The sequence below is a fragment of the Xyrauchen texanus genome, chromosome 4 (assembly GCF_025860055.1).
Source record: "Xyrauchen texanus isolate HMW12.3.18 chromosome 4, RBS_HiC_50CHRs, whole genome shotgun sequence".
Classification (NCBI taxonomy): Eukaryota; Metazoa; Chordata; class Actinopteri; order Cypriniformes; family Catostomidae; genus Xyrauchen; species Xyrauchen texanus.
This window is the reverse complement of record NC_068279.1, coordinates 23,631,192-23,744,183: the sequence shown is the minus strand read 5'-3', so window position 1 is coordinate 23,744,183 and position 112,992 is coordinate 23,631,192. Positions and strand designations below refer to the sequence as shown.

The 112,992-nt window shown below is 40.5% G+C and overlaps 3 protein-coding genes across 6 annotated transcripts; all 3 read left to right on the top strand.

Annotated features, from left to right (window-relative positions):
- Positions 1 to 293: 293 nt before the first annotated feature.
- Positions 294 to 62,527, top strand: LOC127636040 (protein CutA homolog). 4 transcript variants are annotated; one of them, XR_007969546.1, is made up of 5 exons: positions 294 to 415; positions 493 to 529; positions 18,490 to 18,523; positions 55,016 to 55,167; positions 60,129 to 62,527. XR_007969546.1 is itself a non-coding variant. In XM_052116408.1 (4 exons), exons 1-4 carry the CDS (start codon positions 402 to 404, stop codon positions 60,229 to 60,231), a joined length of 306 nt encoding a protein of 101 aa, XP_051972368.1. In that variant the 5' UTR covers positions 294 to 401; the 3' UTR covers positions 60,232 to 62,527. The 4 variants fall into 4 exon arrangements, 1 of the variants encoding a protein (XP_051972368.1); XM_052116408.1 differs by lacking the exon at positions 18,490 to 18,523; XR_007969545.1 differs by having other exon boundaries at positions 318 to 529.
- Positions 62,528 to 64,664: 2,137 nt separating this feature from the next.
- LOC127641079 (uncharacterized) lies at positions 64,665 to 69,936 on the top strand. The gene is made up of 5 exons (XM_052123848.1): positions 64,665 to 64,700; positions 66,934 to 67,167; positions 67,786 to 67,877; positions 68,459 to 68,735; positions 69,661 to 69,936. The coding sequence occupies exons 1-5, from the start codon at positions 64,665 to 64,667 to the stop codon at positions 69,874 to 69,876; spliced, it is 855 nt and encodes a 284-aa protein (XP_051979808.1). The 3' UTR covers positions 69,877 to 69,936.
- A 22,691-nt stretch (positions 69,937 to 92,627) lies between these two features.
- On the top strand, positions 92,628 to 112,360 carry si:dkeyp-72a4.1 (uncharacterized protein LOC100148058 homolog). The gene is made up of 4 exons (XM_052123836.1): positions 92,628 to 92,683; positions 103,189 to 103,310; positions 110,000 to 110,126; positions 112,131 to 112,360. The coding sequence occupies exons 1-4, from the start codon at positions 92,635 to 92,637 to the stop codon at positions 112,358 to 112,360; spliced, it is 528 nt and encodes a 175-aa protein (XP_051979796.1). The 5' UTR covers positions 92,628 to 92,634.
- Positions 112,361 to 112,992: the final 632 nt, after the last annotated feature.

Sequence of the window (112,992 nt, the reverse complement as noted above, 5' to 3'; positions counted from 1 at the left end):
GAGAATGACATGCAGCTGCTCCGTTTTTTTGTTTGTGTGTTTTTCGTTCAGTTTATTATTAAACTATTATTTATATTGTCAAGCTGGTTCTCACCTCCTCCTTTCCATTGAACTGCGTTACACCATCGCTTCCAGTCAGCAGCAGTATGCGCATTCACGAGAGCACACAGTGTGACAACTAATCTTCTGTTCAGAGAACCACTCAGTTGTGCACAGCGCTGCTCTTCCGGGTGTGTCGCACATGCGTCAATTCTCACATGAACATACCAATGTGATTACATCACACACTTATACTGCTGCTGACCAGAAGCAATGCTTTATAGTTAAAAAGTACTTGATCTTTTTCGCACCAAAAGCGATCGTGTTGCTTTAGAAGACATTAATTTAAACACTGGACTTGTATGGAGCTTCAAAGGTATGACCACTATCCACTTGAATATTAAGGATCTACTGAGCTAAGATATTTCTCTTTTCTTTTTTTGTGTTCTGCAGAAGAAAGAAAGTCATACACACTTGGGATGGCATGAGGGTGAGTAAATGATGAGAGACTTTTCATTTTTGGGTGAACTAAACATTTAAATAGATATTTTATTTCATTCAGAATGAGTGATGGCAGTAAACAGAATGATACTCAAACCAAGCTATGATTGCATAACATATCCTTAGCCCTTTTACATTAACGTAGAAAATAAAATCATGTCTACACTACAGGGAAAATAAAGAATAATATAGTAAGATGAATGGAAAAGGACACCTTTAGAGAAAGAGTGTAATATCGATGTATTTTCATTTAGTGCTTTATTCATGCTGAGTAAGTCAGTGTGGTGGAAATCACGACTGCTGTGTGTATTGTTATGCAGCTTGATTTAAATCACACTGGCCTTTGGTATAAAAAGAAAAGCTAGCTGATACGCTTTATACGTCTTGTATTATATATTACACTATGCAATTGTACAAACACAGGAGATGTTGCTGTGGTAGATGCTCTTTTGAACTATGGATGTGAATTACAGGTCTCGCTGTCATTAGAGTAACATTGGATAGTGTGGAGAGAGGAAGGGATAGAAACATAAATTGGTTTTATTAGGAAATGGATTGTAGAGAGGTGCTGACAGCTTTATAACCCCTACCAGAACAGAGTGGACTGTTCCATGCTGGTGCCTCTGTGAGTCATGTTAATAGCAGATGACTGAGTGCCCCTCCTTCATATCAGTCTGTAATATACATCAGCATAACCACAGGCTGTCTGTGCCTCGGAGAGAGTCATACTGATGATACAATGGATACATTAACTAACAAATACAGTATACTGTTTGTATGCATACATCCACAGCAAACACTCCTATCCACACCCACTTGAGCTTTGTTTTGGGATGAAAATCTAGCTTAGAAGTAGCATTCTCACATAAATAAGATAAGACAAAAAGCTCAGTTATTACATGTAGTGCTGCCCGTAGCGCTGCACCTAGCACATGTATGTGTAATATAATGTAGGTACATATACTGTATAATATACAGTATGTCCCACTCATACTTCCTGTTTCAATAAAAATGCACAAGAGATTGAAGTTAAGCAGTTGATTCCTGAGTCTAATGTTAGCATGTTGCTATGAAATGACTCATAAGTAAAAAAAGGAAAAAATATATTTTACTGTTTTCTGTTGTTATTAATACAATTATAGGAGGCACATAATCAAGATAGTAATATAGCAAATATTACATAATACTATTTTAGAACAACTACCCTTTACAAGAATGTAGATATAAGGACAATAAATATCAAATGTAATTTGCAACTAGAGTTCTACATAATATTGAATATTTGTGCACTGATATATTTAGGTATTTCTAAACTAGAGCTGTAATAAAATACAAGTATGACAAGTAAAAAAAAATGACCTCTGACTTAACAGGCAGACATCACTTGCATCCTTACTGACTACAATCCCTTAAATAAGCAACACTTCATGATATGCTGCCAATTGTTCAGGTACTGCTAGTAAGTTGCACTTGTAGCAAAGAGTGCCTTTGGCATATTGCAACATCACAAATATTCAACCAGGCACATACAACTGAGTTTAATGAAACTATTTGTTTTGACCTTGTCTGCACTCTCTAAACAACAACTTTTTATGGATGTGGCAACATTGTTTTCTTGGTTTGTTACAATGGCAAGAATGATATCAATATCAGAGCATTTGACATACTATCTAGAATTTTGTTATACATAACTTATACAGCAGCTGCAGTATTTATGCAATGATTTAACCAAAACATTGCCATATGACTGCAATCCAAGTAACTACTTAATCAAAATTACAGGAGAATTTTTTGGTAGAATAATATAAGCTAAAAAATGTCAAATGTAATAAGCTCTTGAAGCATAAAGCAGGTATGTAACTTTGCAGGAGGTCATGACTGCATAAATTGTCATCATCCTGCTTTAAAAGGTCATGAAACATTACAACACATTTTATGAGATGTTAACATGTATGTATATATATATATATATATATATATATATATATATATATTATATATATATATATATATATATATATGCTGTATATATCTTGCACACAGGGGAAGAGAATGTCAACATTTGTATTATTTCAAGAGGAAAAGGGCTAATTTAGGTAATGTTTTGGCTATTTTCGTCTTCTGGGTTTGAAATGAACATTGAGTCAACGTCACAGGACGTGACGTACATGGTTTAGCTTTCCATTGAATTTCAGTGCCTTTACGTTATGGGTGTGCTTGATATTATTCATGAGAAGGTGTGGCCTTTACACTTTTACAAGCGAGCACAGCAGTGTAATGTTGCCATACACATGACCAGCACTTCAGTTGAGAGAGTTAAAAGTACCATGAAGAAAGAGTAATGTGTAGTTACTGTAACATATAAGGTTAAAAAAAAATTATAATATATTTAACAAGACAATACTTAATATTGATTAATATTGTACATAATATGGTGAAAAACAATAATCAGGCATTTCCAGAACTCCCTGCATGACCCATCACATTTAATTATATTTTACTGAAATAGTTGTTTCTTCTTATTTTATATCAGTTATGTACATTGGTGTGTTCTGTGTTATATCTTATGCAGTTTAGTTCATTTTTATTGCATTATTTTATTGTCAAGTGTTACACTGATGGTTTGGTGTTTTGTGTTTGTGTGAGTAACACTGTCTATATGTGTATTAATTATTGCTCCTGGAGGGGCCACTCCTGTCATCACCTTTTGTAGTGACTATGTTGATTAACAATGCATTTTGAAGTAAAAAGCAGATATTTATAGTTCCTGAAGGTTAGTATATGATATAGTTTATATCATTTAATAATATAAATGGCTGTGAACCTTAAAATGTACAGGCATCACAATTCCACAGCTGCCCTTATTTTACCATATTTACAACATGCTCTTCATTTAATGAACACATCATTTGTCCTTTGAGAGCACAAACAAATTCAGCTCTCCTGTAACAAATATTTGACAGAAATACACTAGTAATCACACCTAAATACCTCCTTCAACAATCTGTCTTGTACACACTGATGTTATTTATTTATTTATTGCCTTTTTTCAGTGTAAATTTCCAGGAGGTAAAATAGAATTACAGCTGAAGTGTACACAATCTGATTGGGTTTGAAATAAGCAGGCAGTACAAACTGGGTTAGACAGGAAAAAAGAAAAAGAAAAGAACACAAAATAGGGGTTGCGGGAGGTTAATGATCTGGAGCTGACAATGTGTGAATTTCAGCCAAAACCACATATTGGCCTCTATTCAGAGGTGCACTGAAAGACTGTCTCATTTCATGCTACATTTTCAAAGCATTGGGGCACATCTGTGTGTCTGTTTTTTTTTTTGAAAACAGACAGTTGTGTATGATCAACTGCTTTATTCTTCGTGGAGCACATATTCATTTGTATTTCTACCAATAAGTTTTAAAAATTATTTATTCTGTTCCAAATTCAATGCCATTGAGCATCATGAAAGTATTTGTTTATTTATTTAGAAGCAAAAATAATTGCTTTCATTAATAAGTGTAAATTATGATTAAACACTTCCTTTTATGTTAATTAACAACTGCTTTGCACTTTCAAAAAGCTGATAGATGTTCTTTGCAAAATATAATTGTATGTTTAAGATAGTGTGTAATTTACCAAATAGACATCCTTGTGAATTAGCTGATATATATATATATATATATATATATATATATATATATATATATATATATATATATATATATATATATATATATATCACATTTGGCTAGGCATCAATGCTTTACTATAACCAGAAATCTCAATGTTTTTAATACCACTCTAATGTGATTATACCAAATACAGTATAATATTTTGACCAAATACAGTCTATTTCGTCTAATTGTCTGGAAAGCTGGAAGAAAGCTAGAGGACCACATTTGTCACACACAGTTTTTATGTAGCGCTGCTAATCATGTTTTATGGCAATCCAGTCCTAATCAGATTAAGGCCAAATACAGTAAAAGTGTCAAAGAGGTTATTCAATGAAATGTGGTGCTTTATAGATAGGGCTGATATTGTACTAATATTTTTATGATACTGGAAATAGCACCAAGTAGAGTTTATAAGAAATTGTTTGTGAGAGTGTGGTTGTGAGCATTGTCATTTAATTGTCCAGTGCTTTATAGAGGGTAACCAGTGGTCTGCAAAGTGAGACTGTTTTCACAATTTGATTGTGAAGTCTCAGCAAGCACACTGTAATGCCAAAATAGAACAGTGCTCTTAAAGTCACAGGATAGATATTGGTAGCATTAATCTGTTTAATTTTATCTCAGTGATATTAGAATACCATTGTACAATATAGTTATATAACATAACTCATTGCATATAAAGTACTTAATAGGTATAGACATATTTAAATACTGGGGCTGTGTTTATTTTTATTCAGTTGAAGTACAAGTGATTTAACTATATAGATAAAAAAGTGCCTTAATGATTTGCATGTACAAAGTAAGATTTTAAAAGTGTAAATCAAGTTGCAAGCATAAGTAAAAATATATATGCAATAGATAATTTTTTTGCAAACGTGTAAATGACTTGTGCTTGTGGCAAAAATATTTTCCAGAAATAATGTGAAATACATAGTTTTGTCTTCCCTTTTGTTGCACTCACACTTTTGGTATGACTCTCTTGCTTAGAAGAGTTTTGCTAGCACAGTTTTGCGAAGGCTGATCTACTTGCTTCTTGTAACCTGATTGGAATGTGGTTTTCATAGACCAGTTTACTCTGACCTGAATGGTTTAAAAGCATAACAGACAGCTTCTTCTTCATATGGCCCAGCATCTAGATAGATAGATAGATAGATAGATAGATAGATAGATAGATAGACAGACAGACAGACAGACAGACAGACAGACAGACAGACAGACAGAGACAGAGTAATACAAATAAGTTTTGTTTATATAGCGCATTTCACAACCTCAAAGTAGTTTTACAAAGGAAAGATATAGAGAAAGTTCAAAAACCAAACAAAGCATTACATAGACTTTATACAAATAGCAAAACAAAAATACAGACTGAGTGAGCAAAACAAAAACAGATATAAAAAAATATATATGGGTGAGATATTGAAATGAGATGAAGAAATTACATGAAGAGGTGAGTAAGGAAAAAGGATACAGAATATTACTGTAATATATTGGAGGGAGTTTTGCTTAATTAGTCACCAGAACATATATAAAAACTTAAGGACTATTAAAGATATTAGTGTTTTTGACCTAGTATTTTGAAAAATTTGACTATGCTCCAGATTCCCCCTTCTCAAGCAAATTCGTAAAATTTGATTCAGATACCAGTTTGGCACATTGTTAAATACAAAGGCAATATCAGTTCAAGGACTTTCCCTTGCCTGCCTTTTAGCTGTGATTTTACCTTAAATGAAATTGCACAAATCAGATTTGAAACATCACTGAATGATTTTTGAATACAAAGGCCACTGTTAGGGGCATGTAGAGTCATTTTTATTGTGGCCGCCATGAAGTCCTACATTTATTTGGTCCGTGTGAGTCAAGATAAGAGGACGCACCGGTCCTCACCTTTATTTTAATCTTGCACTGCTTACTAATTGATTGTCACAGCCTAGTTAAACATGCTGCTCACACAAACACTTATTCACATGTGCTATCTTAATTATCATTAACATCCACTACCTGTTTTTCTTTGTTTGACCCCTGCAGTCACCAAAAAGAAACACCACACACTGTTACGAAAAGAAAACATTGTTCCTTTTTTCATATGCAAACACATGCAAACATTGATCTTATGTATAACAGAAGATTTTACTATGGTTAGAGAGGAGAATTCATGATGATCGTGTGATCAAGTGGGTTTTTAATAATGTTTATCAGCCAGCAGTACACCACTGGAATTAAGAAAATGTGATTTTGGATTTTCAGCTTTTTAGAGCATCCTCACACATTTAAACACCCTTTTCTTCTCTAAGAGTGGGAAAAATTTGACGTTTCACTTGTTTGTAGTCCCCAAGCAGCATTTAGAGGATAAAACAGCATCCTATGAGATTATGTAAACATGGATATACATGCTCAAGCACACAAGCACATTTATATTTACACACAAGGAACTGTGGTCAATTGTAAGTTAATACAGACACAACATTCAATTTAGCTGTGCAAAGAAAGGAGAATGAACAGCAGTGAGGTGAGAAAAGGAACAGAAAATGAATATAAGTTTAAAAAATAAAAACCCATTCTAGAGGAAATGGGAAAGAATAAGAGGACAGGAAGCATAGTGAGATGTGGGCCAGAAAAAAAGTAAAAAAAACACTGCCTGCTTATGCATGTTTGTGGTGGTGTGTTCTGCTTTAAACCTCCTACATCCCTAAATGAATCAATCAGCAAAGTCATTAACAACTATTACCACAGTAATTAAATATACCAGTCGGAGGTTTGATGGAGTCCCACATCTCATAATTACTTTTCAGCTTCAGAAGTGTATTTGATCAGGAGCAGCTGAGATGTATGAAGACACAACTAATTATGGATGGAGAAAGAGAATGAATATGTACATGGTCTGCTCTCCACAGGAACTGGATTGTAGTGTTCAGAGGGTGAGAAGAAGAGAGGACACTAACTGAAATAGGCAGTGGTCAGAAGATAAAAAAAAAAAAAACTTATGACATGTAAGAGCTTTCGGCTCACAGGGAAGCAGGTTCGAGTCTGACTTGCGTCAAGTCTTGATTTTTTTCAACCTCAGCTTTCCTGTATATAACCGAAATAACTGGTTTCTGGAATTTGTGTATTGTTTATTGATGTAACGCAGACTCAGGTTGGTTGGGATCCATTTGCGGTTTATATTGAGAAACAAGGTTCAGGTCAAAACAGGCAAGGTTCAGTTAATGAGCACACAGGAATGTAACAGGCAACAGAGTTCGTGATCAGGCAGAGGATCGGGGCTGGCAGCAGATATCGGAATCAGGTAGACAGGCGTTAATGCAACAAAGGGCAGGCGGCAGACGATCGTGGTGGCTAGTACAGGCGAGGTCAATACACTGGAGTTCAATAGAAGTTAAAATCAGAACGCTCAGAAATGCAGCCGGGGCAAACAAGACTTCACAATGATGGCACCGACATGCATGGTTTAAATAGAGTGGAGGTGATAGGGAACAGCTGTGGGGTAATCGGGCCAGGTATGTGGGGTTATGGAAAATGTGGTTCAAGGTTAAAACTCGGGTGAGTTAGATCTCCGGTGGCTGGTTGAGGAGGCGCCTTCACCGGCGTTCGTGACAATTGAAAGAGGTTTATTATATAACAATAGTCTTTTTGTTATTTATGTGTCACTCCTTTGAAGACAAGTACAATTTGAGCCAATCATGACTGATTTCTAATCTAAGCCCCATCCTTTTGCATAAGTGAGTTTGTGGAAAGAGGTGTCTCAGAGGGAAATATCAAAAGTGATGTTTTTGTTAGGTTTATTTCCATGTTATGAGTTCATGAGATCATTATATCATCGTTACTGGTCGTTGAAAGTACCTTTTTTGCTGGTTCACCACTTAATTGGTGAGTTTATTGATAGAGTGCCATTTTGATAAAGGTTAAGCTTAATTGTAATATTTGAAATGCTTGAAAATCACTGTAGAATTAAGTCTATGATTGATTTGAGACAAACAAATCCAGACAAATGTACATTTATTAGGTTGCTGGAATGCTGATGTTTAATTTAACACCTGATGAAAGGTTATTTAATGGGTTTAGAAAATTCCAGAAGGTATGGAATATAAATTCAAATAAAAGAATCTTCATATTTTATCAACATTACTTATGATATCATTTAAAAACTTGATTTCCTCACAGTGATTTGGTCATGGTAAAGGTTGGGAAATGTTTTTATCAAATTAACAATTTTTTTTACTATAGGCATTTTGTATTAACCATGTTTTTGGCAGAGTTTTTTTGGGGGGGGTGGGGGTTCCCCTTTTTTACCTCGTGGCCACGTAGTAACTCGCCTCAATCGGTGGCGGAGGAACAATCCCAGCTGCCTCTGTGTCTGAGACCGTCAACCCACGCATCTTATCACGTGGCTTGTAGAGCGCATTGCCACGAGGAGGTTACCCCATGTGACTTTACCCTCCCTAACAACCAGGCCAATTTGGTTGCTTGGGAGACCTGGATGGAGTCACTCAGCATGCCCTGGAATTTGAACAAGCAAACTAGCGAACTCTAGGGGTGGTAGCTAGCGTCTTTACCACTGAGCTACCCAGGTCCGGAAACCATAGTTTTAATGTGTCACGAACCCCGCTCCCTCGCTCCGCCCCCTCGAGCTTCCTCGCTCGTTTTGCTCCCTCGGGCTACCACGCCCGTTTTGCTCGCTCGAGCTTGCAGGCTCGTTTTTGCTCCTACGAGCTCACACGCTTGTACACTATCTTCCCCCTCGGGCTCACATGCACGCTCCTATGGCCAGAACATTATGACCACCTGCACTCGTCTCAATCACCCCTTTATTCGTTACACCTGTACTAGTCCCATCACCTGTCATTCGTTTTACCTGCACCACTCGTTTGTTCCCCTATAAATATCACAGCACATTCGTCTCCCGCTTGTTGGTTATTGTATTTAGTTTCCCGTGTCTTTGCCCCCCGCTAGTCTCGTCTAGTTCTGAAACTCCTCTCGTTTACCCCTTAGCTTGCCAGCTCCCCTTGTTCCCCTGTCTTTTGCTCCCTCTAGTCCCGTCTCACTGATTCTGATTACCCCGGCTTTGACCCTACGCTTTCCACGACCTCTCTCTTTGGATTTGCCCCTTTTATATTCTCCGATTCCCCAGCTTCGACCTCACGCTCCCCTTGACTACTCTTCACTGGATTTGCCCTTGTTTTGTACTGTTGCCTGCTTTTATTTAATAAAGCAGTTTTTCCCCGACATTGTGACTGTCTCAACTTGTGTTCGCTACATAATGCAATTAACCATGGTGTTACTACAGTAATATGGTGTTTATATAGTAACTATGATTCATTTTGTGGTTATGGGATTTTACTGCATAATAGCATTGCGATACTATGGTTACTATTGTAAAACCATGGTTCATTTTTGTAAGGGAAGGTTGGGGTTTGGTTTAGGGGTACGGTTATGTGTTTGTGTTGGTGTTTGGTATCTGTGAGACTCTAAATAAACACACTGCAATGATGCCCTACTGTATGTTAGTATTTAATAATGGAATAAATAATATATATTTATAATAACATTTAACACTATATGCACTTGGTGCAAAGAAGATGCTTTTCTTTGCTATTTAGACTTAGTGTGAATAGCCTCTATCACTATTTATTTGCACTTAGAACAAATAGCCTCTGCCATTTGTTTTGCATGTGATTCATGGGTACGTATATGGAGGATAATGTCGTTGTAATCATCCTATATTTGGATTAGATAAATTTGAATATGTTTGTGTCTGTGTGCATAATTTTTATTGGTCTTCTGTTCTGTTGAAGAACAATGTGATTGAAATTAGATGGTAAATTAGAGGCACATTTGAAATAACTCAACATGGGTGGGGAATGTCAACCAGCCTTCTTGCTGAAATCTTGACGGTGTGTTTGTCACCCTCACCGATTAAGAATATAAGAGGCATGACAAATTAAATTTCCCTGTCATGTATTGCAATGCTCGATTTTGGCAGCAAATCAACTTGATGCTTGCTGAAATAAGAACATGAGTACCATGTAAACAAAAACATTGTCATAGACTGGATTTAGGATGAAATTGGAGTGACTTTGCCCTGTAAAAGCTGTGTGATGTGTAATTGTTCTTCAGGTCTTGCGTAGAATGCATATGTTCATGCACACTGGGGGCCTTGTTAGATGAGAGAAAAAGATTAATTTTAATTAACACCATACATTGAAAAAAGTTGCAAAAACCTGCATTTGATACCTCAAGGGTCTATCTTTATTTAAAAATAGCTTTATTTGGAATAACCTGATTTGTCAGGTTGATTCAGTCCAATTAAACAACATTGTTTACAGGGCACCGTGTAACCGTGTGTCTTGCAGAAGAAAAAGTTTACAGACATAGACATCAGACCAAGACAATTTCAGTTCCCTATCTGTCACTCAATCGACATGTTGTAGATGTAGTGGCACTAGGGGTCGCCCTTGGGAGCTCCAAACAATCTTTGAGAAAAGGCCAATGGAAATTGGTGAGTGGAATTTGCATGCCACTCCCCCGGACATACAGGTATGAAAGGAGCTGGCTCACAACCACTCATTCAGATTTTTTTCTTGGAGCCGAGTGGTTGTGTTTCAGAGAGCTGAATTCCTCTGGCGGTCCATTCATCTCTGAAAGCTGTTGGATTTATGGCGCATTAAAGAGGGTTCTCCCCCTTGTGTACCTATGGCGTGCAGAGGACATCCCTGGGTGCTTCAGCAGCCAAAAAGAGCATATATTCTTGCACTAAAAGATTATATTTTCCTTCTAAAAGAGTGGCACTGATGGAGAGAATCTTTTTAAAGTTGCCTTTCCATCTGTGTTTAATATTCGTAGTTGTGGTCATTATCTCTCTGCTTCCGATGGCCACGATCACTGTCACACGTGCTTGGGTGCTGCCCACATGGAGACAGCGTTCATAGTGCCCACAGAGCACCACCACCTGGCAGAAACGTCTGAGTCTTCCATCCAAGGCCTATAGGTTTACGTTGTCACTTGTGACTAAGCAAACCGGTGCCGCTGGATTGTTTATGCTCACGTGGTTGTTGTTTCAGTGAATTAGAGAGAGAGTTGCAGTAAGTCTGTATGTTTATTACCCCTCCGCCATTCTTAAAGTCATACATCCGACTGAGAGAGAAATCTCAGCAAAACAGTCTGTATGTGTGACGCCCTCGGCCAAAATCCAGTTGTTTTGATTCTGTTAGTGTGGCGTTGACTTAAGGCTATTAATATTCGGCTGTGCACAGACACGCTAGATACCAAATCTAGTCCACAGCCCCCCTAAAGTTTATCAGTTGCCATTCCACCATATTCCAGGCTTTCTTGAGAAAGGTTTTAAATAACCAAGCGAAATTGCAACTGCTCTTGACAACCAGTGATCACTTTCTTTGTGTAGATATAAATGATTAGAGAGTACTGTATACATTTTTACACAAAATAGTACAATTGAACACATAATTAATACATCCCAATGTGTATAAACTCAAACTAGAAACATTTCTCCAAAGCCTGCTGTGGCAGTAGTATGGTACAGGGATGGTACAATATTGTAAAACCTTGGTATTTTAGAATATATATCATGGTATTTATATGGTAGGTTACTCCAAGGAACATGTCCAATAAACATGGTATTGGCTTGGTAATTGTTGGTACATTTAAGTACTTTCATTTACCGATAGATTTTTGATACACTTTTATTTACCTGCAGTAGACAATCACTCAAAGTTTGCAAATGCACTCACACATGACCTTCTTTATCACTGGCCAACAACTGAATGCAGCTACAAGCTTTGTTTCAGAGAATTGTAAGTAAATATCCATTTCAATCAGCATTGTTTTGGTTCTCTGTCATTTAAAGCATCTCGTTACTGTTTTACTGCATAACAAAGTGCTTCAAATGATTCAGCCTGCACATTAGACAAATTCATTGAGAAGAACCCACTCAAAAGAGTGATTATTTCACACATCGCTCTGATTCATGAGCCCCGTGCTTGTGAGACTATGGCCGTGTTCACAATGGCATACTATTCGTACTACTCTCACTGTTTTTGCCAAAAACAGATATAACAGGATCAGTAAGAGTGGTATGGTAGTAAGGCATTTAGTACACAGTGTATATGTTCCATGGAGGGCGCCACAACACATTATCGGAACGCACAGGGCACATTTTGTTCAACACAAATTGGACACATGCTCTGAAGATAAGCGCCCCCAAAGCGATGTCACCCTAGGCAGTCGCCTATGTCGCATAATGGGTTGACCGGCCCTGAAAAGAGCAGCTTAGCTTCTACATAAAAAAAAAACTTCTATAGTGTTTCACGGGAAAAGAGTTTTGAGCGACATGAGGATGGGTTAATAATGATGGTGTCCCCCTCAGTTTAAATAGACATGACTTATAGTGTAAAGCTACAATGTTTTATAAAGAATGTTTGAGATTTGGCACCACTAGCATTACTAAAATAAGCATCAATTTATTTAAAAAAATAAATCTTTTTTTTTTCAAACATGTTACAGAAAACGTCTCGGGAATAATGTGTGTAACACGTCAATGAACATTGACCGGAATTTATAGCCTTGGCTGATGTAATCATTATATGCACCTGAGGCCAGGCTATAAATGGATGCGTCACCAGGTGTCGTCAGATACTTCTTTTTGAAAAGCAGTCCTGGGACGTCCCAGTGTGGCAAAGAAGACAAGCATCTCATTCCGCTTTTTTCAGGGAACAAGGGTTACACATGTAACCCGAGACGTTCCCTTTACAAAAAGCTTCACTATGATTCTGCGCTGCTAAGCGCTATGGGGAACGCAATACCCATGCCGCCGCACTGGGGGCTGTCCGGACCCCTACGGTTGTGCAGTGTACTCACAAAAATGCGAGAGGTCTCAGACATGAACTTGAGATGTCAACTCAAGTGCTTAAGAGTGCAGAACATCCAAACTATAAAAGTCCAATGAATGTGTGCGGAGAGGACAACCTGCCGCATCACAAACTTGTTTAGGCATGGGCTGAGACGTCAACTCAAGGACATAAGAGTCCGGAGTAGCAAAGCATCTAACCCATAAAGTTCGACGAATGTGTGCGAAGAGAACCCTATCTCAACACAAACTTGTCATAAAAACTGATGAATGTGAGCGGAGAGGACCAGCCTGCCGCATCACAAACTTTTTCAGGCATGAGCTGAGATGTCGACTCAAGGGCATAAGAGTGACAGAACATCCAAACTATAACAATCTAATGAATGTGTGTGGAGAGGACAACCTGCCGCTCACAAACTTGCTGCAGAGGGAGACCTCTAGACAAGGTTTTAGAGGTGGAGAACCCTCTGGTAGTGTGCGCCCTAAAACCTACTGGCAAAGCTTGACCGCATGCCTCGTTGGCCCGGGCAATAATGAGGATGCCTCTTAGAGGGTACCCTGCCCACCAAGCCATGGCAAACCGCAGTGGCCACATAGAACCTGGCAGTGGCGAGGCAAGTGCCCGCTGACAGTCCTTTCTACAGAAAATCCAGAACTGAAGCAAACTGGCAGTTAGCTGGTTCTGTAATATGAACTTTAGTAGAAGGAAACGCATGCAGGCGCATTTGTGCTATGTATGTGTCACCACGATCAGCGAGGGCGACTGGGGACTGGGAGACTCGGGGAGAAGTAGAGGAGACATTGCGCTATCAACAGAGGCGAAGAGGTCCTCTTCTGCCCTGAAAAATCTACCCAGATCAGTTCCAAGTGGAGGGAGCCCTAGCACTTGAAATGGTCTCAATAACCTTGATGATTTATGTATGAGGCTACCGCTGTATTGTCCACCCACACCAAGACATGGCAGCCTCAGGAGGAGGTATTTCAGGGCCAGAAATACAGCCATCAACCCGATACAGTGACTGTGACAACCGATCTGACGACTCTCCTATCCCCTTAAGCTGGACGACCACTTAAGGCCGCTACCCCGCCCGTCAGGGAGGTGTCTGTCGTTAGCAGCCTGCGACAACAAGGCAGAAAACCGGGGTCTGAACCACAAAGAAAGGGAACGAAGCCTGAGGCGCGTAACCCTTATTAGCCTAGGGGTTTTGGCCCTTGGAAGAAATCCCCTGGCTTTGGGCCACAACAAAAACGGTCTCATGAGCAGAAGGTCCAGAGGGATCACCGAGGACGTGGTCGCCCTGAGACCTGGAAATCGTTGATACTGATAACAGTGCAACCTTGACCTAGCCTGACTTTGCTCAGGGTGATCTGAATTGACTCAATCCTTGCGGGAGACAGTTGTGCCCGCATTGTGATTGAACTCCATACGATGCCCCGATAGACAGTGTTCTGAGTGGGAGAGAGGATGCTTTTCTTGGCGTTGAGCCTCAACCCCAGAGAAACAGATGAGCTAAGACGATGTCCCTGTGCTGAACTGCCAGTTCCTGGAACTGCACTAGGATCAGCCAGTCGTCTACATAATTCAGAATGCAGATGCCCCGGAGTAGCAAGGAGCCAGTGCTACATCATGCATTGTGAATGTTCGGGTAAAAAGGGCTAGGCCGAGTGAAAGAACCTGACACTGGAAGACTTCGCCCCCGGAAGCGAACCTCAGGAACTTTCCATGTTGTGGCAGAACTTCTAAATGAAGTATAGAAATGTGTCATAAGATCGATGGTGACCAGCCAAACAAGTTGTAGGGCTTGAGACATGACCGTCTTGATAGGCATCATCTAGGACTTGAACACCCACAGGCAGTTTAAGATCTAAGCGTCTTAAGCCAGACGCTTAGTTCTTAAGCGTCTGGCTTAAGATCTAAGCCAGACGCCACCCCTCACCCTCCATGGGAAACGGGAAGTATTTAGTGTAATAACATAACTCTCTCTCTGGAAGGGGAACACATACCATGGCCCTTTTAGCCAGGAGATTTGAGTTTTGTTTTTTTGTACATAAAAAAGAAATACGGTTTACGGTAGTGAGAACACGCCGTTGAAACACGGAAAAGTGCCGAGTGAATTAAATCCTGACGCCCTTTAAGACCCACAGAGAAGAATATATCTGGCAGAAGTTTCCACGCTGCCAGGATCTCTGAGATGGGTATTAGATTTTAACACTTCCTGTTGAGGGGTTGTCGAGTGTTTCGCGTCCTGAATAAAATGCAGGAACAGCGAAAACACCCAATTTTGACAGAAGCCTCTGCAACCCGAAACACCAAGAGGTGGCGGGAATGGAGGGGCTTCGAGGGGGTACCGGGAGGGGTGAAGTGAAGCACGCGCCCCGTCCCGAGGGGAGCTACCCCCTAATCTAGGCGCAAGACCATCAGGGTTTTCTCTTACTAGAAATTATAGTCCTGAGGTCTTGCTTCGGGGGCTGGCGAGGGTGGCAAGACTGTCCCCAATCCCTGGGAGGAGGAGCATGACTCGCCACGCTTTGCTTTTGAGCCTCCCTTCAGACAGGACCGAGGCGGGTCTGCTGCTTGCTCGTCAAGCACAGAACCCACACTCAGGTCATCCAGGAGGTCAGCCTGGTACGCCTGTAAAACAGCATAGTGTGCAGAGCAGCACCAGCCTGACCTGCTGCTTGATAAGCCCTTCCCACTAAAGTGGAGGTTGTCCTACAAGGCTTTGAGGGGAGAGAGGGCTACGGCGAGACATAGCCCGCAAGCGTCTCTCTGACCGGCGGCATCACTGAATACCCCTGTGCCTCAGCACCCACGATAGTCGAATATAATGACGTTGAGGGTATGTGAACACGGGAATAAAATTATTATTATTTTGAAGAGCGAGTAAGGTTATCAAAGAAGGTAAGGGACTCATGAGGCGTTCCCTTTCTTAGACTGGAAGATAAAATCTATCCCCTAATTTGGAGGGTTTGGAGGTCTCTTTTTCACGTAGCCAGTCCAACTGGAGTCTGGAAACCGCACGAGTAACAACATCGAGAAATTCCTCCATAGAATTTTTTATTGCGGACGGAAAGCTCGGAGGCGGGAAGAGAATCGCGATCCTCCTCATGATCCCAAGATGATATCGAACGCGCTTCGATATCATGTGAAGGACCAGCTGGGTTTGGGGAGAGAGCGAGAGAAAGGGATAAACATGTCTCTTGCTCCTCAGCCAAATCCATGCAAGAGCCTCACGAACTATCTCTTTTTTTTTTCGTGAGTGCTGACTCTCGGAAGCAAGCGAGGCGAGCGCAAAGCACTTTGCCTGAAAGCAAATCGCAGCGCTTGCACCCGCCCTGCTGCAACGCGAGAGCAGCGTGCTCTTCCCCCAAACAAACAGAGCAAAAACTGATGTGTGTCCTCTTCAGCCATAAAGCGAGAACAGGGGAACACGCATCGTTTGCGGCTTTTAGTCATTCTCTCTTTTTTAGTTTTTTTTATATATATAATATTTTCTAAACAGAAAAGGTTCACTGCACACTGCCTAACAAATTCTAACTCCTAACAGAGGAAAGAAAGTTTTGACAGGGGTTGTGAAACACACAGCCGCAGAATCGCTCTGAAAAAAAGAGTTTCTGACGACACCTGGTGACGCATCCATTTATAGCCTGGCCTCAGGTGCATCTAATGATTACATCAGCCGAGGCTATAAATTCCGGTCAATGTTCATTGACGTGTTACACACATTATTCACAGCTCGGTCACAACTAGGATTGTTCCCCATAGCTCTTAGCAGTGCAGCATCATAGTGAAGCTTTTTGTAAAGGGAACTCCCACTGTATTTGGTTGTACAGACGGATAGTCAGACATAACATTTATCTGACATAAAATACATCACACCCTTCTCTCAGTATCCCATTACCCATTGTCATCCCAGCAAACTTGTGTAGAGATTGGCTATTATTTTGAAACACTTGGAGACAGGACATCTTAATTACTAATACTAATAATAATAATAATAATATCATGACAACAAGCATGCACATACTTTATGCAGAATATGAACTTTCTGAAATGTCTAAAGGCACAAATTTCCATTTGTACAATGAGATAAACGTATGCAGTAGATGGTCCATCTATTGAGGTGTGCAGTTGCAGTAAGTGAGTGACATAATGATAGATTAATTTAAACTGTTAATAGAGGCCGTAATTAAGAAAACAGCGTGATGTATGTGCTGATTTATGACCTGTGCCTCAGGGGTTGTTCTACAGTGGCATAGTAAGTGTAAGTGTTTTTGTGTCCGTGTGTCACTATATCAGGTTTATAACTCATACATTAGATTCTACCCCTCCTTTTGTTGGTGTCATAAAACAGCTTAATATTGTCACTGTGAGGTTGATTCATAACTCACTGCTTTCCTCTGAGAAGATTTGGGTTTGGAGAGACAAGCGACAATGCTGCTGTTTTTAGTTTCGTGTGTACTTGTGTTCATATGTGTACATATCTGAGAGGGAGAAAGTATGTTTTTCCTTGAAAATTTTACATTTAACACTACATTTTAAAAACGTTGCTTACATGGCTCTGCCACAGAGGATGACATGACTTGACAGATGTGCATTTCTCTAGTTCATTCTGCTCTAGTTTCAACTGAAAATCCTTCATTGACATCATTGTTTTACATAAAATATTGCCAAAGCATCAAAACATGCAATAAAAGCAGTGACAGGAAAAATAAAAATAAAATAAGGTGCCAATAATAAGAATACTCTGTTACAGCTCTTGAATTTGTTGATCAAAGCAGGCTGGTTTCTGTTTAGGAAACGATAACATTCCAATTTACTTTGGTTTTACTTTCATGTAAGAGCTACATTTTACTTTCAATGTAGTACTTCTGCTGTTATTTTTCTATGTGCCAGCAAAATAAAGAAATAATGCCTATAGGAAAGCAGGCTGTTATCAGCCTAATTAATGAGATGAATAATTTGAATAATTGAATACAATATTGGTTGATTTGTTTCTGTTTTTGATCCGTCTGTGTATACCCCCCCAGTTCCAAACAATTATGTATCATAAATAATTTTTTACTCTTGATCTCTCTCCCTCATTAGCTCAGAAACATCTGTGTGTTTTTAGTGCATGGAGGATCTCTCGAGAAACAATTTAAAGAGGACACACAGGCTAAACACCACACAGATGGCTTTAGATTGTATTTGTTACCCTGCACAGAACAAAACCACAAGCAAAAGGTCTTGAACCACATCTTTGAAAGAAAGAAAACCCAATAAAGAATTCTAACATAATGTTAACATAAAGCACACTTTTGTTCTAGCATTAACATTAATGATGAACCTTTATGCACAGTCACACACTGCAGGTGTTTGTCTTTATTATTTTCATGCTCACAAAAAAACAGTATTGCATCTAATTTTGTTTTTCTGTCCACAGTGTTTGATATTTTATCATCAACATATTCTTACAGGTAAGAATTTTTTGACTAAATCTCTAAGCAATCATGATACCAATCAGAATCACCATGCTAAGATGAGATTTGACATGTTTTATTAAATGTCAGACTGATTCAATACTTTGTTTGTTACTGGTCTTACACATTCTCCTTCAGTATGTTTGCAGAGTAACTGGACAGGGTTGGTAACCCCAATGTAAAGTGGATAATCTGAAGCTACTTTTAATATACAATGAGCATTAAAATTTTGCATCAGTTAGATGCATCAGCTATTTTAATTCTGACAATAGAGAAGTTTATCAGTTCTAGTAAAAAATCTGTACACTTCCAGACTTTTGGTCTATGATCAGAAAGTGTTTGTATATTATCTTTAATAGTAACGTATTGGTTACTTTCGTAACCTCCAGGAGGCCGCAATGCTCCTGGTGGAATGGGCTCGTAGCCCAGCAGGGGGCGGCAAGTGCTGGGCCTGGTAGGCAACAGCTATCATCAATGACCGATCCTCTATTTGGAGATAGCGCTTCCTTTCTGCTGTCCACCAAAGCAGACAAAGAGCTGTTCAGAGCTCCTAAAGCCCTGCGTGTGATCCAAATAGATGCGCAAAGCAAGCACCGGACACAGCAACGCTAAGGCTGGGTCTGCCTCCTCTTGGGGCAGCGCTTGCAGGTTCACCACCTGGTCCCTGAATGGGGTCATGGGAACCTTGGGCACATGGCCCGGACTGAACTCATGGCACGTTTCGCTGACAGAGAACGCTTGCAGGTCCCCAACCCTCTTGATGGAGGTGAGCTACGTCAGGAGGGCAGTCTTCAAGGAGAGTGCCTTTAGCTCTTTTGACTCTAGGGGCTTGAAGGGAGCACCACACAGGCCTTGCAGGACTACGGAGAGGTCCCATGAGGGAACGAGGCGAGGTCTGGAGGGATTCAACCTCCTAGTGCCTCTCAGGAACCTGATAATCAGTTTGTGCTTTCCTAAGGACTTGCTGTCCACTGTGTTGTGGTGTGCAGCAATGGCCGCTATGTACGACTTCAAGGTGGAGGGAGACAGCCGTCCCTCCAACCTCCTGCAGAAAGGAAGCACTGAGCTGACTGCGCATCTCTGGGGGTATTCGCTTGTCGGTAAGATCACCACTTAGCGAACAGATGCCACTTCAAGGCATACAGGTGCCTCGTAGAGTGGGCCCTAGCCTGAGTGATGGTGTCTACCATGGCGGATGGTAGGCCACTGAGCTCTTCTACGTCCTGTCCAAGGGCCATACATGGAGGTTTCAGAGGTCTGGTCTGAGAACCAAGTCTATGTGGGCCAGTAGGGAGCCACTACAGTGACCTGCTCCTCATACTCCCTGACCTTGCACAGGGTCTGTGCAAGTAGGCTCACTGGGGTGAAAGCATACTTGCATATTCCAGAAGGCCAGCTGTGTGCCAGCACGTCTATGCTGAGGGGGGCCTCGGTCAGGGTGTACCAGATTCTGGGGAGGCAAATAGGTCTTCCTGTGCCTGCCCGTATTGACAAATTATCTGAACCACCTGAGGGTGGAGTCTCCACTCTCCCTGGAGCCTCTTAAATAGTTTCAGTGGAACCGCGGTCTTCTGTCTGAACTCCTTCAGACAGGCCAGCTCCGACTGGCCTGTCCGCGCGCAAGGTGGCAGTGTTCTTATCCTTCACGACCATGGTGAAGTGAATGGCAGCAAACCTGGGTGGTGCGGAGACAGGGAGGCCGCATTGATGGGGTTTGGGCCCCGTGGCGGTGCTGAGTCGAGAGACATCAAAGCACTTACCTGATTCCTGATACTCACCGGCGGAACAGTTGAGGAGAGGGGAGGAACAGTTTCGTCCCCATGGTCTGTCGGGTTTGAGCCCAGGATTGAGTATGTTTGTGCCAACGCAGGGGTGGGGACTTGCCAAAGAGAGATGGTGGTCAGGGTCACGGCTGTACACACCAGTTACGTGACCCAGGGACTGAGGAAACTGGTTCCTTGGGTACCAAAGCTACTTGAGCGTGTGGCGAAATAAAATAAGAAAGGAACAAAACATTATCCTACTAGCCCTCCACAGGGGTATGGAGTGGTCTGTTCACCAGCTCTGGAATAGCGGGTCTCCTGGTCCCTGGGTCACCCATCTCCGGGGCGCTTCGAAGCATTCTTCTTGGTGGCCTTGCTTCCTGCAGGGGGCTCGACGCCGGGGCAGGGTCGCGGTGGTGGGCCGAGGCAGAGCCAATGCAGCCGCCGCAGGGAGATGCCCTTGGCAATGAGCAGATGGAGTGCGGGGTCTTGAACCATGGCGCTTTCTGGGCAGGATGGTCTCCATCTGCTGCTTCACTCTTGAGAACTGCTGGGCAAAGTCCTTGACAGTGTCGCCGAATAGACCAACCTGGGAGAGGGGCGTTCAAGAGGCATGTCTTGTCGGCCTCGCACATCTCGACCAGGTTAAGCCATAGGTGAGTGCTCCTGGGCTAACAGTGTGAACATCATCCGCCCGAGAGACCGCGTCGTGACCTTCGTTGCATGGAGGGCAAGGTCGGTCGCCAACCGCAGCTCCTGCATCAATCCTGGAGCGGAACTACCCTCATGCAGTTCTTTTATCACCTTGGCTTGGTAGGAGAGCCATGGCATGTAGGATGGTGGCGGCTTGTCCGGCCACCACCCTACATTCCATGTAGATTAGATTTAAGGGAAGATGTGAGCCTACAGGCCTTGGATGGGAGCTTCGGGCGCCAATGCCAGGTGGCGGCGCTTGGCAGGCACAGGTGCGCCGTGAGCACCTTATCCACTGGGGGCATCGCCGAGTAACCCCCAGCCGCTCCGCCATTGAGGGTAGTGAGAGTGGGGGTGGGCTGAGAGATCAGGACCAGGCAGTGAAAGGTGCATCCCACGAACTCGTCAGCTCCTCGTGCACTTCCGGGAAGAAATGCACTGGGGCGGGGCGTGGATGTGAGCAGCGCTGCAAGCCCAGATACCAATCATGGAGCCGCGAGGGTTCAGGGGAGAGTGGAGAGTTCCACTCTAGCCCATCGCTCGTGGCTTCCCGGGAAAGCACGTCCGTCATTTCAGTGTCAGTGTGTGCCTGGGTGATCTCACCCAAAGGGGAAAGCCCAGCCGAGGCTTTCGTGTCTGAACGGACGAGACTGCTCTCCGATGCTGCGCTCAAAAACTCATCACCTTCGCGGGCACCGAACAAAAGGTCGAACTCGCCTTGAGACGAGCCGGTGCACTCACCTGGAAGCATAATTGTAGAAAATAAGCATACCGGCAAATGGGAGGTCCGCTGGTATTTAAACTGCGGAGGTTGTCCCATTGTGGTCCCCAAATCAACCGTAGGTAGGAGGACCGAGTGAGGGAGCCGCTGGGGTGGCTCGCTTTCTTATGAAAGCGAGCCTTGATCGCAATGTTGCCATGGTCATGCCCTCAAGTGAGGGCATTCCACATCCACAAAAGATGTCTCGATGAAAGACAGCGATCATGGCCGTCTGAAAGTTTGAGCTTTATCGCAACCAGGAACAACACACTACCTGAAGGGCATCTTTAAAAAGACACATCTTTAAAAAGATGTTCCGATGTGTGCCGCTCTTTTAGAATATACTATTTTCAGTGATCTCTGCAGTGCACCCATGGAGAGAGTGGAGAAAGCTGCTGTAATGCACCGTAAGGAACCAGCAAAGGCGAATGGAAGCCGTGGGAATTCAGCTCGCCTATTTCTCAATGAAATAGTGACTGCTCGGCTCCGAAGAATAAATCTGAATTCCCACTGGCCTTTTATCAAAGATCAGAGGTGTCTTGGGCTCCCAAGAGTGACCCCTATTGTCACTACATCAATACGATGTCGAGTGAGTGACATATAGGGAACTTGTAAAATGTGCCATAGAAATAATTTTTTTTTTATTTAAAGTATTTAGTTTACCTATTTTAGTTACACTAAAAAGGAAGAGAAAACATTATGGTTACTGTTGTAACCTCAGTTCCCTGATGGAGGGAACAAGACATTGTGTTGAGCGTAGTGACACAAGGGGTCTTCCTTGGGAGCCTTGTGTACCTCTGAACTTGAGAAAAAGCCAATGTGAAATTGGCAGACAGAATTTGCATGTCCTGCCCCCAGATATACAGGTATAAAAGGAAGTGGCGTGCGTCTGTTAGTCATGTTTTTGCACTGAGGAGCCGAGAATAAGGTACGGCACGTTACAGTGGTAGGAATAGTGCCATGGCAAGTGGGACACAACGTCTCGTTCCCTCCATCAGGGAACAGAGGTTACAACAGTAATAATGACGTTCCCCTTCTATCACTCACTCAACGTTGTGTCGATTGTAGTGACATAAGGGGTCCCATTTAAAAAACGCCATGCACTAAACAGTGTTACGTGAACTGCTGAGACAGGTGCAAGCAGGCTGTTGCGTGCCAGAAGCAGACACGTAACCCTCCCCAACGCTCCCAATAAAAGGGTGTGATATACCACTCTTAGGTTCCCAGTACCCGCATGGGAACAGGCGACATGACTAACATGGGAGCAAGCCCGGAGAAAAGACCCTGCGGAGGCCACATCCTGCCCAGACTAGGGGGAGGTAACATGTAGCAAATACACCACAAGGATTGTGAAGCCGTACGGGGGAGCAGTGCGGTGGTAGGTCCTGCCTGATGAGGGAGGAAATGGGACCAGGGGAAATGGGACTGCCATGGGACTCAACTTGGTGAAGGGCACTGTGTGCAAGCGTGACGCATTCCTGAGTTCTACCGGCTCGGACCTGACAAAACACAGAACGAGACCGACTCAACCCTGGGATTGTAAAATCTCGCAAAGGTATTGGGTGTTTTCCAGCCCGCTGCTCTGCAGATGTCTGCTAGGAAGGTGCCATTGGCCAGTGCCCACGAGGATGCCACAGTTTTTGTCGAGTATGTCTCACCCCCTTGCGGGTCCGAGCATGGCCGGAGTCTGGAAGACCAAGGAAATGGCGTTGACAACCCAGTAGGCAGCCTCAGTTTGGAGACAGCGTTCCCTTTCCACCATCTGCCAAAGCAGAAAAATAGCTGCTCAGAACATCTAGAGCTCTGCGTGTGGTCCAAATAGATACACAAAGCATGTACCGGACACAGCAACGAGAAGGCTGGGTCTGCCTCCTCCCGTGGCAGCTTTTTTGCAGGTTCATGACCTGGTCCCTCAAGGGTGTCATAGGAACTTTGGGCATGTAGCCCGGTTGCGGTTTCAGGATAACGTGAGTATGTGCTGGACCAAACTCCAGGAAAGTGTCGCTGACAGAGAACGCTTGCAGGTCCTCAACCCTCTTGATGGATGCTAGCATTATCAGGAGGGCCGTCTTCAAGAAGAGGGCCTTGAGCTCAACTGAGTCAAGTGGCTCGAAGGGGGGACTCTGAAGGCCCGAGAGGACCACTGAGAGTTCCCAGGAGGGGAACAGGCTTGGCCGGGGAAGATTCAGCCTCCGGCACCTCTAAGGGACCTGGTAATCAATTTGTGCTTACCCAAGGACTTGCCATCCACTGCGTCGTATTGGGCCGCGATAACGTCTACATGCAACTTCAAGGTGGAGGGGGACAGCCTCCACTCCAGCCTCTTTTGCAGGAATGAGAGCACTGACTGAACTGCGCATCTCTGTGGGTCTTCAAATCGTGAAGAAAACCAATTCGCGAACAAGCGCCACTTCAGGGCGTAAAGTTGCCTGGTGGAGGGAGCTCTGGCTTGGCTGATCGTGTCTACGACTGCAGGTTGTAGGTCACTCAGATCTTCCACGTCCCATCTAGGGTCCAGACGTGGCAGTTCCAGAGGACTGGGTGCGAATGCCAGAGGGTACCCTGTCCCTGAGATAGAAGGTCCTTTCTCAGGGGAAATTGCCATGGATATGCTGTCGTGAGGAGCATGAGAGCCGAGAACCAAGTCTGGGTGGGCCAATAAGGAGCCACCAAGGTGACTTGTTCCTCTTCCTCCCTGATCTTGCACAGCACCAGTGCAAGAAGGCTCACTGGGGGAAATGCATACTTGCGCAGCCCCCGGGGCCTGCTGTGTGCCTGCTGTGTCTATGAGCGGCGGAAAGACATCTTTAAAAAGACGCGTCCTGAAAAGGACTTTCAATGCCTGCTGTGCATTACTCTTTTGTGAGTGAAAACTCAAACTCTTTTAGAGAAACAAACCCTTTTAGGTAGGGAAAACACTCCTTTAGGCAGTGAAAGCGCTGTCGAAGCACCCAGGGGTGTGGACTGCACAGCGTGCAGAGAGAGAGAGAACGCCAGCTGGAAATGTGCCGTAAGATCCAACAGCAGAGCTAGAGGTGTAGAGGTGAGTGGACCAGTGTGAACTCAGCTTGCTGTTGCACAACCGCTTGGCTCTGAAGAAACAATCTGACTAACAGACGCATACCTGCTTCCCTTTATACCCGTATGTCCGGGGGATGGACATGCAAATTCTGTCTGCCAATTTCACGTTGGCCTTTTCTCAAGTTCAGAAGTTTGCGAGGCTCCCAAGGAAGACCCCTTGTGTGTCGAGTTCGTGACAGAAGGGGAACCAAAGATACTTTAAAACAACTATACATCTGTTGTTATGGTCATAGGTCTACACACCTCCTACAGAAACAGACTGTAGGAGGACTGTCTGAGACTGACATAACAGATATCCACACACACCCTCATGAGACAGGACAACTAGATCTACACAACAGGTCCCACCCAGACATCCGCACACCCCGGCCCCCAGTTTCACTGATGATCAATGACCAAGTATAGTTTGATCAGGAAATAAACGTATAAACATAGAAATGTTTTTAGTCACATAGCACCATTTAAAATATTTCCTAGCTGGCTCTTTGAGATTTTCTGAAAATTTGCAAGTATATATGCAGAAATATGATTCGAACAGTTTGAAAGATGTGTGAAATCATATAATTGCTCACTACACATGTGAAGACCTTGTAAATGGAATTCTAAAGCTATTCACACACATATTCCAAAAATACTGGGAGACATTTAGTTTGGTTTCTCAAGCAAAATCAAAATAATAAAAGGTCTCCAGAGGATAATTGTGCATCTACCTCACTTTCTAATAAATTTTTCCTGGATGCTAAAAGTGGAGACTTGCATGTGTGTGAGAAAGAGAGAGAAAAAGAGTGTTTGATGCCATGAAAGCAAGCAGTGCTACAGATGGAGCCTATATAAAGTCCCACTAGTCTAAATTAGACATCACACATCTGCACTCAAGGGATGCTGAGTTTTTTGTTTTTTTTAGCACAGGGCTTCTCTCAGTGTCAGACTTATCCCCACTGTACATTTATTAGATGATAACCTTTATCTAACCAGGAGGTATAATAAACATAGTTGAAACCCCCATTTTTAAAAGATGGCTGGTTATGACAGAAGGATCAAATGACTGATCAAATTTTACACCGCCACCATTTAGTCCATTCTCATCTAATCAATCACTGTCTGGTTTGGAGCCACGTCTGCCCACACAATGACAAGCCATGGCACATTATTAAATCTGTAGACCGCATTATGAGTTTCGCCTGCCTTCTATCCACAGCCTGAGGGCATGTAAGAGTGTAAGGAGAACCAAAACCCACCCCTCCTCCCCATCCACCCAAGTCATATTTTTTTCCAAGCTGCTCCCTTTGGCAAAAGGCTCAGGTCAGTCAGAAAAAAAGACAAGCATAACTGCTGCTACCACACCAACAAACTGACAGTACGAGTCCTCTCACACATACTCTTCTTTTATAAACACACACATATGCACAAATGCTCACATATATTCACACAATCTCATAAAACCAGACAATAGCCAATGACAAGGCAATATTTTACAAGTGGTGCTATGTGACCAAAAAGATTTCTATGTTTTTATTTGTAATTTCTACTCAGATATATGAGGCAAATTATGTCCATTTTAGGGCTGTCAATTGATTAAATTGTTAATCAAATTAATTACATAATATGACGATTAATTAACAATACATATTTGCAATACATATAACAATAACAATACATATTTGCAGGAAAAGCCCTCCAAATAGCAATAAATGTAAGTCCGATGTAAATTCCTATTTCAGTTCCAGTTGACATTTATAGGACATAGCTTTCAGGTTAAACCCATACAAATCTGAAATCTTATTTATCACAACATATGATTTAAAGAAGAAGGTCTACATACGGTATATGATGTAAAAAAGTTGCATACTTGCTAAAAAATGAAACAACATATTAACAAAATACTAAAAAAGGCTGTTGTCCTGTTTATAACATATTTTCCGTAAATCATAATTTAGTATCCTATCATTTGAATAGGCTATACATACAGTATATTCCCAAAGAAATTGAACTATTATATACAGTATACTGAATGTTAATTGCCCTATATCAGATTTCTGTATGGAAAGCCATATGAATACCTTTTAACTTGCACTCTATATAAGCATGTAATGCTTATATTTTTGTAAGTTCTTATTAACACTGTATATTAAATCAAGTCAAATCAAAAACTTATCAAGTGTATGCATTGCGTTACAATTATATATATTTTTTCGATTGCATCAAAAACAATACCTACAAGAATACAACAACAAGCACATTTCATGTACATATCCCTGTTTGCCTATTATTTTTAGTCATCTTATTTTTGGATCATTTGTCATCTGCTCCTTGGTAAACACATCAGGTTTCATGAAGGCATGAGCTATCACATTCAAGAGCAAGAGCTCAAGGGGCTTACTAGCACACTATTTCAAGTTTCAAGTAATTTCATGTTCATTTTGATTTACACTTGGCCAAATTTTCTGTTGTCTGTGTGGGTTAGTTACTGTACAAATAATTTATCCACTTACATCAATTTATCCCATTCATAGCGATCTCCAGGGACCTGCTACGAGGAACAAGAGCATAAGAGGTGGGAATTATTGTATTGATTGATTGACAGTATATTGAAAGAATCAGTTCTATTTGGAGCCTAGGACTACCATGATAACCACAGGTGACTCAACAGACAGCGTTTACGTATGAAGGTACCTCCAAAAACTGATTTTGGACAGGCTACTGAGGCAGCATAACATCACATCATTGCTAGGATAGCAGCAACTGATTACCACCATCTGGCATCCACTAAAAGTAACGTGTTGGTGCAGTGAGATCCAGAAGATGGAAAATTACTCAATGAATCAGATGATTTGTAGAATGAATAACAAGTTTTATTTTATAGAATTAAAATTAAAGTGAATAAAAGTATGAAATAATGAGAATAAATGCAATAATACAGAAAAATTTATATTTGATTATAAAATGTTAAGTAGATATATCTTAAGGATATATATCCAAGTACTTATTCCTGGAATTAACCTAATAATAATACAATGCCTTGTCTTTGTCTAATGAACAAAGTAAATAAATGAAAGAAGTTAAAGTGCAGATCATGAGATGAGGTCTCAAAGCTGGAAACAGGTATGTAGAGCCAGAGAGTTGAGCGGTTATACTCTCATGAGGACCAAAGTTAATGTTTTAGTGTTTTATACCTTCTTGAGACTGTACCAAGAAGATTTCCGTTCTTGGTACGGTACGTTTTGTACAAATGACGAGGTCATAACATATTGTTATGACCTATTGAAGTGTGACAGCTGTGTTTAGGTAGCTTGCTACATCCGTATATACATTCTCAGCAAGACGCTCGTAAATATCACACTCAGCATGCTGCACACACACACACACACACACACACATATGTCTGCCATGCATCGGTGTGTGTGTGTGTGTGTGTGTGTCACTAGCTTGCTTTGCATACAGTAATGTTGCAACCTTATAAGTATATGGGAAAGAAGCATGGAATAGTCTCCTAACGTATACACTGAACCATGGGAGACTTTTCGTCTGTTAAGCATACATGCATAAACACAGGAATAGATGGATGGACATACAAGGAGTACATGGAGTCTTAATACAATGACAATAATCAAATAAGCTGGTTTCAGGAATGTGAAGTAAATTATTATATTCTGATTATAGTTGAGTACATAAATGTGGATACATGAATATGCTTGTATAATATCAATAAGCAAAAGTATAAAATATTGAAATGACTCTAGCCACTTGCATTACACGTCTACTTCATTCATCCAACCGAACCACAGTGGTCTAATATTGTAGAACAAAATCAAGAGAGTTTTGGCAAAGTGTATATTTCATAACTACAATACAACATTCTTGCTAGAAATTGAATCAAACGTTTGGAAAAAAAAAGTATATTTATTCACAAACTGGCTATTACCTCTCATCGGCCACAATTTTTTTTTCTTCAGCTCAACTGCCATGGATCCGCACACAGTATTGTGGGATTTCATAGGCAGCGAAGGATACATCTATGCTGCCTTTAAATATCGATCCAATGAAGGTATCTCAGTAGAAAGGATGTGACACAAACATTGGATTGCGAAGTGCCTTAATCCCTTCCTACCTCCTTATACAGCCTCCGGAGGCAGAATTTTCCTGGTTTTGGATTCAGCCAATGTCTCCACTCACGTGACTTTTCACCTATATTCGGCAGTTACCCCGCCTCACATTCACCCCACACTTTGGGTGCTCAGTGCTATTGAAATGAGCTGAAGGGAGGTGTGAGAGATGCTGCCTCTCTCTGAAACTTTATCCACTGGGTGACGCTGCTTGACAGAGTGACTGCAGAATACGACTGCTACACACATTGTTTGAGCTCACATTTTGTAATATTTAGTTGTTTTATTTATGTATTGTTTATTTTTCTCACCAGATTTTTTTTAGGCGGCACATCCTCCTTTGCCTACTTGGAGAAATCACTCCTGCTGTATACTTAGTTCTTTGTATTTGTAGAAGTTTTTTTGTTTAGTAAAGGCCATTATGTGAATGCCTACAATGTAAAAAAAAATTAAAATCCTGTTAAATTCACTGTAAAAAAACAAAAACTGACAGCTCTGGTTGCCAGAAAATCACAGTAAAAAAAATACAGTGACAACGTTTCAGGCATTATAGGGTGTAATTATGGTGCCTGTATACAGGGCTGCATTTCGAAATTCTAGGGTCCGGTAAAAAATATATTCAGTTCCATTTAGTTGTCCGAGGGGGGTTTGGGGTGCAGACATCTCTTCCATCAACATGCACTGCCCGGTGGCTTTCGTGCACTCTCTCTGTGTTTATATCCGCGTCTCCCACTGAACGCACTTAGATGCACTGTACAATATGGAACAGCATATTATATTATATCCGCGTCTCCAGGTCCAGATGGTTTCATGACCGAGTTCTATAAATCTTTTAGTAATCAAATCTCACCATTGCTCTTAGAAGTTTTTAATGAATCACTTGAGAAAGGCTGTTTACCACCAACATTTTATCAGGCAAATATTTCCTTAATACACAAGATAGATAAAGACCCTTTAGACCCTAGTTCATATAGACCTATCAGTCTTCTCGATGTTGATAATAAAATACTGGCCAAGATTTTGGCCACTCGCATCGAAAAAGTTCTTCCATCTGTGATTTCCACAGATCAAACAGGATTCATAAAAAAATCGCCTCCTATTTTTTAACATAAGAAGATTAGTCAATATTATTTATACACCAAGTCTCAATCCCACCCAGCAAGAGGTACATATTTCATATTTCTGCAGAAAAAGCCTTTGATAGGGTTGAGTGGGATTACCTCTTCACCACTCTGGAAAAATTTGGATTTGGTTCTAATTTTATTTCATTTATTAAACTACTATATGCCCACCCTCAAGCTTTTATACAAACAAATAATAATAACTCTAGTTATTTTCGATTAAGTCGCTCTACAAGACAGGGTTGCCCTCTTTCACCCCTGCTATTTGCTTTAGCAATAGAACCCTTAGCAATTTCTTTACGGGCATCTAAATCTATGGTGGGATAATGAGAGGGGGGAAGAACACAAAGTATCATTATACGCCGATGACCTGTTAGTTTACATCTCCAACCCCTTACAATCAGTGCCAGCCATCATGTCAATTTTAGATAAATTTGGGAAAATCTCAGGGTATAAGATTAATTTCTCTAAGAGTGTTATATTTCCGATCAATCCTAAGGCCCAATTTGAAGCACTTTCCTCTTTCCCTTTTAAAGTAGCAAACTCATTTAAATACCTAGGGATCACCATAACTAAATGTTTTTCTATACTTTTTAAAGAAAATATTCTAAAGCTGTACGAACACACCCAATACATTTAAAAAAAATGGTCCAATCTCCCTATCTCTTTAGCGGGTCGTATTAATATGGTGAAAATGAACGTTTTGCCTAAATATTTATTCATTTTCCAGTGTATCCCAATTTGCATTAATAAATCATTTTTTTAGAAACTTAGATAGAATAGTTACCCAATTTATTTGGAATAATAAAACCCCCAGAATCAAGAAGATATATTTACAGAGGACTAAACCAAAAGGTGGGATGAGTCTACCTCATTTCCAGCTGTATTACTGGGCATGTAATATAAGAGCACTATCATTTGGTATATAGGAGGGGTCGATAGAGTGGTGCGATATGGAAAATATATCATGCTCACCTTCCTCTTGGCCAGCTTTAATCTATTCAGCCTTATCTGCCCCCCCTCCAACTCGACTGAATAACCCAGTGGTTTCCAACTCACTCAAAATTTGGAATCAGATAAGAAGACATTTTAAATGGGAGGCATTCTCTATTTTAAGCCCATTAACTGCTAATCATTATTTTCTTCCTTCCCAAATTGATTCAATATTTCAGACCAGGTCCAAAAAATGGGTACGTTCCTTCCAAAATATGTTTATTAACAAATGCTTTCCAACATTTCAGTAGTTGCAGCAGATGTTCGATCCACCTAGTTCACATTTCTTTAAATACTTACAAGCTCGCAGTTTTGTCCAAAATAAATTTTCATCATTTCCTAATGAGCCGTCAACCTCTCATATGGACTCAATATTCTTACAGACTCCATTTACCAAAGGAGGAATATCCATCATACATAATAAATTATCACAGTTGGAATGTGATGTTTCATTGGAACATTTAAGAGCAGCATGGCAAGAAGACCTTGGAATTGATATTGCAGACTGTCAATGGGAAGAAGCACAAGAACGGGTTCACTCGTCGTCTTTGTGTATTAGACATGGTTTAATACAATTTAAGATCTTACATAGACTTCATCTTTCTAAACTAAAGCTCTCAAAGATGTTCTCTTCGGTGGACCCATTATGTGATAGATGCGGTCAAACTCCAGCATCATTGGGACATATGTTTTGGAAGTGTCCAAAAATTCATAATTATTGTTGGATTTCTGTTTTCCAACTATTGTCAGCGGTATTGGAAAAACCACTAGACCCAAACCCAATTTTGGCCATTTTTGGTGTTAGTAGTGATAATGTGGAGCTGTCTAAAGGTCAGTGTATTGTGCTCAGAGTTGTTACACTCTTAGCATGAAGATTGATTTTGCTCAATTGGAAACAACAAAATCCACCTCACTATTCTGCCCTGATTAGAGATGTTATGCACCACCTTCAACTCGAAAAGATGAGATTTTCTTTAAAAAAAAAAGAAGACTGATCATTTTCATACAGTATGGAAACCTTTTCTTAATTATTTTAATAAGACAGCAATAATTGAACCCAATATTTTTGGTTTTTCCTTCATATCATTACTTGTGTTAAAATATCATTTGTTTACATATGGAAGACTATTATTGTATACATAAAAATTAACACAAGTTAATTTTGTTGGAATGGTTTTTGTATTTTCTTTTCTTGTGCCAATGTAGAAAATGTAACAAAGAGAATGTTAAAAAAAATGGCCCTTCCGATGTAATGACCAAATAATACGTGCACAGTGTCACTCACACAAACACCATTAGGGTAATGCACATGACACCAAAATAATGCAATAAACATGAATTAACATGTAACATGAATAAACTGCTTTTGTGAGGAAACAGCTCATTTCTTAATGAATTGACCACCTAAATGGGGGCCAGTTGGTCAGTGCAGACATTCAGACAGGCAGGTGAGACACCATCTGGGCCTGAAGGTTTCCTAGACTTATGTTTCTGAAATACCCAGCACACATCCTCCACACAGATCATAAGTGCAGATTGAGTTGCAGGAGGAGTAGGAGGGGTGTTCCAGGAGATGTTGGTATGTGTGTGAAGTGAAGAGTGGGAGATGGGTGTGAGACTGGGCTTTTCAAACATGCAGTAAAACACATTCAGTTCATCAACCATTAGTTGACTCTCTATAGAGTGAGGGGAGTGTCTTGTACTTGGTGATGCTTTTCAGGCCTTACAATACAGATGCAGGATCATTGGCTGAAAACAGTTTTTTGTTTCAGCTTCTGTAAGGATCTTCTTCATTTTATTGAGCTTTAGATAGGAGCAGAGTTGGCGCTAGGGTCAGTGGACATTCAGGGCTTAGCACAGACCTCTGTGGATATGGGGCCATACTTTGATGAAATATCTATCAGAACATAATACACTTTATAATAAAAATTTGAGGTGTAATTTATATAGTAAACTAAAAAAGTCACTATCTTTTATCTCAGCTTTAGATATGCTTGAAGATCAGAAATTGCATGTTTTTAACACCTATACTTTAAAACACGATAAAAAAACAACAACACTATTTTGTCCCTTTTCGCTTTCCATAGTTTGACACACCTTGTGTATGGCTGTATACAGCTTTCATTGATTTGTTGGGTGCTTAAGTTAATTTACAAGAAAGCAGGTTGTAAATATGCTAAATGGGTACTAGTAGGGTTGCACATAGACTGGTGCTATGGTAGTATCGCGATACTAAAGTTTTAAAATAGGTCCGTCAATGCGGTAGTACCGTAAGTTATGTTGTACTGTATTATTTTCCCTAAAAACTTCATTTGAATCAGGCCTATTTCTGAAATAACATTAAAAAATATATATATTTTCGAGTGGCATCCTCTTTACGCAGTACCCTTTAATTAGCGAAAAATGCTGTTTAGATATTTCCCCTTATATGGTATTTTTAATTTTTCAATGAGTGCTAATCCCATGCTTCAAGTTCAAACACACAGCTGAACCCCAGCATGTTAATTTGGTGGTCGTGTCTCCTAATGTATAATATGGATTTTAGTAAAACTTTGGAAATTGAGATGCTATTTACACAACACAATTCATGTTGCCGGATTTGGAATTATTTTGGGTTTTGCCTGATGAGACCGGGAAAACACACCTAACATGAATGTTGACAGAGATTTCAAGCCAAAGGGGAAAACATCAGCAACCTTATCAAACACCTTCGGACACATCCCACTGCCTCTGCAGAATATACACTAGAAAATGCCACTTAATTTAAATGCTTTAAATTAACATTTACAGATTTACCTTTTCTCAGAAAAATTTTATTTTGCACTTGTTTAATTTTTTTCAAAGTACAAATGCATGTTGGCGGTAACTTTGCAAAGTTCGCAGTTATGATTAGATCACGTCCCTGAGGCGTTTGATTAAACCTGTGTGTGTAATTGTATTCTCACTGTGCCATTTATGGAATGGGCTTAAACTTCCATCATCCCACAGCCCTTCTGTAATTTGAGAATCTTCCCTTTTTAGAATATGTCTGAGCCACACTGTCCCTACATCTCCTCTCACTTCTACTGACCCTCAAGGAAGACCCTCACAGACTCCCGATGGTAAATACCCTGGATGTTGTGAATTATGGTGGGAACCCCGGTTCACAGCCAGCTCCAGAGCCTATAGCCTGGACTGTCCCAGAGCCAGAGCATGTAGCCTGGACGCAGAGCTTGCTTTCATGGAGCTTATTGTCCTAGATTCCATTCCCACCCGTATGTCCACCCATTGTAATCGTCCTCCGCTGACTCTACCAACACACTAGTTCCGTCCAGTACCCTGGCACTTCCTCCTACGCTGGCTCCACTCAGTACACTTCCTACTCCACCTCCTTGCCAGCCAGCTCCTCCCACATCACTGGCTCGACCTTCTCTCCCTGCGAAATCATGGTCAAGGGGAACCTCAAACCCTCCGACTCCGCTTAGACCCTCTGAGCCCTTGACTCCACCTTGGCCCTTCGTTCCCTCTGTCATACCTCGGCTCTATGTCCCTTTGGCTCCACCATGGTCCTTCAGCAAATCGGCTTCTCCGGGGTCCCTCGTCCCTCCAGCTCCACCTTGGTCAGTAAGTCACCTGGTTTTGCCTCGGCTCTCCGATCCTCCAGCTCCTTCCCTATGGCTTCACCTCAGTCCTCAGCCCCACCGGCTCCACCTCGGTCCTCTGAGCCTTCGGCGCTACCTTGGTCCTCCGAACCTTCAACTCCACCCTGGCCCTTCGAGCCATCGGCTACTCTCATTGGCTAAGTTCCCTGGTTCCGCTCGTCGGGTCTCTCACTGGTCTGTCTTCCATGGCTCCACCCCTCGAGCCTCTCATGACTCCACATTCCACAGCTCCGCTTTCCATGGCTCTGTCCCTCGAGCCTCCCATGACTCTGCCTTCCATGGCTCCGCCCTTAGAGCCTTCCATGGCTTCACCTCCCTTTGTCGAGCCTCTCCTAGCTCCGCTCTCAGACTCTTCCATGGCTCTTCACCTTTTGCATCACCCTATCCTCCTCATCCGTATTTGGGCACCAGGAGTCCCCCTTCAGACTACATCTCACATAGTGCTATGCCCTTATCACTTCCATTTGCTCCTCATCATCCTCACCTGTATTCCATTCCCTCTTTTTGCTACTTGTGTACACTCTAGTTTCGTTCATTCAATTGTCAGTCCTTGAAGTGTTTTGTTGTGTAATGTTAGCCTGTTTAGCTTTTTTGTTTGTTCCACTCCAGCGTTTGTTCCACTCCAGTGTTTTATTATTAAAGGATTTAAGCTACGTATTTACTCCTGCGTCTCCTCTCTTCCTCTTCCACTTCACATACCCAGCGTTACAACAATAAAGATTTCAGAGATTAAAAAATTTCTGAATGTTACCAAAATAGCTGTTTAACAACATTAGCTTACAATAGTCAAAGATGACTTTTCTGTTCACGTCTTATCTTGTGTAGATTGCAGCTTATTGAATTTAGAATTTAGTTATTTTTAAAAGTGAGGTGGACATGTTATAATGTCCTCAGTTATAATGGATCCTAAGCCCTTGAGCAAAATACTTGAAATCCGGATGTACTAATCTGCCATAATATAGGATATACAAACTCCAAATCTTGTCTGTGATACTGCCTGTTATAGCTATTTGTACTGTGCTTGGACATGGGCATGTCTCAAAGGGAATATTTATTACCTTCTCCACTGTTGTTGGATTGTTTTATGTTGTTTTTGTCTTCTTTTAGACTTCAGAGCCTAGAGGCTAATGTTTGCCTTGGTGTAATGGAATTTGTCACTCAGAAATTTAACCCATAAAAAAATGAATGTTCTGAATGTCCATCAAGGGAGAAACACACAGGAGACATGCAGCTCCATTGCCCACATTTTGCCCATGCAAGCAAGGCATCAGTAGAATAAAGGCTTTTATGTAGAAGGTATGAGTGTGTGAGACAGAGAGTGGGTTTTCTTTCATAGAGAACTGGAGAAAGTAGCACACATATGTGCTGCCATTTGGGAAATAACAGATTTTGTGAACGTTATGTCTCGGTCTACTGATAAACTAGTTGGTTTATAGCAAATACATTGGTTTGCATCCAGATATACATTCTAAATTACAAGAATTCTATCTACCCACACAGACTAAGCACATGAATATCTCACACATTTTTTGCCCATACATGTGTGCCCATAAAAACAAATCATATTTCTAATGCACACAAATTGTTCAAGACACAAATACCAAACTGCACTGCTTTCTAATATCTAACTGAACTCATCACCTCAGGATGATTGCGTGTGTGTGGGTGTGTTTAAGATTTTGGTGCTGGATAAATATTTAACATGTTGGCAAAAGGAGATGAAGAGAGTGAGAATGTGTGAGAGGGAAAGAGAGAGAGAGAATTAAACAAGCGGACAGAGGGGTGTTAGGCTATAGAGTGTCAGAGGGGAAAAGAAAAACCTGCAATACAGTAGCTCGTTTGATTTGCTTCTCTCCTTTTATTTCCCTGTCTTCTCTTTGTTTCATTATGTTTGTCTTCTTTTAGGGGTGAGGGAGGAATCTGAAAGGCCAATGAAAAGTTGGCAGACAGAATTTGCATGTCCCGCTCCCGGACATACGGGAATAAATGCGGGGAAATGCGTCTGTTTCATTCAGGATTTTTCTGAGCCCAACAGAGGCTCAGCTCAGCGACGTGGCCGGGAGGACACAATGTCTCATTCCCTCCATCAGGGAACGGCGGTTACATCCATAACCTAGACGTTCCCCGTCTGTCACTCACTGCGACGTTGTGTCGAAGAAGCAACACTAGGGGTCCAATTTAAATCACGGCATGCGCTGAGCCGTGTATGTTTACTGCTGACACAGGAGCGGGCAGGTACTTGACGTGCCAAAACGACCAGCTGTATCAGACTGCACGTACCCTTCCCCCAATGCCCCATAATGTCGTCGGAATCCTTATAGTTACCATAGACAAGGCGACGCCAACCTGGGAACGGGCTGAGCCTAGCCGGGCCTCTTTTCTTTCTATGTTTCTCACATAAAGTCAATGGCTGGGGCCCTTACACGAATTGGGGAAGGGGGTCTTACCCAGTTTCATATTCTTTCAGGGGGAAAAGACCCTGCAGAGAACACTCCTGCCCAGAGAGGGGGAGGTAAGAGTGGTGACATATACCACATGGGCTTTTAGGTCACATGTGGGAAGTGGCGCTCCTCGGAGGGAGGAGTTTCTACAGACACGGCGACCGAGTGGGCAGTGGGAACTGCCCAAGTGAGACGTGGGTCCACTCGTAAGGGGACCGTACCGTGGAAAATACACACAGGGGGAAAGTCCACGTAGGAGCCCTGACCTGTGGAGCACCTATTCCAGTACAGGGTAGATCTGAGTCCCTGCAGTGGATTGGGTCGGCGAATTCCTCTGCTGAATTGCGGACCCAGAGGGCTAGGGAGGAGTCATCCATGGAGCCGAGTGATTGGGATCACCTAGGAAAAAAGTGCACGGTTTTACAGAGGGAAAGGATTCTAGGTGCAAGCAATCCACCCAGTCAGTCCATCAGCATGTTACCGAGTTCTACTGGCTCAGACCTGAGAAAATTCTTGCAGGTCTCCGACCCTCTTGATGGAGGCAAGCGTGATCAGCAGGGCCGTCTTTAGGGAGAGGGTCCTGAGTCCAACTGATTCTAGCGGCTCTAGTGGTGGGCTGCAATAGCAGCTACATACACCTTCAAGGTGGACGGGGACAGCCTCCCCTCCAACCTCTCCTGTAGAAATGAGAGCACTGACCTGACTGCGCACCTTTATGGGTCTTTGGCCCGAGAATAACACCAATTCGCAAACAAGCGCCACTTTAGGACGTAAAGTTGCCTGATAAAAGGGGCTCTGGCTTGCTAGATCTTACGCGTCCCGTCCAGGGGCCAGACGTGGAGGTTCCAGAGGTCTGGGTGCAAATGCCAGAGCGTGCCCCATCCCTGAGAATAAGATCTTTCCTCTGGGGAATTTGCTAGGAAGGGGCTGTCGCGAGGAGTACGAGGTCCGAGAACCAAGCCCGGGTGGGCCAATAGGGAGCCACTAGAGTGACTTGTTCCTCGTCCTCCCTGACCTTGCACAGCACCTGTGCAAGAAGGCTCACTGGGGGAAATGCGTACTTGCGCAGCCCCGTGAGCCAGCTATGATCCAGTGCATCTGCCCCGAGGGGAGCCTCTGTTTGGGCATACCAGAGTGGGCAGTGTGAGGTCTCTTGGGAGGTGAACAGGTCTACCTGAGCCTTGCCAAATCTTTCCCAAATTAGCTGGACCGACTGGGGATGAAGCCTCCACTGTCCACTGGGCAAGCATTGTCGTGATATAGCGTCACCACATTGAGGTTGCCAGGCATGTGAGTGGCAAGCAGCGACTTGAGATGGGCGAGTTGTGACATGTGGTGGGAGCGTACAGCGATTTATTTATGCTACCGCGATGGTGCTGTCTGATCTGATCAAGACGTGTTTGCCCTGAACCAGCGGGAGAAACCTCCGCAGGGCAAAGAGTACAGTCAACAACTCTAGGCAGTTAATGTGCCAGCGCAGCGGGGCCCCTTTCCAATGGCATGCGGCTGCGTGCCCATTGCACACGGCGCCCCAACCCAATTTGGAGGTGTCGGTCGTGACCAGGACGCATCGGGACACCTGCTGCAAGGGGACTCCTGTCCGCAGAAAGCAGAGGTCTGTCCAGGGTTTCAGTGTTTGGTGGCAGGCGGGGGTGACCATCACACGGTGCGTGCCGTTGCACCATGCTCATCTCGGGACTTGAGTCTGGAGCCAGTGCTGAAGCGGTCTCATATGCATCAACCCCAGCGGCGCGACCACCGCGGAGGACGCCATATGCCCCAGGAGCATCTGGAAAAGTTTTAAAGGGATCGCAGTGCCTGGCCTGAAGGTGGCGAGGTATTCCAGCACTGACTGTGCACGCTCATTGGTGAGGCGTGCTGACATTGAGACTGAGTCTAACTCCATGCCGAGAAAAGAGATGCTCTGAACCAGGGCGAGCTTGCTCTTTTCCCAGTTGACCTGAAGCCCTAAGCGGCCGAGGTGCCTGAGCACCTGGTCCCTATGGGCACATAGTAACTCTCGGGAGTGGGCCAGGATGAGCCAGTCGTCAAGGTAGTTGAGTATGCGGATGCCGGCTTCTTAGAGCAGGGCAAGGGCTGCCTCTGTGACCTTCGTAAAGACACGAGGGGACAGGGACATGCCAAAGGGGGGGACCTTGTACTTATATGCCTGGCCGTTGAATGCAAACCCTAGAAAGGGTCGATGTCGAGGTAGTGTTTGGCATGTTCGCTATGTACTGCGGTAAAGCGGACACCCCCGAAGGGGAGAGGGCCTGGCAAACTGAATTGCGGAACCGAGTCGGATGGTCCTGGCCAGCCAGCGTGACGGGTTGGGAAGTGAAAGCCACGCATCCAAGCTCCTTGCTAGGGGCACTAACGGGACGATTATTTTTTACGTACCCAGTGGGGCGGAGCAGCGGGCGGAGCAGGTAATACGGCGTCGGGAGGCAAAGGTGCGTCCCAAGGCTCTGGTGCTGAGAAAAGACTCGAAGCACTTACCTTGCTCTGCACACCCGGCAGGGTGCAGGTTTGTGACTGAGGAGGAGGTCGGAACCGGCCGGCCGGGGAACAGTCGGGGGGTCCACGTCCAGCATGCTGGGACTGTTGAGGTGTGGCGGCAGAGTGCAGGCCAGGTAACCCAGAGACAAAGGAAGTAGCTCTTTTATTGATAATGTGGGTACAGCAGCCCGAGGGGGTGTGGCAATTTAAATTAAATTCAAATAGGCATTCTCCTCCCGACCCTCCACTGGGGGACGGAGTGGTCTGCTTACCAGCTCCAGAGCGAACGTCTTGGTCTCTTGGTCAATCATCTCAGGAGTGCCAGGGAGCCTTCTGGGTTCTCGAGGGGGTCCGTGAGACGGGGGCATGCACTTCCTGTGGGGGCTGAGAGCTGGGCCCTCGTTGAGGCGGAGCTGCACGTTTTTAGCTGCAGGAGGATGCCCTCGGCGAGCAGATGGGGCTTGGCCCGTGGCGGCAGGTTTGCGGCGGGACAAGATATGTGAAATGACCACCGTCTGCCTTTCCACCGCAGAGAACTGCTGGGCAAAGTCCTCGAAGGTGTTGCCGAAGAGGCTGAACTGGGAGACAAGGGCGTCGAGGAAGCATGACTTGTCCGTATCCGCATCTCGACCAAGTTCAGCCACAGATGACGTTCCTGAACCACAAGTGTGGCCATTGCCTGCCCGAGTGACTGCGCTGTGGCCTTTGTGGCCCTGAGGGCGAGGTTGGTCGCTGACAGCATAGGTGGATTGCAACCACCCTATCCGCCTGGGGAATCGCCATGTACCCATGGGCCACTCCGCCGTCGAGGGTAGTGAGAACGGATAAGTGACGGGCTTTGTGACAAGTGGAGAGGGGTGCTCTCCTTGCAGTCGTCAGCTCATCATGCACCTCCAGGAAGAAAGGGACCTGGCTGTGAGCGGCGCACAGACCCCAGGAACCAACCATCCATGGGACTATGGGAGTTTCACCAACATTTCAAATGATGATCTTGATCATCTTATTACTGAGGTTTTTCAACAAACCCCTGGCTCAGGAGAGACCTTCATCACTGGTAGTTTGAGAGGAAGAGGTATCAGAGTTCAGCGATGGCGAGTGTGAGAGCATTTAAGAATAGTAGATCCAGTGGGAGGAGCCTTAAGAGGACGAAGGACTAACCAACAGTGTCTAATCAAATCAAATATGGTATGTGTTTTGTAAATTTGTAAAAATAAATAAATAAAATAATATTAATACAGTTCTTACTCCCTAGCTAGTCAATGAAGAAAGATTGATGTAAGGATTTAGGAGGACCAAAACTATGCTAAATAAATAATGACATTATAAAACATGAATATTTGAAAAATCAACATGAAAATGTGAGATAATGCAACATTTAAAAATATTATGAAATATAAACACGATGAAAGAACATCTAATAATATTTAGATGAATTTTAAAACATTTCTCTTTCTTCATATTATCACTGTTTCATATTCTTGTACTTAATTTTGACCACTGCTCTCAACAATCTCTGGGGTTGTAACATTTTTATCACTAAGTGAAAATTGCCTATTTTGATAGAAAAAGTAAGACAACAAAGCCAAATCAGTTAAACTTTGATGCACATCCAATGTGGTTTATAAAAATAATAATAATAATAATAATAATAATAATAATATTTCTTATTCCAGGCATATTGACACAAACCACAAGTTAAATCCATGGGGAATACATTTACATTCATATACACATATATGTATATAAATTCACTGCCATATATGTATAATAAATTCACCGCGTATTGTAGTGGTAAACTGCACCTCACAATATTGGTTGAATCACTTGCTTGTAGTGGTGGTGCCTATGTGTGTGCGTGGTGGGTGTGTATATGTATTTGACTGTAGGCACCAGAGTTCAGAGCACGGTTGGTGAACTTCATGCTTATCCCGGACCGGTAGCCTACCTTGACAGTGAGTTAGTATTGCCTTGTTATATGGTTAATTATGTTGTCTCTGGTAGCAGCCAATACCAGTTTTGGTCTCTCCCTTTAGGCCAAGCCTTTTTGCTTGTACCTACTGTGCCTCTATCATGACGGTGTGGCTCTTTTAATTATTATATTGACTAATAAAGTATTGTTATTTTTTTGGAAGCACGTCTCTGTCTAGACTATCTTGGGTGTATTTCTATGAACCTGCTTGCCTTAGATTAGGTATTTAGCAGTTAATGTGTAAAGTATATCTTGGTGTGAGAGGCACCAGGTGGCGTAGTCAAGAACCTTTAAGCCTAGATTTGGTCAGTTTCATAAGGTCACACTTGCAACAAGGGAAATACCATCCCCTCACATCCCCCCTCAACTCGAGCCCTGGCGCACACCATTATTTATGTGAACGTGATTGCTTCCTGGTTACCAGATCCCTTCTCTCAGAGGCTGCTTGTGCAGCACGCTATCAGTAGCGCCACAGGGAAATGTGTTCACTCTTGTACTGCTGCAAAAATGTCTGACAGGGGGTAGTGCTTGTCAGTAGTTCAGTTCAAAGTGGTTGATTTTTGGGTACATGAACTTTAGGATGCAGCATGTCGATTTCCTGTGTGATTATGTTGACTTTTTAACACCTTGGAATCAAACCCCCAATTTTCATGGTTTGCAATTAAGACCACCACACTCTTTCATTTTATCTCTGAATTAGCTTGAATCCCAACTATACCAGTGTACAAAGTCATTTCCGCACTGAATTTAGTTGAGTGCATTCATGAAACATTTATAGGCAGTGCAAGAATTTACCCTCTCATCATTGTTGTTGTTGAATTAAAACTGCTTTCTTTGGTCCCACGCAAACCTGAGTAACTGGTTTTAAAACTCCTCTTCAGGAGTGTGGTTACCTTGGCTTGTTGGCATGATTCTATTAACCGCTCTCTTACCCTCTTCCATTTTCATGCTTGTTTCCCTCATTAACATTGATTTCCCTGCCATACAGGGAAAGAGCGAGATCCAGCTCACAACATTGCTCATCCATCTCTTTCTCACAAACGCACACTCATTTGTCATTTATCCCCGGCTCTTTCTTGCTTTCTTTTTATCATGCAAATATATGCTTGTTCTAATGCCTTGACACAAACCAGGGCATCATTTACCTTTAACTTCCTCAGTCATTCATATATCACCAGACTCAAAGTTATGCAAACACACATACACACGTGTTGTATATAGAACTATATTTTCTATCCCCTAATCCTCACAGATACTCATTTACATTTTTACTTTCCAGTAAAACATTTTGTATGTATGTATAGTAAAGGAACAGATCAATCAATACATAAAAATTATTTAATTCACTCAGCATCAACAAACCCGTATGACATTCTAAGAGCCTCAGTCACCTTTCACTTTTCTTTAACTATCCTTCTACTATCTGCACACAATAATCATGTCTTGACACTTTATACCTTCTCTTGGTTCATTTTAACCCTTCCACAATTCTTTTCACATTTTCTGTCTTTGTATCTGTTGTTTTCTTCTCCCTCTGTATTCATTCAGTTATTCCTCATCCTGCTCTCTCTCTCTCTCTCTCTCTCTCTGTGCTGATTTAAAGGTTATCAGTTCCTGGCAAAGCCTCTCTGCATTATAAATGAACAGCTGAAACCCCACTCCAGGGACAATTAAACTTGAGGCTTTTTAGCATGCAGAAAGAAAAAGAGGGAGGGAGAGACAAGGCAAGTGCTGCATGGGCAAAAAGAGAAAGATGGCACTTGAGCAGAGGATTTAGTTTGTTTGTTAGCCCTGAGTCTGGTCTGTGCACAGACACCTACATTCCCTGAACTTTCCAGCCATGTGAATCATGCAGATTTTCACTAGGTTTACTTGAGTATTTGAGCATGTGTGCATCTTGATTTGTAGCAATGGGCCCAAGCACTGAAAGTGCAGAGATATGAAATATGTAAAGGAATATTTGATATCTTATATAATGTTGCCATGGCAACACATTCATTGTTATTATTCCTTTCTTCCTATATTTGGGTATTTTTTAATTACTTGGCATGCTTAAAATTTCATGAACTTTTGCACACACATCAGAGTCGTCGCCCATTTGGACTGGGCAAATGTTCACACATGCGCATGTAGGAGGGGATCTGTAGTGCCCCCTTTAAAATGGGCATGTAATGGGTTCTCTGAAGCATCCCCATTTTCACCTACATTCACCAAAATTGATACATATATAGTTCTCATCAAGCTGGACAACTTTCATAATTATAGTTAGCTCTGCCCAACTGGAATTCGGCCATTTTGGATTTATTGAATATTGCAGTCTCTGAACTTTTAAACACTCCTCCTAGGGGATTCATGAGACTGTCACCACATTTAGACAACATTATGCCAAGACATTGAAGATGATAAATTGTTAAAAGAAAAATTTGATATATCGAACAGTGTTGCCATGGCAAAGCATTAAATTATTTATGAAAAAATGGGAAACAGGAAGTGTCTCATCTTCAGTATGCAATGTGGGATTTTGATCAAAATTGAGATGTATGTTTAGTCTTGGGCTAATCACATGGATGTGACTATTTTGGTTCACGGTCACAGTGTCACCACCTGGCAGCAGGAAGTGAGGCTCTTACAATAGACTTAACAAAGTTATCTTATAGTTACCCAAATTGCTTCAAAATTGTTAGAATATTGTCAAATGCCAAATGCATGTGTCCACCTTGCACTGTTTTCTGAAAGCCACCGGGTGGAAATGGACCAATGGTGCTTGGGCCCATCATCACCGCTTGCAGCTATATTTTCTCATTCTTTCTGTTATTTTGCATGTATGTTACGTGTATCTTGTCTTTGCTTGTCACCCAGCTTGGTCAAGCTTGTCATTTGGCTGGTTTATAGCGGTTTGGGAACTTTTTAGTTAGTCAGGCTGGAAGACAAGCTGGTCACCTTTGTTTTTGTTTTTCCTGTCTTTTCCTTAAAGGGCACCTATTATGGAATTTTGAAAATTACCTTTCATGTAGTGTGTAACATAGATTTAAGTGAACAAAAACATCCTGCAAAGTTTTATATATGAAATTTCACCGTAAAAAAAGTTATTGTCTCTCAAAAGTAGGAGTCGACTCTGAGTCAATGTAATGAATCATTTTTCCAATGAGTCATTTTCCTTTTCGTTGTGACGTCAAGACGAAAAATTATCAAATTGGCCACGCCCACTCATTGCGCGCACAGACACCAGGGAAAACTTGAAAACATCATGTCGACATCAAGACGCTGTGTTCTGAAGTGCATATCAAAAGAGACCTTTTTTTCACTGCCCAGGGACGAGCATGTGAAGAATCAGTGGCTAGAGTTTATATTTACAAATATACCACACAAGTATAGCCCGAACCTTGTGCTGTGTTCGCGTCATTTTAATGATGATTGCTTTACAAACATGAATGCTTTCAAGTGTGGATTCACGAGCCGGTTGATACTGAAGGAAGGTTCAGTACCAAGTTTATTTGGATCAGCTTCCTCCTCCGAATCACAACCTGTAAGTATTATTAATAATTGTTGCTTTTATGTGTTTTTTAGCATGCTTAATAAGTATTTGTGTGTGTTGTGTAAGTTGTGCTCAGCGCAGCTTCTAGGTCTCCAATGTAAATTTTTTTGAAGTATGTGAAATGTTTGTCGATGTTATTGGAGTTGTCATAAAGAATAGAGCAATAACTTGTAGTAATGCAGTGCTTTACCAATATGTTTATGCGTTGGGCTAACGCAAACAATAACTGATTGGGTGTTTACCACCGAACTTTGGGCTATGATTGCTAACATAAATCAACTCAAATTCCTTCTCTGATTTAGATTTTTTTACTACAAAGCGGTGATGGGCGTTCCGTTTCCGACAATCTCTGCACAGAGTATACCAATCACAACTGACTGGGTCATCTGACCAATCACCGCAGATTAGCATCACGCAAAGGAGGGGTTTGGAAAAATGAGTCGTTGAACGAATCATTTGGGAGTCGGTGAGCAAATCAGGTAAACATAAATGCATATTATAAGACAACAAAAGTGTTTTTTGTCATTGCATGCATGTAAAACTGTTGTTGGGGACTCCAAAAACAATATTAGGAACATTTTAAATGCCATAATAGGTACCCTTTAAATTTGTGATGAACAGCGCCAATCGTTGTGTCACTCACAACATTATATGTGAAATGATAAGCCAGTCTCCATTTCTCTGGGAAATGGCACCTTTCTCAAAAACATGAAGACACATTTTGATTTTGTTCCTCATTTTATTCTTGTTTAGATAGTTTAATGTAAGCAATATATCACATATGTGTCCACATTCTGGAGAAAAAAAAGGCATCCTAGAAAAGCTTCTGATGATACATTTTCCATTGAGGTAAAGGTTTTCCAAAAACATAAGTCCAGACAGATGTTTTCCTTAGTAGAGTGTCTTTGATTTGAATCTCTCATGTTACTTACATCAGCTTAAAGTCACTTACATTATATCACATTATAAATTGCTAAGAAAAGCTACATTGTTTGAAAGAGTGTGGATTGTTCTTCAATGCTCAGGAGTGAGCTTGGACAGTTTCATTGCTTAGGTTGTAAAAAGATAGAAATGAACAGAACATACGTGGAGCCGATGGACACTTCTTTCTCTTCTTTTTACAAGCATTTCAACAAATACATCCCACACTACGTGTAATACCTGAGGTTATGCATCATTAGATGCAACACGTCACAGTCAGAATCCATCCATTTTGACAATTTAGGTGAAAAAACACTGATCACCTTTATTATTTGGATTGTTTTATTAAAATCTGAGCATTCTATTTGCAGTAACAAACTAGGGAAATAATAATTCATCAATTTTTAGGGATGTTTCAGGGATAATAACTGACATACTGTATGTCTGACCAACTCATACTGACTTATTCTTTTCTGTCTTCCTGCAGTCAACTCACTTTTAAACGACTAGAGCTACCGTATTTAGGGATTTTTGAATGAAATTAACCACAGGCCTGTTGGCCACTGTGTATGTCCAGGGAGCACTGCTCTCAACTGGGGCTAGAGATGATGGATGTGTCACTCACACCACTGGAGGAAGCCTCTGTGTGTTTCAAGCTCCATTATACACTCATTCATGTTTCTCTCTCCCTCCCATCTAGTACAATATCCCCATATGCTGTTGGTAATTACCCTGAATTTGTGTCTTCTGTACTGTGGAAGGAGGAACACTTGGTAAATGGGACGGTGCGGATAAATGGTTCTAGATTGCAATTTCTAATTTCTACAAAGATGGTTTATGGTACTGAGAGGCCATGGGGCACCAGGCTCTTTGTAGGCACCCTCGTTGCAATTGCGATGTATTGTCCAAAAAATAGCATCACGCATATATGAAAAATAAAGTTGCAATTGTAAGATATAATGTCACAAATTTTATATGAGAATGAACATATCTTCATGAAACATGGGCAGAATGATTTGTTGTTTAAATAGTTTATAAATCCATACTTAAGTAAATTGTTGCATTGAATTGAATGTGACAATTTACACAAGAATGGTTTTACCAATGTGTAAAGAACATTGCAAAAGAAACAACAATATACCACATTTAGGGGGCCTGGGTAGCGCAGTGGTAAAGACGCTGACTACCACCCCTGGAGTTTGCTAGTTCGAATCCCAGGGCATGCTGACTGACTCCAGTCAGGTCTCCTAAGCAACCAAATTGGCTCAGTTGCTAGAGTCACATGGGGTAACTATAATATGGTTAGTTTTAGCCTCCACACGAGTTATGTGTGGCGTGAAGCCTCCACACGAGTCATGTCTCCGCGGTCAACACGCTACGTGATAAGATGCTCTAAAACTGGGATACGTCATCCGCCACTCCGAATCACTATGCAACCACGAGGACTTAAAAAAAAATCACATTGGGAATTGGGCATTCTTGGGAGAAAAAGGGGAGAAAATCCCCCCAAAAATAATACAAAAAATATATACCACATTTAGCATACAATATCTAAGCTGCAGTAATGTGTTTATAAGACACTGTTAATTCCATTTACATTTGGCAGACACTTTTATCCAAAGCGGCTTACAGTGCACTTATTACAGGGACAATCCCCCTGAAGCTACCTGGATTTAAGTCCCTTGCTCAAAGACACATTGGAGGTGGCTGTAGGGATTGAACAAGCAACATTCTGATTACCAGTTATGTGCTATAGTCCACTACGCCACCACCACACAAGTTCCGAGATTCTTATTTCTTTGTTTATTTCACATTGTGGCAATAGTAATTGGAAGACATTCCAGTGCTGTCTTTCTACCCATATCAATCTGCAGTGGCTTGTTTCCACTTATGGGGCCTCTCAGCCTTAGGCCCTTGACAGTCAGAGGCACCAGGTCACTGACCATATTGGCCCAACCTGTAATGAGTTCTTGCATCTCCTCAAGCTCCTCTTCCTCTTAAAGGAATTGTTCACCCAAAAATACAAATTTGCTGAACATTTATTCACACTCAGGCCATCCAGTTTCTTTCATATTTACGGTGCATCAAAATAATCCACACGACTCCAGTCAACAAATAAAGTTCTTCTGAACCCAAATGATTGATTATTTTTAGAAACAAAACAATACTTATATACTTTTTCACTACAAATTTTTGCTTCCGTACATCTTTGTTATGCACACTTTGTTATGTTTGGATGACATAAGCTCGTTAGTAAGGTCACGCAATCTGGTGCATTTAAAAGGCCCAAAAAGAACGAATAAAACTGAAAGTAAAAATGTTTTTCTTAACCACACCGCAAGATTGTGTGGCTACCAAGCCCAGTTAAGTCTCTTAAGTTAAGCAGGAGCATCTCAGCCTCCTGCTGCATGACACCACAGATAAAAAATCCTCTCTCTGCACTTTCACTTTCTCACTCCCTTTCTCAGCATACTCCGTGTATGCCTTTTTTTATCCTGTCATTTTCTTCTATTTCTTTTCCACTTATTCCAGCTCTCTCCTTTAATTGTTCCATCCCTCAATCAATCCTCTCTATCCCTCTGTTTTGGTCATCTGCTCTCATGTCACAGAACCATGGTTTAAGAGCCTGAAGATGGGGTGTTTGGAGGTTGGGGAGTTGTAAAAAAAATAATGATGGGTTGGTTTGTTTTGCAAACCCAAGTGTACTCCATCCTTAGCCGTTAAGATTATTCTTAATGGAGTTCTCCTTTGTTATTTCTTGATTGGACTTATTGAAAATGTGCAGTATCCTGTTAAAATATAAAGACAAGGCATTTGTATTTCTAACCCTTAAGATATTAACCTTTTTCTCCATTGATTTCTGTGTTTTCAATTCGGTGCCACTATATCAAACATTTATTATATATTTTCTTATGAAGAGTTGCTCTAGGGTGATTGTATTCTTTCTAAGGACTCATGGCACCATCTAGTTGTGGTTGAGGGATGTTACTAAAATAATTTTTAAACAGAAAAAAAGGGGGTAAAGGGTACAATGGGGCTAAAGGCTCTCCTTAAGGAAAATGTGCTTTTTTATGGTCACAAAATGAATCAAGACCGATAGAGAAAAAAATTCCTTTGCCCCTCACTTGGGATAAAAGGTCCACACACTTGGGGTAAAAGGCCCCCATGGGTGTTAAAGTGATTTTGTGTAGATACATGGGGAAATTGTTATAGTGCAAACTTTGAAAATACTAATGCAAATAATTTTGAGACAGAAAGATGCTTTTTTTGAGAAACACATTAAGATAATGCTTGCTCATATGAACTACTTGTGAAAAAAACATAGCATTTCATAACATCTAAGTATTCTATGAACAAATTAATCTCCATTGTGAATGGATCAGCCAATTTGAACCCAGTTTGAAAAAATTTCAGAACAAATATATTTGCTACATTTAAAAAAAAAAAAAAGCTTTTTATTGGGGCCTTTATCCCCTGCAACAGGGGGCTTTTTACCCAAATACTATCCTTTCACTTATTGGACAGTTATTAAAAACTTTTTATTTAATGACCTTGAATAAAACTGAAAATGGCAAATATGTATTTTGTTTAAAAATAAATGTGATCATTTCAAGGATTTTCAATAGCTACATAAATTTGCCAAATTTAAAAATATAATGAAAATGAAATCAAATTGCCTCAAAATCAAGCTTTAAACACTAGACATAAAGATCTCATGGATCAGACATATTTTGCAGTGTATAGTGGCAAACAGGCGTTTAGGAAAGTGCTGTGGTAGTCTTTGGTTGCTATTCAGTGTTTTGAGAGAAAATAAAATAAAGTGCCTTTTACCCTGGGGTGCTTTTGGCATTGTTGTGCCCCAGATTGGACCCAATATATTTTTGGTATAGGTGGTACAGGTCATTTTATTGAGTATTCAAAGAATAGTAATATGATAGAGAAACGGTGAAGATTTGCAAAGTACAAGTTACGTGCTTACACACCCAAAACACTAATAGGTCTGTCTATTATACAATATTTTGTGTTGTTATCATTTAAAATTATTTTTAAACATTATTTGAAAGGAATTTTTTTCTCAGGTTAATTGAATCAAGGCCATTTTTTGCTTATCAAATTATTTATCTAATGGCCTCACGGGCCGGGTAAAATGGTCTTGCGTGGCTTATATGGCCCTGAGGCCTGACGTTTCCCACTCCTGGTGTAGGGGACCCTTTTCTTTCATTTACAACTGACAATAATTGTATTGTTCCTATTGATGAATATTTCTTATTTCTCCCCTACGAGAGTTTTGTATGTTTTTTTTTGTCAAAAAAAAAAAAAAGTTCCCGCTTTCTGTCTGTCCTCGTCCACCAACAGCCAGTCACGAGATTCGAATAGATACAGCCAATCAATAGCGGATTTGATCAGCAGCCAATAGCATTTGTTAACAGAAAGGATTGGGCCCCGCCACTGAGTGTCAAAGAAGCCGACAGTGCGTAAAGATTTCAGCTGCGTAGAAAATAACTCGCGCGTGTGTACAGATCTGCTGCGCGTGTGTCGAACTTCTCATTACTCGCGGTTTTGTTATTTCTGCTCGCAAGTTGTTAATTTGTGCTCGAATTTGGTATTTGCAAGTTCTGCAGGTTTACGTTTTACGTACGAACTGTATCATGGTGCTCACACTGTTGTAATTCACTTGCGCGCTGTGTTTATGCGCTTGCGCTATTTTGTCCAACATTTAAGGTCATAAAAAACATAACTGGGATAGTAGCTGGTAGGGGCTGCTACCTGCCTGTCTGTGTGTCTGATGTGTGCTGCACTCCTGCGTGGAGACGCGAAGGGAGAGAGAGAGAAAGACAAAGTCTTCTCTACTGACCTGATATTTAGATTTTTTTATTCAGTATTTATTTATTTTTGACAGGGAAGATGTGCGCAAACAGGGATGGCTGGATGGATGGATGGATGGATGGATGGATGGATAGATAGATAGATAGATAGATAGATAGATAGATAGATAGATAGATAGATAGATAGATAGATAGATAGATAGATAGATAGATAGATAGATGTAAGAAATGGTATTCCTATTTCAGCTCTGTCCTTGAAAGAAATGCTGTGTGTGCATTATCAAACATCTGTTTCATATCAGCATGGAGTTGTAAGAGCCCCCTCCTCTCTTTCTCTGTGTATACATTGTCTGTGTGTGTACATTGTATCATTGTGTATGGCAAAAGGTCCGACGGGCTCGCAAGGAATAGAGGAGTCTTTACCATATAGGTCCGAAGGCTCACAAGGAACTTTTGCCATATGGAATTGTTATATCGATATGAGGTAATGTATGCTCTTATTGGTTAGAGCTGTGAACTCCCCTTCACTATTGCAGTATATCTTTGCACGCCACACATAAGAAGAGCTGAGCTGCATATTTTGTTCGCTCCCCAACGTTGAATTCAATGCTTTGTATTGATTCATTCACGACTCAATAAAAGACGGAGAGAAAAGGCACTGCTATGGTTTAGAAGACTTTTATTTCTAACAATAGATAAAAAAGCACCCCAGAAAAAAGGGCACTTTCTCTCAAGGAAGAAAAAGGCCAGGTGCTCTGGCCCCTTTCATGTTTATGTGTGCACGTGCCTGGCTAAGCAACCTACGTTATACTGCTCTGAGAGCGCTTGGAGTGCTCAAATGAGCTAGTTGTGAAAACACCCTAAAATACGGAAGCAAGATGCGGATGCATCTTGAGTTGAGTCTGCTCGTTTTCATCAGTTCATTGGTGATGTAACTTTTGTGTTGTGGAATTACTAATGTGCAAGGGTGCAAAACAGACTGGTTGGAGGGTATCCCAATGACATAATGACTTTGGCTTTCCTTCGATTGGGGTTTGTGGTCATATGCGGAGTGAGTGCAGTTTTATTCCTCTCGAGACGTTACTTAGTTTTGATTGAGACTTGAGCAGCGGCCAAGTTCACGTTTGACACATGCATCTATTTCTACGGTTGCTGTTGCTTTATAGAGATTGCCTTTCAAAAAGGCACAGGCTTGACAAACCACTGAAATAGTCATGCGTTAATTTACTGAGTTGACATAAACGCCAAAGCAACTCGCGAGAACTAACGAGCCTGATGCGGAAATTGTGCTTTGGTATCCGTTACCGTTACCGCTACCTTGTTTGAACAAGTTGTATGTTGAAAGTAAATTTTGTTTGTGAAATGTCCGCTTTTTATTTACTTTGAAATGTAATGCCAACTTTTGGTCAAATCAGCCATGATTCTCCAAGAGCTGAGCAATTACAACGCATTCTTGTGGGAAACAGAATTCCTCGCAAAATGTAAAAAAAAAAAAAAAAAGGGCAGGTTGTCTAACTGGTTTCTGGTGCCCATGAGACTCAAATCAATTATATAACTATTTTCTTTTTATATTAAATAAGTAACAAAACAAAAAAAATCTAAATCTCATCTGTTCCTTTAGCAAACATTTTATATTCTCACAATTGTTCCTTTGGTAAACATTAAAGTATTTATTCTATGGAAAGGTTGACATTTTTATGGAACTGCTTACAGCAGTATTTTAGGATTTTTTGTCGTTTTTTATTAGACATTTAAAGTACATTATAGAGTAGTCCTATTGTCAGATTCACTGTTGTCTGCCCTGTCTTTTGCTTCTGTCATCTATTCCCCATGGACTACACTTCCCATAATTCCCTCCCCTCATCACTGCCAGTTGTCTTCCATTGTCCTCATCTGTGTTTCGTCTACTCATTAGTCTTTTTGTTTATTATGCCCTGTTGGTTGCTTGTTCTTGGTCAGTTGTTGAATGTATGTACTTGAATGTATCCTGACCTGTTTTGCCCTTCGTGGATGTTTTCTCCTGTCTATGTTTTTGTCTCCCCTCGTGGATGTTTTATTTTGTTCCTGTGTCTCCCAGTTATTTGTATTTGTTAATTTTTTCATTAAAATCCTTCCATGCACCTAGATCCAGCTCTCTTGACTTCTTCCCTGCATCACACCTATCTCACAGCATTAATTATATTGAAGAGATCGGGCCTAGTTGTCACTCTCTGTACACATATTTGTCAAAGTAGCTTTTTTCCCCTCTTTTTAAAAGTCATTTTCTGTATAATCGCAAACATTACCTTGAAGTCTTGACTACAGAAAAGCTATTCAACATTTCCACCATTATTGCCTATGAAAATATAAAGTTGAACACACATTGTCCTTTTTGACCTATTTTGATGTTAAATCTGTAAGGTAACAGAGAAAACCAGATTTTTTTATAACACATATTGTAACCAATCAAGTGTAGACATTTATTAAATTTAAAACACGTGACAACATGCCCCAAACTGGCATCTATGAAAAACACCCTTGTCCTTAGGACATACTTTAAAGGAATAGTTCACCCAAAAATCAAAATTCTCATTATTCACTTGCCTTCTTCAGCAGAACACAAATTAAGATTTCAGAAGAAGATAGAGCTCTGTCAGTTCCTTATAATTCAAATAAACTGGTGCCAGCACTTGGACGGTCAAAGTCACATTTAGGCAGCATATAATCCACACGACTCCAGTCGATTAAAAAATGTCTTCTGAAGTGAATCAATAGGTTTATGTATGAAAGAACTGTCTTCTAAAAATCTCTCTCCCTAACCCTAACCTAACCCTAACCCTGTGTTCTGCTGAAGAAAGGCAGTGATATGGCATCAGTGTAAGTGAATAATGAGAGAATTTTCATTTCTGGGAGAACTGTTCCTTTAATATTTTGGTTAAAATTACCCTTCACTATATAGTTGACCCTTGCATGAATCTGTGTGGTGTAATTGTCTTCACTTCATACCGAACAGCTATAGCAATACTATGAATATATTAGAATTTTAATGTGGAGGATAGAAATCACAAAACTATTTCTAATTCAGCCCTTTCATACGTACCGTCACACAAATGCACTGGTCAAGCATCTATAATTTATATTCGCTCAAACGGTTACTCATACAGTCTTTTAAAAAACAGTATAAGTTTATGTAATATACATTTATCCAAAGTACCACGATAAAAAAGTTTACTGCTCTTATACGCACTGTCAATACATCAAATGTGATCTTCCTCCGATGTGTGCTGCCATTTGTTTACATTAGTACCGGTTGTCATTCTTCAAACAAACAGCTACTCAAAGAGTCTTTTCAATCACATAATGTGTTTGTTTTATATAAAGTACATATATCCAATTTGTCACCAAAGTATCATGGTAAGAGTTCACAGCTTATACATGTACAGCCATCACATCTAAATGTGTGGTCTTCGCATGCACGTATACGTCTACTTTATTAGGTGCAGATGTGGTTTTCATTCACACAAACAGCAACTCAAACAGTCTTTTCAGGCATAAAATATTCTAAAACAGACAGCCAAACCATCACAAAAGCAGCATGATATGAGTTTTAAACTCATATACTCACAGTGAAATCATGCTGATCAAGTTGATCAGCATCATTTCACTGTGAGTATATATTATATGATAGGTAGACCAACCTGTGTGTGTGTGTGAGAGAGAGAGAGACAAGCGCTACTGTAAACAGACATGGCTGCATGCATCAGATATATCACTTGCAGTGTGTTGCAATATCTCGCAATATCACGTGCAAAAATAACTCACTCCAGGGGGCACTCAGGGGAATTTAGACCATACTCATGAAAAGGTTGTTTTCAACTAGGTGTTTGAAAGCAATCTACAAAACCTCTGATAGAGAAAACACATTTGAGTTATTGGACTTTTGACTCAACATGTAATTACTGATTTATAGTCCTTATTATGTATCAGCAATTATAATCTGGGCAAATGGGCAAATGAACCAGAAAAGTTACAATATCCACATGAGCTCTGGACCAAGCAGGATAATTGATGACTTTACATACTGCATTATGTATAACTGTATTAATGTTCTCTGCCCTTTGTGAATGGTCTCTCTCTTCTCTGTGTGTGCATGTACATGTGTAGACTCTAGTCCTTACTCTTGCCCTGTGCCCTATGCTGAGGACACTGCGTGTTCAGATCCACTCTGCTGTCTCTACAGGGAGCTATATGGCTGGATATCACTCTGTGATGCTTATCAACTGCCCTACTGAACAGATTGCCAGAGACATTGGCAGGTACACCCACACAGTTATACACATATACACAAGGAAAGAAGAATAAAGGTTACATAATATGGCTCCACTTCAAAGTAGCCAATGAGGGACCTACAGTACATTGTCATCAGCCATCAGCTAAAGGAATGTGATGTTAACGTTTCAAGTCACTTAAATAAAAGGCATTCAAGGTTGCTCATTAAAGTGTTTTCCAGTTTCAAGATGTTACCAAAAAAGAAAAGATATCGATATATCACGATTTTTTGCACTATATTAAATCGATACTTAGATACATATATTGTGATATATTGTGATATTTTCAGTGCAGTCAGAGGCACGGAAGAGACAAACTGATCCTGCAGGATTCGCGGTTTCTCTCATGGACATGCTGGCTTCTCTCACACGTTTGGATCTAGGACCGGGCAAAAATAGGGATTTTCTACTTAATCTTCATTTATACAATCCTAGTGTCGATTCTTTACATGCCAAGATCTCTCTTTCTTTCTATCTGCAATCCACATCAATCAGATGTGCGTAAATACTTCCCATTTGCTGGTCATTTTTTAGATTTCACTCACCTGCGTTTGAGTGGTGTAGTGGCATTGAAGTTCAGCACCGAGATCTTTTCACTGCATGCTGAGAGTAAAAATGTTTACTCTTTCTGTGTAATGTGAGTCGAAAGACTAAATCTAAGCAAACCATTTGTTGTTTAACAATGTCTATTTTAATATCCTGTCTGTTCTCTACAGTCAGTTATTTAACAGTTATTAAAACAACAAAAGAAACATTTAATACTAATCACATATAGCATGGATGCTGTAAAGAATCCATTTGACCAAAAAAACAATACTGTCAAAGTCCCTGCCACAGGTCTTATAAAGGCATTACCATTTTAGCACTTGTTCTAAATATCTACAGTGAGGGAAAATAGTATTTGATACCCTACTGATTTTGTACGTTTGCCCACTGACAAAGAAATTATCAGTCTATAATTTTAATGGTAGGTTAATTTGAACAGTGAGAGACAGAATAACAACAAAAAAAGTCCAGAAAAACGCATGTCAAAAATGTTATAAATTGAATTGCATTTTAATGAGGGAAATAAGTATTCGACCCCCCTCTCAATCAGAGATTTCTGACTCCCTGGTGTCTTTTATACAGGTAACGAGCTGAGACTAGGAGCACACTTAAAGAGAGTGCTCCTAATCTCAACTTGTTACCTGTATAAAAGACACCTGTTCACAGAAGCAATCAATCAATTAGATTCCAAACTCTCCACCATGGCCAAGACCAAAGAGCTGTCCAAGGATGTCAGGGACAAGATTGTAGATCTATACAAGGCTGGAATGGGCTACAAACCATCACCAAGCAGCTTGGTGAGAAGGTGACAACAGTCGGTGCGATTATTCGCAAATGGAAGAAACACAAAAGAACTGTCAATCTCCCTCGGTCTGGGGCTCCATGCAAGATCTCACCACGTGGAGTTGCAATGATCATGAGAACGGTGAGGAATCAGCCCAGAACTACACGGGAGGATCTTGTCAATGATCTTAAGGCAGCTGGGACCATAGTCACCAAGAAAACAATTGGTAACACACTACGCAGCGAAGGACTGAAATCCTGCAGAGCCTGCAAGGTCCTGCTGCTCAACAAAGCACATGTACAGGCCCGTTTGAAGTTTGCCAATGAACATCTGAAAGATTCAGAGGAGAACTGGGTGAAAGTGTTGTGGTCAGATGAGACCAAAATCGAACTCTTTGGCATCAACTCAACTCGCCGTGTCTGGAGAAGGAAGAATGCTGCCTATGACCCCAAGAACACCATCCCCGCCATCAAACATGGAGGTGGAAACATTATGCTTTGGGGTGTTTTTCTGCTAAGGGGAGAGGACAACTTCACCGCATCAAAGGGACGATGGACAGTGCCATGTACCGTCAAATCTTGGGTGAGAACCTCCTTCCTTCAGCCAGAGCATTGAAAATGGGTCGTGGATGGGTATTCCAGCATGACAATGACGCAAAACACATGGCCAAGGCAACAAAGGAGTGGCTCAAGAAGAAGCACATTAAGGTCCTGGAGTGGCCTAGCCAGTCTCCAAACCTTAATCCCATAGAAAATCTGTGGAGGGAGCTGAAGGTTCGAGTTGCCAAACGTCAGCCTCAAAACTTTAATGACTTGGAGAAGATCTGCAAAGAGGAGTGGGACAAAATCCCTCCTGAGATGTGTGCAAACCTGGTGGCCAACTACAAGATGTCTGACCTCTGTGATTGCCAACATGGGTTTTGCCACCAAGAACTAAGTCATGTTTTGCTGAGGGGTCGAATACTTATTTCCCTCATTAAAATGCAATTCAATTTATAAAATTTTTGACATGCATTTTTCTGGGTTTTGTTGTTGTTATTCTGTCTCTCACTGTTCAAATTAACCTACCATTAAAATTATAGACTTATCATTTATTTGTCATTGGGCAAACATACAATATCAGCAGGGGATAAAATAATTTTTCCCTCACTGTAAGTAAACTTGTAAATAGTACAAATTAGACATGTAAACAACAAAAATGTAACAATGTACTGTAATGTACACTCACCTAAAGGATTACTAGGAACACCTGTTCAATTTCTCATTAATGCAATTATCTAATCAACCAATCACATGGCAGTTGCTTCAATGCATTTAGGGGTGTGGTCCTGGTCAAGACAATCTCCTGAACTCCAAACTGAATGTCAGAATGGGAAAGAAAGGTGATTTAAGCAATTCTGAGCATGGTTGTTGGTGCCAGACGGGCCGGTCTGAGTATTTCACTGGGATTTTCACGCACAACCATTTCTAGGGTTTACAAAGAATGGTGTGAAAAGGGAAAAACATCCAGTATGCGGCAGTCCTGTGGGCGAAAATGCCTTGTTGATGCTAGAGGTCAGAGGAGAATAGGCCGACTGATTCAAGCTGATAGAAGAGCAACTTTGCCTGAAATAACCACTTGTTACAACCGAGGAATGCAGCAAAGCATTTGTGAAGCCACAACACGCACAACCTTAAGGAGGATGGGCTACAACAGCAGAAGACCCCACCGGGTACCACTCATCTCCACTACAAATAGGAAAAAGAGGCTACAATTTGCAAGAGCTCACCAAAATTGGACAGTTGAAGACTGGAAAAATGTTGCCAGGTCTGATGAGTCTCGATTTCTGTTGAGTCATTCAGATGGTAGATTCAGAATTTGGCGTAAACAGTATGAGAACATGGATCCATCATGCCTTGTTACCACTGTGCAGGCTGGTGGTGGTGGTGTAATGTGTGGGGGATGTTTTCTTGGCACACTTCGGGCCCCTTAGTGCCAAATGGGCATCGTTTAAATGCCACGGCCTACCTGAGCATTGTTTCTGACCATGTCCATCCCTTTATGGCCACCATGTACCCATCCTCTGATGGCTACTTCCAGCAGGATAATGCACCATGTCACAAAGCTCGAATCATTTCAAATTGGTTTCTTGAACATGACAATGAGTTCACTGTACTAAAATGGCCCCCACAGTCACCAGATCTCAACCCAATAGAGCATCTTTGGGATGTGGTGGAACGGGAGCTTCATGCCCTGGATGTGCATCCCACAAATCTCCATCAACTGCAAGATGCTATCCTATCAATATGGGCCAACATTTCTAAAGAATGCTTTCAGCACCTTGTTGAATCAATGCCACGTAGAATTAAGGCAGTTCTGAAGGCGAAAGGGAGTCAAACACAGTATTAGTATGGTGTTCCTAATAATCCTTTAGGTGAGTGTATATAAACACCTTTTTCACTATATACAAACTGTGTTTTTATATCATGGTTATAATATGTTAGAATGAAGTGACAGTAAATGTATGGTTTCTCTCACAGCTTGTGAAAACGAGAACATCTCTAATACAGAGACTTGTGGCTTTTGTAAAGTACATTTCGTATCTCTACTAATTGAGAAATCTTCTCTGCTTATATTCACCCAAGTGAAATATGCACACCACACATACACACCCATACACATTTTAATATTTTATTTTATTGTGTAAATTATATAGTGCAAGTGCTGTGTTCTGCAATGAGTTATTAGGTTAGTCATACAGAGCCGTCAGTATAGAGACATTGTACTAACAAGTGTTTTGACTTGAACTAAGTTTAGACTGGCTCTTTTCACATATTTACAATTTACCAGTAGTAGAGATGTTGAACAACATTGTCAAGTTCTTATTTCCTTGTTTACATTCTTCTCTTAAGAACACCAGTAAATCATACTACCATGCACAGGTGGTGGACTGTTATAAGAATCCCATCATTAATCCTAGTTCAAATCTGCACTACCAGGTCTAGGTCAAATGACACCAACTGACAATTAGTTTAGTTCCTCTGGATTGGTTGAACAGTTTCCATGACAACAGGGCATCTCAATCTGAGGGAAATTGTGTAGGCCTCTCAATATGTTCCATTTGTGGTACATGTAAACAATTCAACATAAATTTACTACTTACATCATATACTTTGGTGGACAGTCGTGGACTGTTTCATTGCGGGAAATGTGCCATCTTGTGGACTAACCACAACATACACAATTGAGCTGTTGTTAAATTGTAAAAACAAATAAATGGGAACTATATGTTAAGAGCCCCCTGGAGCATGTGAAAATTGTGGAGAAGAAGCTTTTAAGACTCCAGCTGTGTGAAGAAACCTTAACTTGAAACATCAGTTTACACACCTATAAGATTTGAAGAATAGCAGCAGTTTGTAAATAACTTTGGAAAAAAAATATTTTCCAGTTTAGCTGAACTGAGTTTTAAGCCACACAATCAGCGATTAAATTGTTGTTTGTTTCACTGATTTTAGTGAAAATAAGGAGCATTATTTTCTGCTAAAATTAAGATGGAGTATAGGAGGTTTACTGAAGACATCAACCATTCAAATTTAAGGTCTGTGATATGTTGAGCATCTTCTCATTTGTGTTCCCTCAGAGCTGTACATCCATATGACATTCCAGAAATCATTAGTTTTCCTATTGATGATGGAAGTCTGCACTACTTGAAGTGGATGGAAGATGTACTCCCTGATATTTAACACATGAATGTCTGCAGTCCAGCGTAGATGCAGCCCTGGAGACTCAGTATGCAGAAACAAATGGGGAATGTGAATAAAAATTCTCAGGTTAATGGGAACCCTGATCCATACTGAGATATATTAGAATGAATGTATCTTCATATAAAGATCAGTGTGTATATGTAGTGGTTAGATTTGTGTGGAAAGGGATAGTTGTCTGATAAAGTTTTACCTGTAGCTCACAAATGGCAAACATATCCTGACATTTTTAAGGCTTAAAGGGGTAGTTCACCCAAAAATTATTATTATCTCATAAATTACTCACCCTTATGTTGTCTCAAACTTGTATGACGTTCATTCTTCTTTGAAACACAAAAAAAGATATTGTAATGGAAATGTTCAAACTCAAAAATGACATTAAGGCAGCATTAAGGTAATTCATAAGACTCCAGTGGTTTAGTCTTCTAAAGCAATAGAAGAAAACAGACCAAATTAATTTTTTTCACTGCACATCTTGGAATTGCAGTCTCTAGACACGATCTTGATTTCAAGCTCAATTACACTTCCTAGTGTTAGATGCATGCGCAGAGCGCTAGATGGTGCAAGGGAGTGAAATAGAGATTCAAATCATATTCACCAAATGTCAAGAGATTTTGACATTTTGGTCTATTCTTATCCCAAGCCAATTGGATTACTTCAGAAGACATGGATTAAACCACTATTGTCTTATGGGAACTTCATGCTGCCTTAATGTCCTTTTTGGAGCTTGTTTGGTCACTAAATTTTACTAAATTAATAAACTAATTTATCCCTAGCCTATGTTCATGATATCCATTACAGATGTATGATGTTTTTTAATACAGTGACATCTGAGGGATCAGAGATCACACGCATTCAGAAATGGTTTTCATCTTGCCCTTTACACACTGAGATTTGACCAGAGTCCTTGAATCTTTTAAATATAGTGTGCACTGTAGAGGGTGAAATGCCCAAAATCCTTGTCTTTGGGGAACATTGTTCTCAAAGTGCTGGATTATTTGCTGAAGCATCTGTTTGCAAATTCACAAGTATTGAACAATCCTTGCTCTTGAAGGACTAGGCTGTATTTGGAGGCTCCTTATACAGTATACAGTATTATGACACAATTACCTCACCTGTTTAACTTCTCCTGTTTCACATCACCTTGTTATTTAAATTTGTCAAATTGCTTTTATTTTTAAATTGCCCTTGTCTCAACTTTTTTGAGTGTGTTGCAATCATCTGATTTGAAAATACTATACATTTTAAGAAACTATGAAATTCACAAGGTAAAAGAATGTCAGAATGTCTAGTTGTAGTGCTTTCAATTTAGCAAAGGGTGAATATAATTTACAAATCATGTCTTTTTGTTTTTATTAGCATTTTTCATACTGTCACAACTTTTTTGGAATTGGGGTTGTATCACAGAATGTATAAAAATGTGTATAAAAAGCCTTAGGAGTCCATCTGTAGGTGTACATTATGTTGCATAAAACTGCAGATCCAAGAAGAAGAGCTTCAAATGAGATTAAAACATGGTATGTTACTTTGCAGACAGATTTTATATACATTATAAAGGTATGATACAGAACTCTAAATTCAGTCATGAGATGTTTGTTGATGGTCAACACAATCCCTTATTAAAAATGGTCACTGATAAAATCTCTATGGCATTGTAATGACTGATTTGTCTAACATGCGGAGTTCGGAATGGTATACTACCCAAACCCATTCAGAAAGAGTAAGAGTAGTATGGTAATATGCCATTCATAGCCCGGCCTAACATTTATCATCATGAATTTTCCCGTGTAATAATTTCTCAGTTCAACTGAGCTGAAGGAAGAAAGGTTCCTCAGTTGAGCTGACTGGCCTATACTGAGAGTTGGGAGTTTTAGCACAAGATAAATATGTATGGTTGTAAATTATGAGCAGTATCTTTTTTTCTAACATTGTTAAATGCCATCAGCAAATACAGCACAAATCACTCCTGTTTTAAAGGAACTTCACTTGTTACCTGCTTTCTGCGCTTTCACGGCTATTACAGCCTGGTCACTGTTCTTATGTATACATAGGCCTATGCATTTAAGACTATTACCAGATATTAGTGTTAAGGCTCAATTACCAAGATGTTAATATTATTACTTCCAAAATGTGAGGCTCTGTGATGTTTAACCAACAAGGATGGCATGGCACAAATGGCCTGTAAAAAATTGTATTGACTTATTTACAAGCCAGGTATGCAACAGAAAATATTTAAAGGGTAACTAAACCCCTGCTCAGAGTCTGACTCCACCCAGCGGGGATAGAGGGGACGAACCGCGGGGGCGTGCACCTGAGACCCGTAGTGACGGATTAATTGACAGCTGTCAGACTCTAAAATGGAGAGTGACTGGAGTGACGCAAGTAGCTTTGCCACGGAGCGGTCTTTTGAAGTCGAGGACTTTTCTCCCCCACCTTCACCTGAAGTGGAGGAGGGTGAATTGTCTGTGGACACAGGGCCGGAGCCATATCAATTCCAGCCGCTGGCTCAAACTGCGGTTTTAACTCCCGCATCGCGATCGGCATCCGACGATGCTAGCGAAGCAGCCGCGCAAGGGAGAATGGGGCCAGTGTCTAGCTCGTACCAAGGGCGTGGTGAGCTGGAACCTGCTTACGTCAGCTCTCACCGCTTACGTCACGAACTACCGCAAACAGCCAATACGAAAATTCAACTGCAGTAGCCACCGTTCAACCTGAAGAGGGCAGCACTCAGACGTTTTACACTTTATACACAAATGTCAAAAACATTACTTGAATCAATGACCAGTACTAATAAAGCCCCATTCTTACAGATCATTAACTAAAAAAAGTTGGTTTAGGGTTTAGTTACCCTTTAAGCATTGAGGGCATTCAAGTGTAAATACGAGGCTGGTCAACTCTGATGATTGTGCAAGAAATAAAAATAATGTATGATAATGCTACTGTGAATAAAAAGAGTACCAAACAGCATATACTTGCAAGCTCTGTATTGACTGGTGACATAGATTTTATTTTTTAACAGTGGAACTCTTCTTGCAGGGGCATAACAGTAATTTTAAAAGTAGGGGCGTATATGGCAGTAATTTTTCTGTTTCACACATGACAATAAAAGACTGAGCACAAGCTGGTGCTGAATAAATTATTTAATCAAGGACAATAATATCATTCGCGCATGTGCACAATTTAATTTTTTACTCCGTGATTGTGCGTTGTGGGATTTAAATGTAGCCAAGTGGTTCATGTTTTGACTACGTTCAATAAAATTAGTTCAGATCGATTTTAATGATTCAGTGACCATTTCTGATGATGCCAGAAGGTGGCGACAAATGAGTGTGAAATTGGTTAGTCTCTGAAAATTGTAATGTTTTAAAATGTGTATGTCTACAGACCTACAAATAGACTTTAGCAGAGGTTTTAAGCATTAGAAGAACAAACAAAATCTATCATTTCCCTACATTTTGTGAGCTGCTGAGCATGACTTTTATCAAAAGACAACAATAATAGTCTTAAAATAATTATGAGTTTGAATAAGGTCTGTATGTTTTTATGTATAAAAATGTGTGTCTAATACATAACTATTCACTTCAGTAAAATACATAAGTGTCCGACGAACACAGGAGATCGGTCTTTTTTCCTACGATTTGACGACGGTACATCAACATAGAGGTAAAAAACAGGAGCTGATATTAAAAATAGCATTACATATTTAACACAGATATAGTAATCTGCTTCAATTGGCAAAAAAAATAACCAATAAAACCAATCAAAATCACAAACATAACGTAAATAGCATAACTTAAAGGTGCAGTATTTAAGATTCAGAAACCCCTTGTTAGTAATGACACCTGTGGCCGTTAAGTGAACTGCAGCCAGCTACTAATTGCTCGCGCGCCTGCACACATATGGAGTTAGAATCAGGCCAAAACCTCACACACACACACACACACACACACACACACACACACACACACACACACACACAAAACGTGTTTTACTCACACCCAACGATTCACAAACAAACTCAGTGTGGTTTGCAAATACAAAACATCGCTCACAAACTAATGCATTTTGTTCTGCAAATAAAAAACTTACCTATCAAACAAATACAGTATGTTTTACATATACATAGAAACGTATTTCTTCAATGACAAAAATATCCTCCAAGTACAAACTAAAATCTTTCAAGTACAAAACAAAATTCTACAATTACAAAACAAAATCCTTCAAGTACAAAACTAAATTCTACAAGTACGAAAAACTGTCACGTGACTTTTGGCACTAATTTTCCGCCTTGCTGATCCACACACATGCTAGTAAATTGTCATGAAATTCGCACTCCACAACATCAGGTGGCGCTGTTACCAATTTGCTTGGTGCCGCCACGGGCATGGAAAGAGAAGAGAAGAAGAAACGTTAGCATGGCGGATGTTTTGAACACGATGAGTGGCCAACAGGTGAGTTTGCAGTTGTTGCTGGTGAAAAATCAAATGTTAACTAACTAAACACCAGGAATGTCTGTCGTGGGTAGGGTGAGATATATATACATATACATATTTATATGTGTGTAGCTTATGGTACCGCAGGAGCTAACCTAGCTTACAACGATTAGGCTAATTTTTCATTTTGTTTCTAACTTAACTAAATTAAACTATACTATGGTCACATATAATGTTATACTTGATACGTCTTGGTCTTAAGGTGGAATTTTGAAGTGAAGACCACCTCAGGCCACACACATTTGTTTAAGCACCATCTGAGGAGTCATGTTAAGTCACTGAAATAACAAAGTAACGGGAGGCTTTAATTGTGAAGAGTTTATAGGAGTTGAAATGTCATTAGCGCAAACTTTTTTTAGCGATGCTGCTCGCGCTAATTCACATGAAAAGATGTGGAGATATTTGGTGCTAATATGTTCATGGAACAGTTATAAATACTACAGGAGGTTAAAGTGTAAGCAGAAACAGCCACAGTGCGGTATGTATGCTGCAAACAAACCGGCTTTGTGCACCTCGATCTGCACTTTACCTCCAATAGGTGAACTATGGTATATCAATGCTTTTACATGCCGCGCTGTGTGGTAAAAAACAATAACATCAACAATAATGGGGAATTATTGTGAATAATTTGAAGAAAGACTACTTAAGTTTTTTTTTTTTTTTTATTACCTTTCCAAGTTAATGTGAAGTGGCGAAGTTATGAGAGGATGATAACAATTGAAAGACTGGTAAAAATATGTCTGGCCATTTTATTTGTTTATGATGCATATAGTTCAATTACCACTTAATCTACAGTTTACAGTAGTTGGTTGTAGTTAAACTGCAGTGCATTTAAAATCTCTGTAGCTTTTTTTTAGTAGTTAAGTACTTTGGGTCATGTAGTTTAGCTAGTTAATTACAAACTGCAAATTCATAGTATTCAAATAAAACATTTTCCCACAGCTCATTGGCCACAGTTGTCATTTAATGACAATCACCTGTTATTTATATTTTCATGTGGTTTGAGTTTAAGATGTATATGGCTGAATACTGAATACATCCAGAAAATACACAATGATGATGCATTAAACTGTGAGGAGAGCTGATGGACTTCTTTTTCAACAGGGCACATAGACATTGTCACCAACCAACTAAAAGGCTTTTGCATAGAATAAGGCCAACTTTATTCACCCCAAAGGGAAATTCAATTAGTTGAATAGAGCTCATCAATTTTTCAAAGAGTTACATTTAGATGGCTGTGGGTAAGAAAGATCTTCTATATCTTTCTGTCCTGCAACGAAGAGAGAGGAGCCATCCACCACCGTTGTTTCTTTTGTCCACCAGGGTGGTATGAAGTAGCCTGGCTAACGCCAGACCACGTCTCACCCCTCGCTGAGGCGAAAATCTGGTCCATGGTATCCAGACTGCCTAGCAGCGTGAATAAATTTGCGTGTAAGGCAGCATGGGGAAACCGAGGCTAGTTATGAAGCAGACTGCAGCATAAAATAAAACACTTGCCACCACAGACTGATAAAACATCTGCAGCATCTTACTACAGATGTTAAGAGATCTGAGCTTGTAGAATAGGACCTCCAAATCAACCCTGGTCTTCTCCTGCCAGTGTCTCATAGAATATAGAGGGTTCATTCCATGTCAAATCAGTCAGAATCCAGGAAAGTGGTTGCAGCAACATCTCAGATGAAGAGTTTTTCTATATTATGTTTGGGTCCCAAAACCAAGGCCTGTAAAAATATTTATATTTTTGTCAGTCCTTGAGATTGTCATTTTTATAGCATCAAAAACACTATCAGAGAACCATGTTTGGGCATTAATATCTTAAAGTGTTATTCCTAGCCTCACCAAACTTTGCAGGATGGAAGACAACAAACATGTTCTTAGTATAACTGAACCAATGTTTGTACTGCATGCCTATTGAGTTTCTACAAGGCCCTAGATGTGGGTAAATGGCTAAACTCCTGATATTGAGGGTATTATAAAAAAAATTTCTGCATCCATATGATATTAATCATTACATTTTCTTTAAGCGCAATCTTGTTTTAATCGTGTGCCATTATTTGAGGTCTCTATCACTAATGGTCATGAAGATATTAAGAATAAAGCAAAGTGCAGTTTTTGGTCATTTTACTGGTCATGTTCAATTATACCAGTATTTTTGACCTCATACATTTTTCCTCTTTTCCCCTCTCTCTAGGAACTGCTTGTACAAACAAAGTTAGAGAGGCTCCACACACGGCTCCAGCATATTGTCAGTCAGCAGCCACTTGACCTGGATTACCTTGAATTTGTGTGTTCTCAGGAGGCTGTTCTTTTTAGTGCTGCCTCTAACCAGGTTCTCATCCCAAAAGCCATTGTAGATGCACTCACAGAGCTGCACAAGTTGGTTGTTGAAGAAAGAGAAAATCAGGTCCTCGTAGTATCTATGCAGGTTCGTCATGGAGCAACTGGGCATCCAAAATTTAACATTTCTTCGGATTCTCTGTTACATCTCATCAACCAAGGTCTTCCTGTGCCATGTATTGCTAACTTGATGGGAGTGTCCACTTGCTCTCTTTTCAGAAGAATGAGAGAGTTTGGCTTTTCTGTCAGAGCAAGCTATAGCACCTGTTCAAATGCAGAATTGGACCATTTGGTAACTGAAATAAAAAAAGACATGCCTCATGCTGGGTACCGCTAGGTTAAGGGAAGCTTGCAAGCTAGAGGATTCAGAGTGCAGTGGGAGAGGGTGCGGGCCTCCATGCACCGTGTGGACACTGTTGGCATCCTTTGTCACATGAACCAACTAGGGTGTGTTGTGCGTCGCACCTACTCAGTTCTTTTTTTATTTGATACTTCTGTTTTTATTTGATGACATATAAATGAAATGGATTTCACTTACTTATATTGCAGGCATTACTATTATAGTGTCTTTTGTCTAACCAGGTACAACATTGTCATTTTTGGTGCTGTCGATGGCTTTTCTCGAAAGGTATAATTTACGTAAAAAACAAAAAAAAACATTTAAGAGGACAGCTTAAAAAAAAAAATCACCCCTTTTTTTCTATAGATCATGTACCTGGGTGCAGCGAACAACAATCGGTCCTCAACAGCACTGCCCTTCTTCCAGCAATCGGTGGACAGATATGGATTTCCATCAAGGTATACAGTGGGTCATTCCTTGCCTTGCATTCCTCACTACAATATGCAATATTATATGCCATGCAAATGTTTATTTTTTTAGGGTAAGAGCGGATCATGGAGTCGAGAACGTTGACATTGCACGGCTGATGTTCTCTATCAAGGGAACAGGAAGGTCCAGTTTCATTGCTGGGAAGAGCGTGCACAATCAAAGGCAGGTTTTTGTCACACTTCTATATATCAAAGCTATTTTTTTTCCATAATTTCACACAATAATTCTTTTCAAAAAGAAAGAACAGCTTGTTTTTTGTACTTTTGATATATGCTCAAGTCAAAAATAGGAAATGGAAAATAACGGAACACGGACCCAATTTGATTCATACTTAATTTTTCTGATTTGTATGACCAAGAAGTTGTGGACTTTGTCTTGCACTTTATAATATTGTTTAACAAATTAGGCTTTAACATCAAGAAAAGGAAAAAGAATATTCACTTAATTGTGATAAACTTTTTTCTTTTGAGACCTTTTGGTTATGCTATTGTGAAATCTGTTGTATTTTGTATGTAAACCATATCTAATCTTGCTCTAACTCTCTTCCCAGAATTGAACGACTCTGGAGAGACGTGTGGTGTGCTGTGACCAGCATATACTACAGTGTGCTGCATTCACTAGAGGAGGATGGTTTGCTTGACCTGTCAAACATTGCACACCTCTTCAGTTGTCATTATGCGTTTCTGCCCAGACTACAAGCTAGTCTTGATATCTTCACCAGTGGATGGGATAACCACCCACTCAGAACTGAGGGTAACCTAACACCCAATCAGCTGTGGGAGATGGGGAACATTCAGCATGCCATGGCAGAACCAGAAAATGCAGAGGTAAAAGGGAATGTCTGTGCCATTTTGTGCTTCTATGTTTTCAGTTTGTCAGTCCAGAAAAGCACTTATCTAAACAGAGGGATGTACTATGAAGCAAGGTCAACATAGTTGTCTTTCTTGTATGAGCATGGTGTGAGTCTTATGTTAATCTAATTTAGATGATTTGTTGAATTCATGGTGCTTTTATTATTAATTACTTTGCATACACTTTCAGTGAGTTCCACTGGCGCACACACATAACTGTTACATATGAGATGCAGTGATGTACATTGCTCGTTTGTAATACTGAAGTGAAATGCTCCACCATTAATGCCCAGTTAACTTTGAGTGATCATTAACTTCATTACTAAGGCCTGTCTAACATTGCTTTGCTGTCAAGGCTCACACCAGCAGGCTCTCAGCGCACATGGGTGCTGCATTATTTCTAAGTTGAAAATTGACACATAACCTGCTCCATTGTTTAACCCTTGCTGAAAAGTACTATATGCATGAAGTATGTGCGAAGATTTTAATTGAATTAAAGTATATTCAATCAGTTTTAAGAATAAACTTGGCAATTTGTTATGCTCTACGTCAGTGGTTCTCAAAGCGGGGTCCCCAGTGGTCCTTGAGGGAGGTTCAAGGGGGTCTTTTATATTTATATATATATATATATATATATATATATATACACAACTTTTTAATTCTGACTTTTTCTAGAAATAGACTATTTTTCCACAAATTTCTTTACAAATTTCACCAAAAATGCATCCCATTGACATTAATTTGAACATACATTGACAGAAAGTAATGTTATTCAGTCTCAGAATAAATATTGTGTATTTCTGGATTTTGTTTCAAAATGTTATCAAATGTGGTCCGGATCCTTGATGTAAAAATGTTTGAAAACCACTGCTCTACATAAACACTTTACATGTCTTTTCAGGGATTGTACCTACCACATTTGGACTGGGAGGACAGTGGTCTGCCTGATGAGCCATACCATGGTGTCACTGTTCCTGAGATGGGCGATGTACTGAGTGATGAGCAAATGGCAGCACTAAGGGCAGCCATAAATCCCCTGGGACACTCCCAATCACATGGCTCAGACATCTACCTAATTACTGTGCAGTATGTCCAGCACTTACTAGGCTTACAGTAAAACGTACTCAGCAAAGGACCTGATTCAATGCAATTGTAGCACAAATACACTCTCACATTCTCTACATACATTTGGGTATAGGCCTATCATTTCTTTTCACACTAAAACCAAATCAATATTTCTGAATCAGTGAGGTTGTCTCATGTTTGATTTTTCTCTGTTTAATCAAATCAGACCAGCAGGAAGCATAGCTTTCCTCAAGCAGTGCCAGCAGCGGACTTTCAGCTCTCTTAATATCATAATGAATGTTCAAACCAAAGACATGTAGATTGTATTATTTTTATTGTAGTGTGAATACAATCTTAAAACATCTGGGGGGTTGGAACAACCAAAAAAATACAATAACTTTGTTTAACTGACAACAAACAACCCTGGAGACAATGCAATGTGGTCACATCGGGGAAAATGTTGAAATAAAAGGTTTTGAAGGTGTCAAAAAGACGACAAAAAAAAGATTAAAGAGAACCAAACTGGCTGCATCAGATTTTAGAGATATGGGGAAATGTAGAAGGACTCCGAGATAAAGGAGACATTTATTGAATTCTTCGAAGACATTCGCTCCCTGTTTGTGGACGACTGAACTGAACAAAAACATGAACTGCCTTTGAAAGAAGCTACATTTTAGCACTGCCATTATACCAATCCAAATCCAGTGTCACATGTTTGAAGGCAGGCAATCAGTTCTTCCTTAAATACAGTGAAGTCTTGGTAGCGGACAGGAAGTCTCAAAGCACGTGGAAGACTTTGGCAGACTACAGTTAGTCACCTCCAACGTGAGGTTAGTTGTAGGAGCCTCCCAGCCAACCCAGAACTTCATGAGTGCCTTCAGTTAATCACTGGATGCTACAAAATTGAAATATATAAATGCTCAAAATGAGAGAATGTGTTTTTTATACACTTTGCTCATGGTTGTCAAATAATGTTTTGAAGAACAACCAAACAAGATTTTACCTGACAAGTATTGGCTATGTAGCTGATGCAAACACTAGATTTTATCATTACAGATACAATTCAGTTTTATAGAAAATGTTCTAAACAAGCTTAAGAGCCATACAGTTGCATTTATGCAGTATAAAAATGAAGAACCTGGCCAGTGTATTTTTTCCAGACATGCTATATCAGCCATTGTTTTTGATTTCTGGAAAGTATCTTGTTTCAGGTTACGAACAAAGATGGCTGAACATATTTGTATCTGGAAACCCTACACTGGCCAGCAGTGGCGTAGGTTTGATTTTGAAATTGGAGGGGACGGGGACATCAATATTTTAAGTTTTGATCGAAATTATTGCTAGGGATATATCAGTGTCATTGGATATTGGTAGGGACACGTCCCTACTAAATTCTGATTTTTTTTGTGACTAGTTTGAATATAAAAAAGACTCTATCCCAGATAGCAATAAGTCGGCGGGCCGCTGGCGGTGCTCCGGTGGCAGTAGAAGAGGCAGAATGGCGATATCGCAAACACGTTTGACGTCGCACCGCCGGCGGCAGCCGCCTTCCTTCCGCGGCCGGCCCGCTGGCTATCCGCCGTTCCGCCGCCGTTATATCGAAGGAGGACCGTCGGTGGCAAACGCTTTTTCCAAGCGATCTGCCGCCACTTATTGTATATATATATATATATATATACATATATATATGTATATATATATATATACATATTTTTATATATATATATATATATATATATATATATATATATATATATATATATATTTATAGCATGCAGTTTATCAAGAATAATGATTGATCAAACCAGACAAATTTCCATTTGGCGTTTTAATTCCACATTTCAAAGTACAGTAACTGTCATGATCACTGAAATATAAATAACAGAAAAATACAAACATTATATACACACACACACACACACACACACACTAAAGAACATGCAGGTTTCCAATTCAATTTTGGTAAAAAAAAAAAAAAATTTAACAATAATTGTTACTAATATAGAGAGGTCAGCTCTGGTATGAAAAGAATTACCAGTAAACATAAGCAATGAGGATATTTGGTACCAAATAAAGTGCAGGATACCAAATAAATTGAGGTATAACATCATATTTACAAGTCATTTCTAACAATAGGTTAAGTGGTAATAATTTAGAGTAAAGCTCTGTAGTAGAATATACCATTATAACTGCAATGCTGACCTGTGGCACAAGGATTTACAAGCTATATTTAACAATAGAATAACAGTTAAGCTTTGTGACGGAATGAAAGTAGAATTTTTGGTACTAGTTAATGTGCAATATCAAGTATCAGAGGTATGAAATAGGATTTACAAACTATAATAGAATCGTTAAGCACTGACGGAATGAAATAAGCCAATACTAAAGTCACGGTAAGTAGAATATTTGATACCAGATAATGTGCAAATATCAAGTATTAGATGTATAATCTAGGATTTACAAGCTATATTTAAAAATAGAATAGTTAAGCACTGTAACAATGAAATAAGCAGCAAATTGTATATGAAATAATTGAGATCTTTGGTATCAAGGAATGTGCAGGATAACAGGTATAATATACATTTTGACATTCAACTTACACATGACATCAAGTGGAAATAAATATAATTAACAGCAGAAAATCTGGCTGTAGAGAACACAGCCAATCAGAATGTCTGGAGAGGTTGGGGACTGCGTGGCGTAGTGGGCTAAGAATCACCGGTTTTCCCCGACCTCCAGAATGAGGCAGTGCAAATTGGCATATCTTCAGTGATTTCTCGTGCGCCTGTATAAAAGGACAAACCATCCCATATTCATCCAAGGAGCTGCCCTCAAAGCAGGGTCACGAGAGAAAAGAAAAAAAAAAGCAATTTCCACAGTGAACAGTGTGGATTGGGTGAGTGTAGTCTGACACTTTTAGCAGGCTTTTTTAGGGGTCTTGATGTTACTGACTGCAGGATAAAGAAAGGGTTCCAGTTGTCAGTGATGCTGGGGTGTCAGTAGTCAGCCTAGGTTTAAGGGGTCGGCTGTGGGTCCCTCTCAGCTGTGCGGCGCCTTTTTCCACCTTCATGTTCAGATGCTCCTTTCAGGTAACGTGTAACGTTAACCTGGATCGCCTCATCAGTGTCATCCTGGGTTGCCGGGTTCTTCCGGATGGCTCCTGTAGAAAATAAAGATCTGTCATTCCATTTGAATGGCATAAGGTCATACACATCTACTTAAATATAAAAAAATATCCAACTTACTTTGAACAATGGTCTTCAGGAACATGTCTCTAAAACATGCTTTATCCTACACCAGTCCAGGTTGTATTGATGGAAAGGTGATTAGAGAAGATACTCTGAAGCATTCGCCACACGGTTGTCTTTAGGTCCCTCCCACATTTGATTGCCAAAAACCGAAGCTGAAAATACAAAAAAAACATGTTACAAATTACATTTCTCTGAAGCTTCTCATAAATTTAAAATGTGACAGGCTGTGGATTCAGACTGTAGAATATTCAGTGTACGATCTTAATTTTACTTTTTAGATTACCCTATGGCATTATAAACGAAATCGGTACACTTACAAATCGTTGCTGGAGCTCTTTATCCTGCCTCAAACTGTTGTCAAGCAACGCCAAATCTTCCTGGGTGTCTAGGGGGGAGTAACAGATCCCCTGGCAGGAATAACTCTCCAACAGACACATTGGCACTGAAATGTTGCAGCATAGCATTTTGTTGTCCATGCTACGCACAACATCGCCAAACTCCAAGACGTCGCAGCATTAGGGTTTGATCTGCACCTACAGGGGTTCCCAGAATAAAAGAATAAAGTAGTCAGTCCTGGTCCTTCAACTACTAAACTATGACATTTATATCTAGGTCTACTACATGTACAGGTGGCCCCAGTGGGAATTAAACCAACAACCACAGGTGTTGTTTGCAAGTTGTACCCGATTGCCCAGTGCGAGCAAATGTTTTCAACATTGTCCCAACTTGCTTCACCTGCTCTTGAAGTGAGCCGCTGTCACCTGGGAAGTAACAATATATTGATTAGCAATACACTAATTATAATAGTAATATAATATAACCACAATTATCATACCAGTAACTTTCCCTGTAATTTCTATCCACAGTATGTTATGCATGGCATACAAGTTCATAATGAAGAACCCTTATGATAACATCAATTTCATTTTTTTTCTTTGAAGCAGAATATTTGTTTGTAAACGGGGAGGAAAAAGAAAATAATGAAATATTGGTATACAGATTTTGGTTGATATATCATACTGTACAGTGAAAATTTGCTATTGTTGTATCCTACTCACCTAAAGGACGGATAGATCAGGCAAATCTCCAGTCAGGCCTTTGTAGAGTGTGTGCTCCTTTGAATAACACTTTCATGAGTGGGAAGTGGCATATCCACAGGTATTTTAATTCAAACATGCAACATATTGTAATAAATCTACAATATTCAGCCTTTACCTTACACCCTCGGTTGTTGCTCTACACTTTTATTATATTAAATACTTATTTATATAGCTTGCTCACTGTATAATCATGAACGCCTAATACTTATAACACAAGATTGCATCTTAAACGAATGACTGAGTTGAAAACTTGAATAAGAACGCATTTTACACAGAGGGGACCAGTTAGGGAAACTTACCTGCCTACAATAACTGTTTTCATTTGATTTGAGTTACATTAAACATGAATGACCTTAGCCGAGTCCCCAGGAACATCGGGCTATTAAAGTAACAAGCCTGTAACTGCGGTCTTATCAATTCTAGCTTCACCATACACTCAAACTGTGAGGTTTATCTGCTTTTCTCATGGACCTGTAGCACAATGCCCTGACAGTGACTTCACCTGTGCCCTGATCTTTATTAGAAACTGAGAGGAGAGCAAGTTAATATAATTTATATTACAATTATCACAAAAATTAACAAACAGTCTGCTTTAAAACTAAGAAAAAACAAGCTTCTATACTAACCTTACATAAAAAATGAACACATGGCGAACTAGCTTAGCCGCTATCTGCCGGCACACCATATTAGATTAAAATACTTACCCTTGTAGTTGTGCAGATAACTCGATATGTAGAGTTTAAAGCCCTTGTCCCTCTTGCTTTTCGGAGCAGGGGACCAGGCATCAACAATGCGATGAACATCGCTGACGCGTATTTTCGGAAGATTCTGGAGACATCGAGTAAAACAGACATTTTGGGCGACGCGCAAGTAAACCGGAAACAGATATGGCAACAGCAGAACTTCACAGTTCAGTCTTTGTAATGTGTTTTAGCAATACATTTTTAACATTTATAATGCGTTTCGATTTTTTTTTATTGCCTTTACAGGGACTTTAACACTTTCTTAAACATTTGTACAGGTCATAATTGCAAAACCTGTAAAAGGTAAAATAACAAAAAAAAAATCGAGGTTGGAAAAAATGTAGACATAAACGAAATTTCTGCGCAACTGTGAAACCAGAGGATAATTTCGCTTTTTCATTGAGTTTATCCTTCACGTCAAAACAGGGATTTTCATGTTTATGACAGATATCACCATGGTTGCAAATTAATAAAAAAAATTAAATTATACCCGAGATTTTGGCCATGTTGCAGATGTCTTTCACTGTTCACTGATAGTCAGGCATTCGTGAAAAGTCTAACTTCATCAATTTATTCTGCTAAATTGTTCATACCATGAATTAAATATCTATTTTAAAACCTAATCAGAATCATAAAGATATTTATTGCCAAGTAAGTTTTACAAAACAAATTCTTTTTGGTTTATTGGTGCATGTCTCAAATGCACAGCAATCAAAGAAATGTAAACAATTTTCAAGTGCATAAAATAATTCAATATATTTTACATATATTACTGTATAATCGCTTCAGAGTTTCAAAGTAATTTAAATGTCATTTCTTAAACCTTACCTTATCATGGAATCAAGAGTCAAGACTCTGTTATAAACCCTAATGGCTTTGGAGCAAAAAATAATAATAGCCAACATGACTGGTCGATTTTGAGAGTAGAAATCCTTGTATTTCAAAGCGGCTTGCCGCCAGCCGCCCGCGGTCGATCAGCCCGAGGCAACCGCCAGAGAAAATGAAGCGGCAGAAAATGAAGACCCCTGTGGAGTTTTGGTCATGGGTTTTAGGAGTAAATAAAACTGAATATTTGTGGCCTTTGTAGATGCTGCTGAAACCATTTTAAGTGGCGTAGTAAATCTACGTTTGCCACTGGTTCGTTGTCTTCGAAAAAGAGCAGGAAAAGACCTGTGAAGTAAATTGAAAGGCATGTCATACAAAATCTGAACGCCTCTACATATATACATTGTAGACACATTGTACTTTTTCTAACTTTGACATCTCCTGCTGCACATTGGCCTGCCTCACTCCTGATTCCTGAAAAGTTCCCTGGCTGGGATGCTGGCCCTGAATCTGAACCTGAACTTGGCTCTGGCCTGGAACTTCAACCTGCCCTTGACTGACACTTGCTGATAAGAGAGACAGCAAGTTCCGTGCAGCAGTCTCAATATTGGTGTAACGGTTACCCTGTCTTGTCTCACTGTTGCCCTTTGTTTGTAATTTTGTCACTTTTGTTATTCCTTAGTTTTCACTTTTGTCACCCTTGTACCTCCATAGTCTTGTTTTCCCTCGTGTTCACTGTTCATTGTTTTCACCTGCCCTTGTTAATTTGCCTTTGGTTTCTGTTAATCACCTTGTCACCTAGTTTGTGTTCTGTTTGTTCATTGGCCCCTTTTTCCCATGTTTTTTGTATTTATATCCTGGTTTTTGGTTTTGTCCTTGTCTGTCGTTGAATGCTGTTGTACGTAGTTTGTGCTCACTCCCATGCCTGTGTTCCCGTGTTCCAGTTCCTGTGTTTTCGTGTTTTGTTTTCATTTGCCCATCATGGTAGTTTTGTTTATTCCATGCCTGTGTTCCCGTGTTCCAGTTCCTGTGTTTTCGTGTTTTGTTTTCATTTGCCCATCGTGGTAGTTTTGTTTATTCATGCCTGTTTGTTTCCTTTAATCAATAAACCCGCATTTGGATCCTCATCCCTTGTCTGACTCCGACCTCATTCGTTACAATTGGCATAGTCCGACTTCTGGAGAAACATACATCATGTAACAAGAATAAAGAAAGGTTTGAATGCTTTTTAAAAACTATCATAAAAGCAATTTTCAGCTAAATAAATACCATCTACTAAGTGAGAGAACTTAAAACTCACAATTTCAAATCCAAAGGAAACACTCAGCACGTATGCACACACTTTATCTGTTCACACTAACCTAGATATAATTAATAACCAACAACTTAGCAAAATTGTAACGAGCTGTGTATTCACTCTGGTTGTTTGTGTTCAGTTAGGTTGTACTGCAGTGTATGGGACGGGACCCATACTATGGGTTGCGGGAGGTCTGAGGGAGGGATGGCGCTGTCAGAGGCTGTGAAGCCAGTTAGTCAGGACAATGCCTGGGTCTGAGAATAAATTTTGCAAAGAGCGTGCTATCCCCCAGCCAGAATATTTCTTTTCTGGGAATAGTGCTAGACTCAGTGCAGATGACAGCGCGCCTCTCATCAGAGCGTGCGCTCTCTATTCGACGCCTTGCAACATCGTTCAGAACAGGCGCGCACGCCCCCGTCAAACGATTTCAGAGAATGCTTGGTCTCATGGCCTCGGCATCAGCTGTACTCCAGCTAGGATTGTTGCACATGCGTCCTCTCCAGCGCTGGCTCAAGAGCCGTGTCCCCACTCACGTGTGGCGCTCGGGCCACTTTTTGATCAGAGCGAATCACGGCTGTATAAAAGCCCTGACGCCCTGGAAAGCCATAAACTGGTATCAAACCGTGTTCAAAGTCTGGGAGTGAATACGCGGAGAAAAATGATCACGACAGATGCCTCCAGAATAGGATGGGGGGCCCTTTACGAGGGCAGGCCTGTTTCCGGCTTTTGGTCAAACCCGGAAAAGCGCCTACACATAAACTGTCTGGAAATGAAAGCGGTCGCCTTGGCTCTCAGAGCCCTGCTTCCGTACCTGCAAAACGAACACGTCCTGGTCCGAACGGACAACATGACGGTAGTTTCGTATATAAATCGCCAAGATGGACTCAGGTCGAGCTCCCTGCACTCTATGGCCAGGGAGCTCATCCTATGGTCACAACACCACCTGCGCTCGCTAAGGGCAGCGCACGTGCCAGGCGTCCTGAACCAAGGAGCGGACATGCTATCCAGAGACAAAGTTCTCCCAGGAGAATGGTCTCTCCACCCTCTGACGGTTCAGTGGTTATGGCGACCCTTTGGCGAGGCAGAGGTCGACCTCTTCGCCTCCAAGGAAAACGCAGCACTGCCCTCTCTTCTCAAAAGCACGGACGCTTCGCCCAAGTTTGGCCGAGCCGCCCCTTGTATGCTTTTCCCCGATCGAGATGCTGCCTCAGGTCATCAGTCGGATCAGGGAGGTGAAATGTGCAGTGCTCCTGGTAGCCCCACTCTGGAAAAACCAGACGTGGTTTCCAGAGCTGGTACAGATGATGCAATCTGCCCCATGGCCGATTCCGCTGAGGCAAGACCTCCTCGGACAGGCCAGCGGGATGATTCTTCATCCCCGCCCCGATCTGTGGGCCCTCCATGCATGGCCCCTCAACGGGTTCCCGAGAACCTCCCCAGTGGAGTTCTGAAAACCATTACTGAGGCGCGAGCCACCTCTACGAGGCGCTTGTATGCCCAAAAGTGGAAAGTGTTCAGTGACTGGTGTGATACCAAGAGCTTGAACCCCAAAACGTGCGAGATACCAAGTGTACTCGCCTTTTTGCAGGAGCTGCTGGAGGCGGGCCGCACACCCTCCACGCTCAAAGTCTATGTGGCTGCCATAGCGGCGTCACACAATCCTGATAAAGGACATTCATTAGGAAAAACGATCTGCTCATTCGTTTCCTAAGAGGCGCTAGGAGGATGAACCCTCCTTGCCCACCTTCGGTGCCAATCTGGGACCTGGCCACGGTCCTGGACGCACTCAAAGGTGCCCCGTTCGAACCTCTCCGAACCGTGCACCTCAAGCAGCTCTCGCTCAAAACCATGCTCTTGCTGGCACTCGCTTCAGTTAAAAGAGTGGGCGACCTGCACGCGCTGTCATCAAGCGCTGCTTGCCTGGAATTTGGACCTAACGACTGCAGAGTTGTCCTTAGGCCAAAGCACGGGTATATTCCTAAGGTGCTCTCTACACCCTTCAGAGCACAGGTGATATCTCTGGCAGCGCTATCGTCCTCAGCAGACGAAGGTGATGCAAATTTACTCTGCCCGGTCAGGGCGCTCAGAGTATATTTGGAACGTTCTGCCCTGTTCAGACAGACGGAACAATTATTCGTATGCTTTGGCGGCCGAACTAAGGGTCTCGCTGTCTCAAAGCAACGAATATCACGCTGGATAGTGGATGCTATAGCGCTAGCTTATGGAGCCAAGGGCCTTCAATGCCCCTTAGGCGTCAGAGCTCACTGTACGAGGAGCATGGCCTCCTCGTGGGCATGGTTGAGTGTGATACCCATTGAAGATATTTGTGCGGCGGCAGGCTGGGCCTCGCCTTCGACATTTATCAGGTTTTATAACCTACAGGTCCCCTCACTGCATTCCAACATTCTATCAGTCTGACTGTGGAATGAACTGGAGTATGTATATGCTGGGCATCATCTCCTCCCTTATAAGGTCCGTCTCTGACCGACTTAGAGGGTTTATTATGCGTACCAGTACACAAAAGCTCAGTACATGAGATATGTGCTTGTGTTTGTACAAGGAGCGCCCACCTTGAAGGCAAGGGCGCCCTGTCATACCCCACTATATAGCTCGCCGCTGGCCGGCTCGTGGAATATCACTTTGCTTTAAGGCTCAGGCACCTGCCTCTGGCTTTATAGAGCGAAGTCAGCACGCACGGCGTTTTACATGGTGTTCCCATAGCGTAAGCTACTTACGCAATAGGAGAGACCTCTCGATAGGGAACGACTCGGTTACTAACGTAACCTCGGTTCCCTGAGAGGAGGGAACGACTATTGCGTAAGCTGCCGTGTCTGTGCTTGGTCAGTTCGCTTCAGTCGATTGAACCTAAAAGAACTGGCATGACGGGACATTCATTATATAGCCCTCATATGCTAATTTCAGCAGGCTCTGAGCGCGCGAATGCGGGACGCGCCCCCATTGCTCGCGCGTTCTAAGTCGCCCCGTCACTGGTTCGAGCAGTTGCCGCAGCACAGCCAATGACCGAGCTGCCTCGCTCATCACTGTCTGCTGTGCAGCTGCAATGCATTTTACATAAAGACTTCAATATTTCTCGAGAAACAGAGTTTTCCCATAGCGTAAGCTACTTACGCAATAGTTGTTCCCTCCTCTCAGGGAACCGAGGTTACGTTAGTAACCGAGTCGTTTTGTTTGAGGTAATACCTGGTCGACTTTTAAGAACAGATGTCATCTTGGGTCATAGTAGTTTTTCTTTTTTTAATGCATATCCCCCAAATGTAGTGGCAAGAGCATGAGATTTTCTTCAAAAAACGTTCTGATGCTTTGTCACAGTGTCACAAGGTAATATTGTTGTATTGGGTGGTGATTTTAATTGTACCGTAAATTCTGATTTGGACAGAAATCATGATGAACCTCCCCCAAATTCTGCAGTTATTTAAAAAATAAAATCAATTATTATGATTTTGTTGATTGGTGGAGGGATAGTTTTCCTGGGGTTAAACAGTACACCTGGCTAAAATCTCATTCGAGTCAATTGTCTGGAGCCAGACTTGACTGGTTTTATGTTGCAAAGTGCAATAGAGGCAGGTTTTTTTAACTATTATATTTCACCTTCCTTTTTGTCAGACCATCACTACATATCTGTTGCTGTCTCTGTCCTATCTTCAAAACCTTATGAATCACACTGGCATTTTAATAATAGATTACTGCTGGATTAGTCTTTTATTCAATCTTTCAATCTTTGCTGGGAGTCTTGGAGAGAGGAGAAATGTAGTTTCATTTATTAAGCCAGTGGTGGGATATGGGCAAAGTGCATGTTAAGACATTCTGTCAGCAATAAACTGCCTGTAGCATTAGAGCCTCAAAGAAAAAATTAAGCCCTTTGTAGAAGACACTCTTAGTCAAAGTAGTCATGGAACTTCTACGGATTCCATTCAGAGGAATAAGTCCCTTTTTAAGACATTACTGGAAGAGCAAGGAAAAACAGCCCTTTTAAAGACAGCTGAATGATATGGATGCTCCTACTTTTAATTTTTGGACTTGAAAAGATACCAAGGGAACAGAAGCAATTCTATAAGCTGAATCTTCCACATGGTGGCGTGACAAGTATTCAGCGGGTAATTCATACTCATACCCTTTCCTTTTATGAGAAACTTTATTGTTCTGAACCATGTGATGGGGGAGCACCAGAGGAGTTTTTACGTGACCTCCCACAGCTTTCAGAGAAGAATCAGCTGGACCTTGAGAAACCTTTAACTTTTGCTGAGATTTCACAGGCTGTCCAGGAGTTAAGTCCCGGAAAATTGATAATGGTTAGTAATCTGATCCAGTATGCGTGAAGACAATCTATTGAGAGAGTGGTGCATCTCTCTCCGCTACAGTCCGATGCTCCAAGTCCTCTTTCAGCTGCAGTGCGCCGTGCGTCAGGGAGAGAGGGAGAGAGAGAGAATTTTCAGCTAAATTTTATCAGGTTTTCTGGAACATGATTGGACAGGACCTGTTTACCATTCTTTTGGAATGTATTAATCGAAGAATGCTTCCTCTTAGTTGTCGGAGAGCAGTTTTAACATTAATTCCAAAAAAAGGAGACCTTGGGTGCCTAAAGAACTGGAGACCTGTATCATTGATTTGCGTAGATTTTAAAAATGTATCAAAAGCAATGACTAACAGGCTTAAAAAACATAAGGCAAATGTAATTCATGAGGATCAGTCACTTTGTGTTCCTAAACAGACATTTTTTGATAACCATTTCCTTGTGAGAGACATTATTACAGTTGCAAAGATGCATAAGCTGGACATTGGCCTTCTTTCCCTGGATCAAGAAAAAGCCTTTGACAGGGTGGACAATCATTATTTGTTCAAAACATTGGAAGCTTTTGGTTTTGGTCCACATTTTGTCTCTCTTGTCAAATTACTTTACAATTACATATATAGCATGTTAACGGATCCTTTACCAGGCCTTTTTCTATGACCAGGGGATAAGATAAGGTTGTTCTCTTTCTAGACTGCTCTATGCCATATCTGTTGAGCCTCTGTTGGTTTTGCTAAGAAAACAGCTTTGTGGGTTTGGTGTTCCAGGTTTCCAGATGCAGTCCCAGTGAAACTTACAGATTATGCACATGATGTGACAGTAGTAAATAAGAACTTTCTTTCAGAGGGAGATATTTAGTCATCAATAACCAGGCAGCTTCAATGCTGTGGCATAATCTTACTGTTTTAGACCCTCCCAAGGACTTGCTTTGTACAGTTCAAAAAGCATTTGTGGACTTTTTCTGGAATGGCCACCACTGGCTTCCTCCGGAGGTCCTTTACCTTTCCGGTGGCTGAAGGTGGACAGGGACTTATTCATATTGAGTCAAAAATATCAGCTATGAGACTACAAACACTGCAGAAGCTGATGTACTGTTCTGATCACATGCATTGGGTTGAATTTGATTTGTCTATACTTACAGACCTAAGTGGAACAAATATGGATAAGCAGTTGTTTTTAATGCAGAAGCCATTTGTGGAGAAGGTACATTGTTTCCCTTCCACCTCCTATACATCAATATTTAAATCTTGGGAATTGTTATATCTGTCAAGAGTAGAAGATGCGCATTATGGTGTTGCAAAACCCTTGTTTTTTAATCCTCTTATAAAACTACCATCCAATGTATACTGTTCAGTTACAAATTTGATGAACGCTGGGGTCAGTAAAATAATGGACTTAATTGACTTAACAAAATGCCAGTGGTGAACTGCACAATCGATTGCTGAACAGGTTGGATTAAAATAATTGAGAACTGTAGGTAAGGTGATTAAGAGTCTTAAAGATGCTTTCCCCCAACATAATCTTCCTTTATAAATTCTGAAATTATTAATTTTATACCTCAGGCTTTCCATGAGCTAAAGGTGACACCAAAAGACTGGGGAACAGGAGAAAATACAAAGCAGACTAATTTGCTGAAGGAGTATATGGATTTAGCTTTTCATAATGTGGGAAAGAAAACCTTATATCAAATTTGTGTTAAACCTGTGCACCTTGGACAATTACAAAGAAGGATAGACACTAAAAGGAGAGCTGAACTCCAAACTGCTGAAGATGTACTTCCTTCTTGGAGGTTATTGTATAAACCTCCTCTCACTAAGTGATGTGGAGATCTACAGTGGAAAGTACTTCACTGTGCTATAGCCTCAAATAGTTTAGTCTCAAAGTTTAATGAAATGATTTCACAATCATGTCCCTTTTGCAATGCTTGTGATAATGTCTTTCGCCTGTTTTCTGAATGTCCAAGACTTTATACGTTGTTTGAAATATTGGCCGAATTAATCACAAAAATGTTTTCAATTGTTTTGTGGTTGGTATATATTTTTTCTGTTGTGTAGTATTCAGTTATTTTATTTATTTATTTGTATATTGATCTAGTTTTGTATGTGATGATGTTATTAATTGCAAAATAATGTTTTAGTGGGAATTTTTTTTTAAATAATGTGGTATAAAACATCTCTCTCTCTCTCTCTCTCTCTCTCTCTCTCTCTCTCTCTCTCTCTCTCTCTCTCTCTCTCTCTCTCTCTCTCTCTCCCTCTTTCCCTGACACACGGCGCACTGCAGCTGAAAGAGGACTTGGAGCATCGGACTGTAGCGGAGAGAGATGCACCACTCTCTCAATAGATTGTCTTCACGCATACTGGATCAGATTACTAACCATTATCAAGCATGCAAAGGAGAAGGAACACAATGGAGAACCCTTTAATCTATTCATCTCACAGCCAACATCACGGATGGATTCAAGTCTCGGGTAGGACCGTCCCGTTAGAGGGGTGGAGTGTCAGTGCTTTGTTGATAAACCAAAGTATGAGATCCAGAAAGCTGATATTACTTCAGCAATACTTTTTCTAATGCAACAAGATTTGAGTATCACATATTTGCATTTTTTATTTAGTCTTGAAAACGGCTTTATGGAAGAACAGTAAAGGAAAACTTGATTTGAGGAATAAATATATTTCTTTGCATGCACAATATGAATAACCACATCAGTTTAACACAGGTAATTTATTATTTTGTATATAATGAGAAACATTGTACACATAAACAAAAATAAACATTCTTTATCATTTACTCAACCTCATGCCATCCCAGATGTGAATGACTTTCTTTCTTCAGCTCAGCACAAAGAGATTTTGAAGAATATCTCAGATCTGTAGGTTCATACAATGCAAGTGAAAGGTGACCAGGCATTTGAAGCTAAAAAAAAAAAAAACCACATAATGGCAGCATAACATTTACCCATTAAACTCCAGTGGTTTAGTCAATGTCTTCTGAAGCAAAAATATATATTTCCAAAATATAAATCCCTTTTCACCGTTCAAAGTTCAAAGTTGCCGATCCCTGCTTTAATCTCACTTCTGCTGTCTGCTACATTGGAGAAAGGGGCATGGATGTGGAAGGCTTCAAATCGTTTGTAATCCTTCATTACCCATTCCTGGTCCCCTAGATTGCATTTGTTTTTCTAAATGGTAAACATGAAGTTATATAGGTGTGCACCAGGCCAGGATCTGTTTTATTTGAGGGACACATTCGTCAGTGCTTTCTAAGTTACAGTTTAAGAACCTGAGGACTCAGTCACACACAGCCTCTCTTTAATACCCTGCTAATTGATTTATCCTCTGAAAAATATAAGAGGGTGTGAATGGAGTTCTCAGGCCCCTTCAGGTGCTTTCCCAAAGTAACATTTCCTTCTCTTTAAACTAAATGACCCATCATTAATATCCCAGCATTCGTTCTTCAATCAGGTGGACATGCTCATGAATTCCACTTCTGATTAAATGTCACTGCTGCTAAAGATTAAAGACAGGGGTTGTAACTCCAAAGCAGATGTCCTCTTTTTCTGTAATATTAAGAATTGTATGTACTTCAGTTAGAGAGGGCTTGTATTGCGGACAGCTTCCTATGTTTTGGAACAGACCCACTTTGTATTACAGGGGCCATATTACTGAAAACTCCTATCACAAAATCGGACTAGTAAGTTTAATACGGACTAATCAAGTAATTTGTCAGATCTTAAATTAAGGACTAAGGTTTTAAGTTTAAACTACAGTAAGTTTATGTAATGTGGCCCCTGGATTCCAAAGTTATGACACTGAATGCCAGAGCATAAAAATAAATTGAAGGTCTCTGAAAAAATGGAAAGTATATATATATATATATATATATATATATATATATATATATATATATATATATATATATAATATATTAATAATAATAATAATAATAATAAGAATACCAGTGTACTTTGATCAGAGTGACACAATCTGATTTGTTACTTTAATTTGGAAGAGAAATACAGAATGTAGCATAGATTCATCAAGAAAAAATGCGTAATTTATATATAGCATATTAGAAACACATGAAAGATTTTAAATCCAGTTGTTTACCAGTATTGGGAATGAGTTTTGCTGTCCAAGAACATTCGTTTTCACACATCAGTGTGCACGTATCAGAAGTACCATTTCGTGACTGTATGACTGAAGAGGATATGTATACTCGGCCCTTTCATGAATGTGCATTGGAGAACGACCAGAAGTAAACAATTATTGTAAAAAGGACTTAAATATTCCTTTTGCATTAGAAGACATTAATTTAACCACTGGATATGGATTACTTTTACTATGACTGGCTGTGCTTTTTGGAGCTTTAAAGTGTTGATCACCATCCACTTGCATTGTATGGACCTACAGAGCTGAGATATTCTTCTAAAACTCTTTGTTTGTTCTGCTGAAGAAAGAAAGTCATATACATCTGTGATGGCATGAGTGTGAGTAAATCGTGAGAAAATATTTAGGTGAACTATCCCTTTAAAGATGCTGTAAGCTTCTTCTTTTTTTTTCTTGGAAAATTATGCCAAATAATTTCCTACTCCCTTAAAGATTTTAATGAAATAAGTATCCTGCGATATCTCACAGGTCTCTGTGACAGCTGTGGACTTTGTAAACAGCAAAGAAATATGTGTCCACGGACTGCAGACATTGATGCTTTTCACCTGTCAATTATTTTGCTTCTTCTTGGATGGCTGCAATACAGGCCATAGCTTTAGATAATCTGATCACAGATTAGCAGATTAACCAGTAAAACAAATATATAATTGTTATTTGACAAGGGATCATTTGTTTTGCCTCTTATAATGAACATCCTGCAGGGTATGGTGCTTTCAGTTTTAGATATTTATATTTGAAATCAAGCCAAAACAAAGACAAATCAAAAACATAGTTTGTTTCAGTGTGTAATGGGGCAAAGACTACCTACCCTCTCTCACCTTTCTGTTCACTTCAACCTATTTTTATCTCACAAAAAACAAACGCTCTCTTCTTAATAAAGAGTAAAAAGAGTACACAAAGAGTATTGCTTATTGAAATCATACTCTACCATAACCACAATGTTTTTAAAAATGCATTGTTTGCTATGAAAAAGAATGCTATTAAACATTTTCATTTAAAGTATAACATTTTATTGTATATAAACAAAGTTCATATAAATCTAACCATTCAAAACTAATACAATCTGATCCTAATAAGTTGGCTCCGCCCTCCCGCACGCATCTTTGGTTCATTGGTTGACACTGGGTGTCTGATTGACAGGAACAACAGGTGAGGCTGTTAGCCTCAGAACGATACTTGTGCATGTAGGTCTATATTATTTCTTTTTTTCTATTCATTTAAACCTTTAGATTATATATACAGTATATATATATATTTTTTATAAATAGATTCGGCTCTTCTGCTATGAGAGCCAGCTCCCAACGTTCACTTACAAGAGCCGGCTCTTAGAGCCGACTCGTTCTTGAACGACCCATTACTACACTGGATCTTTTTTCTATCGCCATTAATACAAAGTGATGTTGTATAATAGACTACATAGCATGCATTAAGCTTCCTTGGGTAAGGCTTCCATGTCCCATATGCTACATGACTATTGACCAAGTTTACAGTGGGTACGGAAAGTATTCAGACCCCCTTAAATGTTTCACTCTTTGTTATATTGCAGCCATTTGCTAAAATCATTTAAGTTCATTTTTTTTCCTCATTATTGTACACACAGCACCCCATATTGACAGAAAAACACAGAATTGTTGACATTTTTGCACATTTATTAAAAAAGAAAAACTGAAATATCACATGGTCCTAAGTATTCAGACCCTTTGCTGTGACACTCATATATTTAACTCAGGTGCTGTCCATTTCTTCTGATCATCCTTGAGATGGTTCTACACCTTCAATTGAGTCCAGCTGTGTTTGATTATACTGATTAGACTTGATTAGGAAAGCCACACACCTGTCTATAGAAGACCTTACGGCTCACAGTGCATGTCAGAGCAAATGAGAATCATGAGGTCAAAGGAACTGCCTGAAGAGCTCAGAGACAGAATTGTGGCAAGGCACAGATCTAGCCAAGGTTACAAAAAAATGTCTGCTGCCCTTAAGGTTCTTAAGAGCACAGTGGCCTCCATAATCCTTAATGGAAGATGTTTGGGATGACCAGAACCCTTCCTAGAGCTGGCCGTCCGGCCAAACTTAGCTATCGGGGGAGAAGAGCCTTGGTGAGAGAGGTAAAGAAGAACCCAAAAATCACTGTGGCTGAACTCCGGAGATGCAGTCGGGAGATGGGAGAAAGTTGTAGTAAGTCAACCATCACTGCAGCCATCCACCAGTCGGGGCTTTATGGCAGAGTGGCCCGACGGAAGCCTCTCCTCAGTGCAAGACACATGAAAGCCCGCATGGAGTTTGCTAAAAAAACACCTGAAGGACTCCAAGATGGTGATAAATAAGATTCTCTGGTCTGATGAGACCAAGATAGAACTTTTTGGCCTTAATTCTAAGCGGTATGTGTGGAGAAAACCAGGCACTGTCCAATACACTGTCCAATACAGTCTCAACAGTGAAGCATGGTGGTGGCAGCATCATGCTGTGGGGGTGTTTTTCAGCTGCAGGGACAGGACGACTGGTTGCAATCGAGGAAAAGATGAATGCGGCCAAGTACAGGGATATCCTGGACGAAAACCTTCTCCAGAGTGCTCTGGACCTCAGACTGGGCCGAAGGTTCACCTTCCAACAAGACAATGACCCTAAGCACACCGCTAAAATAACGAAGGAGTGGCTTCACAACAACTCTGTGACTGTTCTTGAATGGCCCAGCCAGAGCCCTGACTTCAACCCAATTGAGCATCTCTGGAGAGACCTGAAAATGGCTGTCCACCAACGTTTACCATCCAACCTGACAGAACTGGAGAGGATCTGCAAGGAGGAATGGCAGAAGATACCCAAATCCAGATGTGAAAAACTTGTTGCATCTTTCCCAAAAAGACTCATGGCTGTATTAGATCAAAAGGGTGCTTCTACTAAATACTGAACAAAGGGTCTGAATACTTAGGACCATGTGATATTTCAGTTTTTCTTTTTTAATAAATGTGCAAAAATGTCAACAATTCTGTGTTTTTCTGTCAATATGGGGTGCTGTGTGTACAATAATGAGGAAAAAAAATGAACTTAAATGATTTTAGCAAATGGCTGCAATATAACAGAGTGAAAAATTTAAGGGGGTCTGATTACTTTCCGTACCCACTGTATATATGCACACACACACACACACACACACATAAATACACATTGAAATGCTAGTACACTTTTAAGGGGCTTAATTCATTGCCTTATGGCTGGAGTAAAATATGCTTGAAACGGAGTATTACAAAGTTAATTTTACTTGAGAATTTCTAATAAAAGCCACAAAGACTTGTGCAGCCTGTAAAATATTAATTGTTATTCACTAGCTATTTCTGCTTGCAAATTGATTCCTTGGTACTTTTAATTAAACCTTGCGTTTACTCCATTTTTTTGTATAGCTTTTCTTAATAGCCAATTTATTTATTTAGTATTTTATCATTATATTAAACTATTTTAAAAAGCCATAGTCTGCCCTACATCTTTTGGCCATTTGGATAACATGATGAGCAATAACCATAATATTAAGCACATTCTGCAGTGCACCACATTGGTAATATAACTATCCATGAGCTGACATAACTTCGCAAGTGTCATTTAGGTACATGCTGCTGTTGTTTTAGCATAGTACCTTTAGTTTGGTTGCAATGAAAAGGCTTGTGCAAATGCATTTGTGCATTTAAACTCTGTTGGTCTCTGCCTTCTTGCCTCAAGCACATCTGCAGCATGTCTATAAGATCTAAAAGTCAAAATGATGGGCCTTAACAACCTGATCTAGCTTGTAGGATCAACAGCCATAATGGCTGTTTTGCTGTGGACATGCTGCATTACGTAACTTGGCTACAAAAATAATACTGTATTTACAATAGTTTTACAGTTTTAAGCCTTTAAATCTTTAAAACTTCTCAATGTGTGATAGTATTTGTTATTCATGTAGATTTCCTTCTATTCCCAATGTTACCGTTTAGAGGGATGTTAATGCAAAAATGAAAATTTTATTATCATTTATTCACCATCACGTTGTTCCAAGCTAGTATGACTTTTTTCTCCATTTTTACACAAAACGAGATGTTTGGCAGAATGTTAAACTCAGTCACCATTCAATTTCATTGCATCTTTTTTTGTTCATACAATGAAAGTGAATAGTGTCTGAGAATCAACATGTTGCCCTTTTGTATTCCACACAAAAAAAAAGTCATACAGGGTAGAAACAACAACAGGGTAGGTGAATGATGGAAGTTGTTCATTTTTGGGTGAACTATAAATCATTGACATCATTGTTGCCGTGTAAGAGGTGTCTCTCTCAGACATTTATCATACTTGTTCAGAGCTGTCAAAGGAAGAGTAATATCTCTTCTACCTTGATCCTCAGATTTAAACTAAAGTGATTTGGAGCAACTCACACTCTCATTTTTTCAACTTGGAGAGCTGTCAGTGTAGAATTCTTGATCAATGGAATGTCCCACAGTTGTCACACAAACTCAAAAAATAAAAAAAAAGAGACACCAGCAACACTGGTGCTCCCTCACACTGTCAGAGCAGTTGCATATCTTAGATATCATGGTCATGGTAAAAGGAGAGCAGCTTAATTTAAATCTTGGATAATCAAAGTTGGCAAGGGAGCGAGGGAGTGAAGGAAATAGATAAATAGCTGGGAAGAATGAAAGGGCATGAATCTAAGAATATTTTTGCCATAATAAAACATAACTTCCTTCACCAACAGAGAATTTTTGTTTCTCTTCACAACAGAGAATTTTTGTTTCTCTTCAGAGCTTTAACGTGTGGTGGGTGAGCACGAGACAGACACAGTGGGTGTGGCATCAAGCCTCGGAGAGGCATTTAATGGAAATAATCATCAAAATAACATGTTCATAATGGAGAATAATAAAGTTTCCAAGGGAATAGTGTTCATAGCAAAGGGGGAATCTGGCATCCTCACACTGGATCATTCAGCCGCACACACACCCCCTCCACGGTCCACGTCGGCACTGGCGACGCGACATGTGCAGTCCACCCCGGCGACTCATCTAATCGACCCGGGGGTCCAAGGAGCGGGCCCGGTGGCACATCACCTCGTCCGAACCCTCCCAGCTCTGGTCCTGGGCGTGTGAGGATGTGCACACATGGAGATTTGAATTCGGCTCCCCGAGAAGAGCTCTGCGTTTTAAAGACAGCGGTAATGAAGCATTATTCACAACAGGTGTGCTACACTCATCACTATCAAAACGAGGCTCTGAGTGTCCAACGTTCATTGGATGTAAGAAAGGAAGTCTCACCTTATAGTTAAAAGAGCTAATCACCTTTTAGATGCAGACATCGCCTGTCAATCAAGAACGCGCATGCGCATTAGCTATACAAGCCAGGATTTATTTTTTGTGTTTTTAGTGTAATATGAGGTATATAATCACAATTTATGTATAGCTGAGAAGATTTTAAAATGAGAAGCACTTTATAGTGAGTAGTATGAATATCTTGCTAAATTTATAGATTTTTTTATGTTGGTGAGGAAATACAACTATGTCAAGTAATTAACGAAATACATAGTTAGGACTATTTTTAAAAGCTAAGCTGTACAAAACTGTGTGTCATTGTAATACTTTAATACAAGTAATATACTACTCAGAGTAACCTATACAACCCAAAACATCCACTACGTCACCAAAAGGCAGTTGTATAAAAATTAGACATTTTTTACTTGTCTGTGAGCTTGCTTGGCTGAATAATCTAATTTTAGATGTCCAGAACAAAATATGCCGTCCAACAGGAAAGCATTCTAAACAAATCATAAAAATTAATGATGACAATGAAATGAAACAATGAGTGTGGTGTGTAAACTGAAAACTAGACTGAATGTCTACAGACAAGCAAATCTGTGAGAGCTAAAATGCATTAGACTTACATTTCAGATCTGTATACTGTGATACAATGTGATAGCGACATTTTTTTTTTTTTTTTTTTTTTTTTTTGTAGTACTTGAATAAAATAAGACTTTTCAAAGTGAGATAGAGTGAACAGAACCAGAATTACATGCTTACAAAATTGGGACAACAACAACAAAAAATATAGTTTTTCATAAGATTATAAACACATACAATATAATTTATGAATAATTGAAAAAGTTTAGTCCATTGTGTTAATGATGAGCTTTTAAATTTGAGTTTAAAAAATTGTAGGTGGCAGCCCAAAAATACATCAGTTTAAGGAGTTAAGCACAACATCTCAAACATCATCTTTGTCATGTATATGACAGTTGGCATTGTCGTAGCAAAATATCTTTGCATTAATATGTAGTTGTGTGTAAAATGGCATATGTGATTGTTTTAAGGTTTTCCACACAGTAGATGTATGTGTGAGAGGCTGTGCTTGATTCCTGAAGTGTGAGCTTTAGTGCTTAGAAACAAGCACACACAGAGAAACGCGCCTGTGCGGACACAGTGATTGGCTAACAGGGCAGACTACTGGCAATTCTCGAGAGGCAGAGATTTTACAACTTGCACAGATTTCAGGGGCAGATGTAATGAATAGGTGGCATGACATGACAATGCACATGCACAAACACTTCCACGTCGCACAAACACAAGTACGTAATTCTCTTAGATTCACTCTGTTCCTCCTCTCTCCATTTTTCATAATATGTTCTCTCGCTCTCTTTTATGTGAGATTGCCTTGAACGAGGCTCTTTTTGAAAAGAATGGACATATGTATGGAAAGACGTGCGTATATTATAATTGCTTGAGCGTGTTCTAAAGACATTTCGTCTTTACTTTTTCTTTTTGCTACTTCCACTCATGCTTGTTTGATATTACTTGATTAGAAATGAATAACGAGTTATGCAAGTAATTTGTGTTAACTGGCTTTTGATAGTCTTTCTATGAACAAAACGGGAGAAAGAAGGAGAGAAACACCGAAATTGCTACAGAGCTAAACTCTACCTCAGTTGACCGCATGTAGTCTTCAGAAGCGCAGCGCGCAATCGCAATTGCCAAAACACACACACACACACACACACACACACACACACACACACACACACACACACACACACACACACATAGCAATGGCATGTCCTCACATACACTCTTAGCATAAGCTGCACACGCTCTGAAGGAGTAACAACAGAAAATGGCAGTGAACAAGAGGAAAGCTAGAATGTCCAGCGTTTTCCCCACAGGTAAACAACACAGACACTGAGCTCGCGCGCGCTCTCTCTCTTTCGCTCGCTCTCTCTCCTTTTTATCTCTTTGCTGTCTCACCTTCTCTTTGTCTGTAAAGGACTATCATTTTGTTGATGTGCTTATCCTTACGGCCAGAGTGTGTGTGAGTTCAATATCTACATTAATGTGATATATAATTTTCAACATAGTCGCTACAAGTTCTTAACAGTCTTACAAGTTCATTGTGTTCAATTATAATGCATATAATTGCAGATATGTTTTGCAGAATATTTAGGAAGTGTGGTTGTTTCCACTGTCACAGAATAACCAGATAGAATTCTTTGTTTTTCTGGACCAGGTTTTGGTCCAGAATGCAGTGACTAGAAGGATCTGTTCTTACAGTTCAACAATAATACAAGCTTATAGCAAGCATAACTGTCATTGGTTTTGCAAGACAAGTTAAGTTTTATTCCAGAATTGATTTTTTTCCCCACAAACACAAATCTTTTTAGAGACATGTTCTTTGAGAATGCTATAAGCTTAGTAGTTAGCCAAGTGTAATGTATGACATTTTTGTTTTTGGAAAACTTTTAAAGGTTTGAGGATTTTACTTTGTCTTTAATGTCTGGCAGCTTTATATTGTGAATGTGTTATTTTTGAAAAGTTATATTTGCATGTTTTAAAGGGACAGTAAAATGACAATTCTCTCATAATTTACTCACACGTGTGCCTTCCCAGATGTCTAAGACTTTATACAAATCACACATACAAATCACAGATCTCACCTCTGTAGGTCCATACAATGCAAGTAAATCATGCAAGGCTCAAAAAGCACAAAAACAGTAAAGTAATTCACAAGACTCAAGTGGTTTAATCTACTAAAACATTTAAAAATGACACTCCAGTATTTTAATACCTTTTTAAAAATAATAAATTCATTAAAAATACTTCTGAAGCTATCTAATCAGTTTTGTGTAAGAACAGACTAAAATTAAGCACCTTGCTCATGATCACCAAGAAGACTGCTGATGTCATGATTCATATAAAAAGGAGTTATATTTTGGTATTTTCCCTCCCCAAACTGATTGGATTACTTAAGACATGAATTAAACTAGAACTAGAGTTATATGGATTCATTTGAGTCTTTATGCTTTTAGAATTTTAAAAGTTTTGGTCACCTATCATAGCATTGTAAGGACCTACAGAGCTAAGATTGTCTTTAAAAAAAATTTTTTATTCTGCTGAAGAAAGTCAGTCATACACATCTGGAATTGCATGAGGGTGTCAAGGATGAGAAATGTTTAATTTTTGGGTGAACTATCCATTTTAGAGCAAGCTTGTCATAAGACTTTGACAACAGCACACATTTCACAGTAATTTGACCTTTGTAAACTTGACCTTAATTTTGTTTTTCATTAAATTGAGCTTCTGTGTACTTTAATTAAACTATGTATTTATTTTCCTTTTTTTTTTCACAAATAGTTTGTTTAGTATACTGCTTACTGTTTCATAGAATAAATACAGCACTTAACCATGTGTTATTTTACAAGTTATTGATCTGGCTATACATGTCTAAATTAATATACAGTATAAATGCTTTGAGTGGGAATAATATAAAAAATAAATAAATGGATAAATCATTAAATGCATTATGTAAAAATGTAAGTGTTTTAAAGGGGTAAAATGTCACTTTTATAATTTTTAAGCTTATAAAAATGACTAAATTAGCTTAATATCATAAGAATAAAAATCATGTTAGATTTAATTAATGTGATTTCTTTAAAAAATCATGTGAAGTCACCCAAATTAGTTAGTAATTAAGCCTTGTTTTTTAAAAGGAGATTTCATTTTAAAAATAAGCAGTAAATATTAACTAATTTGGGGGATTTCACAAGCTTTAAAAAAATTTCATTTAAAAAAACAAGGATTGAAATGTTCTTAAAAATATTATGTGTAATATTGTTACCATACTTTAAGTAGTTATCACATAACACTTTTTACAGTGTAGCTTAAGTCTCCATTCAGTTCCAAATGAATTATTTTAATAAATGTGAGTGGTTACGGAGGCTGAACCTGGAACAACATGAGGTGAATGACAGGATTTTCATTTTTGGATGAACTCGCTCTTTAATGCATGTTCCAGGTCTTACTCTGGACAATTCATAGGATTATGTTATTCCATATATATATATATATATATATATATATATATATATATATATATATATATATATATATATATATATATATATATATAAATAAAAGTTTAATGTGATAAGTCAATATATGTCACATTATGGAAATAAACTGGCTTGTGATTCATCTCTAATTTGATCTACAGTGCACCAAAAAATGTTGAACTTCTCCCAATATTGCCTTCCATTTCTGATCTTTTCTCAGCACTGAAACCTTTCAGCCTTCTAATGTTTGCCTAATGTAATTGGCTGTCGAGAGACTATTTACACAAACAGAAGCAATTATGAGTTTGATTCAAAGTAAAACCTAAAAGAAAATAAAACCTTCACAACCTTGTTTTTTGGATCCTGTAGGTTTTTGTCACTCATTCTCAGAATTGCCCAATATAAAAAAACATTTCATGTCAACTGCAGCCTGCACTTGTGCATGTAATGCACTATAGTAAGGGTAGGTGCCACATTATATTTGTCACAACTGAAAATGAGGCTGTGAGGGATATATGTAAATATCCATTCTGGTCTTACGGTTATGTACTTGGAACAACTGGTGAAACATTTAGAATCGGTCAATTCAACTGCATCAAAATACATATTAGTAGTGTGTGATCATTTTAGACAGTATTTACTGAGGATGAGACACTCCTCTTTGTCCCCTTCATTTCACTCATACAGTAAATCTCCTTTTCTGTCTCTCTCTCTTTCCCCTCCCCTCTGTGCATGTTATTGCGCTGATAAGGGCTTCACTTTGGCAGTGGCATAAAGTAATATTCTCTTTGATGTGACCACATCACAAATGGATTTAGCAGATTAAAAGAAAAAGGAAATAAATTCAAAATGTTATTGACTTAACAAAAACTTTATAAATGATTTGTTAAAATCATAACATTAATTTTGAAGTGCTTATTTTTAGAGGCATACAACTGCTTGCTACAATAAAGAGACCAATTGACTACCTATAATAGCAAAGCCACAAGACAATTTAAAGTAACAAGAATAGCAGGTCAAATTTCCTGATACGAGAAGGGATAGGGCAGCAGCTCCCATCCACTGTATCACTGCTGCAAAACATCCTCTCAAGAATTAATGTAAAAGGTCATCATTCACTTCCCCTAATATTGTTCCAATCCCATATGATTTTGTTTCTTCTGTGAAACACAAAAGGAGCTACTAGGCAGAATGACAGCTTCAGTCGCCATTACCTTTGATGGTATGAATAAGAGATGCAATTAAATGTATATGGTGACTGAGACCAACATACTGCCTAACATATCCATTTGTATTCCACAGAAGGAAAAAAAGTCAAATGGGTTTGAAATAAAATGGAGGTTATTGAATGATGAGAGAAGTTTAAATTCTGGGTGAACTCTCCCTTTAAAGACCTGTGCCCGGTTGCACAAAGCACTTTAAGTGTAATTTTCCCTTAATATCACCCTAAAGTTTCCCTTAAACTTAAGGTTGTTTCAGGAAATTTTAAAGGTAAAACGTTACAATCCCTTACAATTTTCTTAAAGTATTTATTTTTGTATTTAAGTACGCCCTTAAAAACCTTTAAGTGTTGCATAAAGCCCCTTAACAAAAGTATTTCTTAAGGTTAGGAAAACTTAACCTTGTGTAGGTTAAAAGTTACAAGGTTTCTAAAAATGAAGAAAAGGTTAAGTTTATACAACCGATTAGTGTGCCGAGGCAAATTAGTTTTTCAGCCTGGGCACAGTATTTGCCTAGTAGTATTTGCTCTCTGAAGGACCTGAAGGATGCGTACTTCCATGTCTTGATTTTGCCTCGACACAGAGCCTTCCTACGGTTCATGTTCGACAGCCGAGCGTATAAGTACAAGGTCCTCCCCTTCGGCTTGTCCCTGTCCCCTCGCGTCTTCAGGAAGGTCGCAGAGGCAGCCCTTGCCCCATTATAGGTAGTGGGTGTCGCATACATACTGAACTCTCTGGCTGAGTCTAGCACACTCCTGAGAGTACTGTGCGTGCACAGGGACCTGGTGCTCACCCACCTCAGCCGCCAGGGGCATATGGCATCCTCAGCTGTGGTCACGCGGCTCGGGTTAATGCATATGAGACCACTACAGCACTGGCTCCAGACCTGAGTCCCGAGGCACGCATGGCACTGTGGCACGCATGGTGTGGCTCTAACACCCACTGCTCGCCACTTTTTCAGCTTGGTACTACCTTGCATTCTTGCTGGCAGGAGTCCCCATACAGCAAGTGTCCAGTTGCGTTGTGGTTACGACGGATACCTCCAAGACCGGCTGGGGCGCTGTGTGCAACGGGCATGCAGCTACTGGCTCCTGGACAGGACCTCACCTGCTTTGGCATGTCAACTGCCTCGAGTTGCTGGCAGTATTGCTCAACTTGTGGAGGCTACGGCCATTGATTCAGGGAAAGCATGTGTTGGTCCGGATGTACAATATGTCAACGGTGGCATACATAAACCACCAAGGTAGTTTATGCGTCCGTCCCATGTCGTAACACGCCCATCGAGTCCTTCCCTGGAGTCGGCCACGACTCAGGTCACTGCGTGTCACTCACATCCCGGGCCACCTCAATATCACAGCAGATGCTCTGTCACGGCAGGTCACGCTCAGAGGAGATTGGAGACTCAACCCTCAGGTGGTCCAGCTGATTTGGAGTCGGTTCAGCCAACCACAGGTAGACCTGTTTGCCTCCCTGGAATCCTCCCACTGCCCACTCTGTTATAGCCTGATGGGAGCTTCCCTCGGTACAGACGCGCTGACACATAGCTGGCCCCGAGGGCTACGCAAGTATACTTCCCCTAGTGAGCCTACTTGCACACTCTCCTAGCGACTGCTCCTCCCTGGCAAGTTCCCCTGAGGTCCCATGCCCAGACCTCTGGGAACTCCATCTCTGGTCCCTGGATGGGACGCAGCAGACCTAACGGGTCTGTGGTTAACCCACTGTGTTTAACATGATCACTCAGGCCAGAGCTGATAGAAGGGGAATGTCATGGTTACGGTCGTAACCTCCGTTCCGCTGATGGACCTCCATCCCTCTTGCCACAGGCTAAACTGTACCGCTGTAATGTCCAGGACCTTGTCTCGGCTCCTCAGTGCAAAACATGACTGAATCCGCATCCCTATCCCCCTTTTATACCCTTATGTCAGGGGGAGTGGCATACAAATTCAACTCGCCAACTTCTCACTGGCCTTTCCTAAAAGATCTGAAGGTGGATCGGGCTCCCAAGAGCAAACCCAGTGTCACTACTATTCGACACAAATTCTCGTTCCCTCCATCAGGGAATGGAGGTTACGACAGTAACCGAGACGTTTTCTTTCCGTTGTGGTGCAGGTACTGCATATTGGAGTCATACAAAAAGTAGTTGTTCCCATTGTTTTTCTTAGTCCATTTGAGAATTTGTGTGAACTAGCTGGCAGGAGAACAGATTGGCCACTTTAAAACCTCTATCTTTGGAGAGAAGTCACTACTTCTAGCAAATTGTAAATAGACATATGCTGCTCCTTTTTAAATGAGAGTGTTTCTGTGTGTGGGTTTGTGTTGTGGATAGACTTGCAATGGATAGACCTTAAATGGTGATGATGATGGGGTGGACAAGGTGCTAACAAATGGTGGAGTTTTGGCGGGTGTGGTGGACGGTAAATATATTAAGGCTGTTACACACAGGACATGGAAAACAGTAAACGTGCCACTTGGCTGCCACTTTTCTCGTAGTGGAAGGGTTTTGTGCAGTCAAGGCAGTGCTCACATTGTGGTTTCAATATGAACTTCATTGTGCCAAGTGACCTACACACACCAACAGCAGACTTAAACTCTGTTGTATAATGTAGATGCAGATGGACCAAACCGTTTTAAAACTGGGCTCACTGTGTCTTTAACGGTTTATATAGTTCACAGTACTGAACTTAAGGTTCTGTTTGTTTAAAGATATTTAAACTAAGCCTGAAAAGTTTTTATCACTTTAAAAACAGTTCCTTTCCTTACAATTTTTAGCTAGGCCTACAGTTCTTAAAAGTGCTAAATGATCCACCAGAGATGTACTGGGACTAAAAATCAGCCCAGAACAGGGTAATGGGGACACCAAATGGAAATATTAACAATTAATCCTGGTAATTGGAAAAAATACAATAAACTAAACTGAATTATGTTAGATACACATGCTGCTCACACACGGTCAGTCATTACATACGTTTAACATATTTTTAATTACAATTGTATTTTTCTAAAATAAAATTGTCTCTGGTTGCATCTAAATATAATTTTGATACATATTTAAAGGAAGTGCATGCATATCAATTTCAATAATGAATGATTTGAAATCAAACATGGCAGTTGACATTAGTATATTCCCCCATAGCATAATTATACATTATATTCATCATTAGCCTATATATAGTAGATTAATATGGCACTATCATTAAAGTCTAAAGTGAGTATTTAAGACCAAAGGTGCTGCCACATTTTTTATTTTTCACGGCACCTGCCGCCAGGATTGGGAGGGTTACACAGAACACATCTGTAAAACTGTGCGTGCATGAGCCAGAAACAGTCAAAAAGAGTGAGATTAAAATAGAGCATGTTCACAAATTAATTTATTATAAGAAGTGCTGAATCTAAACGAATGTCTGTGTGTGCGTGTGTGTGTGTGTGTGTGTGTCGCGTGCAGGATGATTATTATTAATTTTTTTTTTACTAAACTTTACTAGTTTTAGTAAAAAGTGGGTCCTGTAACATCATTGCTTTACAGGCATAGATCCCAGAGTTCTATTTTGTAAATCGTGTATTAACTCTAATCTGTCTCCTAAAAAAATTGTTTTGTTCCATATTTCCCATCTTTTAAAATGTCTCTTATTGCCTATGTGGCTTTCTCAGTCACGTGAGTATTCTAATCAATGGTAGCTAAGGCTACAGCTTGTAAAACTAATAAAAATCACACAGTGTTTTCATTGCCTCTCATTGCCTTGAAGATCCCACACTTTGACTCGTGTATGCTGATGCCGAAGTTGTAGAAAGCTTCTCGATGAGAGAGATGCTTACAGTCTTGAAGAAAAGTCTGAGGAATGGTGTTTGCACGCCCGCTTATATACCAGAGATTCGAGTCTAAAAGGGCAGGGCTAAACACCATAACCAATCTTAGGATTGGCGTTATTGTAGAAGGGTTTCACCTAGGTAATTGGAAAAGGATTTCCCATATGCGTCAACATGACGCAATGCTGAGTGAACTGAATCATAAGGGAACCACAGAAGACTTTGTCCAAATTGTAATTACAACATGTCCAGTGATTTTATGGAATGTATATATATACTTTTATCAAAGATTAATACCAGCAAAAAAACAAACAAAAATGTTTTAAAACGTACATAAACTCAACAAAAAGAAATGTCCTCTAACTTTCAACTGCTTTTATTTTCAGAAAACTTAACATGTGTAAATATTTGTATGAACATAAAAAGATTTAACGACCAAGACATAAACTGAACAAGTTTCACAGACATGTGACTAACAGAGTAGCAGTCAGTAGCTGGTGTGGCCACCAGCTGCATTAAGTACTGCAGTGCATCTCTTCCTCATGAACTGCACCAGATTTGCCAGTACTTGCTGTGAGATGTTACCCCACTCTTCCACCAAGGCACTTGCAAGTTCCCGGACATTTCTGGGAGGAATGGCCCTAGCCCTCACCCTCCGATCCAACAGGTCCCAGATGTGCTTATTGGGATTAAGATCTGTGCTCTTCGCTGGCCATGGCAGAATACTGTCATTCCTGTCTTGCAGGAAATCATACACAGAATGAGCAGTATGGCTGGTGGCATTGTCATGCTGGAGGGTCATGTCAGGATGAGCCTGCTGGAAGGGTACCACATGAGGGAGGAGGATGTCTTCCCTGTAACGCATAGCATTGAGATTGCCTGCAATGACAACAAGCTCAGTGCCATGATGCTGTGACACACTGTCCCAGACCATGACGGACCCTCCACCTCCAAATCTATCCCACTCCAGAGTACAGGCCTCGGTGTAACGTTCATTCCTTTGACGATAAACGCAAGTCTGACCATCACCCCTGGTGAGGCAAAGCCACGACTCTTCAGTGAGGAGCACTTTTTGCCAGTCCTGTCTGGTCCAACGAAGGTGGATGTGTGTCCATAGGTGACGTTGTTGCCGGTGATGTCTGGTAAGGACCTGCCTTACAACAGGCCTACAAGCCATCAGTCCAGCCTCTCTCAGCCTATTGCGGACAGTCTGAGTACTGATGTAGGGATTGTGCATTCCTAGGGTAACTCGGGCAGTTGTTGTTGCCATCCTGTACCTGTCCCACAGGTGTGATATTCGGATGCACTGATCCTGTGCAGGTGTTGTTACACGTGGTCTGCCATGGCGAGGACATTCAGCTGTCCATCCTGTCTCCCTGTAGCGCTGTCTTAGGTGTCTCACAGTACAGATATTGCAATGTATTGCCCTGGCCACATCTGCAGTCCTCATGACTCAGTGCAGCATGCCTAAGGCATGTTCACGCAGATGAGTAGGGACCCTGGGCATCTTTTTTGGTGTTCTTCAGAGTCAGTAGAAAGGTCTCTTTAGTGTCCTAAGTTTTTTTTAACTGTGACCTTAATTGCCTACCGTCTGTAAGCTGTTAGTGTCTTAATGACCGTTCCACAGGTGCATGTTCAGTAATTGTTTATGGCTCATTGAACAAGCATGGAAAGCATTGTTTAAACTTTAAACCCTTTACAATAAAGATCAGTAAAATTATTTGGATTTTTACAAAATATCTTTAAAATACAGTGTCCTGAAAAAGGGAAAACGGGATGTTTATATAAATAATTAAAATGACTGATGATTAACCAATTTCCGTGGGTGGATTTCCAAAATGTAGAAGAGGATGTACGAGGAGAAGACTCATTCATATTTATGAGGAAAGCTCTACCTGATTGGTTACGATTATGATTAGGGGTAAGGCTAAAGTTTTTCTGTGTCCATTTACATAGTGCTTTTCTCATGAATATAAATAACTCTTCCCTGCCATCCAACATTTGGGAAACTAGCCCCCAGTGTACTGTCTGGCTGATGCCTTGTTTTTGTGTGCATGTGTGTGTTGTGAGAGTGCGCACAGTATTGCAGATACAAGTCTGTGTTATGGTCAAATAAAATAAATTCTTAATTAAGCGAAAACACTGGGACAAAAAAAAAGTGGATTTGTATCAAAATATTAGATCAGGGCTTTAGGACTTGCAGTGTAAATGCAGCATGATAGACCTGCTATGGTCTATGTCATTCATATTAACAACAATAACAAGAAAACCATAATTGCTGTTGGCTGGATAAGTTTAATAGCTTTAAAATAAAATATTAATTATTATAATCATACAGTGAAGACCTGTAATCCACGAGAATATAAGAATGTTTACCTGAATACTTGAAACTGCAGTTAGAATCTTAATTTGTTTCTTTGTTCTCATTTTATTACTGACTGTTTCCTTGAATAATTACTTGAAACAATATTTACCCAATTAACAAATAAGTATTAGTTTTTGCATCGAGAATCACCAAATTTCACCGGTATTGATTCTGACTACTGAAATGTTGGTATTATGACAACCGATATAATAGCACTCTTGCTTGTGTGATATTGCTTAGTTTAACAATACTTTGATAAAAAAAGTTTAATAGTTACTGTGGTGAAGAAAGCACCCACTAAATACTATAGACACAATATAGAAAAAGTAGGCCAAGTGTGACAGCTGAACTTCAACACATTATTTATTTTCAGTTAAAGGCTTTTTACCTTCATTCATTCACCATGAGAACCAGAGGCATCTGCCATGACAGTAAATAAGAGGCCAACAGTGTTGCACAATGTTGTGAAACAAGGTGATGTTGTTAACAGCCCATGTTCCATGTCTCTTTTTCCATATGAGATGTATGCATAAAAACAACACTATAACAGCTCTGTAATTCACTTCCTATACATTTCCTTTCAAACTTAAATTAAAATGACAACATTTCTTGTTCACTTGGTGAAATATTTGGAAATCTTGCTGATGCAAGAGCTGGCAGGCAAAGGGACTCATTTACATATAAATGTGTTCCAGCTCATTTCATTTGGAAGGCGTGTTTGCTACAGATTCAGGAACTGTTTACTTTGCAGATCTTTCAAGGTTTTGTTTGACCTTTATAAACAGGTGGAGCAAATGGAAAGCACAGACTTGGCTATAAATACAAGATGATGTTATATACTCCAAACAGGGTGACACCGTAATCTCTCCACCACATGTTTGATCTAATCTTTGTTTCCCAGCTGCTTTTTCATTGTCATTCTCATCAATTATGTTCAACCCTTTCTTTGTCAGATATGAGGGGTCCTCCTGGCCACTGTATGTCATGTGGTCATACATGTGCTGGACATGCCGTTTGGAATCCCAAGTTCTGTGTGGTCACGGACTATCAAATGCTGCTGCTGGATAAGGAAGAGGTATTACACACACAATTACATAGACACGCTCACAGAGAGACACAAAGAGTGATTAAATAAATGAGGGGGCATTTGTAATGTCTAAGGTGGCTACATTTTTAAGACCCAGAGTGCAAAAACATTGGTAGTGCAAATGTAATCAAAGTAACTCCACATTTCTGAGCTTTTTATTAAACATCGATTATCAGAACATTTTCCAGATGATTATCAATATGTATATACATTTCTTTCTTTTTTTTTCCCCCGATAAAAAGGGTTCATCGTTGCACAAACAAGTTCTTTCTTTTCAAACTTATTTCTTAACACAACTTTGATGAAGTTTGAGCGGTAACTTGATTGGGATCACACACCGGACACGTCTGGCAGTTGACATGGCGCATTATAAAATGTAAAAGAAAATTCTATGAAGGTACGCACACCACCGCCACTCACAGCTACGACTCTAATGGCTACTCAAAATTCTGCAGTGCCACCAAGCACAACATTTGACTGAAATCATTATCAAAAGGACATATATTATTTACTCTAGACATCATTGGATGATATGTTGTGTATACTCCATGTATCTTTCATAAAGCCTACACAATGTATTTTCAGGTACAAGTACTGTATGTCTTTTTGTGGTTTGACAGCTTGAATAAAACCTATTCAAGGCTACCTACAGAGAAATTGCATAATAAATAGACAGTAAATCATTCAGTTTGCACAGTTGTCCCGGTTTCATACACTAACCTGCTATCTAATCAATGTCGCTTTGTTCATTCTTGAAGAAGTTCAAAATCCCTCATAACTATTGTTTGAAGGGTGACTAGTGACTAGTCTGAATCTTTCAGTATTAAAAACAGTAAATGTTTTATCACCCATTTGTGGTCTCCTAAATCTATTACACCAGACTACATTAAAGGAAGGCCTGACAACTTGTTTGGAAAGCACACAAATTAGACTTCCAATTTAAATTTCAGTTTATGTTAATAAATCTATGCCTCAAAAGCATAGCGAAAGCAATCAATTTGTAACAAATTCGGTTTACTACAATGGATAAACCAAATGTCACCACAAAAAGTTTGAGGTAGAAAACTCTAAACTGTATTTCCAATCCACAAACATAGAATACCACTCTTATACGGGAAATTAATATTGTGAACATAAGCATCAATCAAAATAGCAAACACATCATAGCAATATGACAAAACAAACACTTATCTTGCATGTGCAGCAGAGTACCGGTAGTGAAAATGGTCCACAGTCCAACCAAATTAAATTGAATATTTCCTGAACTAATTGTCCACATAGCCACAATCCTTGAATGAAATGGAAAGGTCCTCAAACAGAAAAAGAATAATCCAAACAAACAAGTGACATGGTCAAAAAGACAAAAAACCTTTTCTTATTTTGAATATTCGTGAGCTAGTATTTCAGAAAAGAGAAAAGTATTATCTGGCCAAAGGTCCCCAAAACAGGTAATCCTCCAGATATCTAGCTCTGGGAAAATCCCATGTGCTCTCTTGGACTCTCCTGGTACTCAGGTTGGCCTTCCTTTTCAGGTGGCTCTACCATCAACATAAAAGTCCTCCTTCCCTCTACAGGAAGGCAAAGTCCCTGGATTTTCCCACAATTAAATAATCCTCAGAGATATAATATAAATTACAGCAACAATGTTATGTTAACCCAACTCACATTTACCAGTGTATGAAATACCAAGAAACTTAAATTAGGACATAATAGCAAATGCTAACTTAAACATATACACACTTTTTATCAGTAATTCACCCTTTGTGGTAAAATAACTGATGGTACATGTATTACAATTATCCTGATGTGGCAGTGTCACAGATTTTATGACATTCCTATTTTTAACCTTTAAGTGATTATTAGTGGATGTATGATGTTAGTTACCCTCAAGTTCACACTGGTGTTGTTCATCATATTAACTATGAATGTGTTTCAAGTTTGACAACCACACAGTGTCCAAATGATAAGAGGCAAATTCACCAAGAACGAATTATGGCAGGTAAAAATGGCCCAAATGCGGCCACAGAATCGCTGCTGAATGCAATTTACACCCGCAGTTCTGATCTTGAGATCTGAATTGCTCCAGACAATTTTTGTGAATGAAGCCAATAGACAATGAGCCTAATTTACATAGAAATAAGTCATGTTTGCACAGCAAGGAATGCCAATGACTTAATTTAAATACTCAAGATGCAGCACAATTCCAGTGCTGATTGCACATGCTAAAATAGGTTTCAGGTGTCTGTCTGTCTGTCTGTCTGTCTGTCTGTCTGTCTGTCTGTCTATCTATCTATCTATCTATCACTCACTCACTCACTCACTCACTCTCAATCTCTACATCAAACAGCCATAGCATTAAAGCCACTGCTTACTATTGTGTAGGTTCCTCTCGTGCCGCCAAAACAGCGCCAACCCGATTCTCAGGATAGCATTTTACTCAAAATTGACTTGAGACCTCAAAAATGTTTTTAGTATTTGGGAAATATCGCTGTTATGAAAATACAATGTCAACGTCTTATAGTATTTTGAGCTTACAGGAAACCAGATTGTTGTGGCTGAATGTGAACTGTTTCTCAAGGGCAAATTCATGGTTGGCCATGAAAACAAGCACTCAATAGCACAGACACAAGAGAGTACACTTGAAAATTATGCAGGGAAAATAAGAAAGGTTGTATCGACACTCAGTGTTGCTTTTTTTTTTCTTCAAAAGAATATTCAAAGAAGCTTTTATGGCTCTGATAAATTAGGGTTTACATTGACAATTCATTATTAAATATATAGTGTACACACGCATGCACAAAATATACAAAGAATAAGTTAGACATTTGATTATAAGGTTATTTAAGTCACCGTATCAGTATTTTATCTATATGTAAAGTTTAAACAGGGAATTTGTGGAGTTGTGTCATGGCAGATTCTCCATAACAGCAATCGAAGCACAGCTGAGTCAAATGTTACTCTGAGGCACAAAGTTCTGATTTCAAAAGTAACAAAGCTGAGGTGGTCCATGGAGAATCTAAAATTACATTTCAGAATCATGCATTTTTTTATATAGTTTCTGTTCTCCTTATCTCTTTGAGTGATGGCCTCTTCATCCAACAAAATCATCTTATGCCTCCCTAGTTTCGTCATCACTTTCTCCCTTCTAGCAAGTCATGCTGACACAACTTTGCTCCAATGTTGGCAAAAGCATGACTATTTCATTTTATGAGCTTAAAACACACTGTAATCATTTCCTATGGTTACATATTTTATATTGACTAACTAAACTATCATTACTTTCTGCATTAATTTGATTAGTATATTAAATGATTTCCCTTATTACAGTCGTTGGTTACACAAAACATTCCTGTAAGATGGAGACATATATGTCCACCCACATGCATATGCTTCATCTCATTTCTAGCACTAATTAACGCACATATATCATCTGCCTTTTTTGGACACCAGCTCTGCTCTTATTAAAACATTAAAATCATAATTTTAGTATCAACACACACAAATCTCCTTCAAGGTCATTCACAGAAAGAGCCATACACAGAGATACAGAGCGAGACTGCAGTTCTCCATGGAGAAGTCACGTTGCATTTTTCCATTGATTTACACTTTGGTTATTAAACTAGTAAATGATAATTAAATCAATAAATGAATGATTAAAAATCTAACATATTGAATAACATTCATAATGCAGTTAGTTATAATAGATTGTTACACATTGTCATTTTAGATCATTGTATAATGCAATATTAACATTTTAATATTAATTCAATATCAAAAATGGATTAACTGAATGATTAAATACAAATATTCCATAGTTGTAGGTCATGTTCAGCTTAGTGTTTGTGGCCTACTGGTGACCATTTTCTTATGGTAGCATTTCACATAGCTTGAAGCTTGCACTTCCAGAGTGTACATCTCTCTCTTCTTTGTATTTTACTACTTTTTCCTGCAAAAAAAAAAAAACAACAGCTGTTAAGTAGATTCAGTGGCATCATTCAGACCATTTTTATTCACTATGATCTAACATGAATTAACAATAAACTAACATTAATAAGTGCTCTACAAATATATTGGTCATTTTAGTGATACCTACCATGATACCTAATGCATTAACTAATAAATTGAACCTTATTGTAAAGTATTAACAGTAATCCAATCCTTATTAAATTGCCATTATACACCAGAATAAACTTTTGTCCTTTTGACAAAAGTACAATAAAGAGCAAAGAGGAATATGTTCCACAGTGTGCATGTTTGCTGCGGTCCGATTCTGAGTGTTATTTTTCCCGGTGCCCCCCACAGAATTTGTCTGGTTTCAGACTCTCTCAAATTCTGTCGAACCCCACTGCTTTTCCGTTATCAACTTATGTCATCACAAGCGTGCACATAATGGAAAATAATGTGGGTTGCTATTTTTGTGTGTGTTTTTTTTTATTAATTTGGTGTCATTATGCACTCCAGGGTGAATGACACATGTGCAGTCACACTCTGTAAGGCGGGTGCCAGTGAGTCTGGGCTACTCCTCGAGAAAACAAAAGGCTCTCATGAGAATTAACATCTGAACTCTCTCTCACAGATGTAACAGCAACATCCGAGATGCAACAAACTGTGCAGCTAACACCTCCCTTCTAAAGTCTCTTCATCTCACTCCTCCTCCTCACTTAAAGCTCACTAAAAACCTATGCAATGTGAAGTGTGTACAAAAAAGTAACTATAACATGTTTGGTATCATTTAAAGTCTCTCAGTGTGCCTGGTAAACTGGTCTCATCCTCCCAGCCATAATGAAAAGCAAAAAGAAGTTATAAAATATGAGAACTGTGGTGTGCCCCTTAAAGGTGTGCCCTTCCCCAGATCCTCCATACCTCCTGTATGTAAATCTACAGGAACCCCCTCAATAGGGGACCAAAATCTAATTATAATGACAGACACCACCATTTGGTAAGCATATTGAATTATCTGGGTATTTAAGGAGAAGCGACACATTGCTCAGGGAGTCTGTAGGTAGACTTCCCACACGATCGCTGTGTGTAGTTCTTGTTGCCAGGTAAATGTGTCTATATATTACTCAACTTCTGAATTGTTGTTATTATACTTGATTGATGATTTCACTCTATGAATTGGATTTTGAATTATTGTTCTATTTACCTGGTCAATAAATTGTCAACATTTGATTTTATTCTGACTGATTCTGACATTGTGTTTCCCAAACAGATTAAACGATTCGTATGTTACCGCAAGTCTGCGTCAGATTAGTGACGACTAATATTTGGCATCGATTCTGTGTACTTGGTTTGCAAAGACAAAAAGGGAATTTCCGTTTAGAACAGCAAACGCTGCTTGACCAATCTAAATTTGGGTGTGTCTTACCTCTGTTTTAATTTGATGTTTCTCCAGATAAGTGTATTGTGGGAAACCACGCATGGCCAATCCAAAGCTATTATAAGAGAAGTTATGTTGGTCAACTTACATCTTTAATAGTGGCCGTGACTTCTACTGAAGAAAACGTTAAGTTAAATTCAAGTGTATGCAATTCCATGGGGCTATACTGAAGTATCTTTGATTGTGTATACGTGAACGTAACCGATCTCAGGTATATAGCAATTACCTCTGTTTGATGATCCAATACTGGCCGCTTGTGATCGTGAGACCCGCGGTGTAGAGAAAACACGCGAGGACCTCAAAGCAACATAGTTTCTTAATCTAAACGGGTAAAGTATAATTAAAGAGTTAAAGGAATAATCAAACATTCGCTCACTTTTAATGATACTCAGACATCATTAAAAACCTTTTTCATTTATGGAGTCAGATGAATAAACGAGGTAATACATAAGAGAAAATGTATTTCATTTAATCTTGTTGTGTTGCGTAACAAGAAAGACAGTAACGCGCAGAGACCTTCACCCGTATTATTGGAGACCGTCATTGGACCGATAAACGGGCTTACAACTCCATAATTCAGACAACAGATATACATGTCCAAGAGAAGGCGTGATAATACATGTCCTACATCTGATGCCCGCAAACTGTCATTTTTGAAGAGACAGCTGGAAGCAATGACACTCATGGTGCACATGTGTGTATGGTTTTGTGCAACTGATGATGTTATTATGTTTAAATCAGCAATAACACATGCACAAGTTATTTTATTTCCTAACAAATGCAGACCCGAGTACAGGTTTCTTTCTTACTCATGCAAAACCTGCCACAGTTCCATTGCAACTGAGCTCAGACAACCTTCTACAGGCAGTCTAGGGTTCGCTCCCTGGTCCGCAAAACCAATTTTTCATGCAAATCATGCTCTGTTTTGGACTAAACTGCCAGTGTGAAAGCCTGCTTAAACTAAACCTTTATTGCATTATTGCATGTTTTGATCTAATCACTAATTTATGGATAAAGTACCAATTAACACTCCTTTCATTAAATAATGGTCAACTAGTTAGACTAGTAAATTTGTCTTTTACAGAGTGCAAATGAGTGGTAGAGGAGGTACATGTACTCTTTCTCACACACAGGCATACACACATTTGAAAAGGAAGTCGGTAGAAGCCCTTGGATTTACGTACATATTCTGTTTGTATGTATTTTATCATGAATCTCCTTGAGTTAGATGGAATGTTCAACATGAGATGGGAATATAGGTAAAAGGACACTCAATATTGTTTTTCTTTCCTCTCAGATACACCCTCTACTTCTGCAGGAGAAGAGGACTGACACCTGTAAATCCAGACTGCTGCGCCGCACCATCAGTGTACCTGTGGAGACACAGTTTCCAGAATTCCAATGCCATCTATCAGTGGACAACAGTGAGTTCCTTATCTGTTTCTCACTCAACGTCAAACTTGGGAGCCTCAGATATTTGAGAACAGGCCAATGAGAATTGGCGAGTGAAATTTGCATGCCACATGCCTGGACATACGGGTATAAAAGGAGGCGGCTTGCATCCACTCATTTCGATTTGTTCTTCGGAGCCGAGCAGTGTTAAGTGAAATCCACTAGCGTTCCATTCACCTCTGACGAAAGTGTTAAAATGGCGCATTACAGAGGGTTCTCCCTTTCTCACACAGATAAGAGCAGAGAATGCCACTGGTGCTTCAGCAGCCACACTAAAAGATAAATAAAAGAGTATATTTTCTCTAAAAGAGTTAGCATTGACGGAGAGTGTCTTTTTAAAAATGCCTTTCCGTTTATGTGCAGTTCCTGGGTGCGGTCGTTATCTCTTTGCCTCTGACAGCCTGGTTTGTGGATGGTTCATGTTCTCACTGCGGGAACATGACCATGGTGACGTTGCGGTCGCGGCTTTCTTTCTTTCATAGTGAGAAATCCTCTCCAGCTGCTCCCCGCCCCGGTCCTTCTGCTTACATGCACAAGGCCGTGGCAGCTAGTTTCCGCCAGGTGAATCCCCACGGACCTCCCATTCCCCAGCATGCTCTTTTCCGCCAGTTGAGTTCATGGATGAGTCAGGCGGCTCGCACCAGGTTTAGCTTAATGTCTCATTCGGGGCTCGGGAGGAGGATGAGGTTTCGATCACAGCATTGGAGAGTGGGCTGTTACAGTCTGACACGGAGGACTCAGCTGGGCTCCCACCATCTGGTGCGATCGCCCAGTCAGAGACTGACGCAGAGCTGGCAGCCATGCTTGCCATGCCATTGCGAGCATCGGGCTGGAGTGGAACCCTCCACTCTGCCCCAGTTCCTTTCTTCCCAGAAGTGCACAAGGAGCTCACAAAGTCATGGCGGGCACCTTTTAATGCCCGGACCCGGCTCTCCAGTTCCTCCGCTCTCACTACCCTTGATGGTGGGGTGGCCAAGGGGTACATGGAGGTTCCTCAAGTGGAGAAGGAGATTGCGGTGCACCTGTGCCCGCAAAATGCCGCCACCTGGCAGAATCGTCCTAGGCTCCCATCCAAGGCCTGTAAGTTCACGTTGTCTCTGACGGCCAAGGCTTACAGTGCCTCTGGACAGGCCGCCTCCGCCTTGTATGCCATGGCCCTCCTGCAAGTCCACCAGGCTAAGTCACTGAAAGAGCTGCACGAGGGTAGTTCTGACCCAAGATTGATGTAGGAGCTGCACTCAGTAACTGATCTCACTCTACAGGTGATGAAGTGGACAGGTGATGTCCACTATTGTGGTCAGGAGTGCCACTTGTGGCTTAACCTTGTAGAGATGAGGGACACCAACAAGGTTCGCTTTCTTGATGCCCCATCTCTGAAGGTGGCCTGTTCAGCGACACTGTCGAGGACTTTGCCCATCTGTTCTTGAATGTCAAGAAGTAGACGTAGGCCATCCAGCACATCCTGCCCCGGCATGATTCTACCTATGGGCCGCCGATATCCCCCACACTGTCTGCTCGTCGCCAAGGGCGTCTACCTGTGGCAGCAACACTGACACCACCACAGCCCGAGCCAACCGCTCGAACCCGTCATAGATTTCGCCACATGCCCAAGGGGCTCCAGCACTTTCATTTAAAAAAAAAGAAAGGTATCCTAATTTTCTGGGTCACACACTCTGTGTCTACGGCCATTGTTGTCACGACACCTATACATTAAACACTTGAAGCTGGGGCACTGCGGACATGGGTCCTCTGCCTTTACCCACCTACTTGCGACACACACACTCCCACGATCAGGCGTATGTGATGCGCCACGAGGATGCCCAGCCTCCTCTCCCATCATAGACTGGTCCTATGGTGGGTACGCGATGTGAGGTAAGTGCTCTAACATTTCTCTCAGCACAGCCACAAGTTCCTGCTCCCACTCCCCATCCGCAGGTATGTCAAAGGTGATTGTCCCCTTGGTGCCCCTTTTACAGAGTCTGGAAGCCTGGTTGGCTTTCTCCAACCTGTCGTGCTGGCTAGTCAGGATGATCAGACTCAGCTACATGATTCAATGGCACCTGTTTTACCTGTTTTTAAGGAAATTGCAGTCCTTCTAGAGAAGGACGCGATAGAGCCTGTCCCTCCAGTCGAGATGAAGAGGTTTTACAGCCCCTACTTTATCATTCTGAAGAAAGGCGGTGGGTTTGTGGACCTGCAAGCTTAGACCTGCAAGCTTTGAATCGGTCTCGGCACAAGCTCCCATTCAAAATGCTGATGCAGAAGTGCATTCTGTCATGCGCCCGGCATCAAGATTGGTTCATGGTAGTAGACCTGAAGGACACCTACATTCATGTCTCGGTTTTGCCTCGACACAGACCGTTCCTTCGGTTTGCCTTCGAGGTTCAGGCATATCAGTACAAGGCCCTCCCCTTCGGCCTGTCCCTGTCACCTCGCATATTTACGAATGTCGCAGAGGCAGCCCTTGCCCCACTATGGGAAGTGGGATCCGCGTCCTCAATTATCTCAATGACTGGCTGATTATAGCTCACTCTCAAGATTTATTGTGTGTGCACAGGACCTGGTGCTCAGACGCTTTAGCTGATTAGGAGTCTCGAGATGGGCATGGTGCCGTGGTACGCATCATGTGGCTATCATGCCGATCTGTCACCACACTTTCAGCCCATGGTTGTACCTTGCATTTCTATGGGCAGGGGTTCCCCTAGATCAAGTAACCAGGTGTGTCGTTGTAACAACAGATATGTCCAAGTCAGGCTGGGGCGCTGTTTGCAGCGGGCACTCAGCCATGGGCTCCTGGACAGGACCTCGACTGCATTGGTATATGAACTGCCTCGAGTT

What these genes read in the sequence shown, in the direction of transcription:
- LOC127636040 (XM_052116408.1), top strand. An exon ending in ACACTTGGGATGGCATGAGG is followed by an intron (nt 530 to 55,015) that starts GTGAGTAAATGA and finishes GTACATGTGTAG; the next exon opens with ACTCTAGTCCTTACTCTTGC. An exon ending in ATTGCCAGAGACATTGGCAG is followed by an intron (nt 55,168 to 60,128) that starts GTACACCCACAC and finishes GTGTTCCCTCAG; the next exon opens with AGCTGTACATCCATATGACA.
- LOC127641079 (XM_052123848.1), top strand. Translation starts at nt 64,665, where the DNA reads ATGGCGGATGTTTTGAACACGATGAGTGGCCAACAG. An exon ending in TCCTCGTAGTATCTATGCAG is followed by an intron (nt 67,168 to 67,785) that starts GTTCGTCATGGA and finishes TTTTTTCTATAG; the next exon opens with ATCATGTACCTGGGTGCAGC. An exon ending in CAGAACCAGAAAATGCAGAG is followed by an intron (nt 68,736 to 69,660) that starts GTAAAAGGGAAT and finishes ATGTCTTTTCAG; the next exon opens with GGATTGTACCTACCACATTT.
- si:dkeyp-72a4.1 (XM_052123836.1), top strand. Translation starts at nt 92,635, where the DNA reads ATGGCAGTGAACAAGAGGAAAGCTAGAATGTCCAGCGTTTTCCCCACA. An exon ending in TGCTGCTGGATAAGGAAGAG is followed by an intron (nt 103,311 to 109,999) that starts GTATTACACACA and finishes CTTTCCTCTCAG; the next exon opens with ATACACCCTCTACTTCTGCA. An exon ending in CCATCTATCAGTGGACAACA is followed by an intron (nt 110,127 to 112,130) that starts GTGAGTTCCTTA and finishes CCCCTTTTACAG; the next exon opens with AGTCTGGAAGCCTGGTTGGC.